The 134,572-nt window shown below is 38.7% G+C and overlaps 4 protein-coding genes and 2 long non-coding RNA genes across 8 annotated transcripts; 3 read left to right on the top strand and 3 right to left on the bottom strand.

The window, feature by feature from the left end:
- Window positions 1-1,579: 1,579 nt before the first annotated feature.
- Window positions 1,580-5,875, bottom strand: LOC128199773 (uncharacterized). Its single transcript, XR_008252336.1, has 2 exons — window positions 5,403-5,875; window positions 1,580-1,732 (listed from the first exon to the last, which is right to left on the bottom strand). It is a non-coding gene; the product is annotated as an uncharacterized LOC128199773 (long non-coding RNA).
- A 2,753-nt stretch (window positions 5,876-8,628) lies between these two features.
- LOC112045521 (WW domain-containing oxidoreductase) lies at window positions 8,629-10,706 on the top strand. Its single transcript, XM_052890943.1, has 5 exons — window positions 8,629-8,954; window positions 9,083-9,336; window positions 9,420-9,599; window positions 9,690-9,957; window positions 10,383-10,706. Exons 1-5 carry the CDS (start codon window positions 8,721-8,723, stop codon window positions 10,608-10,610), a joined length of 1,164 nt encoding a protein of 387 aa, XP_052746903.1. The 5' UTR covers window positions 8,629-8,720; the 3' UTR covers window positions 10,611-10,706.
- Window positions 10,707-13,969: 3,263 nt separating this feature from the next.
- Window positions 13,970-38,900, top strand: LOC128199772 (carnitine O-palmitoyltransferase 1, muscle isoform-like). The gene is made up of 12 exons (XM_052890942.1): window positions 13,970-14,280; window positions 20,114-20,288; window positions 24,707-24,843; window positions 25,325-25,433; window positions 26,614-26,847; window positions 28,679-28,746; window positions 29,545-29,743; window positions 30,477-30,676; window positions 31,353-31,531; window positions 34,589-34,722; window positions 35,974-35,999; window positions 38,819-38,900. The coding sequence occupies exons 2-12, from the start codon at window positions 20,148-20,150 to the stop codon at window positions 38,883-38,885; spliced, it is 1,494 nt and encodes a 497-aa protein (XP_052746902.1). The 5' UTR covers window positions 13,970-14,280; window positions 20,114-20,147; the 3' UTR covers window positions 38,886-38,900.
- A 6,839-nt stretch (window positions 38,901-45,739) lies between these two features.
- LOC128199774 (Y+L amino acid transporter 2-like) lies at window positions 45,740-64,995 on the bottom strand. Of its 3 annotated transcripts, XM_052890945.1 has the most exons (9): window positions 64,686-64,994; window positions 63,840-63,942; window positions 63,165-63,280; window positions 62,400-62,525; window positions 51,384-51,483; window positions 50,923-51,292; window positions 50,553-50,702; window positions 47,763-47,934; window positions 45,740-46,821 (listed from the first exon to the last, which is right to left on the bottom strand). In XM_052890945.1, the coding sequence occupies exons 1-9, from the start codon at window positions 64,888-64,890 to the stop codon at window positions 46,760-46,762; spliced, it is 1,404 nt and encodes a 467-aa protein (XP_052746905.1). In that variant the 5' UTR covers window positions 64,891-64,994; the 3' UTR covers window positions 45,740-46,759. The 3 variants fall into 3 exon arrangements, with proteins under 3 accessions (XP_052746905.1, XP_052746904.1, XP_052746906.1); XM_052890944.1 differs by lacking the exon at window positions 45,740-46,821 and having other exon boundaries at window positions 46,861-47,934; window positions 64,686-64,995; XM_052890946.1 differs by lacking the exon at window positions 45,740-46,821 and having other exon boundaries at window positions 47,798-47,934; window positions 50,471-50,702.
- Window positions 53,589-120,409, top strand: LOC128199775 (uncharacterized). The gene is made up of 3 exons (XM_052890947.1): window positions 53,589-53,863; window positions 119,001-119,097; window positions 120,118-120,409. Exons 1-3 carry the CDS (start codon window positions 53,722-53,724, stop codon window positions 120,404-120,406), a joined length of 528 nt encoding a protein of 175 aa, XP_052746907.1. The 5' UTR covers window positions 53,589-53,721; the 3' UTR covers window positions 120,407-120,409.
- LOC128199776 (uncharacterized) lies at window positions 84,430-85,735 on the bottom strand. Its single transcript, XR_008252337.1, has 2 exons — window positions 85,063-85,735; window positions 84,430-85,032 (listed from the first exon to the last, which is right to left on the bottom strand). It is a non-coding gene; the product is annotated as an uncharacterized LOC128199776 (long non-coding RNA).
- Window positions 120,410-134,572: the final 14,163 nt, after the last annotated feature.

Below are 134,572 nucleotides of genomic sequence, written 5' to 3'. Positions count from 1 at the left end.
AGAATGGATGTAAGGCCCGGTCTTGTGGTACAAAAGAACTTCTCCTCATGAACACTGCTATTAGCCAACAGGTTCGGCAAAAAAGAAAAAAATCTCACAGCTACTTGGGTCGACTACAAGTAGGCCTATGATTCAGTGCCTTTCATGAGGGTTTCATGAGGGTCATACAGTTGTACAAGGTTGATGCAACACTATGCTCTTTTCTTGAGTCATGTATGAGACAATGCATGACAGTCCTTCGTCGCCCCCGAAACTGTCATTCTCAGATCACTCCATGAAGGCGAGACCTATAAATACCTTGGAATGACAGAAACACTTGGTATTGAGGCAGGGACAGGTAGTGAAGGACCGCTTCTTTGGCCGTCTGGAAAGTCCTAAAAAGTCTTTTATCAAGGTGCGTGTGTTCAATAGCTGGGTCATGCCCTTACTCATATACACTTTTGGCATTCTAAAGTGAACTCAAACAGAACTGTATTCCCTGGACTGTAAAGACAGAGATCATTTTCTCATGATGAATGCGAGTATCTATCAGGATGTTGCTGCAGAGGACAAGGGTCCTACACCGTTATTCCTTGGTAAAGAGAACTTACGCAAGCCTATAGTAATTAGTAACTCAGATTGTGAGGTAATACGGAAGTGCAAGGAGTTGCATGGACAATTTTATAAGGCCCCTACTGGGCCGGACGTAGATCAAATAACATCTGTATCTTGGTTGCAATTCCTCTTTGAGGAAACCGAGGGTTTTGTCTGTGCAATTATAGACATATAAATACCTGAGACTACCGGAAACATAGTATGAAAGATGGCACTCTAGACATCTGTCGAGCGTGTCATCGTTCTGGGAAGTCCCTCAGGCATATTGTATCCGGGTGTTCTCACCTTACTAACGAAGGATACTTGCATAGACATAATCAAGTAGCCAAGATAATCCACCAACAGCTTGCTCTTCGGTATAGCCTTATTGATTCTAAGATGCCTTACTGTGGTAAGGCTATACTGACTAATAATACGACCCAGCGTTAGTTCTTGAAAATAACAGCATATTGTTCTACTGGGACCGAACGATTATCACAGTCGGGTATATTGTAGCCAATAGACCTGATACAGTGCTAGTAGATCGGTCAGTGCGCCGTGCAATAATTGTTGATATTACTGTTCCACGTGACAATAATCTAGTTAAAGCCATAAAGAAAAAAGTATCAAAATACTTGGACCTTGCTCACGAGATTACCGCCATATGGAATGTTGAGTCAACTATTACTGTTCCAATAGTTGTTGCAGTCAATGGTCCTATAGCGAAAAGCTTCGAACAACATCTCAAGAAGCTCTCACTTAACTGTTGGATCAAGAGTCGGATACAGAAGGCAAAGAAAGGAAGCGCCGTTTCAAATGATTCTTGAGACAGCGCGTATTGTGAGTAGGTTCCTCACTCTGAGACCCTGACTGCCGGTTGCTTGGACACTCAATTATCCCGCAGAGGAAGGGTTGATTTTTTTTTATTAATTTTTAATAGTGTTTTGTATTATATTTTTATATTAACATTGTTAAAAATTAAAAAAGGACAAATAAATAAATGAGAGTCAAAATAATAATTATAATAATATAGCCTTTCTTCAGAGTTCGTCAGATTGTCCCCTAGGACAAAGGTTTCCAAGCTTTTCCATAATTCTCGATCCCTTGCAGTTTGTGTCCAGTTGCACCCTGACCCACCTGAGATTGACCCACTACTGCACTGAAATGATAGTAAAGTTGATAATATTTTTAGGGATGGGAAAAACATAAATCGATAATCTAATTAACATTATATTAGTACAGTCAATATAAGTTAGTAGTTTAGGTTAAAAAGCCTCATACATTTTTACTCCTGCACTGGCTTCAAGTTCATAGTTAAGATTTTCCTGCCTTATTACATCTTAATGCCTTTCAAATGACTCTCCCCGATCAGAGCAACTTAGTATGATGGATCATGGATGAGCCACTGAAAATCTTGCTATGCATCTGGTGAGGCAATGGCAACAGCAAAGTATTAGTTGGATGCAAGGTGGATAGGAGTCTTTACTCACGTCGTCATGATAGAGTACTTCAAATTATACGTGAAGCTATAAGCCTTTCAGTAGCTAGAGCTCAAAAAGGATTGACTACAAATTAACTTCGTCAAAGCAGGTTCAATAACAAAAATCATCTAGTAAGCCTTACTCAATCCTAGGTTCTGCACCTGATTGGGACTTTATTAATGGATATTTATGAGAAACATTATAAAATCCCAGCGGATGTCGCTATTTCGAGATCTAGACCAGACATTTTCCTATTGTCCAAACAAACAAAGCAAATAGTACTTGTAGAGCTTACTGTGCCGTGGGAGACTAACATTCCGAAGGACCATAGTATAATAGTATAAAAGTGAATTAATATTATGACCTAACAAATGAACAAACTAAAAATGGCTATGTGGTAAGTAGTTGGAGAGGATTACCAACCAAATCTCTCTACAACTTGCTTGAAGACCTTGGCCTCTCTTGTAGTGCAGCTGGTTCTATATTAGAACGAGTATCCAAAACTGCTCTAAGAGGATCTTACCAAATTTGAATAGGTAGGGAGAACAACACGAGCAGAGTAGGGGGAGTGTTGATCGATCGTCGAGAAATTCCTTAACCCTACATCCAGTAGTCCTGGACTTTGCTTGGTGTTTTACTCTCTACCTGCATGATGAATCCATGGAACGCTAAGATATTTGTCTCTCTCTCTCTCTGGTCAATGCATAATTATTTAAAGACTGATATCAGCACATCGATTCAATACTTTTCTGCGATACTAAGATTCAAAGTAGTGATTTGATGTTCGATATCAAAAAAAGTATTATATTAAATACTTATATTGTATCGTATGTACCACTGCTGTAGCTGTAAATAAAATGGCAGTAAACATTAAAAGGAAATGAAAATGTGTTTATAATGAGATTTTCATACCCTTCTAGTTCACACACTTCTGTTTATATGTTTCTAAATGATAATTGTGAAGTAGTTTTATTAGATATATGTAGTTGAGAGACATGATATTTTTCAATTTACAATCTTGTAACAATTCTGGGTCTATTTTGGGACATCTCCTTTGTTAGGCAACCCATTGGCAGTGTATTTATTGATGTACAGTGTAAACTCCATATAACTACACTGAAGGGACTGTACATTTTATAGCATTACAGAGAGTTGTCCTTAAATGGAAAGAAGAACAATGTATATGAGTAAAACTTTTTCATCAAATACACTGTGACAAAGTTTGGGTACAACTTATGATGATTATTCTATGATAACAGATTAAGGCCATGACTTCTACTTATTAGCCATAGTCAACAACAGTGTACACAAAAGAATAAATTTCTCAGAAAGTTCATTTTGGTTGCTTACAATCGAGTTTATTACGGGCTAAGCTAGGATAGTAAAGCAACAAAAGAATGTACACAGCTAAGCAGTTTTCACTAATTTTGGCAACTCAAAATGTACTTTTTATTACTTAATTGTTGTTGTTATAGAGAGTGGGTGTAATGTTATACAGGAAGAAAATTTTTTTAGTACCGATATTTTTATATTTTGTACATAAACAAAATTTTTCACGTATTTTTTCTTTATTTTTAACTCAAAAATAACAAAGTTATCGTTAGCTAAAGTTTAAACATTTAAACAGAATTTGAGAGTCACCATATTGCTTTTTGTACCTATTATTTTTTATAATGATTAAAGGTCGTCATTTTTGAGTTGAGTACCGATTTTCCCTTCATACTTTATTTAGGACCATCAATAATGCCTGAAGTGCATGCATAGTAATAATAATAAAAATTATGAACTTTCGAATGGAATAATGAAATACAATAGATGATTATTATTATGCAAACTTTTGCATTAAAGCATGATTCGACTTAAATGCACACGCAAAAAAAAAAAAAACAAAAATGCATTTATTTCAAGTAGGCTCAGTATACAAGCACTTTTAATAATAATAATAATAGTTTTTATTTAAAGGTAAAACCCAGTGTAAAACAAACATAATAACAATAATAAGGACCACATGAAACAACACTGTCTGCAAAATCTAAATCTATAAGATATTCTCACATGGCTTGAATTAATACATCACCGGCTTAGCACCGCCTTCATACTGATCAGCAGGTAGAACATATTATGATGTTATTTTTCGCTTTTTAGTTTAGTGGGTACGTTTTTAGGTTTTGAAGTTGGTTGTATTTTTTTTATTAAAATTTTCTGAAGTACAAATATGGAATGTATATCAGCAGCCTTGCCCCACAACAAAATACCGTAAGACATTACGCTGTGAAAGTACGCAAAATAAACAAGTCTAGCTGTGTCAACATCAGTAAACTGTCTTATATTTCTCACTGCAAATGCAGCTGAGCTAATTTGACCTGACAGTTTTTCTATATGAGCACCCCACTGAAGTTTAGAATCCAAGGTCACTCCCAGGTAAACTGTGGAATTCTCTATTTCTAGTGTTTCACCATTGATCATTATAGACTTATCTAATTTTATAACATTTGGTAATGAAAACTCAACATATTTAGTTTTCTTTGCATTTAAAAGTAAGTTGTTAACAGTGAACCAATGCGACACATGCAATATGGCACGGTTTACATCGTCGAAATTATCTTTACTTCTGTCACTCTTAAAAATTAGGGATGTGTCGTCAGCAGACAGTACTATCTCACAGATGCCGCTAACATGGTGTGGTAAATCGTTTATGTACACTAGGAATAGAAAAGAACCCAAAATTGAACCCTGTGGGACGCCCCATTGTGTTAGACGCAACGGCAGATTGTCTGTCACCGGCCGCCCATCGGCAATTCGGCAGGCGTCCTCAGGGATTTTTCGATCCCCTCACCCCTGCCACCCCTGTCAGCCGAAGCCAAAGCGATATGACTACTGCCGGTATTTCTTTGTCGGCGTCTTACAAAGTGCCGCCAGCAGTTGCGCAGTTTGTTTGGTAATGTGTCCATTATTTTGTTATTTCTGAGACATAAATTGAAAAGAAATTACATAAAATGTATCGAACTGTTTGTAGATTTATGTTCTATTAATGATACATAACCACGAAAAAAAATATCCGCACTAAAGTCCGAATCACCGCGTGTATCATTGTATGAAAAGCAAGCTAAACCAATCAAAGCCACGTGACGTCGACGCTTTAGCGAGGCTGTCGTTACATCGAGTGACATTACATGGAGTTTACACTGTAAGTATTTATTATTTTGTTAGAAAAACATTTAACTTGGTAGACAGGTCCGTTAAGGTCGTTTTGTATTGAGATTCTCTAATCTCGGGATACATTGTATTCTGTGCCCCTACTATTGGAACAAGTGTGTATGTGAATGAGAACATAAATGTAATGCTTACGTTTATATTCGGCCATCAGTCTTCTTAACGCCGACCCAGCCATCATTTGGAATTTGAATTTGGTCCAATTTAATGGGGTTTAAAATTATAATAATCAACAAAATTGAATGACTATGTACAATTTGTTTCTTTACAGTTATTTGTTTCTGGTAATTGTAGCTACCATTATTGTCACCTGTAGATCAAGCTAAATCTATTATGTTATTAATTTATTTTAAAATGTGATATTTACAGCTAGTTTACAAATTTACAATAAAATTAAATTAAAATCGAAGAATAGAAATTGATCAGAAGAGAAATCGAACAGAAAATAAAATCACAAACGTCAAATCGTCAAAGTCAAATCCATTGTCAAATTGTCAATGTCAAACACAGAACGACATGAAGTCACATGTGGCAATTCTTTTTCATAAACTGGCCGTACAGGCTCCGAGTTCATACTTTTTTGAAACAATGTGAACTTTTTTGGGCGTCACAAGCGCAGCCATAGATATTCATATGTATACTAGAATATACATTTATATGAGTGCAATCATATATTTAAGAGTCGGTACAAGTACTATAGAATTATGTCCTATGTGTGTAATGTGCATGTGCAAGCCGCTAGTGTTACACCGTCTTAGACCATTATATTAATAACTGGACGCGGTTCGCACCCAAATTCACCAGCAAAAAAGTCTGTCATTTTTTGAGGGGGACGAGGTAAACTCACACATCGAAAACATTTAACACCATTAAGTATATTCTGTGTCCATACACTACACACAACTATAAATTTGACTTGCAATACACACACGCGTAATTTTTACACACACTAACAAACACATTGTGCACAGTAAAAATATATACAAGCAGTATACTCGGCCGTATTTTTGAAATAAATACTTACAGCGCGCGGTACGTAAACATGTGATAGGGCTGCCTGCCTCCAGCATTTTAATTACATTTGCCAACTTTGTATTTCCATTTAGTTTTGTGATTGTAAATGTACTTTTTTTATCTAAACAAATAAAATATTTCGTAAATTGTAGTAAAATAGGAAGTGATCAATAAAATGCGTTTTGTTTTTTGATTGGTAGATTTAAATAAGGCTGATACTAATCGATGACCTTGAAGGATAGGTCGTATTCATATGTTTATTTTGGTGATGCCATCTAGGTACGTGACCAAATATTAAAAAACCGGTCAAGTGCGTGTCGGGCCACGCGCAGTGTAGGGTTCCGTAGATTATGTTAGCCCTTTAAAACCGTATGTTTTTCTCAATTTCAAAGCCTTTATTATTCCTTACATTATTACATTAAACAAGTTATCCAATTAATAAGAGTAACAGTTTTAATATTTTTTTTCTATGTTAGTATATTGTTAGTGTGTCTGTTTTAAGTTTAGTATGTTAGTGAGTTAGTCTTATTTCTAATTAATAAAATCTATTTAACTAGTAAGTTGAAATTGAAATTGAGGTATAGCTCGCGTTTCGACCTCTAGTATGAAGTCAAACTACTGCTTGCATATTTACTGTGACATTGCTTAGACTATCCACAGATTAAATGCATAGAATATTCGATTACTGATCGATGTTTGGCTGTTTCGTCAAAAGAATCGATTCTTTTTATAAATTGTTTTTATTAAAAAATTGATAAAATTAAGGTTTGAATACTTTCAAATGAAACGTTACTCCATCTTTTACCAAACTACAAGTTTTTGGCGGTTTTTTATGCCATTTAACTACACAAACCGGCATTTTTAGGGAGCTCCTTACACGACGAAAACGATTACAACAATGAAACATCGATTCTGTAGCAACAGTTTTTATAAACGCATTAGATCATAGATTTTTGATCTTTGCCAGAGGGGTAACGGTTAGCGAACCACGTCCAGTTATTAATGGTCTAAGTACACCGTGCACTGATTGTTATCATTACTATCGATAATAAACTATTTAAGTACATTAAAAAAGTATCAACTCGCCTATTATGTAGTATTACAATTACGAGTATATCAACAACAATTATTTTAATATTTCCAGAAATATTTTACCAGATTTCTGAATTCTCTGCGTGTGTGAAGTCTACCAATCCGCACTGGGCCAGCGTGGTGGACTATTGATCTTATCCCTCTCATTCTGAGAGGAGACTTGAGCTCAGCAGTGAGCCGAATATGGGTTGACGACACGTGAAAAGTAAAATTTTGAGGGTTTTCTCTTTCGATGATTAACAGCCAGGCATTGCACTGTACCACTTTAGTCGTTCTACCAAACACACATTATTTTACACTTGTAATATAAAAATTGGATAAAAAATAGTTGTATTTAAATCGCGCGCTCTTACTGCTAAGGCCCCGTAGGCCTTGGGGTGTTTGACTGTTGTCTTGTTGTCTATTTCCCTCTAACATACCTCATAAATAGAACACAAATAGCACTAAAAGATGATTGCACGGTGATCAATATAAATAGGAACATTACTGAACACGAGAATTCTATAAATAACAGTCTGTTAGATACTATGAATTGGTTGGACGATAATACGCTTATGTTAAATTTTAATAAAACAAAAATAATGAATTTTCAGAATATAAAAAGCAATACCAATTAATGATATAAACATTAAATATTTGGACAAATGAATTGACGAAACTTATGAAACGAAATTTTTAGGATTAAATATTGACAAACATTTTTCATGGAAAACGCATACTGAATATGTGTGTTCTAGGTTAAATCAGCTTTCTTATAAGTTATTTATGCTTTCCAAGAAAGTTGCTAATAAAACCTTACTTGAGACACCCTACTCCCACCCTACAGCTACTCTACTATACCCCTACTCTACTTCTACCCTACCTTTAACCTACCCCTACTCTACCTCTACCCTACCCTACACCTACCCTACCCCTAAAGGACTGAAGGTCGCTCTCGTTTTAGATCGATGGCTATACACTGGAATATTTGAAGATATTAGATTGACGCAAATCTGACAAAATGCGACAATCTAGGCAACACACAGGATCTCTTTGCCTGATACCTTTTTACAAAATGAAAGCGATTTTAAAAAATAAAACCGATTTTATTAAATATCAAATCGTTTTAATTTATGTAAAAAGGTACAACTAAAGGAATATAAAAACTAAAGCTAAGCTAACTAAAGCTACCATAATAATTTCTAACGAAATTTGACGGCATTTCAGTGGCAGTGTTAGAAGTTTGTTTTATTCTTATAAATTTCTTTAGGTTCAACAAAAAATACAAATACATCTCAACTTTACTAGAACTAATATACTAGCATATTTATCTGGAAACATTGATGTAGAAAATGATAAAATCAATCAATGGGATCAATTATTCCGTTCGGTAGGTGCGACATTTTTTCGAATAATATAAAATCATTGTTCTGGATGTCTAATGTCACTGCGCCTATTTGTTACAGTAAAGTTTCCTTTTATAATATTATCAAATATAATATCAGTACGATAATTTGGAAAGACAACATCGTGGAAAACTATCTCAAACAAATTCCAAGAAATACAGAACTGAAAACGTTTTTCGGACCATCAGCAGAGGAAGTAATTTTATTTTTTTCAATTTAATGCTCAGTTATATTTATGTGCCAATAATGAAAAAAGATGTGCAATGAAGTTTAACTGCAAACTTTCAAACATTTTAATAGAAGCAAACTTTCTCTTTATTTCAGATAGTCAAGGATATTAATTTAGAAAATAAGACATGTCTTATCACTGGCGCAAATGGCAGTATCGGGTTAGAGTTGACGCGTTGTTTGAGTTTACGTGATTGCAACGTCCTCATGGCCTGTCGAAACATTTACAAAGCCACGCGAGATACAAAAGATTTCTGCGAGAAGAGTGAACGACTCTCTTTCTACGATTTGAATCTAGCTTCCCTGCTCTCTGTAAAAGAATGTGCAAACCGTATACGTCGAAATGAAAAGTGATCTCCTTTGAAGTTATTTTAAATAAACTTAACATTTGTTATAACTTTATATGATTATGTTATATGATTATTGTTCGTAGAAAAATTGACATCGTCATTCTAAACGCAGCGACGTTCGGTATACCGTGGTCCTTGACGGAGGATACACTTGAAACCACGTTCCAAGTGAATTGTCTGAGTCAGTATTATTTGTTACTCCTTCTGTCGACGACCCTCGCTCCCGATGCGCGAGTTGTGTTCACGTCGGCCGAGTCTCATAGGTCAGTGGCATTTTACGTTGTTTGCCATTTAATTCGCGAGTGGCGATTTTGAAATACACTTTTATCGCTATTCCTGTGCATTCCTTTCAGAAACATAAAATGGCCGAATGGAGATATGCCGATTCCTAATGTCGACGACCTGTCATTACCTAAATATGAGTACACTTCCATAAAATCGTACAATATATCGAAGCTTTGCGGCATACTACTCGTGCACTATTTGAGCGACCATTGGAGTAGTACTGAGAGGTCTGTCTTCTGTGCGCACCCGGGCTCGTTTATCAGAACCGGTCTATGTCGCAACTGGTGGTTCTATGAAATGCTGTACTTTGCTATGCTTCCGTTCACTAAGTCTATTGTGAGTATTATTATAACGCTCGTGTTATTATTGATTACTAATTCGTCAATGATCTGATTTTTAAACCAGGACTGAGGAGATTTTCAGCGACACAGCTCAATGACTCGCTTGAACGAGTTGAAGTGAGCGTGTACGGCACAGGGCATATGAGTATTCAGAAGTGCTGATAGTCGTCGGGATCCCAAAGCATTTACGGTGCCGGTCGACCCTCCACTGGGCGGACCGATGATGTCGAGCGGGTGACGGGAGCCGCTGTACGCCAGCAGCTCCTGTGGAAATCCTTACGAGGGGCCATATCCATCAGTGGACTCCCTTGACTATTACTGATGATGATGATTTATTGTATTATTAATTGTGATGATGCTCATGTTATCAGATATTATGGAATATGTTAACTTACAATTCATTGGCATTCACCGCTCTAGGTACAGGGTGCCAGTACGATTATTTATTGTGCAACCTCTCCAGAACTCAAAGGGTCGACTGCGGCGTATTTTAAGGACTGCAAACCCTGTGACGAGAGTGACCTCGCTAAAAACTTTTGTATGTCGTATAGAGTTCATGATTTAATCATTGAAATATTACGTGAACGTGTAACTGATTTTGATAATATACTGAGTGACTTTAAGTCTACGAGTAGTAAAACTGTGTAGATATTTAAAATTTAAAATTAATTTAAAATTTAAAATTTGCAGCAAATAAATAATTAATAATAATTAGTTTTCATTATTAAAAAATTTAAAAATTTACTAAGTAATTATTTTGAAGCCTCAATAGTTATACGGCAAAGCGGCCGGACTGATCACCGAGGGGTGGTAGTTCGATTCCCGCCCGCTGGACTGTTGTCGCACCCTCGCCTAACACTCTAATTGGAGGAGAATCTAATATATTAAATTATCGTGTCACAGTTATCGTTGCCATACTCCTCCGAAACGGCTTGACCGATTTTGATGAAATTTTTTGTGCTTATCTGTTATCTATGAAAATAGGCCAACATCTATTTTTTATACCCCTAATGGTAGGGTAGGGTAGGGTAGGGTAGGGGTAGGGTAGGGTAGGGTAGGGTAGGGGTAGGGTAGGGGTAGGGTAGGGGTAGGGTAGGGGTAGGGTAGGGTAGGGTAGGGTAGGGTAGTGTAGGGGTAGGGTAGAGGTGGGGTAGGGGTAGGGTAGGGGTAGGGTAGGGGTAGGGTAGGGGTGGGGTAGGGGTAGGGTAGGGGTAGGGTAGGGGTAGGGTAGGGGTAGGGTAGGGGTAGGGTAGGGGTAGGGTAGGGGTAGGGTAGGGGTAGGGTAGGGGTAGGGTAGGGGTAGGGTAGGGGTAGGGTAGGGGTAGGGTAGGGGTAGGGTAGGGGTAGGGTAGGGGTAGGGTAGGGGTAGGGTAGGGTAGAGGTAGTTGAAAGTTTACATCGAGTTTCACGCGGACGAAGTCGCGGGCGTCCGCTAGTATTTATATAAATACGTATTAACTTAACGCTGATGTGACTACGATCTAGTGGAGCTAATATATTTCACTACCAGACCCGAACCTAAAGAAAAGAAATTGTAAATTCCTTGCACTAAAAAATTCTAAATTATTAACTACCTACTTAGTTATTTAAGCCCAGTTCGGACTACTTTAGTATTTTAGTCAAGTACGAACAATTTTTGGATTTGCCGCCCAAAAATCGTTCGTACTCGAATATAATATTAAAGTAGTCGGAACTAGGCCTAACCGACTAACTTCATAATACCATAGATTTCTCAGAATACAGAAATTTAATATTATAGTTTTGCATTTTACCAAACCTAAAAGTATGACAGTTTAGCCTTAAACTTTTATGCCTAGTTCAGATTACTTTAGTATTTTAGACGAGTACGAAGGAACTAAACTACTAACTGAGTAGTCTGTACGACCCATTAGTAGCGACGAGCCATTTTTAACCGGCTACCAAAAAGAAGAAGGTTCTACGATCGGGTGTATGTATGTCTTTTTTGCAATTCCGTCATATTTGTAAACCGATTTTGAAAATATTTTTTTTGTTTGGAAGGGTATACGTTAAGGGTGGTCCTAGTTATTTATGTCAGGATCTGATGGTGACAGCCTAGAGAAATTGAGGAGAACTTTCGAAAATCGTAGGGTTACGAGTAGTGCGTTTGTTATTTTTTACATTGAGTTTTTTTAAAACACTACAATTTAATGAAGATCTGGAGTCGGTCTAAGAATGGAGCCGAAACACAAAAGATAGAACTCGTCTACGATTTACAGCAGTCACCTTTTGCTTGAGCTTGATTAATTGCATCAGGGGTCTGGTGATGAAGACGAAGGAAGGAAGTTGCTACCTTGTATTTGGAATTGATAAATTTGTATTGATGATAACTTTTCACCTAGATTGTGACTGCAATAAGTCTCTGGCAATGAAGACGAAGGACTGTTAAGGGAACTCCTCGTAGGTTCACAGTAGCTACCTTGTGTTTGGACTTGATAAATTTGTATTGATGAGAACTTTCCACCTAGATGGGTTCTGACTGCATTTATATTTACAAGTGTGATGGACCTGCCAATGCATAACTTTAAGCAATATGTTAAAAAACATTTACTTAGTCGAGTTTACTACGCAATTGGTGAGTTCCTTAATGATAAAGGTGCTTTGAAGCCATTAGATCAGGTTTCACCATCACACAGGAATTAAAACTATAAGAAATTGTAATATTGTTATTAATTGTAAATTATAAAACTGTATGATTTTTAAAAAAATGAGTAACTGTTAAGTTTCTTACTGGTTTTTCTCAGCAGAACCTACCTTCTGAACCGGAGGTAGAATCTTTACAAATAGTCAACTGACGTTTCAAAAGTGCTTATAAACTGAGCCTTCTTGAAATAAATGAATTCTGAATACATTGCAGCTTATTATTATTTGAGTGAAAAATAAAACTCCTAACATAATAATAATTTTTGATGATGATGATGATGAAACAATTTTTTTTCTAACTATACTTTTTGTTTAAAGATAACAAGTTAACAATAACAATTAAATTTAACAAACAGTAAACCAATTTTTTGAAACCACCAAATGCACCAAATTGTAGAAACCATAGATTTACGATTCGGTACAAGTAATTGTAGAGGCTTGTACCGAATCGTAAATCTGTGGTAGAAACCATAGATTTACGATACTTTTGGAATACAAAATGTTAAACAAACTTAATAAGTATAATAGCCCACCATTTGCGAGGCTATTTTTCCTAGTTGTCATAATTAAAAAATCCAATGCACCGTGCGTTCGTCACTGCGGCATGACTGTCTGCACCCCACGCACGCCCTGAGTTCAAGGTGCGTATATGTATAGCTCGCGTTTCGACCTCTAGTATGAAGTCAAACTACTGCTTGTATTTATATTTACTGTGACATTGCTTAGACTATCCACAGATTAAATACATAGAATATTCGATTACTGATCGATGTTTGGCTGTTACGTCAAAAGAATCGATTATTTTTATAAATTGTTTATATTAAAAATTTTATAAAATTAAGGTTTAAATACTTTCAAATGAAACGTTACTCCATCTTTTACTAAACTACAAGTTTTTGGCCGTTTTTTATGCCATTTAACTACACAAACCGGCATTTTTAGGGAGCTCCTTACACGACGAAAACGATTACAACAATGAAACATCGATTCTGTAGCAACAGTTTTAAACGCATTAGATCATAGAATTTTGATCTTTGCCAGAGGGGTAACGGTTGGCGACCCAAGTCCTGTTATTAATGGTCTAAGTGGAGCATAGATACCATAGATAAAAGTAGTTAATAATCTTTGCACTTGGAGAATAGAAAGGATCATAAATTAATCTGTGATATGTAAATATCTGTGTTCTGTCATCTGTGGCCATCTGTGGCACTTGGCAGTTAGTTGGCTTATTAATCTGTGGTTGGCTACTTGTGACTGTGGTCTGTGCTTGTGACCACAAACGGCTAAAAAAATACTTGTGACATAGTAGTGCGTAGTATCTATTATTAATCTGTGCACAGATTAATAGATACACTACCATACGTATCTGTGCTTGACTGCTTGTGCAACTTTCATGCTTGTATTTCATTTGTACATTCATAAATTCTATGATTGATTAATCAAGAACATTTTTTATGTGATCGATCTTCACTAATTTTCAGTATGTTGGTCAAAGCGTTGTTTAATAATATTTAATAACACGACTCGGTACAGACACAGTGAAGTGACTACAAAGATAGGCTACAGGCTACGGGACACAGGTGCACTACTGTTAATGCCAGTGATTTGACGAGTCGACGACGCACGGCAGCTATTAACATCACTTCGTAAAGTAAAGGTAATGCTATTTTTTGTTTAAGAGTACTCAAAAATCATGACAGGACTCTGCTCAGTTTTAAGTACCAAATTTCGAACTTTAAAATGTGTGTAAGGAAGCAATTCGACGCATTCATAAAACGTGGTTATTATTGGTGTTTTAACGTTAAGGTAATTATGATGTTGAAATCAAACGAAATAACTGATAAAGTAATGTGAACCTTTTCTTGGGACCATAATATCAACAGTACAGTAGTTAAATTAAATAAGCATTCTCAGATTGGACTTTGACACCAGTTATGCGTGTGTGTGTGTGCGTAGCAGATGTTTGCGTACTGCTGTAGTGTGGACAGGGTTGTGGGTCAGGCGAATGTTTTGGAATTATTTCACTCCAAAGTGTATAGAATCCTTGCAGGTTACCTAGTCCACATTAGAAATATTGTCAACTTTGTAAAATAAAATCTTGAAAAAATTTTTTTAGAGTAGATACATGTAAAGTGGGGATATTTTTTTTACATGTTTATCAGATAGTGTGGGCTATCATTGGATAGGTCTTTACAAATATAGTCGGTTTGGAAACACTATTATTCAGATTCAGGGATCCATTTGTAAAATATCAAAATTTCAAGTGATATTTTTTGTTAAAACTCGTGTCTGTAATCTGTATAAACATTTACCAGTTCTAGAAAATGGACCCATCAGCCTTGGACGTAGAAGGCAGGGTCACTGCTCACCGTCACACGTCGCTTGGAAACCTGTACATACATATGTCTCACACTAATCCAGCACTTCAGTAGACTGTACTGTCACTATCAAGTTTCAAATTTGTTATGTATTTGCCTCCTCCAGTTGATACATTTTATTCAATCTTTGTTCTTTTTAACCGACTTAAAAAAAGGAGGAGGTTTTCAATTCAATGCATGTGTTTTATTTTAAATGTTTGTAAGCTTTGTTATTTCTTAACCAATTTTGAAAATTCTTTTTTGTTTGAAGAAGTATATCTAGATTGGTCCCTTTTAATTTTCATGAAAATCGGTTCAGTAATTTTGTGTTCATATGAAAAAAAACTACATTTACCGTACTGTGGTACTATAGTTTACTATGCTAGGAGACACTAAAAACAGAAAAAAAAACTTCAAAATCACCAACAATAAACTAAAAAGCGAAAAATAACATATGCATGTGCTACCTTCTGATCACTTTGAAGGCGTAGCCAACATAGCATTAACTTAAAGACAGTTCTTTCCCATGGTGCTTTCAAAAATGAATTCACTGACTAATACTGTCAGTAAAGTCAAATGATTTGGCATCCTCCACCTCTTGCATTACATACACACGCTCCTCACACCTCCAGAAAGGCATTCTCAGGGTTTAAGTCATACAACAATATTAGCGTGTATATATTTACATACATGTGACCATGCTATGACGTCACAGTGTATTTTGTCAAAACAAGAATACACATTTTTAAAATTTAAAATGTTACACACTAAAGACATTTAAGTTTTAATTTTCAAGGTGATTAAGTATAATTGAGATATATGTTAATGCTTTCTTCAAACTATACCTTAGGTATTTAACAATGCCTAATGTATCATTAACTATTATTTATAATTAATTAAGTATCATTAATTTATGCTATGAAGCATTATTGCAAAAATAAGACCTCCTTTGTGTTAATTTTTTAAAAATGAGGTTTTTAGGACTATTGTACATATGAGCTACTTAATTAAAATTACTATTAGTTAATATCTAATTAGTAGTTCGCCATTTATGAGTGTATCATGATAGAGTGTTTCAAATCACATGTGAAGACATAAGCCTCTCAGTAGCTAGAGCTCAAAACATATTAACTACTAATAAAGTGTTTAGGAAGGTACATAATTTATAGACAGTTTCTTTGTCATATATTATACACTTCGTTAATTAAAGGACCAATGACATTGCAATTTTATTAACAAATTATAATTATATTTAAACATAAATATATAATCGTTAAAGAAATTGTCATTGACTGCAACACAAATTATTATAAGTCTTGAAGACAAATTATTAGAAGTCTTGATCTCTTAAAAAGAATCGCTGTGTCATCATCATCAAATTTCTGACTTCTGAGGTGCTCCTTTATCGGAAAGAGACGAGAATAACTAGGGGCGACATGCGGTGGGTGCTCTATCAATTCAAAGCCAGTATCTTCAATACCAGCCATCGCAATTTGGCACTTGTGCGGGGGGGCGTTATCTTGGTGAATCAAAACGGCTGTTTTTCGAGTATTTCATAACGCATTTTTTTCATTTGTCCTGCATATAAAGACCCCGTAAAAGTGGCTCGACAACTGAGAAATTCAATCACCTCACTACCCCTTAGCTATCCCAGAAAAAATCTCAATAAACTTGCCGGTGGATGGCATTGCCTTAAATTTCTTAAGAATTGGAGATGACGGTTTTTATCAATCGTAATTTTATAATTTTATTTATGTGAGGTTTGAATGTTTAATTACTATCAACAGTGACTATAAGTATTTCTGAACATTTATAATACTGTATTATTGCAGTATTAACGTCATGCAAACGGATCTACGAACAACATAATCTCATGTGCCACTATTTAACATATACCGTACAAAAAGTGCAGGACAATGCCATTTGAAAGTTGCGAAACAGACTTCCAAAGTAGACTTTGAAGAAAAATTTAGAGGAGGAAAAATACAAGCGATAGCTCATTCAACTCTGAATAACATTCTGTAAGAGGTGTATTTTTTTTTATTTTCTGCAAGCAAAATTGCAGTTTTTATAAAAAAAAACTGTAATACATAGTTAGCGAGAGCCTATACTTATGCGAACTTTTTTATCCATGTAAAATCACAACTACTTGGTATTTTTTAACGCAAAAAGTTTAACATGTCTGTCTGTCAGTCTGTCTGTAGCACCATAGATTCCGAACTGATGAAGCAATTTTAATTTAGTTTTTTTTGTATGAAAGGTGACCTACTGCAAGTATTCTTAGACATGTTTGATGAAAATTGGTTGAGCCATTTTAAAGTTCTGGGTGTTGAAAGTGGGGAAGAATAAGCAAATGTCTGCAAACATATTCGAGCGGGGTCTCAAACATATTCGAGTGGGGTCTCAAACATATTCGAGTGGGGTCTCAAACATATTCGAGCGGAGTCTCAAACATAGTCGAGTGGGGTCTCAAACATATTCGAGCGGGGTCTCAAACATATTCGAGCGGAGTCTCAAACATAGACGAGTGGGGTCTCAAACATATTTGAGTGGGGTCTCAAACATATTCGAGGGGGGTCTCAAATGAAAGCTCACTGAAAGAATGTTGATGACTTGATTTTTGATTACTGTAATTAATAATTTCATAACCTTTGGGGGTTTTTCAAAATTTTCAATTTCATTTTATAACTAAAACTAGAACTAGTGTATCTCTATATAAAATAGCTTTATTGTAAAAAGTTTCAAGTAATTTTGCATACCCAGTAACATTTTTCTTGAATTAGTGTCAAAAATATTTTTTACATTTTGATATACATGTTCAAAACATAATTAATAAAGCATATAGAATGTATGGTTTTGTAATGAGAGCAAGTAATGGTTTTAAAAGAACTGCAACGTATTTACATTTATACAAATCACTAATTCGTTCTCAATTAGAATACGGTGTTTGTATTTGGAATCCGTTTTATGATAAATATGTAAAGAGCCTCGAGACAGTACAAAAAAAATTTCTACGCAGGATGCACTATAAATGTACTCGGAGTTACCTTTCTTATAACCAACTTCTTGAAAAATATGATATACTAGGCTTAAAGTGTAGACGAAAGCAACTCGAAGTCATGCTCTTGTATGATTTATGTAATAATAAGTACGATTGTGTAGCCCTAACGCGCAAAATTTGTTACAAAGTACCACTCAGGGCTCGAATGCGAAGTGTTCGAACGCATCAGCTCTTTGCTACCACCAACTGCCGTACAAATGCGGGCAAACGTTCTCCATTATATAGAATGACGCAATCTTACAATGAGTTCTTCAATAATATTGATATTTTTTCTACACGTGTAGGTACCTTCAAGAGGTTGGTTATAAAACGGTTAAAGAGTTTATAGCTATTAGTTAATTAATAATTTAGTTTTAGTCTTTAGTCTTTTCTTTCATCCATTTTTTTTTTATTCACTTTTCAATTAATTTTTTTTTAAATTTGTTTGTAATAATTTTATATAAAGTATTTAGGTACGTAGTAGTCTACTTTATAGTATTGTAATCTGTGGTTTCCGAAGCTGGTGTCATAGTTATAATTTTTATTTATATTACTAATATGATAATATGATTGTGTACTATGATGTTGTTTGTAAGCCCTCAATAAAATAAAAATAAAAAAAAATAAAATAAAATACACAGTCTATAAAAAATATTAGATAATGATTTTCAAGAAAAAAAAATATACAGACTGAGGTCAATATTAAGTAATTATAAAAAAAAATATTTTTAAAATAGCAAAAATTATTTTTTGGAAATTCTTCAAAAATTTTTCGAAACATATTTAGTAAAAAGGATGTTTTTAACTATGTCAAATGTAATACATTTTTTAAAGTAGAAATTTTAAAATTTCATTAATAAACTTTCAAGTTAATTTTTATAAAAACTGAGCATCGAAAAATATAGTAAATTTAGAATCAAGTAATTCTTTGATCAAAGAAAGATATTTGGTCGCCGGTAGTCGATTCCTTTAAGTCTTGAAATTATTTTATATTTTCGGCGAAAAACTTGCAGATTCCCATTTTTATCGCAACATTTATCAATAACTGTTTTGCCATACTTCTGAATGATACTTTTTTATAGTTAATATTTTTCTTAATTTTTTTTTTGTCCATTCTAACGATTTTTGGCAGGACTATTGATATTGTGCGGCAAAACTGCTATAAATATGTATTTTGTTATCTTGCAACTGCACATACAATAATTACCATGTATATTAAATTTCGAACTGATTCTACCTTTTTAACTGACTTCCAATATGGAGGAGGCTTTATGTTCGACTGTGTATGCTTTTGATGACAATAATAATGAAGCTTGCGAAGCAGAGCGAATTGAAATGTTATAGAGGCTAGCGACATCATTAGCTGCAGCGGCCGCTGGGCGATGCGCTTGCGACGACTCGTAGTGGCGATGCACAGCAATGCTGCGAGCCTCCGACTGTGTCACGTGATGTCGCTGCGTTGGGCTCAGGCCTCCACTGCTTTACGAGCTACAGCTAGTTAGAGTTCAGCTCACCATTCTACTTTCAAACATATTATTAATTAGTAAATAATAAAGAAATGAATGGCAATAAATTACGTAAACGATCATTATGGTTGTAGTGGCGGTTAGCAAGGAGCCGTTTGATAATTGAACTGTTGTGTAAAGTTTGAACAGTATTTCGCCTGTACACACACAAACGCATACGCATACGCTTACACAAACACATGCTGGGATTGGAATCATTGATTGCGAGTTTTCCATTTGTGGTTTATCTTTAATAATTCACTTATTTTAAAACTATCAATTTTCCAGGAAAGTAGAAAGCAGAAGAAAGATAGAAACGATTTCTTTGATTTTTCGCAGCGGAGTTTTCGCTATTATTTAAGTAATTTTGTCTTTATATACAATTTTGTCATAGACAAGAAAAATAGAAGCTTTACAAAAAATAATCAATATTTGCAGTTAACATATTGGTACCTTATGAGGTAAAGTTCGCACTTTCGACATATCTGTAGCCATACTTTGTCGTTGACACTATTTGACAAAGTGCACTGTGACGAGTTGCCTCTCTGCGTGAAGTGAAAGGTGAATGTGTGGTGCACGCGTTCGCAGGTCGGCGGCAGGCGGCGGGCGGTGACCCCTCGAGATGGCGGAGGCGCACTCGGCCGTGGCGTTCTCGTTCGCGATCACGCACGACGGCTGGGACGTGAACTTCGACCGCGAGGTGCTGTACCTCGTGTGGGAGTCCGGCTTGCGCTCCTGGAAGAAGCGGCTGGCGAGGTTCAGGGTGAGCACCGCTCCTCGTCGTAGGGTTCCGTACCCGAAGGCGAACGGGCCGTATCTCGTGAACGTGATGCATTTCTGGCGGCGCTGTCGCAACATGTACCTACTAAAACTGGACGAGTGCGTGTCGGGCCACGCGCAGTGTAGGATTCCGTAGATTAAATTAGCACTTAAAACGCTAATAATGCACTGAAATACCGACACCGATATCCTACACAACACTATGGGATACACGGGATAAAAATCATCCTCACTTTACTTACAGCAAGGAAAATTTTTTAAAACTATCCTTTTCTATTTCACTTTACACACGTGATCAATATATTATGTATATTATATACCAGTCCAAACTTCAGCTTTCTGGTCTCAACAGACTGAGTTATCTCACTAATAACTATTAATTTATTAACAATTATTTGAATTTTGTATGACTATAAATCATAAAATTACAATCGCCACTCAGCTGTTATATATTTATATACGATAATTTTATTATATACGACGACTAATTTTATTATTTTCGAGTTTTTCGACATTTTTAATGTACACACTCATGCTAAATTAAAGCTTTATTGTAGTGATAGTCTTTGCGCTGAACCGCGGACAGACAGACAGACAGACGTGGCGAAACTCTCGAGGGTTCCTAGATGACTACGGAACCCTAAGATCGATGTAGGGACTCAATATTAGAACCGTACACCGAGATAACCGTACACAGGCTTCAAATGGATGATTCAATTGACGTTTCGGTATTCGACCGTAGGCCCGTACAAAGAGTAGGTACACGATCACTACGCGGGCCCGTGTGTATGTGTGACTATGCAGAAGAAAACGCTACGTTTCATAACTCTATGAAACTCAACTTGTAATATCATTGTTTGTATCCAGCGCCCGCGGTCGGCCGGCTCGCTGTGACGCATGCGAAACCTTGTCCGGGCGCTCTGATTGATGTACGCCTTGGATTTAGATTAACCGAGCGCTCCCCGCTCGTGTCGTCGACGGGACGCCTGTAGGGTGGCCGGGCGCTCCGAACGGTCTGGGACGTCCCGAGACGGAGTGAGCCGTCCTCGCGTCGCGACCTCTCTTCGTTGTCTCCGCGTTCGTCGTGTCGGCAGGAAGTCCCGCGGCGCCCGCCGACAGACCGACGACGACGCGGCGGCCGGCGCCCGACGAGGCCACCGCTCGGTCGTGCGCTCCTCGTGTTTGCGTCGTGTCTAAAAGATGGTCCAAATCAGACTAGCGCGATATATCATTTGCACCTACATAACGGTGATATTTAAAAAAATATTTGATTTGCGCGATCGAAACCAGCGGCCACGGCTACATTTTGAGTAGGTTCGAAAGTACAACGCGCTCGATGTAAGAATATGCCCGGCCTCCGCTCCATTTCCGTGGTACGTCAATCATCAAATTTCCGTTCAATTTTGCACGTGGTACGTCCGCGCCTCACCAACAATATTTTGTTTACCGATTACTAAAGATTTGACAATAAACGACTCGGTTTTTGTTATCGCCGACCGCCTCCCCGGAGTCACGTACGGTCGGCTCCGGCCGACGCGCGCCGTGGCCGAACCGTCGCTCCGGTCTGGACGGTTCGCCTCTGCCCTGCATCCGCCATTTTGAACATCAGACTACGTCGTCGTGTATGAAGCTAAATTATTATCACTCTCATTAGTCACAAATATTCTTCAAACGCTTCCCGACGCAAAAAGAGGGGTGTTATAAGTTTGACGTGTCTGTCTGTCCGTCTGTCTGTCTGCTTGCTGTCTGCTGTCTGTGGCACCATAGCTCCCGGACGGATGAAGCGATTGCAATTTTGTTTTTTTTTTGTATGACAGGTGATTTATAGGCGAGTTTTCTTAGATATGTCTGATGAAAATCGGTTGTGCCATTTAAAGATTCTGGGGGGTGAAAGTGGGTAAGAATAACCGAATGTCTGCAAATATACTCAAATGTGAGTGCACTGAAAGAGACTATTGATAACTTGGTCGAGAGTGTAATTAATCATTTCATGACCTTCAGGGGTTTTTTCCAAGTTTTCAATTTTATGTAATTTTCATTCTTGATTTTATTCATAATTTGTTAATTTCCTTAATTTGTTGATTTCATAATTTGTTAAAGTTCCCGTCCTGAAACAAAGGCATGTTTTAACGCTCGACACTAACGGGACGATTTATATAAAACACAGGACAGCATGCTACCGATGGATTTCCCTCCGCACAAACCATAGACACGGTTGAAACTTTCATCATATTTATTTACGACCTAGAACTGTAACAATGTGTACGAATTTAGGAGAAATACAAAACTACACTGATTTTACACCATATTTCAAGAAATCTCCTCGACCCTCGGCGCCGGCAGATGGCGCCACGACGACATGACGACACGCCGACGTCATCTGCCGTCACCTGCCGTCACTCGGGCCTCGATGTAGCCCGACCGACGGAACGTTCCCTCTCCCTATTTTACAAAGCCAGCCCTATGAAGCCAGTACTTGCATAAAACTTTGCTGCTTTCTCGGACCAAGGCGCGTTTGGAACCCTCGTAACTTAAATTTTAAGTTTTCGTCTGTTATTACCACCATTAGCTTAAATTAAATTTTGACATATACCTCACCTTACAAAAGTGTTTGTAAACTAAGCCTAATTGAAATAAATGAATTTTGATTTGATTTGATTTGCTATATCACTCACAAAACAAAGACAAACCCTGTATAATAATTTACTCTTTGCACTTTCATACTAAGAGTTTATAGGTCTTTGCAAAACTCTGTAGTATCGACAGATCGAGACTACTACTTTTCATTTTTAATTCGAGACCTGGGTTCACATCTTTTGTTGTGTCAGTGGTGAGCAGCGCCATCTACTGACTCGAAGTGTCTCCACTTCCTTGCGACTTCGGCCACCTCGGCCACCTCGGCCTCTCCGCTATAGATGTCGCGTATTTCTAAATGGATACTGACAAATAATAAAAAGTAAATAAGAACGAGTCGTAATATATAAAACACCCCGTTACAGTGGTTCAGTATATAATATGTCATTTTTAACCAACTTCAAAAAAAGGAGGAGGTTCTCAATTCGTCTGTATATTTTTTTGTATGTATGTATGTTACCTGATTACTCGAAGCACTACAACTAAATAAAGGTCTGAAGTCGATCTGATGATGAAGTCGAAACACACACGAGGGAACTCTTTAACGGTTTACAACAGTTACCTTGTGTTTGGGTTTGATTGATTTCTGTCCACAAGTACTTTCCTCCTAGATGTGACTATCATTAGAAGTCTGATGATGAAGATGAAGGACAGGTTCTGGAACTCCTCAACGGTTAACAATAGCTACCCTGTGCTTGGGCTTGATTAATTTGTATTTATGAAAACTTTCCACCTAGATAGTCTTGAAAAAAGTCTTGAAGTTGATGAAAACTTTCCACCTAGATAGTTCCACTATCATCATGGGTCTGACGATGAAGACAAATGACAGGTATCGGTACTCCTGAACGATTTACAGTAGCTACCTTGTGATTGGGCTTGATCGATTCCTATTGCTGAGATCTTACTACCTATCTGGGTTATGAAGTCTGATGTTGAAGACGAAAGACAGGTAATGGAACTCCTCTACTTTTTACAGTAGCTACATTGTGTTTGGGTTTGATTTATTTGTATTCATCAGGACTTTCCACCTAGATGGGTTGTGACTGTCATTTGGGTCTGATGATGAAGGTCAGTTATGGAGTTACTTATCTGCTTACAGTAACTACCCTGCGATTGGGTTCGATTTATTTGTATTGATGAGGACTTTTCAACTTTATGGGTTGTGACTGTTGTGTGGCCTACTCATTAATTTGTTTGAATCTTAGTCAGTCAGTCGCTATTCCATATAATGTTTTATCGCGACTCATTGCAACATACCCTTGGCGCTAGATCAATATCTAGGATGATTTCACTAAAAATGGAAAAATAATGAATTTTAATAAAATTTCAAATAAAATCAACCGACTTCAAAAACATAAAACATACTGACTAAACTAAAAAGTGGAAAGTAACATCATAATAAGTTCTATGTATCATATTATGTTCTAACTGATGATCAGTTTGAAGGCGGTGCTAAACCGGTGGGTAAGGGATTTATTATAGTGACGTCATGAAACAGTTGAAATATAGACAAACGAAAGAAAAAAATTCAGACAATTTTAAAAAAGTGTCACCTAGCCTATTTTGTCATTTTGATAGCAGTTTATCCCTGTAAGAAGTCGGTTTATCCCTGTAAGAGGACGAGAGGCGATGAATTAAGCGAAAGCGTTTTTTCACCGCCTCTGGCTTCACGAGTACGGTGGATGTCGCAGACTTCCGAGTGTGTCGAGATGCAGTGGAAGCAGTCCGAGCGCCGATGTCTCACCCGTCTCTGTGTCGCGTTCGCAGAACAGCATCCACAACGGCGTGTACCCCGGCCACCTGCAGTCGCTGTACTTCCTGTGGACGGTGCTCGCGGCGGCGCACTTCGCCGGCTTCGACATACCCTTCGGCTTGGTGCAGAAAGCCCTGACCCTGCTTCCCAGGTGAGGTGACACAGACGATCAAACCGAGCTAATTTATTCAACGATTCCTTTATGTTTCATTCTTCAATACACGTTCGTCACGTCGTAAATCGCGATAAGTGAATTCGTTAACCCAGAATACAATGCTCACCTCAGATGTGCCATATGATACCAGAAAGGTTATTTTCGACTTGAATGCCTGTATTGTTTGCTCTCATCTCCTTTAAATACATAGAAACACTCGTTCGAGATTTCTATGTGATAATATAAAGATTCAGTTCGTCTGGTTCACTTAGCGACGACACGTGCCGTTTGTCGGATGTGCTAAATTTAATATTACTTATTTTTGTATAATTACTTATTTCTCGCTCGGGGGCGCTCTGGCGAGACGAGTGTTGAGTCGTAAAGGCCGGCGTCCGTACATATGAAAATTTAAATAAACGCAATTTATTTACTATTATCTGGTGAATGTTGAAGTTCCACAATTGAACATGTTCGGCAGCGAGTCGACGCCGTGGCAAGTGGTCGCCTGCCTGCTGGCCGCGCTCGCCATGTGGCTGTCGGTCATCTTCCTGATGCGCTACGCGCTCAAGCTGCTGCTCATGTACAAGGTGAGTCGCTCACCGCTAATTCAAAAAAATAAACCACCGTTCATTATTAGCCAATTTTTTAATTTATTATCATCAATAATTTAGTCTCAGAGATCATCTCCAAACTCACTCAATTACTCCATATTCCGATGCAAACGCTTTAATCTAAAGTTGCAACCTCGCCCCCACACCTCTATACGGCGCGACACAATGCACAGTTGCAACCTCGCCCCCACACCTCTATACGGCGCGACACAAAAGTTCTCTTTATCAAAAATCTTCGCAATTTTATATTTTAATTTATACATATATACAATCTTTTCCTAAGATTAAAGCAGGTAATTTTGCTCCCAAACTTACTATGAGTATTATGGAACTCACCAATGTTTAATGACCTCGAATTTAATAGTACTTTATGCTAAACCAATAATCAAATTATGCGAAGTCATGAATTAAATAATCATAGGACTTTGAACCGTTCAGTGAGTTCTTTTTGTTATTTTGAGATTGATGTAAAACGAAAATTTAAAAAAACGATTTAGTTAATAAAGTAATGAATATTTAGTATAGGTACAATGAGTTTTTTATTTAATTCAACTGAGTATATTCGGATCCAATGTTTACAACGTCTCCGAACATCGCGCGTTAAGCACGCAGGGGCGGCGGCAGGGGACCCCGCGCGCGCCTCTCGGACGCCGATGTCGCCACACGCGTACTGTTTTAGCGTACTTTGTGTGTGACCTGCGCGTACATTACAAGATGTCAGACATCCCCGGTCGCGCAGGACGGCGGCGGGTGTCATGTCAACACTCACCTTCTCTGCTCGTGTCGTTCTCCCCGCTCAGCCAAGTTTGGTCAAGAAGTTTAAACAACATATAGATTTAGCTACGAGTAGTGTGCCCTTCGCACCCACCACATATACCATCGCATATACCGTCATATGTACCATCACATGTACCATCACATATACCGTCATATGTACCATCACATGTACCATCACATATACCGTCATATGTACCATCACATATACTACCACATATAGGATCACATGTGTATATTTTTTCTTAAATGAAATAGTCAGTGCTTCCCATAAGTTTCTGGTGGTATCTTTGTTACCTTAAGAAGGAGATGCGAGTTTTGCACCAATTTATAAATGTTATAAACTTGGAAGTGTGCGATCATCCGGTGTCGGGACGTGCAGGGCTGGATGTACGAGTCGCGCGCGCCGGGCTCCAAGCTGTCGCTGCGCACGGTGCTGTGGGCCAGCGTGGTGAAGGTGCTGTCGGGCTGGAACAAGCCGCGCCTCTACAGCTTCCAGGGCTCGCTGCCGCGCCTGCCGCTGCCCGCCGTCGCCGACACCATGCGCCGGGTGAGAGAGACCAAGCGTATGTGCAGGGCTGATGTACGAGCGCGCACGGTGCTGTGGGCCAGCGTGGTGAATCTCCATATAAGACGATACGCGGGCCCCGCAACCTTGGCGCGTCTATTCGTCCTTATCGACCCATATACGGCTCACTGCTGAGCTCAGAATGAGAGGGGTTAGGCCAATAGTCCACCACGCTGGCCCAATGCGGATTGGCAGACTTCACACACGCAGAATTAAGAAATTCTCAGGTATGCAGGTTTTCTCACGATGTTTTCCTTCACCGATTGAGACACGTGATATTTATTTTCTTAAAATGCACACAACTGAAAAGTTGGAGGTGCACGCCCCGGACCGGATTCGAACCCACACCCTCCGGAATCGGAGGCAGAGGTCATATCCACTGAGTTATCACGGCTCTATTGCTAAAGCGTAGACTTGTTTTAAGACTTTTTGTTTTAAGGCCACTTGAAGGCTGAAGACCAAATAGCTCTTTACCTTGAGTTTAATTCTACTTAAGAGTCTTCGTTTTCAGAACTTCGAGCCCTAATATAAGACTAGCTTTTTGAAAAGGCTAGCGTCTTTTCATAAAGGCTAAAAAGCTAAAGGCAGAAAGGGCTCTGAGCCTTCGCGCCTCGATCCTGTTTAAGAGGTTAAGGTTTTTTTTTTATTTTGATGAAGTTTAGTGTGGATGAAAATGTATGTTTAGCTGTGTGATGTCATTCTAAATCCAATATGGCGGACTAACTGTTTTGCACTCCTACAATATGGATATCAAATGAAAGTGCTTGCTTAGAGAAACTCTAAAAAGAATGTGACGTCACTCTAAATCGAATATGGCGGCCTTCTTAGGCACGGCGGAGTGTTCTATGCACTCCTACAATATGAATATCAAATGAAAGGGCTTGCTGAGAGTAACTCGAAAAATATTGTGACGTCACTCTAAATCTAAAATGGTGGACATTAAAATTTAACTTTGAATTTTTACTTCAAAATCTGTTTTTGATATTCATGCAATACCCAGATATCAATTTGGAACGAAATCGGTGCAGAAATAAGAAATTTCAAAGTGGCGGCCGTTTTTGTCAAGTTTCCTTCAGAATCTGTTGTCGTCATTCATGTAATTCTCAAATATCAATTTTGAACGAAATCGGTTCAGGAATAAGAAACTTCAAAATGGCGGCCTTTTTATTTTTACTTCAGGATCGGTTTCCTCCATTCGTGCAATGCCCAAATATCAAGTTTGAATGAAATTGGTGCCGGAATAAGAAATTTGAAAATGCATACTAGTCCAGAAGGCCAGAGTCTAAACTAAGACTACAAAACATTAACCTCTAAAATAGGACTCGAGTCTAAAAAAGCGCTCGAGCCTTTTTCACGACTCGAGTCTTTTCAAAAGCCGTTCCATTAGCAGCGGAGCTATAAATAATAATTAAAAAAACTATAAAACACGCTTTTAGCACTCAAAAAAATACAAATGGAAATTTTTCGTATTTTCATTTGATACCCATATCATGTGGGTGGATCATACAACCAGTTCGCCATCTTGGATTTGTAATAAGGTTTCTTAGCTAGTCATGTATCGTCATCAGAACTCAGAGCGTGTGCACAATTTCATCCTAATCGAAGACTGGGAGGTGGGCCAAATTAGGATTCCAAGATTTTCTTACATACATAGTTACTGGTGAAGCTAACGTGAGCGGTATAATCAGACTCCGAGTCCTAAACGTGAGGACTGAAGAGCTCGAGTCTACCAATTTCTCAACTCTAATTGAGAATTATCTCACGTCTTAAAAAAGATAAAATCACTAAATATCTGGAGTCCTACCCTAAATGACGAAACACAGACAATTTACCTCGACCTGCGGCGCTTCCCCTTCCACTGTGAGCGATGGCCACTCAGACTTTGAAGAGAGAGTTTGAAGAGGGCATAGCGGTCAAGCTGCAGAGATATCTGGTTCTCAAATCGTGGTACGAAATCTTTTTATTTTTGGGAAATACTACTACAGAATATTTAGGCGTCCCGAGAGTTCCGCTGTCTGCCCAAAGTCTGCGAGTGACCGACGGCCGAGACCGAGAGCGACAGCGAGCGGTCCCATCGCGCTTCACGCTCTCGGCGCAGAACGCAGACCTCTGCGGAACTCTGTCTGCTCTCGGCGCCGCTGTGACGACCGGTGGTGACGTCACAGAGTCGATGACCCTGTGAGGTGAAGCTCCAGACGCCTGTCCGAGACGAGAAGCCTCGCCCCACTGTGTGAAATGATGACTCGCCGATGTCGAAGCCCCGGGCTGACGAAGCATCATCTCGCACACAATCGCAGACGACGGAGCGTCGCCGATGGGTTGCCTCTCCGTCGTTCGCTACAAGATCGATTTCGGAGAGTGAGCCCAGGAACTGTCCGTTCGGTTCCTCCTTCACCTTTTTATCGTAGAGCAGCTGAGCGTCGCAGTGATCTGAAAAAACCTAAACTTTTAAATGGGCTTTGCGCGAGGTTTCAGAGCCCTTTTAGCCTTTATCGAAAGACGCGAGCCTTTTAAAAAGCTAGCCTCATATCAGGGCTCGAAGTTCTGAAAACGAAGACTCTCAAGTGTATTCAGACCCCGGGCCGTTTGGCCTTTGAGCCTTCGTGTGGCCTTAAGAACAGAGATAATATTAAAAAAAAACCAAAAGACCCGAGCGTTTCGGAACATGAGGTACGACTGCAGCGCCACGGCTCGTCGCTCGAGTCGAGCGCGAGCGTGTGGCGATGACGGGACGGTGGTGCGCAGGTGGTCGAGCAACTACGTGTCGGACTGGTGGGAGGAGTACGTGTACCTGCGCGGGCGCTCGCCGCTGATGGTCAACTCCAACTTCTACGGCACCGACACGCTGCTGCGGCCCACGCGCCGGCAGGCCGCGCGCGCCGCCACCGTCATCCACTTCGCGCTGCGCTTCCGCCGGCTCATCGAGCGCCAGGAGCTGGAGCCGGTGAGTGTCTGCGGACGTGCACGCTGCGGTCGCTCGTCCGTCCGGGCGCAGGCGAACGACCGTAGCGTGGCAGACGTGAGAATCGTTTACGAGTCTGTCGTTCCAATGACGCAGTTGCAATGTATACATGTACAATAAAGACGTTTAAAAAAGAAATGAATCATTTCAAAATCAAAATCAAAAATCTTTTATTTCAAGTAGGCTCAGTTTACGAGCACTTTTGACACGTCAGTTGACTATTTGTAAAGATTCTACCGCCGGTTCGGAGGGCAGGTTCTGTTGAGAAGATACCGGCGAGAAACTCAACAGTCGCTCTTTTGAAATGAAAAAGTCATACAGTATTATAATTTACAATTGATAACAATTACAATTTCTTATAGTTTTACTTCCTGTGTGAAGGTGAAAGCTGATCCGACGGCCTCCAAGCAGATTATCATTGAGGAACTCATCGATGTCGTAGTACCCTCGACTGAGTAAATGTTTTTTAACACATCGCTCAAAGCTATGCATCGGCAGGTCCATCACAGTCTCGGGGATCTTATTTTAGAAGAGTACACCCGAACCTACAAAAGATTTTTTTACTCTTTGGAGACGATATGCAGAAATGACTAACTTGTGCCCGTGTCTAGTGATACGTGGGTTTAAGTCTCCTTTTCGTTTGTACAAATTAATATTTTGTCTTACATAAACTGTACTATTGTATATATATATTCCATCCGGGCGTCGGGCGCAGATAATGCTGCAGGGGATGGTCCCGCTGTGCTCGTGGCAGTACGAGCGGCTGTTCAACACGGTGCGCGTGCCGGGCGTGGAGCGCGACCGCATCGTGCACTACCAGGACTCGGCGCACGTGTCGGTGCACCACCGCGGCCGCTACTACAAGCTGCTGGTGTACGCGCGCGGCCGCCTGCTCAACCCCGCCGAGATACAGACGTGAGTGCCGGACTTGGAGCGCGCGGTTTCACCCGCGTGGTTCTCGTTCCCGTAGGAATACGGGAATAATATATAGCCTATAGCCTTCCTCGATAAATGGGCTATCTAATACTGAAAGAATTTTTCAAATCGGACCAGTAGTTCCTGAGATTAGCGCGTTCAATCAATCAAACAAACAAACAAACTCTTTAGCTTTATAATATTAGTATAGATACGCGACCCGTGAAGAAACACTATATAGGATATTTCTATGACGTCATCAACGAGATCCCTATTGACAAAGAATCCAACGCCGCCCTGTCCCTTTGTCTGTGATAGAAAAGGTGGCCTGATTCTAGTGTCCGGGTGTCCTTCCCCTCTCTGCGGACTTCGCACAACCCTAGAATATTCCATTTTACGTTGTCCAGTTCAGCCTTTGACTGTTATGCTTTCGTCGAGCATTAAAGTCCGTCCATTTTACGTTGCCGAGGTCAGTCGTTTTCGATAGCGTGTCGTCACCCGGAGATTCTTGGCGTCCCCCGCCCTGCTATCCCTTTGGCCGCCGCCGTAGCCGGGAGAAGGGGAGCCGCCGGGAACTGGGGGCCTTCTTTTGTGCCACTCGTTGGGTTACAATTAGGAACGAGAATCAGTTGTAAATAAATAAATAAAAATGATCGATATCGTCGCGGCCGGTCAGCCAGCTGCAGCAGATCCTGAGCGACGAGGCGGAGGCGGCGCCGGGCGAGGTGCGGCTCGCGGCGCTGACGGCGGGCGAGCGCTCGCACTGGGCGCACGTGCGGCAGACCATGTTCCAGCGCGGACACAACCGCACGTCGCTGCACTGCATCGAGCGGGCCGCCTTCCACGTGTCGCTGGGTGAGTGAGTCCTCGGCTGCGGCAGATCCTGAGCGACGAGCGCTCGCACTGGGCGCACGTGCGGCAGACCATGTTCCAGCGCGGACACAACCGCACGTCGCTGCACTGCATCGAGCGGGCCGCCTTCCACGTGTCGCTGGGTGAGTGAGTCCTCGGCTGCGGCAGATCCTGAGCGACGAGCGCTCGCACTGGGCGCACGTGCGGCAGACCATGTTCCAGCGCGGACACAACCGCACGTCGCTGCACTGCATCGAGCGGGCCGCCTTCCACGTGTCGCTGGGTGAGTGAGTCCTCGGCTGCGGCAGATCCTGAGCGACGAGCGCTCGCACTGGGCGCACGTGCGGCAGACCATGTTCCAGCGCGGACACAACCGCACGTCGCTGCACTGCATCGAGCGGGCCGCCTTCCACGTGTCGCTGGGTGAGTGAGTCCTCGGCTGCGGCAGATCCTGAGCGACGAGCGCTCGCACTGGGCGCACGTGCGGCAGACCATGTTCCAGCGCGGACACAACCGCACGTCGCTGCACTGCATCGAGCGGGCCGCCTTCCACGTGTCGCTGGGTGAGTGAGTCCTCGGCTGCGGCAGATCCTGAGCGACGAGCGCTCGCACTGGGCGCACGTGCGGCAGACCATGTTCCAGCGCGGACACAACCGCACGTCGCTGCACTGCATCGAGCGGGCCGCCTTCCACGTGTCGCTGGGTGAGTGAGTCCTCGGCTGCGGCAGATCCTGAGCGACGAGCGCTCGCACTGGGCGCACGTGCGGCAGACCATGATCAAATTTATTCAATGTTTTCAATTGCACTTTGACAAATATTTTTCTATGTAATGTTGATGTGTTTGATTAATTTAAAAAATGAAAAAGAACGTGCATGTTTCCTATTGCGCAAAAAGTCCTTCCGCTTTGAGCGTTCCAGTGTGACTGATGAAATAAAATTTAAAATGTTTATGGTATTGCATTTTGTTTGTTTGAGGCGGGGCTTAAAATAGGTTCAATAACTTCATAACCAAACAAAATTAAACAGGAAGTTTAATTATTTTATTTCGCAAGCGTTTGAAGTAGCTCGAGGTCGCATTGACCTCAACATTGACCTCAAGCTACTTCACACGCTTAACATATGTTGGGCGGCTCACAGACGGTGAAACAAGCCCCGTGTACAAAAGGAAATTCCTTGTAGTTTTGCTTTAATTCTTTTTTTTTTGTGTTCAGTTACATCTATCAGTGATCAGTCGCTTGACTATAAACTGAATTTTTCATAGCAGATCATGTTTCTAGTTAAAGGTCACTCCATTAAGCGACTCTTCGTGTTGTGGTCCTTTTTGCGGATATTACTGTCCACCACATTCATCCACAGTGGATCGCTCTAGCCTTTTGGTCTAACCAGGCGTGATAAGCAATTTGGCAAGACTATTTGTGTGTTCTTGTAGTCTGCTTTTGTTCTTTGTTATTTCTTCCTTGATAGTCGGCATTTCAAGATACTCATGCATGTCTGCTGTTCTGGTGAACCAGGGGGCGTTTAGTATTGTGCGGAATACTAGGTTTTGGTATCTCTGGAGTATTTCAATATTGGAGTGACTGGCTGTGCCCCACAGCTCCAAGCCATACGTCCAGATCGGCTTTAGAACACTTTTGTACACGAGTAACTTGTTGTTGAGTGACAGTCTAGAGTGGCGGCCGAGTAACCACATTAAGGATGTAGTGCGAATACGGAGCTCCTCTCTCTTCTTTTTATGTGAGCCTGCCAGGTCTGCCTCCTATTTAGATGAAAACCTAGATATTTAGCTTCGTTGCTCTGTGGTAGAGTCTCTTTACCAAGTTTTATCTCTGGGCAGTTTTCGGGTCTAAGTGTAAAAGTGACGTGAGTAGATTTGGATGCACTGGCTTTGACTCTCCAAATTCGCATCTACTGGTCTATGTCATCTAGGTGGTTCTGAAGCTTTTATGATGCCACTTTGGGATTTGTGTTACTACTTAGCGCCGCAGTGTCATCAGCGAACGTTGCTGTGAGGATACCTGGCATATCAGGCAAGTCAGCAGTATACAGGGTATAGGTCCCAACACTGATACTTGCGGGACACCTGCTTTGATTTCGTAAAACTTAGAGCTGTCTTCGCCCTCCACGACTTGAGATATTCTGTCTTCCAAGTAAGATTTAAGCAGGGTGTAAATGTTGTGTGGGAAGTCCATTTTTATTTTATATATAGGTCTTTATGCCACACTCTGTCAAAAGCTTGTTGAACGTCTAAAAAGGCCGCCGAGCAATATTCTTTCTTTTCGAGAGACTGTCTTATTTTATTGACCACCCTATGTACTTGCTCGACAGTCGAGTGACCTTCCCTAAATCTAAATTGGTGGTCTGGTATGCGAGCTTCCTTTGATATGTGCGTTTTTAGTCGAAGCTGTTGGAAAATTTACTTCTGCAACGATAGGTCTGTATGATGATACCAAGAAGTGATCTTTTCCAGGTCTTGGAATCATGATTATTTGTGATATTTTCCATATCTGTGGATAGTACGACAATCTAAGTATACCATTAAAGAGAGTTGTAAGAAAGACAATAGCTTTTTTTGGGAGATTTTTAAGGGCTTCTGCGGTTATTAAATCAAAGCCTGGTGCTTTTCTATTTTCGAGATGTTTTATAGCTCTCAAAACTTCGGCCGTAGTAAAACTTTTGACAGGAGGACTCAGTTGAGTTGTTCAGTTGCTTTAATTCTATTTTTATTTATTCGTTGTTCGGTCTTCTCCCTTTATCTCAAAACTTGTAATCAGTGTATTATTTTCTTTTGTTTTCAACCTAATTGAATACGTTGCAAATAGATGTGACCAATAAGTGGGTCTGTGACATTACTGTACTGCTCGTATCTATATTGTATTTGAGAGTTGTTGTGTTGTTGTTGTGTTGTTGTTGTGTTGTTGTTGTGTTGTTGACCTGTTGGTACCCTAATAAAATAAAATACAATATATGATTGTTTGCTCAGCAACGGATTAATTGATAGACAACTGTTTTTGCACTTTTCACATGTTGTTCAGATATAAAAAATGGATGCACGGTTTGCAGATTGTATGGCGTACGGGTTCGACGAGAGCGACGTGTCGCGGCTGGACGAGTACGGGCGCGTGTTGCTGCACGGCGCGGGCCACGACCGCTGGTTCGACAAGTCCTTCAACCTGTGCTTCAGCACCGACGGCTCCGTGAGTGGATATGTACACATAGAGCGGTGCCCCATCAGTGCGTTGCGTTGCGTTGCGTTGCGTCACGTCGTTCGACGAGAGCGACGTGTCGCGGCTGGACGAGTACGGGCGCGTGTTGCTGCACGGCGCGGGCCACGACCGCTGGTTCGACAAGTCCTTCAACCTGTGCTTCAGCACCGACGGCTCCGTGAGTGGATATGTACACATAGAGCGGTGCCCCATCAGTGCGTTGCGTTGCGTTGCGTTGCGTCACGTCGTTCGACGAGAGCGACGTGTCGCGGCTGGACGAGTACGGGCGCGTGTTGCTGCACGGCGCGGGCCACGACCGCTGGTTCGACAAGTCCTTCAACCTGTGCTTCAGCACCGACGGCTCCGTGAGTGGATATGTACACATAGAGCGGTGCCCCATCAGTGCGTTGCGTTGCGTTGCGTCACGTCGTTCGACGAGAGCGACGTGTCGCGGCTGGACGAGTACGGGCGCGTGTTGCTGCACGGCGCGGGCCACGACCGCTGGTTCGACAAGTCCTTCAACCTGTGCTTCAGCACCGACGGCTCCGTGAGTGGATATGTACACATAGAGCGGTGCCCCATCAGTGCGTTGCGTTGCGTTGCGTCACGTCGTTCGACGAGAGCGACGTGTCGCGGCTGGACGAGTACGGGCGCGTGTTGCTGCACGGCGCGGGCCACGACCGCTGGTTCGACAAGTCCTTCAACCTGTGCTTCAGCACCGACGGCTCCGTGAGTGGATATGTACACATAGAGCGGTGCCCCATCAGTGCGTTGCGTTGCGTTGCGTCACGTCGTTCGACGAGAGCGACGTGTCGCGGCTGGACGAGTACGGGCGCGTGTTGCTGCACGGCGCGGGCCACGACCGCTGGTTCGACAAGTCCTTCAACCTGTGCTTCAGCACCGACGGCTCCGTGAGTGGATATGTACACATAGAGCGGTGCCCCATCAGTGCGTTGCGTTGCGTTACGACGCTGTCGGCTATGATGATCTATATAACAACTGCTTCATGACGTCACGATCACCTTACAAAACCTTAACCAAAACATTACGACATTACCTTTACACCTGAGCGTTGACAAAAATATTACTTAACAATTAGTTTGACGTTTAGTTCATCACGGAACATTGTATGTCACAAAACGGACGTCAGCGTTTTTGGCGCTTGAAAAATTTGATAAGACATGATTTTTTTAATTCAGGTTTTTAAGAAATCCTTATTAATTCAATATAATTTCGTTACAGGTCGGCTTCAACACTGAACACACGTGGTGAGTATATCATACTACACACACACGCACGCACGCACACATACACTGCTGCAAAGAAAGTTGTGCTTTTTCCTTTAAAACACTATTCTACCTATCATATTATTATATCACATTATATTACACTAGTCGAAGCCCCCGCGGTTTCAACCGCGTACATTCCGTTCCCGTGAGAGTACGGGGGTTCAGTTTAACCTATGACATTCACCAGTAACGTGGCTTTGTAGTGGAGAAAGATAGTTAACACGCGGATCGAACGAAGGTGACGTGTTCCTGAGCGCACTCCTCAATAAATCCTGACACTGAAACACCGACAGACAGACAATTTTTCAACAATGATTGCAATTTTGCATTAGTTAGCGCCTCGTCACCGATGAGCCTTCTAGCTCGGCGATCCACCGAGTCTATAGCAGCAAGCTGATATTTGGCTGACCCATCCCATAAATGGGAGCAGTACTCCGTGCACGAACGAACCTGAGCTTTGTGAAGGTTAAGTAGCTGTTCCGGCGTGAAGTTTCTTCACCTTATTTAGGATATCGAGCTTTTTACCAGTTATTTCTGAAGAAGTTGAGCTTGGACGATATTGTAATACCCAAAAGCTCAATACTGTCGGTGATAGGAACCGATTTATTCCGGAAAGTAGGAGTAAGCTGGATTCGCAGTGAATAAACACGCCTGCGTTTTGGGAGTATTACATTTTACTAGATTGGCGTCTCCCCAGTCCCCTTGTTTAAGGTTAAATTGATACGTTCTACCAATGTCTCTCTTTGCTCAAGGGTCTCAGCCCTACTAGCGCAGAGATTGGACAATGTACATATATCTATCCGTTACAGTGCTGTCGTCGGCATACCCAAATAAACCTGGTTCAATCAGGTCATTTATGTGCAGCAGGAAAAGTGTAGCGGAGAGAACTGATCCCTGAGGAACTCTGGCATTGATTGCCATTGGATCAGACGAGCTGCCGTCTACGACAACTCGAAATGATCGTTCGCTCAGGAAATCTGAAATCGTATCGGCTTGAGGGTATCACGTAGGCAGGAAGCTTACTTAGAAGGCCATCGTGCCAGACCCGGTCAAAAGCCTTCGAGACGTCTAGTGAAACAGCAAGCGCTTCACCATGCTACTCAATGGCTTCACCCCAGATGTAAATGTCACACACTAGAAGATCACCTATCGAAAGGTCGCGACGAAAACCGTACTGATGGTCCGAAAGGAGATCCTTTTTAGGGTTCCGAACGTACGTAGTACAAAAACGTAACCCTTATAATCCGCCTCGCGCACATTTTGTGACGCGCACACAAGATGGAAAATGGAAAAAAAAAACTTTCACTAACTTTATCGTGTGATACATCAAATGATAGGTCTTGATAAGAAGATTTCAAAAATATTTTTTTTGGAATTAAAATAAAATTACCTTTTAAGTTATTTAAACAAATAGACGAAAATTGACCATGCCCTTTTTCTCCGAAACTACTGTATCTAAAATTTTGAGAAAAAAAAAGAAATAAGCTTTTTACTTGAACAGTTCTGGAAAATTTTGAAAGTATGATATTTTTTAATATGAAGGTCACTTTTGGGGGGCAAGATGGAAAATTCAAAAAAATTTTTGTTTAATCTGCATCATGTGATACATCAAATGGAATGCCTTAATGAGAGGATTTTAAAAATATTTTTATTGTAATTTTGGAATAGATAGTTACCAAGTTATTCAAGAAAATAGACCGTTCCCCCCCCCCCCCCCTTTTCTCCGAAACTACCAAACCTAAAATTTAAAAAAAAGTTCAGAAGTAAGCTTTCTACTTGAAGATTTACGGAAAACCTCAGAAATATGAAATTTTCGAATATGAAGGTTTTCTTCTGGGGGGCAAGAAGGGGGAAAACACAAAAAAAAAGTTCTTACTGCATCATGTGACAAATAAAACGCAAGAACTTATTATGAGGATCTCAAATATATTTTTTTTGTAATTTTAAAATGAATAATTTCCAAGTTATTTTTTTAAAAAACGACGAAAATTACCGATACGACGATAATAATGACCGTTCGGAACGTTCGGAACCCTCGTGACGCGAGTTCTACTCGCACTTGTCCGGTTTTTTTGGTACTGGTTGTACATTAGCAACCATCCAAGCCTTCGGAACCTGAGCAGACTTCAGGGAGAGACGGAACCGGCGTTACAACAGGAGACAACTCGGGGGCACATGTCTTCAGTGAAATGCTGGTATTCCACCAGGACCACTGGCCTCATTCACATCCAAGCTGCGGAGCACCTTCAAAACCTCACATTGGCGTAAGCGAATATCTGTCTCTCATAGCAGTGTCGCAAGATGGTAGCGGTGTGTGGTGGTTTTGAGGTGAAAGCCAGCGGTCCATCGGGTTTCAGCAAGGGCAGAAGTGAAGGATGGCAGTAGTTCGTTTCGCGAGACACCAAAAAGCTTTGCTAAGCTGTGGATAAGAAGCTAATTTGGCTACAATGCCGTTGTTGCGGTAGAAACGAGCTTTCTTTAGAACCTTCTTGTAGGACTTGGTAGCTAAGTTGCTCTCTTCAATTTATATATTTATATATAAGTATATCTGCAAAGATATATATATTTATTTGATATTGAACAGGTTTCCCAACCATTTTATTATCTACAAAAAATGTTTTCAGTTTTCTTATGAATTTCTTATTCTATTCCTTTGTCTAGCGCCTCTAGGTCACTCAGTCCAAATTTAATTTTTTAAATTGATCCAGTAGTTTCAGAGCGTACTCAATTCAAACAAACAATCAGATCAAATAAAACAAAAGTATAAATAAGTGTGTGATGCGAATGACTCGTTCCAGGGCGGACGCGCCGGTGATGGGCCATCTGTGGGAGTACGTCATGTGGTCAGAGCTGGAGTATGGGTGAGTTGACTTATTGTATACTGGCGGACACGTCGGTGATGGACCATCTGTGGGAGTACGTCATGTGGTCAGAGCTGGAGTATGGGTGAGTTGACTTATTGTATACTGGCGGACGCGTCGGTGATGGACCATCTTTGGGAGTACGTCATGTGGTCAGAGCTGGAGTATGGGTGAGTTGACTTATTGTATACTGGCGGACGCGTCGGTGATGGACCATCTTTGGGAGTACGTCATGTGGTCAGAGCTGGAGTATGGGTGAGTTGACTTATTGTATACTGGCGGACGCGCCGGTGATGGGCCATCTTTGGGAGTACGTCATGTGGTCAGAGCTGGAGTATGGGTGAGTTGACTTATTGTATACTGGCGGACGCGCCGGTGATGGGCCATCTGTGGGAGTACGTCATGTGGTCAGAGCTGGAGTATGGGTGAGTTGACTTATTGTATACTGGCGGACACGTCGGTGATGGACCATCTGTGGGAGTACGTCATGTGGTCAGAGCTGGAGTATGGGTGAGTTGACTTATTGTATACTGGCGGACGCGTCGGTGATGGACCATCTTTGGGAGTACGTCATGTGGTCAGAGCTGGAGTATGGGTGAGTTGACTTATTGTATACTGGCGGACGCGTCGGTGATGGACCATCTTTGGGAGTACGTCATGTGGTCAGAGCTGGAGTATGGGTGAGTTGACTTATTGTATACTGGCGGACGCGCCGGTGATGGGCCATCTTTGGGAGTACGTCATGTGGTCAGAGCTGGAGTATGGGTGAGTTGACTTATTGTATACTGGCGGACGCGCCGGTGATGGGCCATCTGTGGGAGTACGTCATGTGGTCAGAGCTGGAGTATGGGTGAGTTGACTTATTGTATACTGGCGGACGCGCCGGTGATGGGCCATCTGTGGGAGTACGTCATGTGGTCAGAGCTGGAGTATGGGTGAGTTGACTTATTGTATACTGGCGGACACGTCGGTGATGGACCATCTGTGGGAGTACGTCATGTGGTCAGAGCTGGAGTATGGGTGAGTTGACTTATTGTATACTGGCGGACGCGCCGGTGATGGGCCATCTGTGGGAGTACGTCATGTGGTCAGAGCTGGAGTATGGGTGAGTTGACTTATTGTATACTGGCGGACACGTCGGTGATGGACCATCTGTGGGAGTACGTCATGTGGTCAGAGCTGGAGTATGGGTGAGTTGACTTATTGTATACTGGCGGACGCGTCGGTGATGGACCATCTTTGGGAGTACGTCATGTGGTCAGAGCTGGAGTATGGGTGAGTTGACTTATTGTATACTGGCGGACGCGTCGGTGATGGACCATCTTTGGGAGTACGTCATGTGGTCAGAGCTGGAGTATGGGTGAGTTGACTTATTGTATACTGGCGGACGCGCCGGTGATGGGCCATCTTTGGGAGTACGTCATGTGGTCAGAGCTGGAGTATGGGTGAGTTGACTTATTGTATACTGGCGGACGCGCCGGTGATGGGCCATCTGTGGGAGTACGTCATGTGGTCAGAGCTGGAGTATGGGTGAGTTGACTTATTGTATACTGGCGGACGCGCCGGTGATGGGCCATCTGTGGGAGTACGTCATGTGGTCAGAGCTGGAGTATGGGTGAGTTGACTTATTGTATACTGGCGGACACGTCGGTGATGGACCATCTGTGGGAGTACGTCATGTGGTCAGAGCTGGAGTATGGGTGAGTTGACTTATTGTATACTGGCGGACGCGCCGGTGATGGGCCATCTGTGGGAGTACGTCATGTGGTCAGAACTGGAGTATGGGTGAGTTGACTTATTGTATACTGGCGGACACGTCGGTGATGGGCCATCTGTGGAGTACGTCATGTGGTCAGAGCTGGAGTATGGGTGAGTTGACTTATTGTATACTGGCGGACACGTCGGTGATGGACCATCTGTGGGAGTACGTCATGTGGTCAGAGCTGGAGTATGGGTGAGTTGACTTATTGTATACTGGCGGACACGTCGGTGATGGACCATCTTTGGGAGTACGTCATGTGGTCAGAGCTGGAGTATGGGTGAGTTGACTTATTGTATACTGGCGGACACGTCGGTGACCATCTGTGGGAGTACGTCATGTGGTCAGAGCTGGAGTATGGGTGAGTTGACTTATTGTATACTGGCGGACACGTCGGTGATGGACCATCTGTGGGAGTACGTCATGTGGTCAGAGCTGGAGTATGGGTGAGTTGACTTATTGTATACTGGCGGACACGTCGGTGATGGACCATCTGTGGGAGTACGTCATGTGGTCAGAGCTGGAGTATGGGTGAGTTGACTTATTGTATACTGGCGGACACGTCGGTGATGGGCCATCTGTGGGAGTACGTCATGTGGTCAGAGCTGGAGTATGGGTGAGTTGACTTATTGTATATTTAGTATCAATACCTACACCCAAATCTCTTACATAATGTAAACTTTCAATGTTATAAGTATTAATTTTATAAACAAACTGAAAGTTTTTATGGAAAGAAACACAAAGGTATTTAACACAAAGGTAAAGTCACAAATCCCACGTCACCCATCCCAAGTCAGCCTTCCTTAATTGGGAGTAACGTGATTTTTCATACTCGCATTACTAAATTTGACTAAAGTCATTTTTTCATGTTACATTCAGAAGTGTCGCCATCTGTAGCCCGGCTCTGTACGCACACACTGTACAAGTTACATGACATGATCATTTATTGTAAGTTTTATGTATTATTGCAACAGTCGAAGGCTTCACCGCGGCCTCGTGTGTGTGTCGCAGCGCACGACACGGCGTTGACGTTATGTAATGTTTATTATTTAACTTTATGAACATTATATTTTTATTTATATAGAGAATAATTTTTAGATAGTACAATCATACATTTAGATTGGGTCAAGGTGTATATTTTGCTTATAATTTATTTTGATTGTGTATATTTTTAGTTATTTGTATCGTTCAGTTTGGATAATTTTATTATGACTCCATCGTCGGGTCGTCGAGGCGATTCCCTTTGAACCGATACAACGTGTCGTACCACAGTATGTACACATGCGACACCGTACCGCAGTGTGTACACAATCGACACCGCAGTGTGTACGCATTCGACACCGTACCGCAGTGTGTACACAGTCGACGCGCGTGCGGCGAGTGCACGAATTCAAACGAAATGAACTTCATTATCATACCATATATATAATTTTACCAGTTCACACTCGAATAGCCCATCGACGTCGGACGATCGTTCATAAATCACATTTGTATTAAAATACTATTTATGCTAAGGAAAACAGTGCTTCAGTGAGTGCAAAGTCTGAAAAATAGCAAACTGTAATCGAGGCCCGTAACACGACATCTATTTAGTTTAATTGTGAATGAATTGTTAACTAGTTATTGTAATTGTCGCGACGGCGCGTGTGCCGACGAGCCGACCCGGAGCGAAACGACCGTCAATTAAACTCGTAAACAATTAAAAACTCCATAGAAATATATTGTGATGTACACTTGGCGAAACGGAATACAATTTATCTCTACTATTGTATTGTGTATACGGTTTTTATTGTTTTACTTTACTGTTTGACGAGAGCTCCTAGCGTCTGACTCGGGTCCGTTCGTCAGACCACATGTTTAGTTTGTTAGTGCGCATTTGATTGATGTTGTGGTGCGCTCGTGGTGCGCTCGTGGTGCGCTCGTGGTGCGCTCGTGGTGCGCTCGTGGTGCGCTCGTGGTGCGGACTGCGCCGGACGGTGTCGTTCATAACAATCATTAATTATTGTTTTTGTAACAATTAATGCGATTTATTACAGATATCGTTTGTTTGTTATCATTTAATCTCAATTAGTTAACGGTCATTTTGACGGTAGTTATAATTATACTAGGTAATATTTCGCTTAGACGTGTTGAATTTTTATCTACAAAAGAAAATGAATATATTATAAATTAAATGAATATAATATATATGAAATAGTAAATTAAAATAAAATATATAATTTATTTACTTATGAATTTCTTTATCCATATAATAAAATATAGTATCAGATGTTACACTCGTGCGCACACATGCACACATCGGCTCCTAGAGCCGCTCTCACGTCTACACGGTGAAATACAATATACGATATATGTATATGTACAGTTCGACTGTCCTCATGCGAGTCGTTTATAATTTGTATTATAATTATAGATAGATATATTGGTTGTTTGTTTGATATTATCGTTTCTCTAGTAAACATTTATAAGCTTCGATGTTGTATCATTTGTTTTAAAGTATTTTATGACATATGTTTTATGCTGCTGCGTGCACTGCACTCGGAGTGAACTAACTAGGGTGATCATTCTCACGTGCGCGAGTATTGATCTCAATACGAACGACATTTACTCATCAGTGTACACTCGTTTTCCGTATTCGTTTACCAAATGCGTAATTTCGATTAGCAATTCCTTAGACTATACGTTTATCTTCATTCGGAATCGTCGCAGGGGCTCGCATTCGTTACTTACGAGCGGAATTTCTTATTTTCGGAAAAATCTTAATTTTAACGTATTTTGTATTGATTTCATGCAGTCGTTCTTCCGAACACGGACAACGGATTCGGACAACGAATACGGAAACGAGCGCACGCGGCGCCTCGCGCACACTACTCGTCGGCGCGCAGCGTGCCGGACGTGCGCCGGCCGCGCGCCGGACGTGCGCCGGCCGTGTGCCGGACGTGCGCCGGACGCGCGCTGGTCGCCGATGTCACACCTTGTGTTTTATTGCGATTTATTTTTGCGTGGTGTCGTGCTTTTATATGCATTTTTAAACGTCGGACACAATATTTAGATTGTATTTATATATGTGAGCGTCGGTTTCGCCACCTTCTGCCGAGCGTCGGATAGCCTAAACGTCACTTCACTCGTGACAAATGACAGCGACTCCGCCCCTGACAGCGCGCGGCGGACCGACCCTGACACCCCTGACACCCCTGACGGTAGTAGTCTGCTAATGTTTTAGCTGTAAGCGGTCACGTCAATGACAGTTTTAAATCAATGTCTATATTTATATATTTTTACGGTTCTATTTTAAAGATGTAAGCGACACGTCGTTGTATATTTTTGTATAACATTTTGTATTGTGCCGGAATGTTATAAAAGAATTACTCTGTGAATAGTTCCGAGTCTAAAGCGAACCTAAATACAGCTAGGATTACATGTAAAAATTACCAATGCAATGTTGCGATGGACATGTCGAAACTTTGTGGCGCGCCGACGCGTGCGAGCGCCCGCAGTGTGACGTCACACGACGGCCGTGCATCCAAACCCCGTCATCTCGCATGACAAGAGTCTTCACCATCTCCCGAGGTGTCACAGTTTGTCTTTGCCATTTCACATAAAGTAAGACATTGACTAAAGTTACGATCGGACACTTATCAGAAGGTGGTGAAGCGCCTCGTCTGGTGATGGTCACAAAGGGGATGGTCCAAAATTGTCTGGAGAACGGGTCCAGTCGTTGTACCCTAGCGGAAATAAAAGAAAATATTTTTTGATCATACAAATCTACGAATTTACTTTAATTCTTTCAAAATAATATTCATTATCTCCCAAGAAATGCAACACTATTAAGGGTGATAATTTCAATGTAGTAATCGATTTGACGTTTGCTGTCAATTGTCATGTCACAGTCGCTCTAAGGGCGCCATCTTAATGTAACTCAAAAACTTGGGTTTTAATTTATTTATTTCTTATTATTTAGTTTCATTCATTCACTTTAATAAATTTTAATAAGATCCTTGTATTTTTTAAATTTGAATGATACGGGTACAAGAGTGGGCCTGTAATGGAGCATCTCCTTTGCGAGCGAGCGGTTTGAGTGACGTTTCAGTCGGAGTATTGCTGTATGCATGTAAGCGGCGGCTGTGTTTGTAGTATTTGTTCCGGAAGTGGTCCGCCGCCACCGCTGCGACCATCATCACTTCGAATACACGATCACACTTACGCCTCACGGTGACGAAACCACAAGTTGCTAATTCACTACTCGGATAATATATTAGTGTGTAAATAATATAATATATGATATGTACACTGGATCACAACACTTTGTTACTTAAGTTTTACAACAATTTATTGTAAATAAATATTGAATACAAAATATATTATGAAGCTTCTAATTTTTGTTTTGTTTTGTTTGTCTGTCTTAACCGGCTGGTGAGATATTGTGATGCAGGCTTCGCAAACAGCTTCCGGTAGTGGTTGGACGTTCACTGCGCCAGCTGTTTGACTCGTGCGTACGCCTCTCTGTATGGGGAAGCCGATGCCATGTTCCCGTGAGATCACATAAAATATAGCCTATGACACTCGCACATAACGTGGCTTACGAGTGGTAAAAGAATTTTCAAAATCCGTTCATTAGACCCTGAGATTATCCCTACAAAACCATAAACGTTAGATATCAGTGTCGAGCACAGATTTAAGAGTTGGTACGGAATCGAAGATTATTAAAGATTTTAATTGGAAACTCGAGTAGGTTGATTAATAAAAACTTTATTATATATAAAAAGTTACAAATATCAGTTATATTTTCAAACAATTGTGTAAAACCATAATGTAAATTTGTTAAAACACTTAAATAAAATAAATAAAATCCCTACTCTTAATTACAAAAACAACAGTGGTAGTGTTGTAAGTATAAAAATACATTTAACACTCGGTAAGTATACATTTCGCGAAGCTGAAGTGGCAATGGGCAGGCCCCACAGCTCGAAGAGCCGCTGGACGTTGGGGTCCCCAAGTGCTGGAAACCCCCCGGCGGGCGGACCGAAGACATCCAGCGGATTGCAGGGACCGTTTTGTTTGGAAGTCGATTCAAAAGGACTGTCCAGCGGTGGGCGTCCAGCGGCTGATAATGATGACGATGACGTATTACATTTAACACAGCAAGACTAAAACAATAAAACTGGAGATTAACCGTCCGCCTCCGTACTCGTGGGCTGCAATGGTCTACGGCAGAGTACGGGGAGGTGTGGTCTCGCAGACCGCAATCAACTAAAAGTAAGTATCAGATACTTTTCACTCGTCTATATAAAACATTAACATAAGGTTACTTTTAATATTCGATTTTTTCATAAAAAAAGTTAACAAAACCTTTAATACTTAGACTTCTACTAACTACCAAACTAACTAGACACTCAGTTATACGTGTAAAAACAAATAGTAATCATCAATGAGCCGCACCCTACTCGTCCACTCACTATAAATACTAAATACAAAGAGACTCATTACATCTCACTTTGACACTTTTAAGACTTTGTTATATTTAAGAATGTCCTTAAAACGATATTTATAAATTCAATTTAAAATTATTGAGAAAGTACAAACGTTTTTCTTATCCTAATTAAAGTTCTATATAAAATTATGAAAACAATAGGTTCACGCGCGCGTGTATAAAACCAAAACACCAGAGCCACACTCGATGTGCACTGTTTACCAACAAATGAAGGCAGAAATCGCATGACATTACATAACTTATTTATTTTAAATTATGTATTTTCCATAAAATGTTATTCAAAATATATTAACTTCTTCTAAGCTCATTAACCAAAATTATTTTCATTAATTTACGAACAAGTTAATTATAATAACCTACTAGTAGGTGTAAAAAGACGAGAAATGTAAGTCGTTTGGCATTCGTTACTTCTTTGGACGTTTGTCGGTACTTTGCAATGTGAAACGTGTTACAGAATAGAGTTGTTCTCTGTAATGCGTTTTACATTATATACCTAACAGACTAGATAGAGAGGCGCTCGTATAAACTAATATTGTAAAGAAACTTTTGGATCGATTTCAAATGTCGTGTCAGCAATGGAAAGCCGCATCCGCGCTTCACACTCGCGTCCCCGAGCGACAGCGCCGCGTCAGTCGTCCCTGTCCTCGGGCGCGCACAGCAGCAGCTTCTGGCAGGCGCGCGTCGCCGCGTCTGCAACACACGCGACAGCGCATTGCGGCGTCGTCTGCTCCACTGCTATCGAGGGAGCTGGCAGATAGAAGCGGGCTCACCGAGAAGAGCTACAAGTGTGTTCCACCCATTCCTACGCGGTATCGTACCGGAACGCTAAATCGCTCGGCGGTTTGTCTCTGCCGGTAGAGTGGTGCCCGTACAGACCGGACCTGAGCCAGTTCAATATTCAGGTACCTATACACGTTCACCGCTGCACATACGCCCTCTGTGTGGACGTCCGGACGCTACGCCAGCGGCCGGCGCCCCCGCGACCCGCCCGATGTCTCGTCACGCGCGGCGTGCTCCCGGCGGAGACGAGTGACCTACAGTTTGCAGCTGGAGGTGCGCGGCGCTGCGGGTGGTCAAGAGTTATACAAATAAAAACGGAATTTGTTCTCAGACAACGGAGGGAAGGTTGAAAGCTGCCATTTCACAACCGCGACGGTCGATTGTACTTATTTGTTTGATATAAACAAATCACAAGTAGCAACAGCACGGCTCGCACCAAAAGGGATTTGCAGATCGCGTTACAGCAGACGTGCCGTACATCGCAACAATGGGCGGCGCGCGTGCGTCATGCGGCGTGCGTCATGCGGCGTGTCAAATTACGACCGCGGTAAAAATAGGTATAAACGTACTTATTGTTAACGTTTAAGGTAAGTTTTGAATAAAGTAAAATGAAACACGCGCTCCTCGCAGCCGCCTCGTGAGTCCCGCGCTATGCTATGCCATGCTATGCTATGCTATGTGGCCGCCCAGCACACGGCCCAGCACGGCGCCGGCTGCAGCGTCAGACACTCACCGGACGCGCGCCGCACGAGCGCGGGCTCGGCGGCGACGAGCAGGTAGTGGACGGGCACGCCGCACAGCGTGACGAGCGCGCCGCCAGCACGGCGCCGGTTGCAGCGTCAGACACTCACCGGACGCGCGCCTCACGAGCGCGGGCTCGGCGGCGACGAGCAGGTAGTAGACGGGCACGCCGCACAGCGTGATGAGCGCGCCGCCCAGCACGGCGGCCGGCTCGCTGGCCGCGGGCGCCAGCAGCAGCAGCGCGCTCAGCGACACGAACAGCGCCGGCATCCACAGCGGCACCTGCCGCAGACCACAGACAGATCATCGAGCCGGGGGCGACTCTGTCGGAACCCTCCCGGGGCATTCGGCATCCTGCGCGGCGCGTCCTCTACCACGTGCTGCCTGCGGACCTGGAGGTGATCCGTGCCGCAAGGCTCGATGAGGCGCGTCCGTGCCCAAGCGGGAGTGGAGCAGGCGAAGGCACAGAAAACACACGCAACTACAGAAGATTCACTCCGCAACGTCATCAGAATAAATAGCGACTCTCGCTACGACACAACACGGCGCAATTCAGTTCGAACAAAGTTATTAGCGAGCCGTTTTATTTACCTACAGCTCTTATCTTTATTAAATCTATTCAAACAACGTTTGGGTTGTCAAAATACTTAATACTATGTCTCCTCTCAGAACGAGAGGGGTTAGGCCAATAGTCCACCACGCTGGCCCAATGTGGATTGGCAGACTTCACACACGCAGAGAATTTAGATAATTCTCTGGTATGCAGGTTCCTCACGATGTTTTCCTTCACCGATTGAGACACGTGATATTTAATTTCTTAAAATGCACACAATACTTATTTATTGCATTTTATTATATTTTTAATTTGAAAACAATAATATTTAATATATATACTAATATTTATAGAGGAAAGAATTGATTATTTGTTTGTTCGTTTGTTTGCATTTAATATGCTCCAAAATTACTTAACCGATTTGAAAAATTTTTTCACTGTTTGGAAGCTAAATTCCCATAATTTGATCTCCTTATTCCTAAGAGAACGGAAACTACTCGGGTGCGTTCTGATGATAAAATATTAGAAGCACGTGGGACAAAAGCAGCCCTGCGGCGGGTTTAAATACATCACTTAGAACTGCCGTTGGACTACTTTTGTCCCACATGGAATCTATAACTATAATTCGATGTTCAATCATCATCATAAATACATAATAAATTCATCAGAGATTTAGCAGTACAGCACAGTATCACTATTCTTCGTTTACCCCTGCGAGTCTGTACAGTTCACTGCAAGCTCAACTCAATCGAGTTGGTTTGGGTCTAGCAAGGTACGGGTCATGTGGCGAGACCACCACCTAATTAATAATGTTGATTTTTTTACGTTTAATATTGGGGATGATGATGATGATGATGATGTTGATGAAAATGGAGATAACGGCGACGACTATGATGCTAATTGATAAATAGAGCTTTCTATAATTACTTCTTGTTTATTTTTTTGTTCGATGTTTATTTTTTCCTAACATAGCAAATTAAAATATTTTAATTATACTATAAAGTGTGCATTATTTGGATTTTTTTTATTTAAATTATTAAATATTTATTTCTGTAATAAATTTAGGTGAAATTTTCATAATATTTTTTATTTGATTTTTTAGTTTGGTTTGATGAAACAAACAGCAAAAAAAAGGTTTGTGACAACTGAAATTTCAAAAGTGACTGACAAATGGAACCAGAAATAGAAATGTCAGAATTCCGCCGAATTAATAAACAGACTACATAATATTATTAATACTTTATAATGCCGTCACATAGAGCACAATCTTTACTTATTATTTACTATACTATTGTGCTTGTCCCACCCAGCAAAACAAAATCACTATACAATACAAATAGGCGTTAAAACATCCTACCTACCTATACTATAACCAGCTTATATTATTAGGTATATTAATAACTTCATAAACGAGAATCGGTTGGGAGGTAGCTAGGTACCTAACTATACCTGATATATGATAATATTACAATTTATATTCTAACTACGTACTTGAACATTAATAACATACCTAACATAAACAAGATAATCGAAGTAATTATTCTTCCGTAGATATTATTTAAGTACCTACTTAAAATATATATATTTTTATTACCTTCCTACATCCTTTGGAAGTTTGAAAACCGCGAGTCTCCGATCCTTATTGTTATTTAGACAGCCAAATGCACAACAATATTTTTTTCCCATTTTTTTTTTGCTTAATAATATTACGAACGACGAACGATAACGAATGGGCGATTCACGTCGCGCAGCGTGTGCAAAAGCGTCCGATCCGAGCGGCGACATTCGCCTGTTTACGTCACCCCGGGTGACGGGACCGTGTACCTGTACGTTTGCGCTAGAACACGGAGTGCGCCAGGCGAAGGCGAGAATTCGGGGCAGAGGTGAACGAGATGTGGCATAACCGGTTGCGAGGCCGTGAATGAATCCAGGTAGCCTGGATACATAGTCTAGAGGTCATTGAAGAGGGCCCCCAGAAAATCAGGAGTAACGGGGGTCCATAGCGGACCCCGGGACTGACTGAAGCCTAGTATGTAGCCCTAATGAGACCACAGCTTTAGGTGGTGAGGGTGTACTTACGCTTACTCTAGTGTACTCACGGCCGGGAACAACTAACTACACTAAAACAACGAAGAACACTATCACGATACAGCACAACGCACAACGGCGGTCGAGCGAGAACACACCCATCCACCCAGATCGGGGCACTGAAGCAACCGTACTGGACGGCTGCCTCGAGCGGATCGGGCCCGCGCGCGCACTCACCGTGATGGGCCTGGCGAGGGCGGGCCCGCGCGCGCACTCACCCCGATGGGCCTGGCAAGGGCGGGCCCGCGCGCGCACTCACCCTGATGGGCCTGGCGAGGTCGGGCCGCTTGTGGCGCAGCCACAGCACGGCGCTGCAGCTCAGCGTGGTGAAGAAGGCCTCCACCACCGTGCAGTACGTGATGAGCGTCGTCAGGTTGTCCGGGATCAGCATCAGCAGCGACATCAGCATCTGAACACGAGCGGGCCGCGCTTGTTGTCAGCTGTACAATCTATACTTGAGACTGAACTGAGCAGGTCCAAATCTGTACATTGAACATTTTGAGAAATTTTTTGTTGCAAAAATAAGATCGTAAGGGGGTGAAATAGGGGTTGAAAGTTTACATCGATTTTTGCACGGACGAAGTCGCGGGCGTCCGCTTGTATACTATGATACTGAGGTGAGCAGGTACCAGGAAGACGAGCGACGGCAGCGGCGACAGGCGGCCCACGTGCACGTGCGCCAGCAGCGCCGGCAGGTGGCCGTTGCGCGCGCCGGCGAAGCTCATGCGCGACGACGTCATGACGTGCACGGACAGCCCGCCCAGCACCGCCAGCGCCACCAGCGCCGGCATGGCCCAGCGCAGCGCGCCCAGCGCCGCCGCCGCGAAGTCCAGCGCGATGGCGTCGCTGGCGCGCACGCGCGCGGGGCCCAGCACGGCCAGGTAGGCGGCGTTGGTCAGCACGTACGCGCCCGTCACCAGCGGCAGCGACACGTAGATGGCGCGCGGCAGGTTCACGAACGGCTCCCGCAGCTCCTCCGTCATGAAGTTCAGGTAGCTCCTGCACGGACGGAGCGGGTCAACGGTGTTCTGTTGGAGGTCGAGTGACCGCACCCGTATCGGACGATTCGATGAGACGAGTGCCAACTCACCAGCCCGAGTAAGAAAATATTCCCGAATAGAAGGCGACCGACCAGTCGCTGAGCGACGTCCTGGTGCCGGCCCAGCCGTCTTCGAAATGTTCTACGCCCCCTGAAACAACAAAAATTAACATTTAGCGCAATCTACTTCACCACAAAGTTACCTCAAATTCCCATTAAGTTGAAAATTTAGATGAAAGTTATAGACATCGTTTCATTAAAATTGTGAAATGTGTGACGATTGGGTTAAATATGTGTGCAAATAACTTTACACAAACTCATTGGTTAACATGACATCGATGAGGACTTTACACAAACTCATTGGTTAACATGACATCGATGAGGACTTTACACAAACTCATTGGTTAACATGACATCGATGAGGACTTTACACAAACTCATTGGTTAACATGACATCGATGAGGACTTTACACAAACTCATTGGTTAACATGACATCGATGAGGACTTTACACAAACTCATTGGTTAACATGACATCGATGAGGACTTTACACAAACTCATTGGGTTTGATGGGATAGTTTAAGAGATTCATTCACACATACAAACATATTCTTCCCCTATAAAATATTAGTCACTAGCTGCGCCCCCTGAAAAATAACTATAATATGTACCCACTCGTAATTCAATTTTTCCTGGATAATTATTATGTATCTACATTCTACATTCCTAATTTCCGAAAATTATCGGAAATTACGAATGTAGAATGTAGAGATTTTTCGCAAATCTCGGCAATGCATAGATTTTACCCTAGTCCTAGTATAAGTAGCCTATGTATTAGTGGAGGGTATTAGCTATCTTCAGTTTACGTTTCAGCCAATCGGCATTGTAGTTGCGACGTTAAAGACTAACAAACATCCATACACACTTTCCTGTTTATAATTATTAGTAGGATAAATTAATATCGCATTACATAATTATTAAACAAAATACTATTGACTTTACATTAAAGTACATTGCAAGCTTCAACGTACCATTGTAATATTTTCTACATGATGATCACTAGCCAAGCAGTGATCTATTAACTCAAGGCGTACCTATCATAAAGGTTTTTGTTTCTCAGATATTATTTTTTTCTTTCATGTAGTAACGACTGAAATCAACACCATTAATAGGGGAGTCAAAGAATACATAAAACAAGCTTATCCAGGAAGGAAGGAATCGTTGATAGTGCCGTGGCGATACAAACGACCGGCGCTTCAATGTCGTCGATTGATTTGATGTTTATTTCAATAGGTCAATAATAAAGACCAAAATAGTGAATAGGCCAGCAGGTGAAGTCACCAACAAGTCTCCCAGTGCCCTTTACGCAACGAAGAGATTGTGACTACCCAACGAAGGGATTGTGACTACCCAACGAAGGGATTGTGACTACGCAACGAAGAGATTGTGAGTACCCAACGAAGGGATTGTGACTACGCAACGAAGGGATTGTGACTACCCAACGAAGGGATTGCTACGCAACGAAGAGATTGTGACTACCCAACGAAGGGATTGTGACTACGCAACGAAGGGATTGTGACTACCCAACGGAGGGATTGTGACTACCCAACGAAGGGATTGTGACTACGCAACGAAGAGATTGTGACTACCCAACGAAGGGATTGTGACTACACAACGAAGAGATTGTGACTACCCAACGAAGGGATTGTGACTACCCAACGGAGGGATTGTGACTACCCAACGAAGGGATTGTGACTACGCAACGAAGAGATTGTGACTACCCAACGAAGGGATTGTGACTACACAACGAAGAGATTGTGACTACCCAACGAAGGGATTGTGACTACGCAACGAAGGGATTGTGACTACCCAACGTAGGGATTGAGAGTGCGACCAAGTACCTACAAGAGGTTCTCGTTGTGATAATCATAAACCATAATAATCATCTAACTGTCTCGTTGAACCATTGGTTAACCTACGAGTGTACGGCTAAGGTCCCGAAGTCCCGAGTTCACATCTCAGCGTGAGCTACGAGTAACATAATATTGAGCTTTTCTTTCTCAGTAGTTTCTTCTCAGAATATTGGACTGTTATGATTGTTATCATTAAAATCTGATAGTCGATAAGTCAAAGCCAAAACATCGTCGAACGCAGACACGTAAACGGAGTGTCACGGGTTCGATGCCCGTTTACATTATATGATTTCTGATCGAAATGCTAAAGTAAGACCCATCGGCTGCAGTCAGCGAACGTCATTCAATACGGGGTTCTCGCGCGAGCCACGTTCAAACAGAAATTATTGATTTAGTAAAATATAAGCGGAGTCCGTGGCGAACAATTTGTAGACTCAATATTCCATAGACAAGCGATTCCTGATTTAGCCTAATGTATGCACCGGAGTGGTGCGCGGCGCCTGCAGTCCTCGAGCACTCCTCGGCGGAGCGAGCGGCGCCCGGCGAGTGCGCGCAGTGCGTCGGCAGAGCTGCCAGAGGCCGACACGTGTCGAGGGACTACTTTGTATTGCCGTATCGGTTTGTTGTTTACTTCTATTAATAACGTGCACCCGGCGTGCCACCGCTACAATGTATGGGTATCGGTGAGGGGTCAGACCTGCCTTTTCCGCGGGTCAAACAAACAACGATAACGAATCTATCCGAGTGTTGAAAATTGCGTAAATTGTAATCATTTAGAAACTGTGATTTAGTTTGAGCAGATTTAAGATAACAACTGTACGATTCTGGTCAACTTCGAGACTAAAATTTTTAGATAGCTACTTTTTTTGTAACGGTGGCTCGGACTGTCGAGGATACAAACCCTCAATTGTCCAACTGTAAAGCGTACTTTTTATATCCTCGGCATGATAAGAAAAACGTGTCCCAAACTCAGACCAAATCGGTCTGAGGCCCCAACTCCCGAGCCACCGGTCACTGGGTACTGTAGTGAGTCCTTTAGAAAAATATTTTAAGGATCAAACTTGATAATGGCTATGTAGCTCAGTGCTTCAGTGTGGACTTATCCTATGGGGTAACTCCACTGAGTCCAAAAAAGCATTCATTTATTTATTTATTTATTTATTTATATACATAACAAGTGCCCAGAGAAACATTACAGTTTCCCAATTCGTTTCTCGAGCAATCAGGAATAATAATTACTACAATAAATCTTAAATTACAAAATGAATATTAAGCAAAAAAAAATAAATTAAAAATAATAAATTCAAATTCAAACAAATTAAAAATTAAATATACAAATTAAATAAACAAATAAAAATAAAATAATACATTCAAATTCAATCAAATTAAAAATTAAGAATAAATTAATATTAACCAATTCAAATACATAAAAATTAAACAATTCAAATAAATTAATAATAATAGTCAACAATTAAAATACACAAAACAAAAAAAAATAATAATAATAATAATAACAATCAAAATTAACTATTCAAATAACAAAATTAAAAATGACATATACGTAAAAACTATTCTAATAACAATTTAATTTTATTTACAATCTGATAGACAGGAGTGTAAAAAATGTCAATCTCTAAATGTTTACTAGTGAGATCATTGAGCAGGCGCAGCGCTTGAGCCAGCGGCGCATGCTGGCTTACTTTAGTTCTGCCACACGGTACCGCAAATAACTGGCGACGTCGGCAACTTATATACTTGTCGGGAACATGCAAGTCTATCGACCCTAATATGACAGGATTACTTTTTTCGCCTCTAATTAAATGTATTATGTACTGTAGCAGTGCTACTTTACGTCGCAACTCAAGCTTATTGTACCCTGTCATACCCAGAAGGAAGACGCTTGGATAAATAGTAGGATAACCCACTGAGTACCCATATTGTTTTCTTATAAAGCCAACGAATGAACTTTTTTTGAATTTTTTCTATCATATCAATATATTTGCACTCAAACGGACTCCATATGATGGCATTACATTCAAGTTTACTCCGCACATACGCAATTATACAGAGTCTTTATTATAGCAATCGAATTAAAATGCTGTGATTGCCGGAGTACAAACCCAAGAGTTTTATAGGCTTTACCACAAATATCATGTATGTGACTGCGAAATGATAAGTCTTCGGACATACTTGTCCCTAAATCCCTAATAGCAGTCACACGCAAAATATTTGTGTCACCTAACTTGTAATTTCCAATAATTGGTGCCACCTTTCGACTAAACGTAATTACTGCGCATTTATTGATATTAAAATACAATTTATTTCGATTACACCATTGCAACACATTGTCTATGTCGTCTTGGAGAAATTGAACATCGGAAGCGCGTTCCACCTTAAGAAAGACTTTTAAATCGTCTGCGAATAGTAGACACCTAGCGCGGGTTATCACATTGGGTAGATCGTTGATCAATATTAAAAACTCCAACGGGCCTAGGTTACTTCCTTGACTCACACCAGAATGAGTGAAATATGGTTCCGAGCAATGTCCTTCATACTGTACGTACTGTCTCCGATTTCTCAAGTAGCTGGAAAAGAATTCAAGTAATGACGGTGTAAATCCAACCGACGCACATTTACTAAGAAGCACGTCATTATCAACTGCGTCAAACGCTTTTTGAAAATCAAAGTAAGTTGCGTCAACCTGTGAACTACCATCCACAGCTCCAGTCACATAAGTCCAGAAAGACAATAAATTAGTACAAGTTGAGCGACCTGCACGGAACCCATGTTGTGCATCAGCAAGTTGATACTCAAACTGCCTCCTAATTCGACTCTCCAATATCGATTCAAATAACTTTCCGAATACTGACAGTACTGCAATAGGTCTAAAGTTATTGACTTCGACACTGTTGGTTTTTTTGGGAACAGGCACTACTCTAGATGTTTTCCAAATGTCTGGATAGAAAGAATTTCCAAAACAGACATCGAAAATGTAATGCAATGGGAACAACAATGCACTTCTACAATCCCTTACTAGATATGGCGGAATGGCATCCGGGCCAGCAGAAAATTTCGGCTTTAATTTATTTAACGCCATTTTCACATCACCAATATGAATAAAATCTATGTGTATACGTTCACTACCCCCACCGCTTGCTTTTACTGCCTCTTCTACGCACAGGCGCGGAGGTGTCTGCGCATAGACAGATTTAAAATATTTCGCAAATAGTTCCGCACACTGTTCCTGTGGCACCAATTCTCCCTCATGTACAATCTTATGGTTACGTCTCCTCGCACGTTTCGATGCCATATAGTTCCAGAACATATTTGGCTGACTTTTTATGTTCCGCTCCATGTTACACCTATATAGTTCAAAATCTTCCCTAATATTCGATTTGACTAAAGATCGGTACTCAGCAAATAATTGTCGATAGTACAGATCTTTAGTGGCTTTCAGTAACTTATGATATTGCGCCTTCAACTTTATGTTTCGCTTAGTGTTGAAAGAATACCAATCGGGATATATATATCTCGATTCCCCATATCGACATTGTTTGAAAGGTACACAATCAACAAAACAGGATTCAAAAATTGAATAAAACATTTCAATTGAGTCTCTAAAATGTCATACAAAGGTGACCAATCAACATTACCCAAGCGCTCATAGAGTAACTTAAAATTCGCTCTTTTAAAATTCCATTCCGTTTTCAAGCTTGATGGAAAACCATTATTAAGCGTACAATCCGGTGCGCAGTCAAAACTAATCTCAAGCGGAGGATGGTATGATATGGCATCGGGTGGAAGTAGTGACTCTTCAGCCCTTTGCACTAGCACCTGGCTCAATGATCCACCAATAAGTACAAGATCCAAAAGTTGTCCGCTGACATTATATATGTCATTAACTTGCTCAAGTTTACAAAAAGTTAATACAAATTCAAACTGAGACTTAGCATTAAAGGAAGAAGAGTTAAAATTAAAATCACCACATATTAATATGTTTTTCTCGCTATAATGGGAGCCAATTTTTTCTATACACTCGTAAACCATTAAATAATTCCCGTCAGTAGATTTCGGAGGTATATAAGTAACCATTAATACACATATTAATGTCTTTCCGCAATAAAGACCGCCACAAATCACCTCACTGTTCAAGGAATCATCCCACGGTACACTCATAGCCGAAGAAGGTGTGTCCGGACAATAACAGGAGCATCATGTTTAGATTCTTGCCGCTATTTGTAAATGTACTCACTTTGCCACTGCCATGCCTATATATTTTGAACATATACCTCTTTGTTAAAAAACACAGTGACCTCTTCTTTAATGCAGGTGACGTAAATTAAATACCAAATAGAAATAAGGATAGATTAATATTAAACTACAAGCCCAATGCGGCATTTTTCCACAAAAATTCATTTGTTCCTAATTTATTTTATTTTATTTTATTTGCATGCCAGAGATGGTCGATGATACATTGTATAATATTTTTTATCTATTTAGCAAATAAAGAATTTTATTCTCGATTCTTGAAAGGACATGATATCTCACGACCTCTTTAAAACGTCGTATAGTTGGGCAGTAGAGGGTCCCACTGAAGCCGCAGTGCAAGCCGCTCTCACTCGTATGATGGAAGAAGCACGAGCTGACAAACCTTCAGCTTTTACAAAATGAGAAGGGCTTCGACTTGTAAATGTATACTTTTCAGGGAAGAATTCGAGGGCTATATTTCAACCGAGACTCGTATATTGATACTGTATTTATTAAAATACATACTGTCAGTATGAATTTTTACTGATATATTGCAGTTTAAGACAAAGTCAAGCCGCCTGACAGCTTTCATCGAAACCGCTACAACAAGTCCGCGATAGCATATACAATTATACATATATGTATATTTGAAGATAGCTTACTTTTTAAATTATTAAAAATGTTCACTTACAATGAAACAGATTTTCTAGCGGACGAAGACGTAAATATTTAAGCGCGAAAATAATATATATTTAAGGAGTTCAACCCGTGATAGCCCAGTGGAAATGACCTCTGCCTCCGATTCCGGAGGGTGTGGGTTCGAATCCGGTCCGGGGCATGCACCTCCAACTTTTCAGTTGTGTGCATTTTAAGAAATTAAATATCACGTGTCTCAATCGGTGAAGAAAAACATCGTGAGGAAACCTGCATACCAGAGAATTATCTCAATTCTCTGCGTGTGTGAAGTCTGCCAATCCGCATTGGGCCAGCGTGGTGGACTATTGGCCTAATCCCTCTCATTCTGAGAGGAGACTCGAGCTCAGCAGTGAGCCGAATATGGGTTGATGACGAAGGAGTTCAGTGATGAGACAAGTGTAGGCATCTATACCAATATTACAGAAAGGTAAAGTTTCTGAGATCGTGGGGGTTATCTCTGGATCTACTGAAGCGTTTTTAAAATTGTTTTACTAATAGAAAGCCACGTTATCTGTGAGCGTCGTAGGCTATATTTTTCCCCGTATTCCCAAGCGAACGAGAAGACGCGGGTGAAACCGCGGGCGTCTGTTAGTAATATCGTTAGTAAAGTAATAGCATAAAGTCAGGGGTTCAAAACGGAAAAGTTTGTAAACAGCGACTGAAAGCAAACAGCTGAGGTTAGCACAGTGATTACAAAGTGTCGGTGTCGGGTCAGGCTAAACGTGTCGCGCCGAGAGCGTGTAAGATTACACAAGTGCTCCTTGGACCGGAGCTGCGTCAGCGGGCTGCTGGCCGGCGTGCGGCGCGGGCGGCGGCGCGGGCGCAGCACTAGCCGCCGCGCGCGACTGCACTTTATGTGCCTATGTTTGTACGCATGAGTCTCCGTAGCGCCTAAACTATTCATCCGGTTTTGATAAGGTATCTTGTTGCCCAATGCCCGGCTAACATATGCTTGATGTAAACCCACTTCAACAATAGCAAAAGTTCATTTTCCGTAGTCGGGTTAGATTTCTTCATCTTTTAGTAAACTAGAAGTTGTTGACAATTTTTTATGTCGTTCAACTTCATAAACTATAATTTTTAGGGAGATCTTTATACGACGAAAATGATTACAACAATGAGACGTCATTTCTATAGAAAAAGTTTATATAAACGCGTTGATCTTATACTTTGTCTAGCGGCAGGTCTCCGTATTATTCGTCTGAGACCGGCGCAGAGCGTTCAGTTGACAGTCGACAAGCAGTCGACGGACGGCGTTCGGCTGGCCTATTCACTGTTTGGCATTATCAACCTATTAAAACAGTCTTTCCCAAAGTGGGCGATAACGCCCCCTTGTGGGCGCTGCAAGTCTCAAGGGGGGCGGTAAGAGATCCAGAAAGAAAAAGGGGTACGTTGTGTAGAGGCGGGGGGCGATTTGTAATTTTATTTAGCTAGGAGACCTCTTAAACCACGACTGCAAGAGCTCTCGACTCTCAGCAACAACTTGTGAACATGAACTAATATGAATTAAAAGATTGCTCAAACTCGATTCTATATTTTTCTTCGCATAGTTCATATATCTGTCATATTTTATTGAATATAGAAAAAATGAAAATCATGTCAATCGGTCGCTCCGTTTCGTAATGAAAGTAGACACAAATAAAAAGGCAACAGACACACTTTCGCATTTTAATAGTTATCAGTACTCGTAGATATCTATCATGTTTTAACAAGTTTTTATTAAATAACCCGAATTGTGCATTCCTGTATCAGTCGGATGATTCATTGCATACTTGTTCAGACTTGTTGAGTACGATTGAGCGTCGAATGAGATTAACGAGTTTATGCATGTTTGTTTTATTCCTGTCGGTGCGTGCTGCTTAAGCATTTCTATATAAACAATGTAAAATTTATTTTATTTTCATTTGTGGTCTCGCGCGCAATAGATGAGCACTACTTACGCCTCCTCTACACTACTCGCGAAGTTGAACGTATTTCTCGAAGTAAAACAATGTCGGAAGTAAAAAAGAAGAGACGGCAATACTGTGCGGAATATATTAAATTCGAATTTATTGAAAATCCCACAAACCCATCGTCGCCTTTGTGTCTTCTATGTCTAAAAACATTTTCGAATGAAGCAATGAAGCCTTCGAGGCTGCAAGATCATTTGAATAAAATGCATCCAGATAAGAAAGACAAGAATGTAGCATATTTTCAAGACCTAGAGAAGAAGCATAATACACAGCCAAGTGTAGCAAAACTATTTTCGGCGGCTGCTAAGCAAGATGACGACGGACTTCGAGCTTCGTACAATATCTCTTTGTTAATTGCTCAAAAAGGCAAACCACATAACATCGGAGAAGAGTTAATATTGCCAGCAATAAATGAAGTAATAACTACTGTGCTTCATAAACCGGCCGCAGATATTATCCGAAAAATTCCTTTGAGTAATAATTCTGTGCAAAGACGAATTGATGAAATGGCTGAAAACATTGAAGAATCATTGTGCGATCACCTGAGGACAAGTTAATTCTCAATTCAGCTCAATGAGTCCACTTTTCCAACTAATGAAGCATTGTTGTTGTCTTACGTGAGGTTTATTAAAGATGAGAAAATATGTGAAGAACTATTATTTGCTAGAAATTTAGAGACCGATACAAAAGGTGAAACTATATTCAATACATTGGAAAAGTTTTGAGATGAGAAAGAGATTCCTTTGAAAAATATTATTTCAGTTGATACGGATCACGCTCCGGCTATGACAGGGTGCCATAAAGGCTTCATAGCGTACTTAAAAAATAAAATTCCAGATGTCCTTGGTGTACATTGCGTTATTCATAGACAACATTTAGTTGCTAGAAACTTAAGTGAAAAACTATTTCAATCACTGCAATATGTCATCAAAGCAGTCAATAAAATCCGCAACAGCTCTTTGAATGATAGATTATTTCATCAGCTTTGTGTTACTAATGACGAGGATTTCAACCGTTTGTTGTTTCATACTGAAGTTCGTTAGCTATCAAGAGGCAATTGTCTGACTCGATTTTACAACCTGTTTGACTCTGTTATAGAGTTCTTGGAAACTAAAGATACAGAATTGCACTACAAGCTCATACCATCAAAAAATGATATAGCTTACATGACAGACCTGTATAAATTGTTCAACGACATGAATCTCCAACTGCAAGGCGATAAACTAAATTTAATTAAAACAAAAAACGTCGTTGCTGCTTTCGCAGCCAAACTGCTTCTACACAAAAAGAATCTGGGCAGACGTGAGTTTCACAATTTTCCAAATTTATCAGTATCATGCAGTAACGACGAATTGTTTGCCTACTGCCAACATTTGGAAAACCTCCACATTGATTTCACCAAACGATACCAGGACATTTTGAACTTGGAAATACCAGACTGGGTGTTGGATCCGTTTTCAAATGTCAACACAGCAATGTCACCTCAGCTGGAAGAAGAACTTATAGAATTGACAACAAACGAGGAAATAAAAATAAAGTTCAAAAATGGTTACCAAGAATTTTGGCTACAAAAACCGATCCCGCAATTGTACCCTGGATTGTGGTCAATCGTTCAACGATTCTTGATAGCATTCCCATCGTCATATTTGTGTGAACGTGGATTTAGTGCTGTGACAACACTGCTTACTAAAAAGCGAAATCGTTTGCTTGTTACCGAACGTGGCGACTTGCGACTGTTCTTGAGTAAATTGGAATCCTTCACATTAGTTTTTATATAAGGATTTATTATTTTAGTTATATTTTTAATAAAAGATACTCTGTTTTAATACTATAAAGTTGCGTTTCAATAATCATTCTTATTGGCAGGTGGAGCCCAAGAGTTAACTTGAGACCTTAAGCGCCGTTGTATGTTACCTACTGCATCCGTTAATATACATATATAGGTCACAATAATTAATTAATTCAATTTGAAGTTAAAGTGGTTTTTAAATAGGTGAAAAAATGGGGGCGCTAAAAAAATATTTATTCTCAAAGTGGGCAGTAGACAAAGTTTGGAAACCATTGTATTAAAATAAACATCAAATCAATTGACAAAATGTCATTTACCTAATTGTGTGATGACATTTTTATATCGAGTCTCAATTTCGTATGTCAACTAGCACACGTCAAAGATGGTGAATAAGCCTTCTGGTGTTTAGCACCGACGGAATATTCTTAAAGAAACAAACCTACAGTTCAGTAACAGTAGCCCCGCGTACCTGCGGCCACCCACGCGAGCCCGCCGCCGACGACGGCGAGCAGCGCGGCCAGCTTCGTGAACATGAACACGTTCTGCGCGCGCGTCGTCAGCCGCACGTCGTAGGCGTTCACGAACGTCAGCAGGCCTGCAACCGACCGAGCGATCAGCACTCGCAGCACTCACAGGCGACGGTCAACGAACTCGGCCCTCGCGAGAGTAGGCGTGAACGAGATCTCATTCCTCTTCTTCGTCGCTACACTCTCGACGAACCGGTCGCGGCTCTCAGTCCGCGGGCGGTGCCCGCTTTACGTTTCGTCGCCCTTCCTCTCGAGAGGGCTGTTTTAGTGCATTTGTGGAGCGAACCATTGCGAGCGGTTTTGATTTGGTCCAACCCATTGGTGATCTTATACAAACATTAAATTATGAGCGAATATGTAAGATAAAATATGGCCTATGACACTCGCAAATAATGTGGCTTTCTATGGGTAAAAGAATTTTCAAAATTATAACATCTTACAACTCACTAACTTTACAGACACTACAGATATAGACTAGCGGAACCCCCAATTCGTCCGAATAGTTCCCATTATCGTGGGAATAAAGGGATAACATATAGCATATGTTACTCGCTGATAATGTAGTGTCCTAGTGGTGTAATAAATTTGTAAAAAAAATAAACTAAAAATGGATTCCCATTAATATATTACCCCTAGTTTAGATATACATACAAAGTAATCAACAAATTAATAACGAATTGATAAATATAAACAAGTGCATTACTCACATATGGTTGCAGCTGCAATGAGCTTCCTGCATACAGGATCTATTGAGCAGTTGGGAAATATCGGTTGCAGAATATTGTTTGCAAAAGTTAATGCCATAATCGCATTCGTGCTCGGCCTGGAAAACAAATATTCTAATTATTTCCATCACGTCAGTGTGATTGACAGGAGAGGAGACACGAAGCGCAGGGCGCGCTGCACAGAGAGATCATGTCTCATCCACCGACTGTCACTGTTGGATGTTCATGATGATGACCTGTCCACAGTTCTACACATCACTAGAGGCACCACTCACATACTAATCAATAGCCTGTGCATATCTAAAATGTTGTTCTACATATAAAGTAACTTGTTAACCTAATGACCAACTTTGTTCACACGAAATTCTGATGATCACAATGAAGAACACAAAAATGTATCAAAAACAAAATAATCTATACATACATTTCAAAAGGTCTGATAGGTTCAGTAGTTGTAATGCGACAGTGCTACAAACACAAACACACAAACTTTCGACTTTATAATATTACTTTGATATTTCATTTTATTCATATTTTTAATTGTTGGCAAAACATATTCTAACATTTTTCTCAATAAAATTATTAAACAATGAAAAAAAAGTTTAAAATCGAAATGAAAATTTAAAACAACATAAATGTCAATACCTATGTACTTACACAAAGACCAAGTTAGCATCCCAAAGGTAGAGAAAAGCTGGCAGCGGACCATACGCTTCATTGATGTAGTGGTAATCCCCTCCGCTTTGTGCTAGCGTTGTGCCTGCAAGCATTCCAACACACAACATGTTAACCTGCCGCTCCATCTGTGACTTGTGTAGGTGCGTTTGCTGCACAGCTGAGGCTGCCTGCACTGAGACAGCCCATACCTGTTGATACCCAAGCTAACTGATAGGCTGCCTGTATGGCTATCAATTCAGACCCTTTCAGTATTCAAATTGGTATTTCTCTGTACCAAGCGAAGAATCTTGCGGCCACTTAGTGAGTCCATGGATTGCTAAGACATTTGTCTCTCTACGTCCAGTAAGCCCTATTCAATCCTAGATTCTGCACCTAATTGGACTTTATTAATGGATGAAAACCATTATAAAATCCCAGCAGATGATGCTATTTCGGGATCTAAACCAGACATTTTCCTTTTTTCCAAACAACCCAATAAATTGATTGTCAATTCCTTAGTCCTAAATCCATTATTGAGTTTTTCTCTCTGCCACACCATGGACCCAGCACCCGCATGGTGAATCCGTGTATTGCTAAGATATTCATCATTTCTCCCTTCCCCCCTTGGTAAGACTTTACAAGTTTTGTTTTGATAGTATCGACTTTATTTCACTGCTCATCATGCAATCAGACCAAGCTGTCTGGACTGTGCTAATGAAATATTATGAAGAACGCACAAAGTAAAACACAAAGTTAGTGTGTAAACTATACAACTTGGGCTATTTCTACAATCAACTCATGACAGCAACCGTGTTTGGAGATTAGTATAGCATATCATTTACGTACCCAGTTCCGCATAGGAGAGGGCTCCAAGAGTCGCCAGGACTCCGCACATAGCCCACACCACTAGAGCACCCCACACAGACCCGGTTTTCTCTACTACTTCCTTGGGTGATATAAAAATACCACTACCGAATATTATTCCCAATATGATTGCCACTCCTTCCAAAAGTCCTAGTTGTTTTCTCATTTTAACTCTTTCCTCAACCATTTTAATATGTTATTTTTTATTTTTTCAGATATTTGTGTGTGAAAGTAAAAATAGTACTCTATTTATATTTTATTCGACATGACATTTGGCATAGAGTAGACCCTCGAGAGTCGAGAGCTTAGATACATAGATAATAAAAAAATAAAAAATAAATAAATAAAATAAAATTCATTTATTTCAGGCATACACTCATATTAGGAAAGATATAAAACAAAAATAAAATTAAGAAGTCGAAATACTATTGTTAAAATGTCAGAATAATATGAAATGTCAGTAGAAAAGCAGTATGGTCAATATTATTAAAGTCTGTCAGGTTAAGTTACAATTTCCGTATCGGCATGGGCACTGTAATATGTCTGTCACAGCAGTGACGGACATAAATACAGTCGAGCCTTGCCGCGATAGCTCTAAGAATGCTGTTGGAACTGCCCCTCACCCTGCGGACCATCGTCACGTCTCTTTTTCTTATAACAGTGTTAAAACAGTCTATTCGCGCGTCCGCGAATATGCCCGATGCACTACAGAATCGAGGCAGCCCCAACAACATCCTAAAAGCATTATTATATAAGACACGGAGGTCGCTATACTTTTTCTTTTTATAGTTAGCCCACAGGCTGCACGTGTAGAGGGATGTACAGTAAGCTTTAAAAAGTGTAACTTTAACCTCTGCTGAGCAACGCGCAAACCTGCGAGCTATCATGTTAGCTCTTATAGATAGAGACCTCCGCTCCCTCTCGATATCGGCATCATCCCTGAGGTCGCTGGTAATCACATGCCCTAGGTATTTAAACTGGCTCACTATACTCAAAGGAACATGAGAAAGTAACACTGGTGGCACATTCCGATGACATGTTCCACCAACCGCCTCAAAGACCATGCACTTGCTCTTCGCGACATTATATTTTAAGCCATGACGACAAGCATACTCTTCACACGTCAGCATGAGCGTCCTTAGTCCACAAATCGACGCACTCAGCAGCACCATGTCGTCTGCGTAACTCAGGTTGTTAATACAAATTCCATCAACATGGCAGCCGACATGTAGGCTGCTGAGCGTGACGATCAACTCGTTCATGTACAAGTTGAATAGAGTAGTTGAAGATATTCCGCCTTGTCTGACGCCGCACTCAAGCTGATACGAATCCGACATTGTTCCCGCCCATCGAACATTATTAGACTGGTGGGCATACCAGTACTGGAAAATGTTGAGCAATTCCTGAGGTGTTCCTGTACATTTAAGCTTTTTCCAAAGCAGGTCATACGCCACCAGATCAAACGCTTTAGATAGATCTAGGAAGCACGCAAACACAGGGGTCTTGCGGCTTGTGTAGTATTTCACGGTTTGCTTAAGAGACAGTATTGCACTTTCTGTAGACAATTGAGGACGAAAACCGAACTGGTTATCGTGCAGTGTTACATGTTTATTTAACTGTATATTAAGCAAACCGTCAAAAATCTTTGCCGTAACAGTGGCAAGGGAAATTGGTCTGTAGTTATTTTTGTCTGCCAGATCTCCGGTTTTGTTTTTGACTACAGGTACTACCACTGTTTTCATAAGATCATCCGGTAAATAGCAATGACTCACGCACAGTGAAAAGAACACCGCCAAAACCCTAGAAATATGAGGCCCAGCGTATTGAAGGTGCTCAATGCTGAGTCCGTCATGGCCCGGAGACTTGCCCCTACCAATTTGCTTTATGATGTTACTAACGTCTTTCGCTCGGAAATACATCTCTACCTTTTGACCATTCACACCAGCACTAAGCACCTCCGACGCCGGCCCTAAAGAAGATTTTACAATAAAATGGCTCCTAAAGATATTCGCAATGCCTTTGGGATCCATCACACCATCGATGCTCACTGGGAGGCCAGGCCGTATATTTGCCTTACGTGTTTCTTTCCAAAAACCACGGAAATCACCTTTACTGTGTTTTTCCGCCAGAGCGTCCATTCTTATCTGCTCCTGATGATTTTGGCACCATTTTAGACGGGATTTAAATGCTCTTCTGCTTTCACACATTTCGTGATATATGAGGCCAGATTTAGGCTTACCACACATCACCCATTCCATGAAACTAGACCTGGCCACCCTATGCACATCGCTGATATGTTTGTTCCATCCCACCATGCGTGGGCCACGCCCCCCCGTCCTCGCACTACCACGACTCACCACCGCAGCGTTCTTCAAAGCACAAACAATGTCGGAATAAATTTTATCAAGAACACGCCTGTCGTCATGGCTATTACAAAAACAATCAGCACAGTCAATACATTCAGGAGGGAAGTCAATCAATTTTAACCTTCTATTGCACTCTTTGGTAAACATAACCACCTGTTCCTTACTTCTTTCTCCCCATATTATTTTATTTTTAATATTATTCGTTTCAGGTGAAACCCTTGTCGGAGTTAATAAACTTAAATTACAGTCAATAACAAGTGGAAAATGATCCGACCATCGTGTATCATATTTTACATTTACATTAATAATAGATTGCTCAGCCGAGCAAGTTGCTATACAATGGTCCAACCAGCTGGTCGTCCCGTGAGCGTCACTTACATAAGTAAACGTGTCAGAGTCCAACCCTAGTATATTTACGTCAGAACATGACCACTGCTGCTCGTTACAAAATGACATTAGCTCATTGTAAAACAACTTACCCGGATCAGCATTATAATCGCCCAGCATAAACACAGTTTCGATTTTACACTCGTCAATTATAGCACTTAGAGTACCTAAACAATTCACAAATTCGACAAGGTTATCAGGCTCATTAGTAGGCATGTAAACACTCATCACAACTATCTGCCTATCTCCTACGTTAATTTTAATTGCACAGATACGCGGATTATATAAGATCAAACGAACTTAGTGAAGTTCGATCATTATTATATGAGTCGCTTTATTCGAAGATACAATATTAACTAGGTAGTTACTTTTATCCGATAGGCATAATTCGCACTTTAGAGAATCGATTTTCAATCGATACAACTCCTTTTTTTTTTTTTTACACTGGCCACTCTAGCGAGCCGCCACTTGCCAACTCATTCTTTTTAGAGTTATTCGTAAATAAATAAATAAAAATTTTTCATTTTGGTTGTGGGTGGGTGGGTACTTTGTATCTTCGAATAAAGCGACTCATATAATAATGATCGAACTTCACTAAGTTCGTTTGATCTTATATTATATGTTCGTCGCTTTATTCTTCAGATACAATATTAACTAGGTAGATGTTCAGAGAAGAAGATGTTTTCAGATAAAACATTCAGTTATTGAAATGAAAAATCTTCTATTTATTTACCACTAGGACGAAAAACATTCGCGATTACTAAGCGAATATTATTTATTATTTTTTTTATTTATTTATTAAGTTTGCTAGCGACTTTTACATATTTTTACACATACAAAAAATCAACTTATGAACTAACATGCTTAGCGTATGCAAAATCGTATTAAAGCAAACATTGCTTGCAAAACCACTTTCATCTAATATTTTACAAAACAAAATACTTATATTTTACAACTTAAATATAAATCTAAAGTATCCTAATTAAAAGTAAAAAAGAAAAAATTAAATATGTATTTCTGTATCTAAAACTATATAATCAAAAATTAATAAAAAAACTAAACAATAAATAGTAAAAAAAATGCAAGGAAACTAATAAAACAAGCCAGTCATACTTGGCTAACCAGGTTATTAATGATTAACCTGCGAAATGTGTTTGGCGAATTTGAATTGACATCCAGTGAACCACTAAGCTTATTATACAGTTTACATAGCCGAGGGAAGATGGAGTTGGCGCTGAAAACTGTCCTGGTGTGAGGTGGAAAAAGTGGAGTAATAGCAGAACGCGGATATCTATATGGCACTCTAAAATTTATTTTACCTAATAACTCAGGGCAGTCTAACTTATTTCTTAGCAGTTTATATAAGAATATTAGGTCTAACAAATCCCGTCTTTGTTCGAGGGTTATCATTTTAAAATACTTGAGCCTTTTCCTATATGAAACTACTGTTTTATGAATTTTTGATGAGTATGATAGATGCCACATAAATCTTTTTTGCACACGTTCTAGCCTTAAATGGTGGGTAGCGTAATGTGGACGCCAAACAATACTACAGTACTCCAAATGACTACGCACAAGACTATTATAAAGAATCATTTTAGTTTTAGGTTCTTTGAAAGATCTACCTTGGCGCATAACAAATCCCAGTAATTTAGACGCTTTCTTTATCACACTTTCTATATGGTTCAAAAAGGTTAATTTTCTGTCAAACATAACTCCTAAATCTCTTATAACGTCAACTTCCTTGAGACTATTACCATCTAATTTATATTGTGTTTGAAATATATTGACTTTACGAGTGAATTTAATATGAAGACATTTATTAAGGTTAAGTTGCATGCCATTAGATTTGCACCAATTTATAAGTCTACTAGCAGACGCCCGCGACTTCGTCCGCGTGAAAATCGATACATTACATACATTTTCGACCCCGTCGCCCCTTCTATTTATATTTTCGTATGTTTTATATATAAAAATTACAAAATCACAACCCCCGGCCGAAGGCCGGTGTGCAATAAAGTGCGCGTTTTTTGTGCTTGGGTCAAATGCCCAGTCGTAGCCATCGTAGGAGGCCCTATCCAACCCCCGGCCGACGGCCGGCGTGCAATTAATTGTGTCTGCGTAAAATGCCCAGCCGTTGCCACGGTCGAAGACCCCGTCACAAACCCCCGGATTCAGCCGCGCGTTCCGTTTTTTGTGCTTGGGTAAAACACCCAGCCGTAGTCACGGTCGAAGGCTGTATCACAAACTCCCGGCCGAAGGCCGGGCTCCAATAAAGTGCGCGGCCGAAGGCCGCGCGTTCTGTTTTTTGTGCATCGGTAAAATGCCCAGCCGTAGCCACGATCAGAGGCCATATTACAAACCCCCGGCCGAAGGTCGCGCTTTTTTTTGCTTGGGTAAAATACCCAGCCGTAGTCATGGTCGAAGGCTGTATCATAAACTCCCGGCCGAAGGCCGCGCGATCCGTTTTTTGTGTTTGGGTAAAATGCCCAGCCGTAGTTACGGTCGAAGGCTGTATCATAAAGTCCCGGCCGAAGGCCGCGCGATCCGTTTTTTGTGTTTGGGTAAAATGCCCAGCCGTAGTTACGGTCGAAGGCTGTATCACAAACTCCCGGCCGGAGGCCGTGCTCCAATAAAGTGCGCGGCCGAAGGCCGCGCGTTCTGTTTTTTGTGCATCGGTAAAATGCCCAGCCGTAGCCTCGATCAGAGGCCATATTACAAACCCCCGGCCAAAGGCCGCGCTTTTTTTTTGTTTGGGTAAAATACCCAGCCGTAGTCACGGTCAAAGGCTGTATCATAAACTCCCGGCCGAAGGCCGGGCCTCAATACAGTGCGCGGCCGAAGGCCGCGCGTTACTTTTTTTGTGCTTGGATAAAATGCCCGACCGTAGTCACGGTCGCAGGCTCTATCATAAGCTCCCGGCCGAAGGCCGGGCTCCAATAAAGTGCGCGGCCGAAGGCCGCACGTTCTGTTTTTTGTGCATCGGTAAAATGCCCAGCCGTAGCCACGATCAGAGGCCATATTACAAACCCCCGGCCGAAGGCCGCGCTTTTTTTTACTTGGGTAAAATACCCAGCCGTAGTCACGGTCGAAGGCTGTATCATAAATCCCGGCCGAAGGCCGCGCGTTCCGATTGTTGTGCTTTGGTAAAATGCCCTGCCGTAGTCACGGTCAAAGGCCCTATCACAAATTCCCGGCCGAATGCCGGTCTATAATAAAGTTTAAAGCGCGTTTTTTGTGCTTGGGTAAATTGACCAGGAAAAAGGAGGACTTTTCGTACAAACTTTCAACCCCTATTTCACTCCCTTCTGATTTTATTTTCGCTATAAAAAGTATTCTATAACCTGCTCCGTGTTATGTTCTCAAACCGTGCTAAGTTTCATTTGAATTCATTCAGTAGTTTCAGTGTGATGCCCGGTCAACAAAAAATAGGGACAGACAGACAGATAAATAATAGAAAAAAAATGTTTTTGAATTCAGTATCGATTGTATAATGCCCTATGATATATTTTTTTTTAAATTAATCAAAAAGTTCTGTAATTTGACCTGTTACAGTTTTATTATAAGTATAGAGTATAGATAAGTATTTAATAGCTATTGCGCCAAATTCGTGCTCTTTTTATAGTAATAAATCTTGCTTATCGTTATACGATAAAAAAGTAGACAATGTGACTATTTAAACACAAAAAGGATTATTCAGTTTGAACCTGAACTTTTAAGTAGTTCCTGAGATTAGTTTCGCGCGTTCAACCAAATAAACAAATTGGTCAGTTAAGTATAGAATATGTTATATATATATCCGGTTTTTTCAAGATAACTTTTTTTCTATCTGTCCAATTTTAATGAAACAAAGCCTATATGTTGTCCTGAACTTTGCTTAATCTATAGTCTATTGTGATAAAATAGATTAAGCTAAATCCGCGTCAAAATTCGTTCAACAGAACCAGAGAATAGCGCGAACATACAGACAGACAGACAGACAGACGGACAGATAGACAGACAGACAGACAGACAGACAGACAGGCAAGAAAATAAAAAAAAATATTTTTGTATTCTATTGCTCATTTCTAATCGCCCTAACTTGATTTTAGTTAAATTTGGTCAAAGTACTCGACACTCGATTTCTACTCTTTTATTATAGTATAGATAGATAGATAGATATATGCTGTCGCGACATTTTTTGTAGAAAATGATGTGTTCTACAAAGTTGTCATACATTATTTTATTCTAACATCAATAGTTTTTGCAGCGCATGCTGGTAAAGAAAAACTTGGAGAAGGTTAAAAAGGTTTATTGTAAGTAAGGTTAGGTCCGATGACAAATTGGCAAGCTACAACCGACTCGTGCGCGTATTGGTTGAGAGTGAGGTCATTTCACGGTCGAGTCATTCACTCGACCGTGAAATGCGATACGCTGCTGTATTTGCAACCCCTTGGCCTTTTGAATAGCAATGACAATGCTTAAGGGAATTAGCAGACTTTTGGGAAGGCGCGAACACACGCCATGTACATCTTGGGTTACATTATTGGAGTTTCAGGAAGGATGCCTAATTTTTTTGAAAATAAAATATAGCCTATAGCCTTCCTCGATAAATGGGCTATCTATCACTAAAAGTATTTTTCAAATCGGACCAGTAGTTCCTGAGAATAGCGCGTTCAATCAAACAAACAAACAAACAAACAAACAAACAAACAAACTCTTCCGCTTTATAATATTAAGTATAGAAGTATAGATAGTATAGAAGTATAGATTTAGATCACTCTGCAGTAGAACTGAATCGGCCATTGAACAAATTGTTTTTGATATCTTTAGGTCATCGGCATATAAATATGGTTTGGACTGTTCAAAGCATAGTACAACGTCGTTTACAAATATATTAAACAAAATCGGGCCTAGATGCGATCCTTGAGGTATACCTGACGTTATTTTGTTTATCGAGGAGCTAAAACCATTAATAACTACGTAAAATGTTCGTTCGTTCAAATATGACGATAACCATTGCAATACCGAACCTGAGAACCCATAATACTTTAATTTTTCAACTAGAAGAGCATGAGGTACTTTATCGAATGCCTTTTTAAAATCTGTATAAATGGTGTCTACTTGTTTTTGAGAGTCTATAGCTTCTGATAAAGTAGAATGGAAACTAACTAAGTTTGTGGTAGTTGACCGGCCAGGCAAAAATCCATGCTGGTAATCAGAGACAAAACTTTTGAAATATGTTTGTATTAGGGAACAAACTAAAGACTCAAAGACCTTGGCAAAAACAGAGAGAATTGATATGGGCCTATAGTTCTGTATATCCTTTTCGTCATCACTCTTGAATATTGGTACAACTTTTGCCTGTTTCCAAAGAGTTGGAAAGGTACCAGAGTTTAATGACGCTTTAAAAATTAGGTAAATAGGAACAACTAGATAGGTCGCGCAATTTCTAATGAATATTGGTGGAATATTGTCCGGTCCTGATCCTTTTGAAATATCAAGGTCTTTTAGCTTTTTCAAAATCTCAGTTTGACTTATTTCGATGGTTCCAAAGTTTTCGCTAATACCTAAGTAGGGGATTTTTTGTGAATGGTTAGAATATTCCATACTACAGTTATTATCATTATCATATACGGAAGCAAAGTAACTAGAGAACATATTACAAATTTCAACTCCGTTGTTTGAAATATTACCCGCGTAACTCATTGTAGCTGGATAGGAGTTAGGATTTTTACGCTTGCCTTTCAGGAAAGTCCAAAATGCTTTTAGGTTTTTCTGAATTTGCTTTTCAAGGTCCTTATTATAATTGTTGTAGGCATCCCGTGTAGCTTTATTGCATCTGTCACTAAGTATTTTTAATTCTATTTGATCCATTGGATTATTATATTTTTTAAAACGTTTTAAAATTTTATATTTTTCTTTAATTCTTTTTACAACCATATTGTTTATCCAGGAAGGGTACCTACTACTTTTGACTTTTTTTAGAGGAACATATTTTACGATAGCAGTCTGAAGAACTTCATAAAATACTTTTATCATCTCATTTACATCAATTACGTCAAGAACAAGATCCCAGTTAATTCCTTTCAAATACCCGTTAATAGACTCATAATCAGCTTTATAAAAGTTAAATCGCTTTTGCGACGTATTGGTAGAAAGCCTATCTATTCTTACATTGGGTATGTTGATTTCGAGGGGAGAGTGCAGTGGATCAATGTTGCTAATATAATTATAAGAATAACTAACTGTGCAAGCAGGTAAATCTACTAGTACAAGATCAAGTATTTTTTGCCTATTGTTTACAACAGAGTTACATTGACGTAAACCATTTTCTGTTATAAAATCTAACAAATTTTGCGCTATTGGAGCAATATTGCAATTAGATGAGTTAACAGACGCATTCCAAGTAATGGAGCTTAAATTAAAGTCGCCAATGATACATGTTAACATGTTGTGTTGCTCAGAAACTCTATTACAGTTACTTAAAAAATGATCTAGCTAGATTACATAAATAATGAAACCGAATGGGAGTACATTAATCAGAAAACTTACAAAGTTAAGATGAAATTAACATTAATCAACTATTTATGAAGTTTACAAACTGATCGAGCAAATGTTTCTTCATCGACCAATGGGCGGTTACATGAACCGGGCAAAAGTCGAGGAAGAGCTCGTCCAGTCAACAGACTTCCGTATGGTGTCTTATGCACACCCCTGCTAAGGCTGCCACCGAAGTGGAAGTGTGACGAGTGCTGTGTACGCCCAATATCAAGATAACGATGCCGTTCTCATCAACTTTCTGCTTTAATTATAGCATGCGACGTTACTTTTTAAAAATCAAATAACTGGTTATAGTTGACTAAATATTTCCGCATTATTTGCGTAGTAAGAAGGTAATTTTCTACGCCCATAAGGTTTAAGCAGGTCATAATTATGTTAGACTTTTCAATGAAATACGGAAAGAAACGTATTGGCTGCTTTAAGCTCTTTAAATTATTATTAAGTCCGATATAAATATTTTTATACACGGCTTTTACTAAATTTACTGGTTTACTATTCAGTGCAAACTACACGCAACAATAAATTATTATTATTTGGATAGTTAGCTAATTCCAAAAAACAGCATTATTTTGCATTCATTGAATTTTATGAGCAATGTTACCACTACTTTGTGTGGTCGAGTACTGCTTTATCGTATTGGCTGAAATCGATGGTAACATTCATTCAAGTATTATTTCAGGGGTTCAAAGTGTAACGAATGCAGCGCCCAGTGAAAGACTACAGCGAAGCCAATGACATGTTCTTTAGTTTAAACGTAAACGATCCCAGCGAGGTTCAAGAATTATATATTTTTTGTAATGAGCACTCTTTTTAAAGTACCAGGCTAGTAAGGAAAGAATAAAGTTCCCGTAGCTTTTCATTGCATTACAGATTAAATCATATTATGGAAATGCATTAAACAAATTAGAATGCTAGCTTTTTATGGCGTCTGTAGACTTTGCTTAAGGTTAGGCTTCAATGAAAAATATTGACAGCACTTTACATTGGTTCAGCATGCAAATAAGTCGCGTTTGGTGTGTCTAAAAACAATAAATTATCTCTCATTAACAGTGGGGACTGCCCACTCAGATATACATCCATTCCATTAAATTAATTTGTGTTGTGATTCCTGATCGGCTTCTATACTTTTAAATTTATTGGTATAGAGCAAATAAACATTTATTTCGCATCTCGCAAATTATTAAGTATCTATACTTTAAACTGACTAAAACTTTACGTCCTTATCTCTAGACCGGCATAACTAACTGCGACATAAGTTCTTAACTATACAGGCTACAGTGTTGCTCCCAAATGAGGAAAGTGAATCCACCCCCCATGCGAGTAATTTTATATGTAAGCGGGTAAAAAACCTTGTTTGTCGCCAATAGCTTGCTTGCGTAATATGTCAACGCATAAAGAAATCGAGCATTTAGATGTCGTTCTTGCGAAAGTTTTTATCCTACAAATGAAAGAACAATAATTTTAAATGTATTTAAGTTGAAAGTTAATTCATTAAGAGTTTTTGAAGCATTAGTGAAAATTTCACATTTAGAATCTTTCAGATTTCTAAAATATTAGTCTAATTCATCAAGTCGTTCTGTTTCTACCAAAAAGACGTCTGGTAGTTTAATTTTTCTTCAAAATTAATGGATTGCTCATGAGCTCAATACTTTTGGCATTCGGGGCTCAAGTATATAACCAATCATACTTTACATATATGCAAACAGCTGCAAGTACATAAAAATTGTGCGATGACGATGATGAATTTATTAATTAACTGCATAATATCCTAACGTTTTTATTAAAATCATATTAACGGCATTATAAAGAAAACCTCAAAGACCCTTTTGAGATTCTAGATTACTTTTAATATAAATAATAACAAAATGAACCCAGGCATTAAAGCAAACGTAGAGTTTTTTCTGATATTGCCTTGTACTTCTGCGTAAGTATTTTCTATACAAAGCTGGAAAACTTTCAATAAGTCTGACTTTAACCTGAATTCGCAATAAGTCTGACTTTAACCTGAATTCGCAATAAATCAAGCAATCTATTGATTGATTGATTTGATAGATACATAGTATATCGTCCAGATATACCTGTTATTATTGATTTAGGGTATTCCTTACATAAAAAATTGTTTTATTTTAGTAAAATTCTGTGTGCTTAAAAACAAGCCGTAAGGCATTGCGTTAAGCTTTGAGGATCAAATAAATCTCTGTCACATTGCACTTAGGAGCTAAAATATTTATAACGAAATAACATTTTTAAATCTAATGCATGTAGATATGGCACCGAGTTCTAGAAAATCATTAATCGAGTCAAACATATTCTCTATGTGATCAGTTTTTGCAAGTGTGTTAAAAGGAGTTAAAACTTGTTTTAACTATTTTGCAAAATGGTATAAAATAACCATCACACACTTCAGTATTTCATGATTTTAAGTAATGGAATATCTGGCGAGTTTGGGTCGCTGATTAAGGCCGTTGACCTAAGGTACTGTTGCCCCTCTGCTCCCCCCCCCCCCCCCCCGTCGCTTTCTCGAGGAGAAGCGAGGATGGCCTGTTCAGTCTCCTTGCTGATGGAAACGATACGCTTTCTCAATTGATACTATGCGGATGTGGACTTGGGTGGTGTTTATTAACTGAAGGAGCCTTTCTATTTGCAACACTAGTTTTTCTTTAACAACTGTGATTAGCTATTATTTCATTATTTTTTGAAAAGTTAATTTCCTTTCCAGCTCCACATCTTGTCGAATATTAAGGAAAGATTAATTATTCCTACTGTGATTAACTTCTTTCAAACATCTGTTTCTGTATGATGCAGATTGCATAATATGAATGACAGCTGCCATTCAGACTTTAATGGCTAGAAGCTAAACTATCTTTTCCATAGTTCAATGTTAATTGTAAGCTATACCTTGCCCTAGTTGCTATTTAATTGTTTCAATTACACAATTGCTTTACTGAGGGCATTTTCAGCTTTTTTAATAGATATTCTATACTCTAATTGCTAAGTCATGTTATAATAGTGATCATCATATACGATCCACTTCCCGGTATAGCACTAATAATAGTAAACTCTCTGTGGCGGTGGTTATGAGAATCCCAAGTGTTTAACACACGGTTAACCTCATGAGAATATGACCCATCCCCAACCTCAAAGATATTTGAAACGAGCCTTTATTGAAATCAATAACAAGTTTTGAATGTGATAAGTAAAATCCGTAGATACTAGCATTGCTTTTATATACATACATGCATACAAAATGGCGATTCCTTCATTATGCAATATACTCATATTATTTTAGTGTTACATGATTGCTTTCGTGAGGGTACACGACCCACCTCTAAGCCACGTGTATTAGATATTATGAACTCTAAAGCTATGCTATATGAATTTACCATCGTGATCGTGGATACACGATCCACCTTCCGGAATATAATACAGTAATCGTAAGTATGGTGGAAAGGCCTATGTTCAGCCGTGGACGAATACAGGCTGTTGATTGAAGTATGATGGTACGATGGTTATTATAAAATGTAAGGTAGATATGCTATAAGAATTGACTTCGCATAGCATACGGTAATCATACGATAGTTATTATACGATCTAAGGTATGCTATAAAAAAATTGCCTTCGTAAGTATACACGATACACCTCCTGGCATAGCATACGAGAATCATACGGTGATTATTATAAAATTTAAGATATGCTATAAAAATTGCCTTCGTGAGTATACACGATACACCTCCAGGCATAGCATACGGCAATCGTAAGAGTGATGGTATGCTATAAAAATTGCCTTCGTGAGTATACACGTTACACCTCTAGGCATAGCATACGGTAATTGTTATAAAATTTAAGTAAGGTATGCTATAAGAATTACCTTCATGTGGATATATGATCCACCTGGCATAATATACAAAAATCTCACTGTTACGATGGTTAACACTAAGTTTTTAACACCCGATTAACCTTAGAGGTTATTAATAATACGTGGTCAACCTCTAAGATTTTTAAAACGAGTTCACTGGATTTAATAAATACTTTTGAATAAAAGAGGGTAGGAACTAACCTGATTCGCAAAAATCTTCTTTTTGTTCTCGAAAAAACAAACACATGCCATGGCTAAGAACCATGGTAAGTACGTTGTTACACTTAGACACTGCTACGCTTAGACACTGTTACATTATTACACTTAATTTTTTAGAATTTAAAAATGAGTACGTGCGAACGATGCCACGCTCGGAAAAAGAATGAGTTGGCAAGTGGCGGCTCGCTAAAGTGGCCAGTGTAAAAAAAAAAAAAAAAGGAGTTGTATCGATTGAAAATCGATTCTCTAAAGTGCGAATTATGCCTATCGGATAAAAGTAACTACCTAGTTAATATTGTATCTGAAGAATAAAGCGACGAACATATAATCACATTGTATCACCGATACCCGTTGGAATGCACTATGCCTATAAAGAAGCGCAACACCACCGTATGGACGACCGCGCACTATATCAACCGATGTATCCACCGCTGAAGTCGCCGTCCATCCGAATCTGCTATCGATTGCACTTACGTAGGATATGTCATGCGGCAGCAGCCAGGTCTCCTGGTGGCAAATTATGTCACACTCACAGCATAGGTTTCTTACATCATCGACGGATCGTTTCAAACTTTTACAGTTATAAGTAGCAATCCGAATAGGGCAACTATCCATTATTAGACTGGTTGGTACCGCCAGCAGTGTTAGTTACACCACTCGTTTTTCTGTGCAAAAAATGTACAAATCGACGAAATATTACGCCTTCGGGCCAAAGTTTCTCGTCTAAGTACCTGGGTAGATTAGTCTCTGATATTAGAAATTTGTAAGCTTTATGCCCTCTTTCAATTTTCATATTTATTTTCTCCAGGGATACATTTTCCTTCGTCTTATTATAAATATATCTAACTATGTCGTCCTCTGTTGTCGTCATGTGTACATTTGTTATAAACATAGGAATTTTTCTATCAGCTGCTCGGAAACTACCAGTCGAGTCTCGCGTTACATCTGATTTACCAGCGTAACGATACTTCGTTGATCGTTTACGAAAGACCTTTTGCCATCCGTCATCAATTTTGAGATCTTTCGCTAGCCGCTTATTCTCAATAGCCGGCTCGGTCGCATCATTAGAAGTTAGATCGGTAAGTCGTTCGTCTGACTGCAGCGGCGCGAGCGGCGGACTAAAACGCGTCAGAGGTGACGTCACCGCGGCGCCGACACCGCACGATCGAGAACGTTGGGCCGCCGTCGACTCCAATCGGGTCGCCCGCGTCCCTCCCGCTCAGGCTCCGCAGTCCCCTCCGGCCTGCTCGCGCTCAACCGACGGAGATTGTTGCCTCGAACATGATTTTTGTTCATTTACCTTCAACTTGGGGTGTAAGGGGGAGGCTAGTACCAGTCAGCCTCCCCTACTGCCAACCTCACCTGCTCGTGGTGCACCCTGCAGAGGGACCGACGAGGCTCTGGCGACCGATAAATGGCGGTATAACCATTTTCAATTTCGACTAGACTTACAAGTATCACAGACCGGTGTCGGGCAGCAGCGACACCGGTGCGAGAAGTCTAGGACTGCGAATGACCAACCCGCATGCCCAGCGTGGTCATTTATGGGCATAAAACCTCATGGATAAAGCAAAAACGAAACAGCCCCTAGTCCCCGGTGGCCCCGCTATTCCCGGCTCTGGCAGCGGTTGTGGTAACGGCGGGGCAAGGGGTGTCAAGAATCTCCGGGGGAGATTCCGCTGCCAACCCCGACAACTAGACCTGGCAACGTTCAACGCACGCACGTTGAGGACCGACGAAAAGGTTGTGCCGGTAGGCCGTTGATGACGAAAAGAAATAAAAAAACAAACTACGGCAATTTAAATAATTAGATTTATTAATTTGGGTTTATCCCTTAAATAGCTCGTCGGAGGCACACAAATTTGTAGGGTCGTGGTCCTTGATATATCTACTAATCTTTGATGTTACCGTGCGAGGTACTCCCCTGTGGTGGCCGAGATGTGACGTGGCAGCAGGAACGGGAGCAAGGCGGATACTGGAGCCGGCCCTGGACGGTGATGACGAAGATGGTGATGCGCAGATGCGTGAAGTTAATTTGAGTAGCTTTGTGACTTAGCCGTACTCGGCCTGACTTGGTCGTCCTAAGCCGTACGTGCCTGTCCTAAGCCGTACGTTGCTCCCTAAATCGGGAATACTGCACTCGCGTATTTAATTAACTAGTTGTAATAATTATATTTCTCCGGGACTGACTAAGGCGACAGTCACGAAGTAATTGGACGTGTGCAGTCTCTAATGACGAGGCTACCACACTGAAGTCAATTCGCGATCTAGCTGCAGACCGGCGGCAGCGGGGAGTGCGCGGGCGACGGGCGCGGAGCGCGCAGCGCATCGTACTTATTTTATTATATGTCGCTAATAGCTTGCTATCAATGAATTATTTATATTAAAAGGTTATATTTATTGTTACAAATAGTACCTGCTTCCCGCCTATTTCGTATAGATAAGTGTCGCCGCCTAGCGTATAGTAGCGTCATTTCATTTCATACTTTTATGACTTCTGGTTATTATAGTTAAATTTAATTAAGTAACAGTGATTATCAATCCGAACAGTGGAGAGGTTATTATTAATTATTGATATAAATATAATTATTTATTTTACATGATATAAATTCATCATTGGTTATTTTACTCTTGACAACTATGACGTCACGTTATCATTTAGTTTGTATTTAATTTCTCAACTTTGTGTTTCGATATTTTAATATTATTTTACGATCGTTATAAATATCTTTTAATTATTAATGTGTTTTAGATAGAATTATAACGTTTGGTTTGTATAATAATACTCCGGAACTATTATTAAAACGTACTTGTATTGTTAACATATTCGTGCTACCAACAGTAGACACTAACTTTGAAAATATTATTTTACTTCTCCCACCTTCTGTAACATCTCAGAAGTAGGCATAAAACTGTTGGGATCCTACGCTACGGGTCTCGGCAAGAAGAAGAATCGAAGAAAGCAAAAACGGAAATTTTTTTTTCTTCTTCTACACCACGCCCTTACCAAGAAATCAACTACATGTGACGCACAGAATTGGAACTCAAAGAAGTTTGTAATCAAGCTTCGTCTACAATACCCTGATGAATGCTGGTACAAAGACTTCGAAGACTACAATATCGTCATACAAGCGTGTCCGGATACAGCATTCTACGACTAGTCGACTTTGTTGAAAAATTTGATGTCATGTCGGTAAGAGCAAAGGATTAAGGAAGACTTCGAGAAGTGCAACATTATTGGAGAAGACGCTTTATCGTCTATCATCAAAAGCCTTCTGGTGGAGCTACGTTCAAATGTCTTCCAGCCTCAAAACGTCTGATTAACTCTTTGGGTTTTCATCTGAACAAGAAAGAAGCAACTAAGAAGACAGAAGCATCGTCAATGCGGCAGCGAACGTGTAGAAAACTTGCAGTGTATGGCGCCTCTCCTACGCTTCAGCCCTCTGGACTGGGGCCCTGCTACACCTGCGGGAGCACGAGCATCTAGTCGCCGCGCCGCCGCGCCGCCGCGCCGAGCCATTTGCTGGGTTGCTGCGACTTCGTAAACTCCGCGGCAGCAAACACATACAGTCCAGGTTAGTCCAGCTATGTATACTTTTATATCGTAAACTTTTTTTTGCGCTTATACAAACGCCTCGCCATTGGTGTGCCGCGTGCATATAAAATTACATAATACATTGGTACGACAAGTAAATTGAGTATACTGCCAGAAAAATAGTAAAAATCGCCCATTGTTATGAAAAGTTTTGAAGGTGCTCACTAGTCAATATTAGAGTGGAGTAGTAGGTATAGGTTACATATGTCTATGTGACGAGACATGCAGGTATATGGATAAAGTACTCGTGATGTGTTCAAGTAGTGATACGTGAAAGTTAAAGTTTTTAATGATTATTATACTGTTATACATTTTATAGAAGGCAGTAAATGATCAAGTTGCTGGTACAACTAGTCACTGATTCAAATACCTATTAGTAATCTTGTCCTGTACAAAAGTCTTGCAGTCGTATAATAGTTTCTAGCAAGAAAACTGTTTATAACCTTAGTTGATTTATTTTAAATGTATGACTTCTTACCAAAGCTACATTTTATTGATTTGTTTGAGTAATAATAAAAAGTAAACAGGCATTTTGTACAAAGTTCTGTTTAGCTAATTGGGTAAATTATAGCTCTCCTTGGCGAAGTTGATAAGTGAATAGAGCTCTTTCACAAACAGTAAAAAAACAGCATATAATATATCAAATATTAGAAAAAAACCTTTTTATGTTTAGATCCATCCAACTGCCAAGTAAAAATAAATAATATCCCGTTCATAACGCCATGTTACCTAAAACAACCAAATTAACATATACCGATATCAAAAGAGTCTCGTAAAGTATTCCATAAAAGTGTTAAATAACCGCGGGCAAAGTAAGATTGTTTAATATTATTGATTGAATTACTTGTACGGTAGGTTGCACAATTAGCTATTAAATGTTATTGCTTATTATATCACCCTACAAAATACTCCCATATTAAACTGTTCATGAAATATAACAACTTATCGTAACTAATCATAATTATAGTATTCGTTCAGAATTCAGTTTATCCAGTTTTTATTACAGTCAGACAGGACATCTCAAAGCATTTAAAATTAGAAAAATTAAATACTTGATATTACTTGGTGTTGACGTTTATGACAGTAAAGCGTTTACAGAGTTCATTAATAGCGCTATAGTAAATTAGAATCAGTAGGTACTAGCCAAGACGTGATAATTAGGTATGCCTATCGCGTACTTTATTGAAGTAACTTCTGAAGAAGAGTTCTATCATATAATTCGAGGATTTTGCTGATGTAGATTTGATAAATAATAAAATCTGCTCTTAGGGTTTGTCTGTACTTATCAATTGCTCAACGGGCTATTTTAGTTCTAATATAATTTATTACCTCGTTTACTCCTAGCTTAAAGGTGGCTAGCTATTCAGGATTTCGGTTCACAAATAAGATACTTATAAGCCAGGAAAGAAAGAAAATTGACAATTCAAGCTGGCTCTCTAATTAGAATACTGTGGTATACGGCTAACTCTAACTGAACAGAGTCGTCTTCTTTCCGCGATGAGAAATGATAAGCATTATACCCTGAACATAAGAGCCCTTAATCACAATTCAACATTTAGTTTAGGTTAAGTAACACACCAAAGTTACCGCATCTTACTGTAGCTCAGGGCCATCTAGTTTCAAATTCAATACGAAAATTACAACTTTTATCGCACCTATACACAAAACTATTATATTAGTTAAAATAACTGCTTAAATAAGAAAACTATACTGAGACCGATTAATTAAGCTAAAACTTAACAATTAGTAGTAGTTGCAAAAATATCATATTTAAGTACTTAATACCACAGGTTTTAAATAAGTGAAAAAAATATAAAGATTTACTTTTTCTTATATTAAAAAAAATACATGCAGTATTGTGTACCATGCGCTTATGGAAAGTTATCGTATGCCTAAAGTTAAAGGGAGTTCTAATTATTTATTTGAATACTATATGTGTCTACATCATTAAGGGGCCTTTTGTAAATACTAGGGAACCATTTATACTATGTGCTAACTGTATCAATTGATTATTCTTGCAAAATGTGTTTTAGTCAGGGTATTCCTGTTACAGTTTTCAGTTCACTATATACTATCAAAAAATTAAAAGTTAATGGGTAAATAAATAATATCATTTGGATTAGCTTTACATATAAAATTATCATAATATGATTAGTTGCTATAATCCTCCAAAATAGTTTGACCGGTTCTTATTAAGTTTTATATGTAGATAATATTAGGTAGGTCCGAGAAAAGGTTGTTATACATTTTTGATACCCTTGAACGATAAGGGTGATTAGTAGTAAAACTTCTAAAGCAAAGCAACATGGTTGGGTCAGCTAGTTACTTTATAATAATGGAGTAAAGCTTCCACTATCCGTAATTTAACAGTTTGTTGCAGAATGGTAAATCAGGGTTATATTGAATGCTATAGAACTTTATGTATGCTAATGGTCAGGTGTGTGTAAATTTAAACGATCATAGATGGCTCGAGTAAATAGTAGTTATTATGTCCGATAGTGGAAAAACGTGAGACGATACACTTTTCTATATCACACGAGGAATTAATACTCCTTATTCCAGTAAGCTCATCATAATGTTCAGTCATAAAAATGTTTGAATGTCAGTTTGTCCAACCCGCGAACTACAGCCACCTAATGTAGGTACAAGAGCAAGACCTACACAATAAACGGAACAATAGCTATATCAACAAAAATATGTCTGTAATGAAAATGGTGTTTCGTACCCACATATTATTATTATAGATATACACAGAATTACTGATTTTGGAAACATATGTTTTTTGGGAAAACTACAATATAAATGTACTTATATACTAAAATCTAATCATAAGAGATTTCTAAAGCGTAACATGAGATAGGTCGGTACGTATAAAATTTGTACTATAATTTGTGGGGGCTAAGACCTTATGGGATGCAGTTTACAGATTCAATTAATTTAATTCAAAGTTCGTCTATTGATAGAATGTGGTAGTGAATAAGTACAGATATTAAATTATATTCTTGTAATATTAACAAGATTAATAGTTCTACGTATTTGCAGATTGTTCTGGTAGATAGGGAGGAAAATGAAGTTACAGATGTCCTCATATACGGTAGTCGAGAATTAACATTGATTTTCACAGTTCTAAATAAAAAAAAACGCACAATTGAAACAATATTATTGTAAGATTCTCTCTATGTGACTTATGCATAAGTGGCGATATATGTGATTCGGTTCCTCTTGGTTTACTTCTACGTGACTTCTGTCTTATGTGGCACTCGTCAGTGATTCACTTCTATGCGACTCACGTCTGTCTATATCTATATATTCGACTATGGCTTACCTTTTACTATATGTCTGTATGATATACGACTTTGTGACCTAAGTCTGTGTGACCTGTGTCTGTGTGACCTGCGTCTGTGTGACCTGCGTCTGTGTGACCTGCGTCTGTGTGACTTGCGTCTGTGTGACTTGCGTCTGTGTGACCTGCGTCTGTGTGACATGGGTCTGTGTGACACACGTTTTTGTCTGTGTGAAATACCTAAGTATTTGTGTGCTTACCTAAATTGAACGAACGAATTCCAAACGAAAAGGAGATTTAAACCCACGTCTTACTAGACACGGGCATAAGTTAGTTATTTCTGCATATCGTCTCCAAAGAGTAAAAAAAAATCTTTTGTAGGTTTGGGTGTACTCTTCTATAACAAGATCCTCAAAACTGTGATGGACCTGCCAATGCATAGCTTTAAGCAATGTGTTAAAAAACATTTACTTAGTCGAGGTTACTACAACATTGATGAGTTCCTATAAAGATAAAAGCGCTTGGAGGCCATTGGGTCAGCTTCCACCTTCACACAGGAAATAAAACTATAAGAAATTGTAATTGTTATCAATTGTAAATTATAATACTCTATGACTTTTTCAAAAGAGCAACTGTTGAGTTTCTTACCGGTATCTTCTCAGCAGAACCTGCCTTCCGAACCGGTGGTAGAATCTTTACAAATAGTCTACTGTCGTGTCAAAAGTGCTTGTAAACTGAGCCTACTTAGAATAAATGATTTTAGATTTTGATTTTGATTTTGAATTGGTCCGAGTTTTTTTGATTAATCAAGTTATCTTAGTGATTCATATTTATTGAAGTCGGAATGACCTAGTAACTAATATGCAGATAAAATTCAAATATGTGATTTTATAGTAAAATAAGTATTTCCAGATTAGGTACCTGTCTCGAAGTACTAATAGCGATGTTTTTGTTTTATCATAATTTCTGAATTTCTTTCATATAGATAGCACAATATACTTATTGTTTGGGTTTGAAGTCTAAGTGACCCATGAACATAATTACCAGAAACGAATTAGGCTTTATGATAGCACTTCGATTATGTATATTGATCAAAACCTTGTCAGTTTCAAATTACTGCTGGATCCTGTTCTTTCCAGATAACTGATGGTGCAGTGGGAGATACCAGAGTGTTACCAGAACGCCGTGGGACACGGCTTCTTCAGGATGGCCGAATGTTACAAATAGTACCTGCTTCCCGCCTATTTCGTATAGATAAGTGTCGCCGCCTAGCGTATAGTAGCGTCATTTCATTTCATACTTTTATGACTTCTGGTTATTATAGTTAAATTTAATTAAGTAACAGTGATTATCAATCCGAACAGTGGAGAGGTTATTATTAATTATTGATATAAATATAATTATTTATTTTACATGATATAAATTCATCATTGGTTATTTTACTCTTGACAACTATGACGTCACGTTATCATTTAGTTTGTATTTAATTTCTCAACTTTGTGTTTCGATATTTTAATATTATTTTACGATCGTTATAATATCTTTTAATTATTAATGTGTTTTAGATAGAATTATAACGTTTGGTTTGTATAATAATACTCCGGAACTATTATTAAAACGTACTTGTATTGTTAACATATTCGTGCTACCAACAGTAGACACTAACTTTGAAAATATTATTTTACTTCTCCCACCTTCTGTAACATCATGTACCATTTCGGTACATTACCCCCTCGTCCATACAAGGATTTTATTTTAAGAATAAAATCCGCATTAAATACTCAGTATCAATCCTTTACCTTATCCTTTCATACAAACTTCCATACATCACCTTTCACGAAAACGGTTTATAACTTAAGCGTTACAAGTCGCAATCTTTCATTTAAGAAGTCACAGCTATGCTACAGCTGATGACTTATAGCAAAGAATGTTTTATGATTGTTATAGGGACGAGCGAATGTAATGTAACTTATGCAGGTATAAATAATGTAAATAATAATGATAAATATGCTATGATATAAAGTTAAATTAATGTAATTAGGTATAATAATATTAGTTAATATATAACAAATGAAATTTTAAGGTATTAATTACTACTTATTTTTAAATCTTTAATATGCCAAGTGCCCAAGTTATTTCCGGACATGTCTTCTAGTATGTATACAAGCGGCGATAGTTTTGTAATAACTCGACACTTAATATACTTTGGGGCCAATTTTTTACTAAAGAATTTGTCTTTATCAGACAGGACATAAGTTCTTTTATAAACGATGTCTCCTACATTAAATTCGTAAGCCTTTCTGCGCGAGTTATACTTTTGCGTGTTTTTCGCGTGGGCATGGAATAAAGTTTTTTGTACTTCATCAAATATGTTGCTCATACATCCACGGTTTTCCGCATATAAGTCTCTTGGCATAAATAAGACTTCGTCACCAATGTCGTTGTCGAGGTAGTGTGAACCACAAATAACTAGTTCTCGACCGAAAACTAAGAACGATGGTGTATATCCTGTAGCTTCATTGACAGAATTATTAATGGCAAATTGTACTGCAGGTATAAAGGTATCCCATGTACGATGATCTTTGTCAACAAATGTAGAAAGACACGTGATAATAGTTTTGTTATACCTCTCCACGGTATTAATTTGTGGGGTATATTTAGGTGTGTAAAATACATTAGGCACATTATATTTTTTGAAAAAATTTTTGGTAATGTTACTAATCAGCTGAGGCGCGTTGTCTAAAAAGATAGTTTGACAGACTCCGTAAATTAGAAATATTTGCTCTTCTAAAATTTTAACAATAATTTCAGAAGTTGCTCTTTTAATAGGAAAAATATGACAAAATTTCGAAAAACAGCAGGTTATTACTAAAATATAAGAATTTTGTTTACGAGTGGCGGGGAGAGGACCCATTAAGTCGAAACTAAGCATCTGATAGGGGCGTACGCACTGCTTAGGCCGACCCATTTCACCTAATGTTGCGTGATTTTGTACTTTATATTGTAAGCAAGTTTGACATGAGCCTACGTAACTTGAAACATCACGGAACATGCCTGGCCAGAAATAACTAAGTGTAAGTCGTTTATAAGTTTTAAAAATTCCTAAATGGCCAGCAGTGGGTTCTTTATGATTTTCACCAATAATAGCCTCCCTAAGTTCTGATGGGACTACCTCTTTCCAAGAAAACTCATCAGTTAGGTGACATTTATTTTTAGTTATTCGAAAGAGACGATCATTTTTAATTTTGTAATTTGGAAAATTTTGAGGTTGTGTAATACAGTTGTTGTAAATATTTTTGTACCAATCGTCAGTAGTAGTTGCGACGGATTTTGCAGTAGTAATCGCTGAGACAGGTATGGCTCTAGACAAGGCGTCAGGAATTATATTGTCAGCACCACGACGGTGTTTAATTTCAAAATTGAATGCAGACAGACGTAGACCCCAACGCGCAAGACGACCAGTTGGATTGTTGATCGAGAGAAACCACTTCAACGCGCTGTGATCTGTGTACACGTTAAATGTTTTCCCATTTTCTATATAGCAACGCCAGTGTTCTAATGCTGTCAATACTGCTAAAGTTTCACGCTCAGTAATACTGTAGTTCTTTTCAGGTGCTGTTAATGATCGGCTCATATATGCAACAGGGTGTTCCTGACCATTTATGGTTTGCGTAAGCATAGCGCCTACCCCATAATTACTTGCATCTGTATGCACATCGAACGGTAAATCGTAATTGGGACATGATAAAACTGGAGCGGAAACTAAACGCTCTTTAAGTTTTTTAAAAGCTAAGTCAGCTTCTTCTGACCATTGAAAAGGTGGTGCATTCTTTTTATTAGTAGTAAGTTTATTGAGAGGTCCAGCAATTGTACTAAAATTTGGGACAAATCGGCGGTACCAAGTAGCAGTACCTAAGAATCGTTTTAACTCCTTGCGATTTGTAGGAGTTGGAAAATTAAGAATGGCCTCCACTTTATCAGGATCGGTTCGTAATCCGTGAGCATCAACAACATAGCCTAAATATTTAAGTTGGCTTCGAAAGAATTCGCACTTTTTTAAGTTTATTGTTAAGTTAGCCTTACGTAATTTGTCTAAAACACGAATTAAAAGAGAGACGTGATCATCAAACGTTTCACTAACAATAATTATATCGTCTAAATAAACGAAGATACGGTGGTCAACATCACCTAATAAAGCGTCCACCAAGCGTTGTTGCGTGGCCGGAGCGTTGGTCAGTTCGTACGGTGTGGTTTTGAAACGAAACGTGCCTCTTGAATTCACATAAAACGCTGTTTTATCTCTATCTTCTTCAGCAATAGGAATCTGCCAGAAAGCTTTGGACAAGTCTAAACTGCTTAAAAAACGCGCATCTCGTAAATTATCCAAAATTTCCGATATATATGGAAGATTGTAAGCGTCGCGTTTGGTGACTGAGTTTAACTTCCTACTATCGAGGCAAAATCGAGGCTCTCCGTTTTTTTTATTTACCAAAAGAACAGGTGACTGCCAAGGACTCTCGCAGGGCTCGATCACGTCTAATGCTAGCATCTCATCTACCTGATCAACAAGGATCTTTTGCTTTTCGGGAGAGAGCCTGTAATATCTCTGCCTAATTGGTGGAGAATCACCCGTATCGATGCGATGCGTGATTAGATGTGTTCGTCCTAACCCACGATTTGTAAAAGAAATGTCACAAAATTGCTCGATGACATTGTCAGCAATAGCTTTTTGAGTAAAATTTAGATTACTATAAGAATTTAACAATTTTGTTGATGTATTTTTAGCACTAAAGTCTGCCAGTGAAGCTGTAAAACTTAGTGTACTTAAGTATTTCGGACACAAATTAAAGGCTTTCCAAAAATCAATGCCTAATATAAGCGACAATTGTATTTCGGGAACAACTAGAGCCTCAATTATTTTGAATTTACCCTCAAAACTTATAGGTAAGTTAATAGTACCTATACTTTTCAAAACGTTTCCGCCAGCAGCAATAACTGACATATTTTTTCCGTTTTCAATAAGTTTAAGACCACGGCGTAATAATGGATCGTGAGAACCGTTACCAATAATTGTGACGGTTGCACCAGAGTCTAAAAGTCCTGACGCTTCGATGCCATTAATTTTAACATTAACGTAAGGTCTAATATCACCTAGAGGCTTATTTGGCAGAATTGTAGAAATTTTGTAACAGGCGAAAAAATTTTTAATAGTTGTTAACCAATTATTCCATTCCTGTTTATCTAGGTGACCTTTAATCATACAATTCTGCCTGTCTAGTTTTTTGGATTGCAAACGGGGCATTCTGGTTTTTTAACATTTTTTAAACCACACTTGAAGCAAACGACCTCCGTGTTTTTACAGTTCAAAAAACCATGGGTATTACTTCGACATCTGGGGCAATAAACGTTTTTAGTAGGGTTAGTAGTATTAATTTTAGTAATAGGATGTAAATATTTTTTATTAATATCATTGTTATTAGTGTTAGGTTTAGGATAATTGGATTGATTTTTATTATTAGTGTAAATATTATTTTTATTAAAATTAGAATTATAATTATTTTTAGTGTTTGAATCCTGCTTATAAGCAAACTCGGGCGCTAAAGTGTCTGAAGTAGCAGTAGTAGGTTCATGAAATTGTGATAATCTCGATTGAACATTTTCATAATTCCTACACAAAGTTTGTAGTTGATCAACCGAGGTAATTTGTGTAGAAGAAGCTAAAGTGCTGGCATAACAAGGGCGAATATTGTGTAAAATTATTTCTAACTTATCCTCCTCAGGTATAGTTTTTGACAGACGCGCGAACATGCCAGACAATATTGAAAGATAAATCGTAATATTTTCCGTTTTACCCTGTGTTCGAGCACGTATTTCGGACAATAAGCGATAATCAAAATCCGACATCAAAATCATGCCTTAAAAGGATGGTGAGCTCGTCCCAGGTCGATACCTGATCTTTTACACCGCGAAACCAATGCAAAGCATCGTCTACAAATATTTCGGTTGCGTATGAGAGTAATTTTACACCAGAAATATTGCGAGCAGTACTAAATTCGTTTGCTCGTTGAATGAAAGATCGCACACAAGTTTTACCGTTATATTTTAATTTTCCTATTTCTGATGAAATTCGCATACCACCTTCACACGTAACGCTAATATTTACGGGTGCAAGAGAAGACTGTGCATCCGAGCTAATATCAGCTATTGATAAAGGATCGATACTTTTCTTTTTTAAATTTACAAGCTTCTCATACAATTCCTTAAATAAATCATTGCATTGTAATTTAGAATCTAATAACTCCTTGCTAGGTTCGATTCGATTGAGCCTGTGATACAGGTGATTTAATAAATTTTCAAACCGCGCTAAAACATTTTTATCGGTGACCTCTGTAGTAAATGACGAGTTAATTTTATCTAATAATTCTAAACAGCACTCCAAATCATCTTGAGGTTCGAGGTGACCGCATAAAATATCTTCAGATGGATATAACTGACTCAGTTTATTAATTTGTTTCCTGAGATCAGCAACTGTACTAGCGGGAACTTCGCCTCTTACCGCAACCTCGTATTCCAACTCAGACTTTTGCAATGAAAAATACTTAATTGGATACGACATATTTAACAAGATTGAGAAAAAAAATTAAAGTACAAAAAATAAAAAGAAAAAAAAATAATTATGAAAAAATTAAAATACCAAAACCTAACAAATAATTATCCAAACAAAAATTAATAAAATCGGGTATGTGTGGAATGGCACAAAAAAAATTAAATGAGAAAAAAAAAATCTTCGTTCTGTTACAATCAATTTAACAGAACGCCCTGGTTTGATAATATGAATGAATGATATGAAATAATGATTTGCAACAAAAATAAAAAAGTGAAAAACAAAAAAAAACAGAAAATAAAATGCAACTGGTGTGAACGCACCTTTAGTTTTAGTCTACTAGTCCTGAAGTACACAAAGATAATTATAACAATTAATAAATTTTAACAATAAGAAAAAACATTTTAATAAGTTTTTTTGTTGACTGTACCACCAGTCAAAGTTTAATAATTTTAGAAATAAAAAAGAAAAGTAAAAATATGCACTAATTCGTCAAAATCGTCAACGATTACAAATAAAAGGACACTACGTTCACCTCAGTTACTGCAAACCAAAAAAAATCAAGCGTTTTACAAAAAAAAACCATGCACCGTACAGATCTACTACTAGGCAACAAAAAAGAAAAGCAGATAAAACCACGTGGAGGGCGCCAGTGTGCCGGTAGGCCGTTGATGACGAAAAGAAATAAAAAAACAAACTACGGCAATTTAAATAATTAGATTTATTAATTTGGGTTTATCCCTTAAATAGCTCGTCGGAGGCACACAAATTTGTAGGGTCGTGGTCCTTGATATATCTACTAATCTTTGATGTTACCGTGCGAGGTACTCCCCTGTGGTGGCCGAGATGTGACGTGGCAGCAGGAACGGGAGCAAGGCGGATACTGGAGCCGGCCCTGGACGGTGATGACGAAGATGGTGATGCGCAGATGCGTGAAGTTAATTTGAGTAGCTTTGTGACTTAGCCGTACTCGGCCTGACTTGGTCGTCCTAAGCCGTACGTGCCTGTCCTAAGCCGTACGTTGCTCCCTAAATCGGGAATACTGCACTCGCGTATTTAATTAACTAGTTGTAATAATTATATTTCTCCGGGACTGACTAAGGCGACAGTCACGAAGTAATTGGACGTGTGCAGTCTCTAATGACGAGGCTACCACACTGAAGTCAATTCGCGATCTAGCTGCAGACCGGCGGCAGCGGGGAGTGCGCGGGCGACGGGCGCGGAGCGCGCAGCGCATCGTACTTATTTTATTATATGTCGCTAATAGCTTGCTATCAATGAATTATTTATATTAAAAGGTTATATTTATGTACCATTTCGGTACAAGGTGTTCGAGCTGGAAGAAGTAGTGAGTAAGTTGCGCTGGGATGTAATGTCGTGGGTTTGTCTGAAGTCCGAAGAAAGGGGGAGGACTCGATAACCTTGGAATCCGTCAACTTGTTCTACTACCGGGAGGGCGACCATCTGTCCCAGGGTGGTGTTGGGTTTATCGTCCGCAAGTCCCTCGTGAACAATGTTGTACGAGTCGAGAGTGTGTCGAGTAGGGTAGCGTACCTCGTTCTCTGAATTACCAAACGGTATTCGTTGAAGATTATACAGGTTTACGCGCCGACCTCGACACAAACCGACGAGGAGGTAGAGGTATTGTATGAGGATATATCAAAAGCCATACATGCCTCTCACTCCTACTACAATGTTGTGATGGGGGATTTCAATGCAAAGCTGGGTGAGAGGAGCGGTTCAGAGTTGAGAGTGGGGCAATTTGGTTATGGGCAACGGAACCAGAGGGGCCAAATGTTGGCTGACTTCATGAAGAAGGAGGGTCTCTTTATGATGAACTCCTTCTTCAGGAAGCCACCACAAAGAAAATGGACTTGGATGAGCCCTGATGGTTCCACGAAAAACGAGATAGATTTCATCTTGTCTACCAGATGGAATATATTCAACGACGTCTCTGTGATCAATAGGGTCAAAACCGGTAGTGATCACCGAATGGTAAGAGGCACGTTGAATATCAACTTACAGCTGGAACGGTACAAACTGGTGAAATCTACGCTCCGACCTATTCGTGCCCAAATCCAAAACCCCGAGAGCTTTCAACTGGAATTACAGAACCGCTTCGATTGCCTAGCAGATTGCGTTGATGTGGACGATCTAAACAACAGGCTTGTGGAAACTGTCCATACGGTTGGGTCTAAGTTTTTCAAAACCCACTGTACAAAAAGAACCAACAAGTTCTCGGACCACACACTCAAGCTCATGGAGGAGAGGCAAGAAATGAGATTGCAGTCTTCAACAGACGCGTCAAAGTACCGTCGGATTAATAGACAGATCTCTAAATCGCAGACATGCGACTTGCGACGCTTCAATACCGAGCGTATCAAGGATACAATCGAGAGCAATCGAGGCTCGAAAGTGTTCGCGAGAGATCTGTCTATTGGACGAAAACAATTGACGCGTTTGAAGACCGATCAGGGCAATGTCATTTCTTCTAAGCCCGAGATCTTGAGTGAGGTCGAGGAGTTCTATGGACAGTTATACACCTCTACCCAAAAGCCTGTTGACAGTTTGGCTAAAGACCCTAGAGCCAAATTGACCCGACACTATACCGAAGATATCCCGGACGTCAGCCTATACGAGATTAGTATGGCTCTCAAACAACTTAAGAACAACAAAGCACCGGGTGATGACGGAATAACAGCAGAACTCCTGAAAGCGGGTGGAAAACCGATACTTAAGGTCCTTCAGCGATTGTTCAATTCCGTCATTCACGAGGGCATAACACCCAAGGCATGGCACAGGAGTGTGGTGGTTCTGTTCTTCAAAAAAGGTGACAATACCTTGCTGAAGAACTACAGACCCATCTCGTTGTTGAGTCATGTCTACAAGTTGTTCTCGAGAGTCATTACGAATCGTCTCGCTCGTAGATTTGACGACTTCCAGCCTCCCGAACAAGCCGGTTTCCGAGCAGGTTTTAGTACCATAGACCACATTCATACGCTGCGGCAGGTTATACAGAAGACCGAAGAGTATAACCAGCCACTTTGCTTAGCGTTTGTGGACTATGAGAAAGCCTTCGATTCGGTTTAAACTTGGGCTGTGCTAAGGTCTTTGCAGAGATGCCGGATCGACTACAGGTACATCCAAGTGTTGAAGTGTTTGTATGAAAGCGCCACTATGTCAGTCCGTATACAGGATCAGACTACGAGACCAATCCAATTGCAGCGAGGAGTGCGACAGGGAGATGTGATCTCCCCGAAGCTATTTACCGCCGCTTTGGAAGACGTCTTCTTCAAAATCGACATCATCATCATCATCGACAAAAATTATAGACGCGGCAAAACTAGCATGTCTCTTAAAATGGCGCTGGGCTGGACACATAGCCAGAACAACGGACGGGCGGTGGACAGAGAAGGTACTGCACTGGTACCCACGTGACGAGCGCCGGTCGCGAGGCCGGCCGCGACGACGCTGGCGCGACGACATCGTCGATGCAGCGGGGACTACCTGGACAAGGTTGGCGAGAGACAGAGATAAATGGAGAAGGATGGAGGAGGCCTATGCCCAAAAATGGGCGTTCCAATAATAATTAATTGACAGCAAGCAGTGACGTAAACTTATAGAACTAATTTTCTTTGACTAAATTGGACTAAACAAATACTTACTAACAATGACGAAGAACTTTTCTGACATAAAACATCTATAAATTTTTTTTTATTTAGAATTGACATGTTTGCTTAAAAGAATAATATTAGATTTATGATGAATACTGTGATGTACTGTTCTAATAAAAGTGTACGTATTGACGTCAGCTCCCCACTCCCGCCCGGACACTTCGCATCTGTCAGCGGTGGCGTGCGGTGGTCACCGTCGATGCGTGCGCAGTAACTGCTTACTGATTGTTTATATTAAAGCCCTGTTCCCTACAAAGTAGTGGACATCACATTGGCGACGAGCAAAAGCGCAGTAAGTAAAATCAAACATTGTTCCAATTGTTGTATTTAAATACCTATTTACCTATGTGGTCAGCATAAAGAAAAGGAAGAGATAAGATAGGTAAAGTGAATTCAAAAAACAAATATTGTCTTAACCCTATCAAGCGATAGGGTTACATACGATACAATTAATTTTAGTGTTATCAAATATCTAAACTACGGGTTCTCTTGATCGAATCGAGACTTGGCCACGATTATCCACCTACCTTCTATTGCAGATTATTCTTTTATATGTTTAAAATAAATTGTAAACAAGCAAACTTAGCAAAAATACGTATTGCTAAGTTAGTAGAAGATATTCCTTTAACACTTAATTGTATTAATAAGTCGATCTAAGTAAAGTAAAAGAAAAACAACGATTGTTAGAAGTACCTACCTATACGATATTGTTGATCACATCTATATATCAAATAAAACGAAGCAACTACAACAATTTACAATTGAAATTTCTAGCGAACTTATCACTTAGTACCTGATTTAACAAAATACCCACATGTTAAACATATTTCAATATGTGCCATTGTTAAATCCAACTAAAAGCTGTTGGCGATAGTGTCAACTTACTCGATTTGCCAACGAAGTGATCGTTAATTACCCGTTATAACAAACAAGCATCTCATAAAATAGTTTTTACTTATTTGTAGAATGTACTATGGCATGACGCATTTGTTATAACTAAACCAGAAACCTGAGTCGTCTATCATTAATTAATTTAAAAACAATAAAAAAGGTTCCTCCGTGCACCCAATTTACGCGATAAACATTATTGTTTGGGGTTATGCGCAATGATGTTAAATACTGTTAGAAGTGTTACTAGGTCATGGAAAATGAGGCGCTCAAAAGAAGAAATTTCCACATCTCAATGTTAGTTGTGGTCCACAACGAACGTTATTTAAACAAATAATACCTAAATATCGTCTACAATGTAGAATGTGTGTTCCGGAGGTGTAAAAACTAAATAAACATAAATATATTATGGAATTAAAGACAAAATTGTGCTTGTGTGAGCCCAGTTTTGTAGCCTATTATTAGGATCACATTTTGCAATGATTTTGTAGGAACGTAACCGATCTATACCATAAAATTATCATTGGTTATGCTTCAATAACTGTCTCGTAGATTTTCAAACGCCGTGGCACCACTGATTCATTTTAATGATCGTTGTGCGAGTAAATTAATACTAACAGTTTTACCACAATACAATATGTATCATTTTAATATAATTACCACTTGAAAAAAAATGAAAGTTAAAAAAAAAAAATAATTACTAGGTATATATTTAAAATATACCCATATAAATTTATTTTGATTATATTTCATGTATTTGTTCATTATAGAATAAATATTTTCCTTTTCGAGACGTTATAAAATCATTTTCACTGTGAATTTGCTGATCGTTCAATATTCACAAGTCCTAATAATAGAATCCTTCTACTGTGAAGGTGACCCTACTTCTAGAAGTTCCCGTTGGCAAAAATGGAAACGGGCCCTAGAAATATTCAAACCACTAACATTTCCGAACAAAATAAAAAACGTTCTAGGTTATTACATTCGGAGGTATAGCAATGTAATTATATTTTTCAATATACCAGTAGCACATGTTACTGATTTTAACTGACGTTTATAACGTTGCTATTAAAAAATAAGATGTATACCTTTTCCCAAAACAAAGTCACTTATTTAAATGACATATTTTTGTGAAAAATGTAAATTTTCTAATGAAGATGAAAATCGCATTGACCAACAAATTGGATCGCATTGACCAACAAATTAGAAAATGCCATTCAAATAAATTAAGGAGGAATATTTTGTAATTGGGTGACACGGCAACCGTTGAAATAATTATTGTAGAATTCCATTATAGTTTCCAATTCTTTGGTATTGCTATAAACAATTCCATGATAGACAAAGCAAAAATCTTAGTACCAGCATTAATAAAATTGATGCTAAAACTGTAAAAAAGTTTACTAGTAAAAGAGAGGTTGATTCCTGCAGCCGATGTGGCAGCAAAATCCACAAACCTGACAGTAGTTCCTGCCCTGCAATCAACGCTTCTTGTGTGAAGTGCGGCTTCAGAGGCCTTTTCCAAAAGCATTGCAAAACAAGGGCCAATAAAAGAAAAAGTACTAACCTCATCTCAAAAGAAAATATAAAAGCTAAAAACCCAAAGCAGAAACCACAATAAAAAAAAATAAAGAGCCTACGTCTTTGGGCTACATTTTCTACATTGATGATGCCTCAACGATTGATTGCCAGGTGTTATTATTAAAATGCTCCTCGATTCTGGCAGTATTTCTAATATTAGCGATAAAACGTGTTTGAAAATGAAATAATCAAAAGTTCACAACCAACAAATTAATACAAATAAAACGTTCCTAGCATATGGTGCTATACATCCATTAAAATATTAGGCTCATTTGATGCTAATATAAAAGTTTGAATCAATACGTTATGCACAGAATTTTGTCATAGGAAATGGGTCAAGTGAAAGTCTTTTCAGTAAAAACTGCCATTTCGCTTGAGATTTTAAAATTGGGCATCAATGTGATATTTCCAAAAGAAGGAAAATTCCTTAAGTTCAAAGACGTTCAACTAGATATCGTTATTGATAATACGGTTCCTCCAGTATAGTCAACTATACAGGCGAGTCCCAATTCCACTGGAATCAAAGATAGATAAGAAAGTAAATGAACTGGTAAAAATGGATATAATCGAACCAGTAAATAAACCGTCTTCTTGGAATTCTCCAATGGTACCGATTCCTAAACCTACCGATAATATTCGTATTTGTCTAGATATACGTGCCCCTAGTAAAACTATCATTTAAGAAAATCATCCGCTGCCTACTATGGAGCAACTTATTCCAAGATTCAGAAAAGCAAATTATTTTTCTAAATTGGATATAAATCTTACAAGCGATGTCGTTGTCTTTGCACGAGATGAAAAAGAACATGACTCTAGGCTGCAACAAATATTTGTTATCAGTACTCAAAGAAATAACGTGTTATTAAGCACAAATAAATTTTCTGGGTCATGAACTTACTCCATCAGGCATTAAACCGCCTGATGAATATATCAAATCAATTAATACACTTAGGGTACCGGAGACCATTGAAGAAATTCAAAAGTTCTTAGAGCTTATTAATTTTGTAGGAAAATGGGCTCCTAACTTATCTACTTCAACATAATCCATTTGAAAGTTACTCAGACAAAAATTACTCAAAAATACCACGTGATGTATATCACGTAATGTTGGCAAAAAGATCGAACTACTGCTTTCAATTATTTAAAACACTGTCTGGGTAACATTCCGGCTCTTGGATACTACGATCCAAAATATCGCACCCAAGTTATCACTGACGCAAGCCCTGTGGGGTTAGGAGCCGAATTAATTCAATGCAATAATAGATAATACGAGGACCCCGTATTATTTCTTTGTTTTGTGTGTTAAAGTTTGAGCTCGTTACCGACCATTAGGTTCTTAGATTGCAAGCAAATTATCATAAGGTTATTTATACGCCCGGTAAAACAAATATAGCAGACCCATTGTCCCGTTGTGCATATGTGACAACACACAACTAACTCCTTTCAAGTACAAGCATCATGTTAACCAGAGAGTTCAATATGCTACACCTGCAGCATGCCTGCTATTAAATGTATTAAAGCACTAGTTAATGATGATGAATTTAAATTAATCAAAAACGTATTGATAAAAAGTAATTATGATCCCTCAATATCAAACTACAAATTATTTCGACGATATATGAACTCTGGTTACATGATGGTGATTTATTAAGGGGAAACAAAATTGTTATTTCCATTAGCTTAAAGAAAACCTATCAAACCCTAGTAGCAGTCCATGAAGGACATTCTGGTGTAGTCAATATGAAGACTCCCAAGATGTGATGGACCTGCCAATGCATAGCTTTAAGCAATATGTTGAAGGACATTTACTTGTCGAAGTTACTACACCATTGATGAGTTCTTTAATGATAAAGGTACTTGAAGGCCATTGAATCAGCTTCCACCTTCACCCAAGAGTAAAACTATAACAACAAACAAGAGTATAACTAAGTAAAACTATTAGAAATTTTAATGTTGTCATCAATTGTAAATTATAATACTGTATGATTAAAAAAAAAAAGAGCAACTGTTGAGTTTTTAGGCGGTTTCTTCTCAGCAGAACCTTCCTTCCAAACCGGTGGTAGAATCTTTACAAATGGTCAACTGACGTATCAAAAGTGCTTGTAAACTGAGCTTACTTGAAATAAATGAATTTTGATATTGATTTTGAAGGCTATGCTCAAAGGTCTGGAGGCCAAAAATAGATAAAGACGCCGAACAAACTGAAAAAGTTGCAGAGGATGTACTTTAGTCTTGGCTCCTGATCCACCAGTACCAATGAAAAGACGTGAACTCCCTTCTAAACCTTGGGTTGTCAAAGCTATTGTTTTTTGGGTCCCTCACCAAGTGGAGATTACCTTCTCGTAATTATAGATTATTACAGTAGGTATAAATACATTCAAATTATTAAAATTATAACTACAGAAAAAAAAGGTATTAAAAAATATTCATTTGGAAATCCAGCCAACGTAACAGCTGTTAATGTAAAACAATTCTTAAGTCTAGAATTCAAAACGTTTTGTAGCAAAATGGTATAACTCTGTTCAATACGATCCTCTATTGGCCTTAACAAAACGATGAAATCGAGTGACAAAATAAGGATATTTTAAATCGACTTAGTCAATGCGAAAGTCAGATTGGAAAGAGGATTTGCTAAAGTATTTGATTATGTATAGCAGTACGCCTCATCAATCCACAGGAAAATTCAAAATGAGCTGTTCTATCGGAGAAAGTTCAGAGATAAGACTACCTTTTTTAGCAGACATCGAAAACAGCTATTATGACGATTCAAAAGTAAGAGATTGAGATACAGAAAAAAAAACAAATTAAATGAAGATAGAACGAGAAGAGCAAAACATAATAAACTAGAAGTTGGAGAGAAAATGTGCATAATGATGAAACTGGGCAAGTGCATAGACGAAACAATGTCCATTTAAAAAAGTAGAAAGACAGTGGAAAGTTATAGATGATGAAGAAACGGAAGATAACCTAAATAGTAATAGTTAGCTTGGGTTTCATTAAATCATTATAACTTTAATATTGTAATTTAAATATCATAAGAATTGTATAGAAGCAGTAGATCAGTTTTAGTTCTGGGTATTATTATAATATTTGATTATTATGGACGTGTAATTAAAATATTAAATTATATTGAAAAGGAAGAGAATGTGATGTACTGTTCTAATAAAAGTGTACGTATTGACGTCAGCTCCCCACTCCCGCCCGGACACTTCGCATCTGTCAGCGGTGGCGTGCGGTGGTCACCGTCGATGCGTGCGCAGTAACTGCTTACTGATTGTTTATATTAAAGCCCTGTTCCCTACAAAGTAGTGGACATCACAAATACTGTTTTTGAAATTACTTGTATATTATTGGAAATAAAGGCTTTATTATTATTATTATTATTATTATTTGGAAGACGTCTTTAAGCTTCTGGACTGGAACGGATTTGGCATCAACATCAATGGTGAGTACATTACTCAACTACGGTTTGCCGACGATGTGGTCATTATGGCAGAGACTCTGGATGACCTTAGTACCATGCTCAACGACCTCAGCAGAGTTTCTCAACGTGTGGGCCTAAAAATGAACATGAGCAAGACGAAGATCATGTCTAATGCTCATGTAACGCTCCACCCAGTTATTGTTGAGGACTCTGCGCTCGAAATTGTAGACGAGTATATATACCTAGGACACACAGTCCAGTTAGGAAGGTCCAATTTCGAGAAAGAGGTAAATCGCCGAATCCAGCTCGGCTGGGCCGCGTTCGGAAAACTCCGCGACATCTTTTCGTCCGAAATTCCTCAGTGCATGAAGACGAAAGTCTTCGAACAGTGCGTGTTGCCAGTGATGACATACGGATCCGAAACTTGGTCGCTAACTATGGGCCTCATTAGAAGGCTCAAAATCACTCAGCGGGCGATGGAGCGATCTATGCTTGGAGTTTCTCTGCGGGATCGAATCAGAAATGAGGAGATCCGCAGACGAACCAAAGTCACCGACATAGCTCAGCGAGTCGCGAAGCTGAAGTGGCAATGGGCAGGCCACATAGTTCGAAGAGCCGATGGACGTTGGGGTCCCAAGGTGTTGGAATGGCGACCCCGCACCGGAAAGCGCAGTGTTGGTCGACCCCCCACTAGGTGGACAGAGGACATCAAGCGGATTGCAGGAAACCGCTGGATGCTGGCGGCTCGAGATCGTTATGCTTGGAGGTCCATGCAAGTATTGATATTGAACGCAGGGGCAGGGGGTGTTAACTCATTATATCTTCTTCGCAGCAGCTCGGTTTCTATATCCCGTACTGTATCAATTGTAGCATACGTGTTTTTAATTAGGTCAACTTCATTCTTTAATAATAATATGTCTTTTAACAGCTTCGAACAATCCAGATGATCGAACAAGATGGGCGGTAGTTTGTCCAGCTGTTTTGCAACAAAAAGAGGAATTTCATCAGGCTCCGAAGATTTGAAGACACTGATTATGTCCACTAGGTCACGTTCCTCTTTCCCTTTATTTTTGCGCGTGATCTTCCTTCTGTCACCGGGTATGGAGTCAAACAAAAGTGCCTTCGACTTTTTTATTTCCTCCGCGTCAAAAGATGAAGAGCAAATTCGTATTAGGGTTTCTTCATCAGCCACAGAGATTTTATTTTGTATGTACGACAGGAGTTCGTCTATCACTAAATTACATTCGTTACTCTTAATAATATTCGTCATTTTTATTACAAACTCGCGCATTAACGCGGCGACACAGTGAACACGCCCGACGCTGACCGACGCGCGTATGAAATTTATTTATTTATGGGTCTAATTAATAATGATTTTTTTTACCAATAATAATATTGGAACAGAATTATAATTTATTGCCATAAATATCTATTGTTACTTGTAAGATCGGTTCGGCTAAGATCGTCACTCGGGTAAGTCCGTCAATTTAGTATTTTATACAGAACCAATTTGATTAGTTGAGAGGCGTTGTAGGTTAATACATACTTTATCACGTAGTGTAATAAACTTGATATAAATCATTTTAGAAATGGCCAATAATATCATTGAATGAAAATTTAAATAAACTATGCCGATCTAATTGACTAACTTTATTAAGATAAGTATTCTTAATTCAATTTAATTTCATTAAGATAAGTATATTAAATGTTATTTAAGTTTTACTGAGTGTCAAGGTATTTCAAATAAAATAGAATCGTGACCAAATTAATCATTTATTTCTTTACTTGAACAATATTACGTTTAATTTTAGTGACTCTACCGCCAGTTCGGAAAGTGCAGTCTCTTGTTGAGAAGAACGGCAAGAAACTCAACAAATGCTCTTTTAAAATATTGGTTAATTACAAATACAATATAAATGATAATTAATACCTTGAAATAGATAGTTCAATAAAGTCTTAACTTCAAGACAAATCAAAATAACATTAACCATTATTACAATACAAATATACAACGACGTAATTAGGTACAATATAAGGTCGTTGCAAATATACCTAATTTCACATAAGTAATATTCGGATGTTATAACTTATCGTTACAACAATACAACATAATAAAATACAGTTTACAACAAAGATATTATGTATAAAATACTTAGCTTTCATAAAACAGCCTCAGAAACACAGGAAGACACCATAACAACAACATTATTTGATATTTCCTAATCACACCGGCCAAGACGCCATTTCGTCATCATCCATGAACATCTCGATTCTTTACAAAACGCCTATTGGCTAATATTCCTTCTGCATTTGTTTGCAATAGACCAATCACACGCCATCTGCTCAAACTGACCACAGATTACTTGATACCGCGTATCCTGACGCTCCGTGTCTATGCCAGTAATTCCTAATTACATAAAATCATTCTTAGTAGTTCCTACCAGTGTTACCATATTCCAATAACGTTTATAATGACAACTATTACTTCTATTTACTTTTTAATTACAATAATGTCAGATCTATATTCTAAGTTTTATTTTAAATAATATATGAAGAATTATCGAAACAGTATAATTAAGAATATATATATGTTCTACGTAATGATATTTGAATTTCAATTTAAATAGAACATTACACGTGACGTCATATTTGGTCACCTAAACTTTGAAATTCGTCATGTAACATAACTGTTTGTATTTTCATTTAAACTTTATTATTGAACACAAAAATACTGTCTAAATATTAAATAATATTTAATTAACGTAATAATTATCTGATAGGTCTAATTTCACAATGAATCATACACATATTATCAATCAGCTTATCAGCTTAACTTTCAGCTATATTTATTTTTCACTACTTTATAAAATAATCTATCACGGCCAGACTGACAAGTACTTCGCTCTCGAAGTACTCTCACATTTTTTTTCTTTTTCTTTTTTTTTTTTCTTTTTTTTCTTTTTCCTTTTTTTTTTTTTTTTTTTCAACTCATTCGTGGATTATGAACATGAATAATATATAAAAATAATGATGCGATGAAAATGAATGATATGATTGAAAATGTGTAGTTTTAATAATGAACATGACATGAATGAATCTTTCCTTCGCTCTCGAAGTACTTATTGTTAGTAACCTCATTCGTGGACATGAATATAAAATGAATAATGAGATGCAAATGAATAAGGTGAATGAAACGAAAGTAAGAGTTGTTAGTAATGGACATGACGTGAATGAATCTTTCCTTCGATCTCGAAGTACTTATTGTTAGTAACCTCATTCGTGGATTATGAACCTAACTGAACAATGATGAGGTGAAAATGAATGAAATGAGAAATAAATAAAATAAAATGAGTAGTTAGTAATGAACATGAAATGAAATGAAACGATGGACCATTGCCATCACACACATGATTTTTCAAAACATCTCCGGCCTTCAACACAGCACCTATCACCCGCTGCCGGTGAAATAACAGTGAAGTGTCAGGGCAGAGACACAGCGATCCGTGATATTATATTTCATATATATTTTCATTTCCGTGACATTGGCATTTTCAGTCATAGTTATAGTCTCAATTTAAGTCATAGTCATGTCACATTTAAATCAATATATTTTGTTTTTGTGTATGGTCCTTTGTAAACAAAAATAATAATTTTTATATGAACAACAATTATTCAAGTAATAATTTCAAATATTACAACTGTAGATATAAATTTTTGATTTGATTTTAAAATTTAAAACAGGAAAATTCCATTCTGCATTTTTTTTAAACCAATGTACCTGTTTATGAATCTATTTAATACATACCATGTTACTCAATGTTTTGATTGTTTAAAATACTGATTTTGGTGTAAATCATTTGCATAGACATAGTGAAATAATCATTTATGTAATGCAAATAAGATAACTGTCACCTAATAAGAGACCAAACAGCGGCTGATAGAGGTGAAATTTAACACAAAACAAAATTTTCGAGTCATACTTTAACATAGATACACTTTTCATTTAACCGCTATTGTTGACGTAAGACTAACCAAGCCATGGCTTGAGCATCAGTGAAATTGATTACATAAAGCAGCATAATACATACTAAACATGAAACTAATTTAATTAAAGTTGTTATTTACAAAATCACAGCTAAAAAATAAATGTTCAATTTTTTTGCCATTAAGCAAAAATTTTTTTTTTTTTTTTCTTTTTCTTTTTTTTTCTTGTCTCTTTCTTCTCCAAATGATATTCAGTTTACTTAATATTCAAGATAATTTGTTGCAATAATCTAATAATCTATCATGGCCTCGGGAAGAAAAAACTAATATTTATATTCATTATTCACATAATTGCCGAAACTCTTAAATCGATTATGTAATCTTTGATTCATAATTCATAATTCATAATTCTTTATTTGCAAATTGTTAAATAAAGATCTTGATATAAATGTTGGCATACAATTTGCTACAAAATAGCATGCAAATTTAAAAAATAATCTTATAACTAAATTACATTGTCTATAATACACTATAATTATTGAAATTTACTTAATGACTATGATGTTAAAATTATTAAATTATTATTATGTCCGTTATACGTTAATTATTATTGTTTGTCAGTTAAATAGTCTTTGATAGTGTAATACCGTTTTTTTAACAATAGTTCTTTGATTTTAATTTTAAATAAAGCAACACTTAAATTTCTATCAGCTAATTTTGCTGGTAATTTGTTGTAAATTAGAGGTGCCATATCAAAAATGCTATTGCCATATAATGAAGTATTATGATGAGTGAAGCAGATTTTGTTTTTCCTCCGTTCTTTATCTGAATATTTAAATAGGTGTTTATGTAATTTGACAAATACTAAAACCTCGTAAATGTATAAACATGGACAGGTTAGAACTTTAAATTTATCAAAATATGGCTTGCAGGAATCTGTGGGCTTCAAACGGCATATGGATCGTATACATTTCTTTTGGGCTTTAAATACTCTGTCTCGGTCATAAGAATTACCCCAGAAAATAATTCCATATCGTATAGTAGCTGTTACGTAGGCATTGTACGCTACAATTACTGCTGACTGGTTAACTACCTTGGACAACATATATAATGCATATGAAAATCGGCTTAGCTTTAAACATAAATTGTCTATGTGTTTCCTCCAATTAAGACTGTCATCAATATCGAGACCTAAAAATTTAGTATGTGTTGTTTCGGAATTTTTTTTACCTAAATAATTAATGTCTAATTGTAATTTATTACGTCTATTTGCATATGTCATAATTTTTGTTTTGTCAAGATTAATAATTAAATTGTTACATGTCAACCAATTAATAATATGTCTTAAAGTATAATTTATGTCATCTTCTAATGAAATTTGTGGATCACCAATAAAAATTACCGTACTATCATCAGCAAATAAAACCATCCTATGATCAGTTACTGTGGGAAAATCGTTTATATAAGTTATAAACAGTAGTGGGCCTAATATACTTCCCTGCGGCACCCCAGTTGTTACTGTTTTGGACTCCGACATATAAGCTGTCTCAATTTTATTATTTTTATTTATTCTAGTTATTTGAGTAATTTGTTGCCTACCAGTTAAATACGAATTGATAAGTGCCAAAGCATTACCCCTTACCCCATACACATCCAATTTATCAATTAAAGTTTTATGGTCCACATAGTCAAATGCTTTCGTCAGGTCCATAAAAAGTGCACAAACCGGTTTCCTTTTATCAACACTTGTCATTATTCCCTCTAAAAATTTATATATGGCCAAATTTATAGATTTATTTTTCCTAAAACCAACTTGTTCTTCTGCGAAAACATTATAACGCTCAAAATAGTCATTCAGATTATTAAATATATATTTTTCCATTATTTTTGAAAAAATGGGAATCAATGATATCGGCCGATAACAATCCATATTTTCACTGTCCTCTTTTTTAAAGAGTGGTTTAACGATAGAAACTTTTAATTTTTCCGGAAATATACCATTCTCAAAACACAAATTTATCAAGTAACTTAATACTGGTGATATTACATCGGAAACATATTTAACTACTTTAGTATTGATTTCATCATACCCACAACTGTTAGTTTTTTTCAATGATTGTATAATATTTTTTATTTGTGAAGGTGTACTAGGGTTCATGAAAATTGAGTTTGATTTATTCCAAGAAGTGTTATTTTTAGTATTATTTATTTTAACAGTTTTACAATTAAGGAAGTTTTCATTGAATGCCTGTGCTATCTCTTGAGGATTTTGGATTACTATTCCATCTCTTTTAATCTTATTTATATTATTGTTATTGCTGCGTTTTACTTTTAAATTATTTATAATATTCCAAGTAGCCTTAGACTTATTCTGTGAAGTTTTAATTTTATAATCATTTTGAGATTTTTGAGTTAATTGAATAATTTTCTTTAACCTTTTCCCATATAATATAAAATTTTGTTTATTCTTATTAGTCGGTTTTTTCCTATATTGCCATATTGATATTTTATAATTGTGATATTTCCAAATTATCAAAACCGTTCGGCCATTCTAAATACTGAACTTTTATAACACAGATCCCACAAGTGGGGCATAAAAAAAAAATATATCATTAAATATTAAATTTAAAAAAAAATTATGTTGTACAGGATGGCTGTAGATCAAACAGAAATAAAACGGAATAACTTTCGACAAAACATTTGAATTGCCTGTCGCTGCACTTTTTATCTACACACTTATCCATCGCAATGGAGTTTGTTAGCTTGCCCCAGCTTTTAGCATCATTTTCATTGCTCTTTTGACCGAAGCATGTCATCACAGCTTCACCGCTGCGTTTGTGCGTCAGAACAGATTGAAGTATTTTTAAGAAAACTTTCCAGCAGCGTGGAATCATCGCTCGCTCCAACGCTTTCCTTAAACAGTAAAAAAAAATGTATTAGCTAATTTTATTCGATCCCACTTCTGATATGAAATTTATTTATTTATGGGTCTAATTAATAATGATTTTTTTACCAATAATAATATTGGAACAGAATTATAATTTATTGCCATAAATATCTATTGTTACTTGTAAGATCGGTTCGGCTAAGATCGTCACTCGGGTAAGTCCGTCAATTTAGTATTTTATACAGAACCAATTTGATTAGTTGAAAGGCGTTGTAGGTTAATACATACTTTATCACGTAGTGTAATAAACTTGATATAAATCATTTTAGAAATGGCCAATAATATCATTGAATGAAAATTTAAATAAACTATGCCGATCTAATTGACTAACTTTATTAAGATAAGTATTCTTAATTCAATTTAATTTCATTAAGATAAGTATATTAAATGTTATTTAAGTTTTACTGAGTGTCAAGGTATTTCAAATAAAATAGAATCGTGACCAAATTAATCATTTATTTCTTTACTTGAACAATATTACGTTTAATTTTAGTGACTCTACCGCCAGTTCGGAAAGTGCAGTCTCTTGTTGAGAAGAACGGCAAGAAACTCAACAAATGCTCTTTTAAAATATTGGTTAATTACAAATACAATATAAATGATAATTAATACCTTGAAATAGATAGTTCAATAAAGTCTTAACTTCAAGACAAATCAAAATAACATTAACCATTATTACAATACAAATATACAACGACGTAATTAGGTACAATATAAGGTCGTTGCAAATATACCTAATTTCACATAAATAATATTCGGATGTTATAACTTATCGTTACAACAATACAACATAATAAAATACAGTTTACAACAAAGATATTATGTATAAAATACTTAGCTTTCATAAAACAGCCTCAGAAACACAGGAAGACACCATAACAACAACATTATTTGATATTTCCTAATCACACCGGCCAAGACGCCATTTCGTCATCATCCATGAACATCTCGATTCTTTACAAAACGCCTATTGGCTAATATTCCTTCTGCATTTGTTTGCAATAGACCAATCACACGCCATCTGCTCAAACTGACCACAGATTACTTGATACCGCGTATCCTGACGCTCCGTGTCTATGCCAGTAATTCCTAATTACATAGAATCATTCTTAGTAGTTCCTACCAGTGTTACCATATTCCAATAACGTTTATAATGACAACTATTACTTCTATTTACTTTTTAATTACAATAATGTCAGATCTATATTCTAAGTTTTATTTTAAATAATATATGAAGAATTATCGAAACAGTATAATTAAGAATATATATATGTTCTACGTAATGATATTTGAATTTCAATTTAAATAGAACATTACACGTGACGTCATATTTGGTCACCTAAACTTTGAAATTCGTCATGTAACATAACTGTTTGTATTTTCATTTAAACTTTATTATTGAACACAAAAATACTGTCTAAATATTAAATAATATTTAATTAACGTAATAATTATCTGATAGGTCTAATTTCACAATACACATATTATCAATCAGCTTATCAGCTTAACTTTCAGCTATATTTATTTTTCACTACTTTATAAAATAATCTATCACGCGCGTGAGACTGATAATAGAGTAATTTATAATTTTATAGTCAACTGTCATTGTCAAGTCGTGGTCGACTGAATCTTAGAAAGATAAATTCATAGACATTGATTTGCTTTAAAGGAGTTTTGGCGGGAAAATTGTAGGACCCACGTGTAGTCTCGTTTTATTTTCATTGTTTTGCTGCATTAATATTGCTTAAAGTAGAAGGCAGTATCTATACTTATAATAAAACTGTAACAGGTCAAATTCTGTACATTTAAGATATTTTGAAAATTTTTGTTAGATTAGGGCAATAAATAATCGATACTGAAGCCAAAAATAAGTTTTTTCGATTTTTTGTCTGTCTGTCTGTGATTTTCTTGGCCGGACATCACGCTGAAACTATTGAATGAATTCAAGTGAAACTTGGCACGGTTCAAGATCATATTACGGATCAGGTTATAGGATACTTTTTATTGCAAAAATAAAATAAGAAGGGGGTGAAATCCTTCATTTTTAGAGTTATAGTTTTAAAAATTTGTTCATGAATCATAGAAAAAATACGAAACATAATGTGATTCAAAAAAATTTAAAATTCAGTCTCTAAAGTGGTGAAATAGCGCTTAAAAGTTTACATAGATTTCCACGCGGACGAAGTCGCGGGCGTCCGCTAGTATTCAATATAATTCTGTAGAGGTGCTCAGTAAAGTGAAGGTTGAGCAAGATTGTTTTTAGGGATTAATTAGTTTTTCCCGGTGAACGATCTCAAAGTTTTAGTAAGGTTGCCTTCCGCGTTTACAGGCACTGGGGCTCGAGGTTAACACATCGAAATGCGAGTTTCTTCCTTGTTGCTTAGAGTCCCACCGTCAATTATGGCATTTTGAAGGTCTATTTCCCTGCTTAAAGGAATTAGACGAAAATAACTTCTGTTTGCTGAGTTCTCCTTTTTCTCTTTGGCAATTCCCGAAGCTATCGAGGCTAGGAAACAGCTGTTGTTACTGATCGCTCGGGAGCGTCATAAAGAACTGTCCGCCCATGTAGCTCTGACTCTGTTGCGGCCGTGCTTTGCTGTTCCTAAGGTTACATACCTCTTGCGAACCTCTCCAACTTGGTTATTCCCGGGCTGCATTTCCTGTTTCGATGATGCTGATAACGTCACCTTGGAATCCATATTAAACGTAGCTTAAAAGAGGATCAATGGACTCAAGCCTCTCTTCCTGTTCGGTTAGGCTGTTTGGGAGTGAGGCGCTTGTAGGATGTCGGCCTGCCGGCTTTCCTTGCGTCGGTGCATGGGGTTGCTGAACTAGTAGCTAGTAAACTTCCTACTAAAAGTAACACGGTCTACATTCCCTATGCTTCCGATGCATGGTTGGTTGGATCTCAATCCGGGTTCTAGCGCTCCGCTGGCTCCCTCGTGCTCAGCGACAGCGGGACGACGATGGCGCAGCGGCTACTGTGCAGCGTCTCGTTAGTACAGAGCCGGATCTTGCAAGAATCAAGGCGCGTGGTTACATGCCCTTCCTTCTCCTGACCTGGGTACTCTTCTACACGACGACTCATTGCGTGTGGCAGTGGGTTTCCGGCCGGGCTGCGATGTTTGTGAACCGCATCGATGCATTTGTGTCTCAGCCGTTGAGGCCAATGGTCACCACGCCCTGAATGACGTTATTCGCCGGGCCCTTATCTCCGCCAACGTCCCCTGCGTGCTGGAACCTCCAGGTTTGCCCGCACGCACGGTAGGCGTCCGGATGACCTAAACCTTGTCCCGTGGCGAGAGGGCAAATGCCTTTTATGGGACGCGACATGCGTAAGCACGTTTGCTCCAAGCCATCCTACCCGGACATCCCACGAAGCAGGGGCTGCTGCAGATTTTGTCGCTGCCAGGAAAAAAAAGCAAATACGCCCCACTATTGGACCGCTGCCACTTCGTGCCCGTATCGGTGGAGACTTCCGGTTGCTGGGGCAGAGACGCGAGGAAGTTCTGGTGGACTTAGGTCGACGCCCAAGGGACAGGGACCACGATGTGCGAGTACCTGGCGCTGGCTCAAAAGTTGTCAATTGCTATTCAAAGGGGCAATGCCGCCAGCCTAATGGGCACCTTTGGGCCAGGTGCTTTTAGAGGCGGGCTTTGGGACGAGGCGAAAGCTGATCTATGACTCCGTATATTATATAATGCTATTTAATTAATAAATTTGACTAAATACGAATTTATTCAAATTTAACAGTAATATGTATATCAAATGATGTATGTACGTACTATACGTACTACACGTACTATACGTAGTACATAAAACAATTTATAGTTGGTTAAAGTTCACGTTAATTTTACGCTCGATTATCTTTTACGTGTCAGAATAATAATATTATCTTTCTAGGGTTAAATAACTAAAGATAAGTCAATTTACTCAATTTAATAATTATTCTAATAGGAATTATTGTCTCAAAAGAAATAAGTGTTATGTACAATGTTGGCTTAAATTGTGAACTAAATTATATAAAGCATTGAAAAATTGTGTTTTCGAAAGTGAAACTTTAGTTTAATCGCATAATAGAGACAATAAGCGTTTAAACGAAACATTAAATCAAAATCCATAGCCATTTATTATACCTATCGATGTTGTGGCTGACATTCTAATACAGGAACCACATGAGTGTCGTTTGTCAGGGGTGACTGCTGAGTGCTGGTAGAATCAAACGGAAAAGCAAAGTAAGAAGATAATTACCTAATTACTTGTATTGCATGATTATTTTATCTACAAAATTATCTAAGTTGCTCTATGCAAAAGAATAAATTTAAATGAAATTTATTCAATTAAATATATTTATTTTAATATATATAAAATAATATATATTAAAAATTTGATATATAATTTGAATTACCTACTCTAAAAATGTTACCTTATTATGATCGCTGTAACATTATCATTATCGCTGGAGTAACTTCTCCCGTACTGCCAGCATTTCCCTTCACTGCTCGGCTCTGCTCCTGTTGATCGAAGCGTGATGACAACTGTACTGTACCTGCCCAAGAGTATCCATTGAGTAGGTTTTGTTTCTGTAACGAACATACAGACAGACTAAAATTTTACTGATTGCATTTTTGGCATCAGTATTGATCATTAATCACCCCCTGATTTTGGAAATGTACTTCATGTACAGAATTGACTTGTCTACAGATTCACTTTATGTATAGATACAGATTTCATATATTATGTTCCTACATAATTATTATATTTAACATATTGATGACACTCTACGAGTTCACGATTAGGTTATCATTCTAAATATCAATCATTACAATAATATAAAAACTTATAGGCAAGACAAATTCATTATCTACCTGCTAGCTTTTGCCCGCGGCTTCGCCCGCGCTAAATTCGGGGTAACAAAGAGTCTATGTATCTTTTTTTAGCTTCCTACCTCAAAACCTGCAAAAAGTCGCGTATAAGATTTCACCCCCTCTTTTAAGGGGTTGGGGGCGAATTGTGAAAAAAAAAGTTTGCACGGCTTTTTTAGTCATAATTAATCTTGTGAAAGCTTGTGAGGTTGTACTTGTAATTTTACTCGATTATTTCATCGTGTGGGGATATTGTTGGACACTTCTTTGGTCTTCTACCATTATTTCTCGATTTAGGGATCCCTTTACAAAATATTAAGCTTATATTGAATGGGAATATTGGTCATATTATAAAAATAAAAATATATGGCTATTGGTCATATTATAAAAATAAAAATAAATTCTTTAAAAAAAATATATATCGAAGTTATTACGAAAGAGATGGCACCAAGACAACTCCGCCACCATTGGATGAAATTTTGTCTACTTTATTTCTTTTTTTCTTCTCTTCACTCGGTCACGTTACAGGCTGAGAGTTTTTACTGAAAATATATTAGAAGAAAGAAAAGTAGGTAGCTAGACTGTCACAAAAAGTGATTTAAAAATATTTAATTAAGACGTAATTGCAATTTATGGTGATTTTTATCTTCTAAAAAGCTTAATACAAGTCAACAAGAATTGGAAAGTACAAAAAGAAGTCACTGGTGTGAAAAAAAGTGTTAGTCTACTTACGTGAAACAAGTGACAAAATCCGAATAATATCCAAATAAAACTGTTTATGCACTATAAATTACCACCACAAAGTGTTATTTTAACCACAAATTATCGCAATGTGAAGATTCAGTTAGCTAAACAACACCAGTGCGAGTATAAACAACTGAACAAGCTGTCACTTGACCGTTAACGACTTGTGTACTGATAATTGATCTCCAATTCAAACTGGCGGTGTAAAATTAAAAATTTTGTGTAACGTATGATCGACTGCATCACCGCAGTGATCGAGCCACCGGCCGCGGCAAGTAAATATACTATCTAAACAGTGCGATTGTACCTACGAATGAACCTGTGCTACGTGTAAAATATTATAACATTATGACTACAAGTTTTGTAAACAATACTATGAGACGAGCTGGTGTAATGGTGTGAATGCTGAACTATACACGAACAATTAATGAATCGAATCCTACCTTTTTGTATATATAACTCTTTATAATTATTATTATTATCTAACATGACACTAATCCTACATGTATAATAAATTAGTACTAGTTAATATAGATGACTTTGACTACTCCTACCAATTTGTTTATAAGTGTATGTAGATATTTAAATTTTTTCGCTTTGGCATTGTATTTGTTTTTTGTGTTTATTGTTAAGAGTTGTACTTTTATTTTCCTTAGACATTTACTTTCAAAAAGTTATTATTATATTATTGTATAAATAGTTATGATATGATAGTTTATTTACCTGTAATTTCATTTAAATAGAACTGAACTTATAGCATATTATTGTATTTGATCTTAATATACATTTATATAATACGTCTAAAAATGGATTATGGTGTAACAATACGAAAACCACGTAAGTCTAGGTCAGTTAGTGATCTGTCTGTTACAAACGATTCAGAACTCTTTGAAACGACCAGCCTTCCTGACAATTCGCTACAATCAAGCATAATATCTTATGACCATGATAATAAAGTTACTAAACTCACAGCTGATTTGCAAACCGCAAACCAAGAAATTGAAAATCTTAATTATGAAAATTCTAAATTGAAGATGGAATTAGAGAAATGTTTAAAAATAATAAACAATTATAAAAAAGTAACGGTCGAGGCAAGAAAAAGTTGCACTCCAACATCGTTAAAACGAAATAAACAGATAAAACGTACAGGGCATGCTTCCACACCTACCAAGTCGCTAGGTGTATACAATTTTTCAACAGAGATACATAACGATGCTGTAACTCAAAAAACAAGATCAATAACAACGACAGTCTTAGAAACAAACGTAACATCTGATAATGCATATACATCTGATCGGTTATGCAACAACTCTCAAGAAGATAACCTGCTGCAATCGGAGAATGAAAAAATGCTAGACTCCCCTTTCTCTGACGATTCAATCCCAAATAAGAAACACAGAGTTGTGATTCTTGCCGATCAGCAAGGAAAGCGACTCCAGAGAGTTTTACAGACATTACTAGGAATTAATTACAGTGTTAGTGGTTACTGGAAACCGGGTGCACGCACATGCGATGTTCTTAAAGCTGATAATGACTATCTAACAACCTTTACAAAGAATGATTATGTAATTGCAGTAACAGGAGTAAATGACAAAAATCCATTTGAGTTTCAAAGTAGCTTTAATTTTTGGTTAAGATCGCTTAAAAATACCAATGTACTTGTATCGGAAATTCCTTACAATAAATATTTAAACGAGTGTAAATTAAATTATGAGCTTAAATTCTTATGTGATAAATATAACTATGTAAATTATATAGACTTTGACTATTCTAGATATGTGCCATCCAATTCGTTTATCTTCCATAAATGTCAAAAATTGTTAAAGGAAATACTCCGTATAGACTACAACACGAAATACATCAAATATAGTTTCAATCAACAGCTTGTTAAAAATAAATTAATATGTTCCAATAAAAGTACTCAAACAGACAATGAATTTAATATAATTAATAACATTCCTATGATAATTAATAGTGTTGCTGAAGAAGTAGATAATCTTGACATTAATAATCTGGACAAATCGGATATTATAACCACTAAAATAGATAGTGAGAATAGAAGTTTTTTTCGTCACTAAATACTTAAATGTTCTTCACCAAAATATAAATGGTCTACTTAGTAAATCTGATCTCATGGTAATACATATGGATGAATTGTGCAACAATTGCGAACCAATCGACGTTTTATGTTTTACAGAACATAATATGACTACAGCTGATGTTAAATTATTGGCTATTCCTAATTTTATCTTAAGCGATTATTACTGTAGGAAAAATAGAAATGGTGGTTCATGCATATTAGTAAGAAATTGTCATAAGTTTAAACCATTGGACACTATAAACTGCAGAAGTATTTCAAATGTTATGGAAATATCTGCAATAGAATTAATTGAACACAACATGATTATAATATGTATCTACAGGGTACCTAATAATAGATTAAATGCTCTTGAAGTTTTCTTTAACACCGTATTTGATATTTTGAAATTTATCTGTATAAAAAATAAAAAAATTGTTATTTGCGGTGACTTCAATATTGACATACTTACACCAAGTAATACAGTTGATAAGTTTAAACAATTAATGACTTCTTATAATCTGAAATTTGCAGTAAACGAGCCAACTAGAGTCAGCAGTGGAACCTGTCTTGACAATTTTTTACATAACGTACTGAGAGCTAGTGCTAAAGTATCTGAACTGGCATTATCTGACCACTCAGCTCAAATTTTTAAATGCCCTATCAAAAAATGTTGCCGAATACAATATTGGTTCATAGAAAAAAGGGACTACTGCAAAGAAAACATTGTGAAATTTAGAAGTTGTCTTGAAAGTATAACTTTTTCTGAGGTAATAAGTGCCAATTCTGCTAATGAGGCATTCAATGAATTTTACGAGACATTTAAATTATTCTATGATCTTTGTTTCCCAGAAGTAAAAGTGAAAATCATTAGCCATAAAAGACCCCGTTGGATATCGAAAGGCATTAGGCAAGGATGTAAGCGTAAAAGGCAACTTCTTTGGAATTACAGAACAAATACAAATAATAAAAATAAAAACATCTATAAAAACTATTCCAAACGATTAAAAACAATAATTCGCCTAACCCAAAAGTCTCAGAATACCTACGCGATTTCCAATTCACAAAACAAATCGAAGGCAATGTGGAACATAATACGAAATCAACAAAATAATTATCCTAAAGAAAGTGTAGAGCAAATTAAAGTTGGTGATAACATTTTCAGGAATCCTATTGATATTGCTGAAGCATTTAACGAATTTTATGTTAACCAAAATACAAGGAAACTTAATAATCAAAATTATATCAAACACTTAGATGCAAATATGCCACATTCATTATTTATGTTTCCAATAACTACTCAGGATGTAATATTAACAATAAAAAATTTGAAAAATACAAATAGTACTGGTTATGACAACATTTGCACAAAAGTTATAAAATATGTTTGTCTAACAATCTCGCCGGTTTTGTGCTATATAATAAATCTCTGCCTGGAACAAGGTATATTCCCTGATAAACTTAAAATATCTATTATTAAACCATTATTTAAAAAACTAGATAAAGATGATATGTCATGCTATCGACCTGTAGCCTTAATTCCTATATTTTCGAAAATCATTGAAAAAATTGTATATAATAAATTATACTCATTTTTTGAGAAAAACAATATATTCAATGATAATCAAATGGGGTTCCGAAAAACAAAAACGATTAACACGGCGATTTATCAGTTTATTAATGACGTAATGACAAACATAGATAACAAACTAATTGTATCAGCATTGTTTATGGACCTAAGTAAAGCTTTTGATAATGTTGATCACAAGATACTATTGACGAAGTTAAGTAAATATGGAGTTAGAGGCAATGCACTAAATTTATTGAAAACATACCTCATAAATAGGACACAAATAACACTAATAGATAGAATCGACATGAATACGCGAACTGAGACTAAATATTTATCTAAAGAGAAAACTGTTACTCGCGGCGTACCTCAAGGAAGTGTATTAGGTCCACTACTCTTCCTGATATATATAAATGATCTAGCGAATTCAACAAATCATCCCATGGTGCTATTTGCGGATGATTGCACTGTGATCTATATAAATAGGAACATTACTGAACACGAGAATTCTATAAATGACAGTCTGTTAGATATAATGAATTGGTTGGACGATAATACGCTTACGTTAAACTTTAATAAAACAAAACTAATGAATTTTCAGAATATAAGGAGCCATATCACATATGATTTAAACATTAAATATTTCGACAAAGTAATTGACGAAACTTATGAAACGAAATTTTTAGGATTAAATATTGACAAACATTTTTCATGGAAAACGCATACTGAATATGTGTGTTCTAGGTTAAATCAGCTTTCTTACATGTTATTTATGCTTTCCAAGAAAGTTGATAATAAAACCTTACTTGTGGCATATCATGCCCAAGTTGCTTCGATTCTGAGGTATGGGATAGTTTTCTGGGGTAACGCTAGCTACATTACAAATGTCTTTGTTGCACAAAAAAGATGCATAAGAGCAATATGTGGATTGCAGAAAGGGGAAAGTTGTAGACCCTATTTTAAAAAATTAAAGATATTTACTGTGACATCCCTATATATATTTGAAATCGCATTATTTCTGAGAACGAACGACAGATTATTTCAAAGGCATAATCGTGAGCGTTGCAGAGATAGATTTCGGTTTCCTCCCCACCACACTGCTTTCCTAAATAAGAGCATCTGCATGATGATTATTAGAATATATAATAAGTTACCAAAGCGTATAAGACAGGAGAACAATTTAATTAGTTTTAAAAATAATCTGCGTAGGTTTCTCCTGGACAATGCGTTTTATGACATAAATGAATTTTTGACTTTGACATTTTAATATAAATTTATTCTTTTGACAATATGATGTAAATTGATTTTTGATTCATTTATTTTTTATTTGTATTTTCTTTTTTTTTTTCAAATTAATTAATATTGTTCTTCTATTCATTATTAAAAGTTATTTCTGGAATGACATAATATTTACTGTAAATGAAACTAATGTAATATTTTGCATGCCAATCGGGCGTGATACAGAACAGATTATATTTATTTGTTAAGACCTTGTAAACTGTATCAGCAAATAAAGGATTGTATTTGTATTTGTATTTGTATTTGTACCGACCGACGGCAGTTCGCACTCCAATCACATCACCACCGGCGGACGCAGAGCGCCGGAACCACTAGCGGCTGGCAATAGCAAATGGACTCCGGGTGTGAATATTAGTGAAACGAGTATAAAAGTTGCCGCAACTCGTGCTTCCAGGGTCCACCTTCAGTCCTCACCTTCCGTCACCCGCAGCACAGCACCGGCTCACCGGCGATGAAGCTCCAGACGATACTCCTGCTCCTGGCTTGCTTGGGTGAGCACTTCTTTAGGCATATACTACCTATTCATTTTTTTTTATTCCATGACAGGTTAGCCCTTGACTGCGTTCAGTCCGAGATCGAAACGGGCTCACTCAGAATAGGTACAAGTTCGTATGCGACACAGTATCGGAACGCTACATCGCTTGGCTGTACGTATTCCGGCGGGGTGGCGGCTAGCCACGGCCGTAGCCCGCTACCAGAACAGACCAGAGCCAATTTAGAACATATGAAATCGCTAAATGACCCGAGCTAGGAATCGAACCCCCGATTCGACTTCTACGACGACGACGACGACTCGTCGAGAAGCACAACTCTTTTCACGGCCAAACCACTGAGCCGATTTGGATGGAAGTTAGTATTGATATAAATTGGACCTTGGAGCAGAATATAGGCTATTTTTTATTTCGGAAAAGTTTAAAGATCTCGACGGATTTGTACAAAATAGACTAGACAGAATAGATTTGACGCGAAGTTGCGGTCTCCGGTTAGCCGACCTCACCGCACAGCAGCCCGCAGTCCGTTGCTTCATCTTTTTAAGATAGAGATGTTTAGTTATTTTATTAATTTATAATGATGTTTATACATAATACTGGTGGATCCGGTCAGGCTTCATTTTGACTTATGTGCATTTATTTTCTTACCGCTACCCTACCCTACTCCCACCCTACCCTACCCTACCCTACCTTACCTCTATCCTACCTACTACGTCACCTGGCTCTAAACTACCTCTCCACCAATTTTCAGCCAATTCGGTTCTTGAGTTTAATAGTGTAACTGACACGATACATATAATTAAATTGGGTGTGAGTAGCGAGTACCTTATACTCGTATATTATATATTTTTTACTCGTACTTTGGTAGCGAGGTGCGGCAGCGGGAGCCCTAGAGGAGCGGTCTCTGGAGCTTCAGAAGAAAAGAAAGAAGTTTTTCGAAATTATTTAACTAACTGCCCTTGTGTGGAAGTTTCGGTTTCGGCCGACACTGAGGCTGTATTTGTGTATGCAAGTATGCAGGGATGGCAACGGCGGCGTCCACCTAAGCCACGTTCTGCGGCCGGCGCCTGTCCTCGGCCCTGGAGCTGCTCTGCGAGAGCGGCTGGCGCGCCGCCTCGCGCGCCGCGCAGCCGGCCGCCTTCGACGCGGGCGCCGCCGCCGCCGAGGGCGCCGCCGCCGAGGGCGCCTGGCGCAAGCGCCACGTGGTGGCGGAGTGCTGCGAGCAGCCGTGCTCTCTGGAGCAGCTGATGGCGTACTGCTGAGCGTCCCGTACAGTGTATCGTACGTCGGCGGCGTTGCGTTCGTATGACGCCGCTAATATAAATGTAATCATTTTATCCTTGTTTTATTTATGAAACCATAAAATCAAAATCATACTCATCGTCGCAAACAACAGATCCACCGCTTCTCTGTAAAAAATCAAAATCAACTACAAGCACTTTTGACACGTCGGTTGACTATTTGTAAAGATTCTACCACCGGTTCGGAAGGCAGGTTCTGCTGAGAAGATACCGGCAAGAAACTCAACAGTTGCTCTTTTGAAAAAATCATACAGTATTATAATTTACAATTGATGATGACATTACAATTTCTTATAGTTTTACTTTTTGTGTGAAGGTGGAAGTTGATCCAATGGCCTCCAAGCGCTTTTATCTTTAAGGAACTCATCAATGTTGTAGTAACCTCGACTAAGTAAATGTTTTCACATTGATTTTATTGTAGCTGTTAGCTAGTCTAACAGCTACAATAAAAGCAATGTGAAAACATTTTTTTGCTACGAACTCGAGGGAAACTACAGTTGATCATCGTACTTATGTTTTTATAACCATACATTCAATTCTCAAAAATGTACTTACTTTTTCCTCTTATCGACTCAAGCAAGAAAGCCGATTCAAGCACCACGACGCTGCTCTGAAGCCGGTCGGCAGGCTTAGGTTGTGACGATCACTATCTATACTCAGATAGGTCAGATACTTTATTGTGCTGCTCGAGGCACGTATACGGCACTACCGACTTCCCAACTTTGTTTGTTTGTTCTAAAAAAGATTCACATAAAACTTATTACAAGGATTTTAAAAAACTTGTCATTGAAGCTATGGAGGCTGAAAAACGTGCATACTATAAATATTTTATAAATCGCCACATTAAAGTTCCAAAGCTGATGTGGAAGAATTTTAAGAAACTTTTAGTAATTAATAAGAAAAAAGACGACGAAATTCCACCCGCATTATGTGATCCGGAAATCATAAACAGACATTTTCTTGACATCCCTTTTAAAAGTTCTGCCACAATTTCCACCTATACTTATTTTGAATTCAATAGATTTGGACAAAACACGTTTAATCTGAGAACGGCCACTGAGACAGAAATTATGAAAATTATTCAAGGATTAAAGTCAAACGCGCTAGGGTCTGACCATATCTCGTTAGATATGTTAAAGTTAACACTTCCGCAGAGCCTAAGGTCTATAACAGAAATTATAAACGCATCAATTACATCCTCAACCTTTCCCGACTCTTGGAAAACCGCAATCGTCAGGCCTCTACCTAAAGTTAATACGCCTACTTCCTTGAAAGACCTAAGGCCCATTAGCATACTCCCCTGCCTATCCAAAATCTTGGAAAAGGTGGTGTGTAAGCAAGTAACTGAATACTTGGAGAAAAACAATATCTTACCGGCGATGCAGTCTGGCTTTCGTAAAAATCACAGCACGACTACAGCTATTATAGATGTAATTAATAACATTCTTACAGCTCAAGATCAAGGCATGGCTACAATACTGGTGCTGCTTGATTTTTCGAGAGCTTTCGACTCTATTAATACATCGCTACTCCTATCTAAGTTGTCGTATTATGGGTTTTCTTATAATACCGTGAAATGGTTCGATAGCTATTTTGCAAGTCGGAGTCAACTAGTCCAAATTAATCACACTGATGGGAGACATTTAATCTCTACAACTCTACCCGTTCTCAGGGGCGTTCCACAAGGCTCAATACTCAGTCCAATCCTTTTTGCTCTATTTTCAGCAGATATGGTCAAAAGCATTGAGAACTGCAAGTACCATTGTTACGCTGATGACGTCCAGCTCTACTACTCTTTCCGGCCTCAAGATACACCCGGGGCAGTAGCCAACGTATATCATGATCTAGAGAATATAGCCAAGTGGTCAGACATAAACTCACTTAATCTTAACCCTAAAAAATCTAAATTTATGGTATTAGGCACTAAGCACAAAATAAGGCAAGCTGAAGTCTTTAAACCCAGTTTACATATTAGAGGTGACGCCGTAGAAAGAGTGTATGAGGCACGGAATCTCGGCGTAATATTCGATGAACATTTACATTTCGAAAGCCATGTCAGAAATATAGTAAAACATTGTTTTTATAGGCTAAAACTGCTCTATAAAATGCGCCCCTACCTGAGTGTTGAAGTGCGTATACATTTATGTGAGACATTAGTGTTGTCTAACCTAAACTATGCAGATGCCGCGTATGGACCATGTTTGCTTGCTAGATCAGCCAAGCTTATTCAAAGGGTCCAAAACGCTTGTGCTAGATTCTGCTTTCCAGTGCCTCCCCGTTCCCATGTTAGCCCGTTTTTAAACAACGCTAACATACTGAAGATGGAGGCGCGGAGAAAACTACATTTAGCCACTCTACTATTTGAAGTCATCTCCACTGGTAAACCATTATATCTGTGTTCACAAATAAAATGGGCCGGAGCGGGTAATATGTGTAGGACAAGAGGAGCACCCCGTATTTCATGTCCATTTTATAGGTCTGCCTCGTTTAAGGGGACTTTTAATTATGCAGCCTGCAAAATTTGGAATGATTTACCACCGCCAGTTCGATTATCCAAAACGCTATATGTTTTCAAAAAATTAATTAAAGTATATCTTTTAGAGCTACAAAAAAATTAAACCAATATTTTGCAATACATTTTTTTTTTTTTCTTTATTAGTATCCCCCCCCCCTCTATTTATTATTTATTAATACTCCTAAACTTTTCTTTAAGCTTGGTGATGTAAGATTAATATGTACCTATTATTACTAATCGTATATTATTTTATATAATTTTATTATTTTATAATTATTGTTAGCGACGCCGCAAAAGTATGTCCGATCGGTCCGTGAGCTCACCCTGGGGTCATGCCTGAAAATCAGCACTACAGCTCTCAACTGTAGTATCGAGCTGAGGCAGCGACCCTTTCAGCTGAATTTCTTTATTATATTATTATACTAAGTACAGACAGAGGAACTTTGTAATTTAAGTAGGTATCTTTAAGTAGTTTGTAAGCTCTGTTAGTATTAGTTTGTAATTTCTTCTTTTTTAATTTGTATTTTTTAGCTGAATAAAGGATTTTATTATTATTATTATTATTATTATTATTAAAAATTTCTTAGAAGAAACACTTCTCTCTTCTTCTCACAGCCCAACCTCAGACTCGAACCCAGGACTTACAATACTCCTTCAGGACCATGGGCCACGGCTGGAGGTGTGGACCACGGCGGGCAATAAATGAGAAACCTTATTCAATTTGAATGGTTTGTTTATTTTAAAATGAAACAAGTGATTACATATTTTCTTTTCTACTTAAAATGAAACATATGTAACTCTTATGTCTACTACTATACGGAACAATTCGATATAACGGAAATTGTACCTATGTTATTAATGAACAACGACGTAACACCATGCATGAAAGAAGTCAGAAAGTGTCGACTACATTTTATCTTGAATATTTCTAAATTTTAAATTAACTTTCTTATTTTAAGCATACTTTGTACCTTTGTCCCGTGAGCTTTATTGTACTATACAAATTATACAACCACTGGCGAGTAATCTACCGAGCAGTCGTTCCAACTGAATCATCCATCAAAGTCGACGAACGGAGGCACACCCGCGCAGAGCAAAATATTTACTATAAAATATAAATCTCAGTGTGTGAAAAATACGTTACACGTTCATATTTATGGTAAGTTTTTATATCAAACACTAATTAGTAGATGTAATGCCGAGGTTCTATTCGATGTCGAGCAGGGTAGCGTATCTTGTCTTCCGAATTAGTAAACGGTATTCGTTGAGGAGGTAGAGGTATTGTATGAAGATATTTCAAAAGTCATACATGCCTCAAACTCCTATTACAATGTTGTGATGGGGGATTTTTACGCAAAGCTGAACGAACTAAAGCGGTTCAGAGTTGAAAGTAGAACGATTTGGGTATGGGCAACGGAACGATAGGAGCCAAATGTTTTCCGACTTCATGGAGAGCGAGGGACTCTTTATGACGAACTCCTTCTTCAAGAAGACACCAGACAGGAAATGAACCTAGATGAGCCCCGACGGCTCCACGAAAAACCTTATCTTGTCTACCAGACGGCAAATATCCAACGATGTTTCCGTGATCCACAGGGTGAAAATCGGCAATGATCACCGAATAGCTAGGGGCACGTTGACCATCAACGTTCAACGGGAACGGTATCGACTGGTGAAGCGTACTGTTACATCCCTAAATTCTATATTCGTAATGCAGAGCTGTGACACAGATATAAATCTTCTGTCAGCAATATATATGCTTTATAAACCGTAGCTCTGCCTCTAAACATTCAGTCGTTCTGGTGATTAGCCGAATTGCTGTCCAGCTACGGACCTGGTTTATGCCCGCCGGTCTGGACTAAGTAACAAGGCTAAGCCCCTGATAATACTAGCCGCCTATAGACCCTTTGCAGGTCCACGCGAGTCGCGAAACGTAGTGATCCATAGTAATAGAGTTTGTTGTCGTATTTTGAACTATAGTTAAATTATAAACAATAAAACTCAGTTTCAGTTAACAAAGTGTTTTTTTTTATAAACACCGAGAAGCCGAAACTAACATTTGGTGTCAGAAGAAAGCGGGATTTATTCCTGTTGGACGCCTACTCCTAACGACGTCCAGAAACTATAGTTCTCCGAGCCAAGCTGCCTGCCCTGCTGCCGTTCCTGATCTCTCTGACAGACGGATAGTCAGACTCCCAGCTACTCCGACAATAAGACCACATCGTGCCATACCCTGTCGTTCCCGAGGGTTCACTGCCCAGCCGAGAGGTGCTGCCACGCGGTCCAGACTCCTGAAACATCACCTCCATCGCGACGAGGCGTGCGGGATTGCACGCGCGACCCAGATCGACTCACCCGGCGTTGCAACACACTGCGCCGCTGCTCCGATTAATTCGCCGACTCATCAATGACACCGATTCTTGTACTACTGTGAGTAATTTTTTCGAATCATTGACTTTATTACACTGGTTTATTTTCTGTTATTGCGTAAAATATTAAGTTATTATGTCAAAACGGGAAGAAACACCCGCTCCACTCCAAATTTCCCCCGCAGAATCCCTTAGAATGAATTTTAGCGATTTAACCCGATTCATAAAACCTTTCGACGGTGATCGAAACAAACTAACATCATTCATAAGAAACTCTGAAAACGCCCTTCGCTTAGTAAATCCGACAAATGCAAACATCCTCTTCCAGTATATTCTTTCACAATTAGAAGGGAAAGCCGAAATAGCCTGCTCATTGAAGGTGTTTGATGATTGGTTTGAGCTAAAACAATTTTTAAAATCCAATTTTGGTGAAACTAAACACCGAAGCCACCTACTTTTAGACCTCCAAAACTGCAAGATGAAACCAAATGAAACCATCTTAGAATACAGTTTGCGTCTCGAAACATTCTTAACCAGATTACAAACTGATATTTCCCATTCTACTAAGGATCCTGGCGAAATAAAAGGGAGACTTGCCGACACGGAAGATCTCGCCTTGCACACCTTTTTGTTAGGTTTACCAAGCCATATTTCTAATATTCTTAGGTGTAGGGACCCTTGTAACCTCGCGGAAGCTATTAACCTAGCGATTCAAGAGGAAAAATTTTACAATCTCGCCCAGACATCAAAGAGACCCATAGAACATAGGCCGAACCGATCGAACTATTTTAATCAATCTGTGCATAAAGCGACTTTTCCGTCAACTCCTCATTCTTCTAGTTTAAACCAAACCAAACCATTTCCTAAATCTAACTCATACCATGCGCAAGATAAACAGATAACTCATTATTCACAAACACCACCTCCTACAGAAATAATTTGCAGATATTGCAAAAATTTAGGCCACGATATAAGCCAATGCCGAAAACGGCAATACAACCATGCCAAGCGCCAAATTCCACAAAATCAGAATAATAAAGTACATAATCTTTACGAAAATAGTCCCCAGAATAACTCACATAACATACCTGAGGACAACTTTTTAAACTAATTAGGGTTCCATGTTTGCGTCGCTCAGGACCCCAGGTACAAAATGACGCTAAGAATAATATTAATTCCTATTTTCATCATACAGTCAATTATGAAAAAAATAATACATTTATTACACGCGCCAACGAACAGGGTAACCAGCCCCAAACCCATGACCGTGAAAATCCTACTAAATCCACTGATTCTACTATTTCTACTAAATTCACTGATTCTACTAATTCTACAGCATCTACTAGTTCTAATGTACTTACTGACTCCGCCGTATCCACTGATTCCACTGTATCTACTAATTTCACTGTATCTAACAAACCCACGATATCCAAAACGTCCATCGAATCTACTCAGCCTATTGAACCTACTAAATCCTCTAAACTCACTCATAAAAATACTAAGGAAAATAATATTTATACCAAAACCCGTAAAACTTCTACGAAAAATATAATAGCAAAATGTAGCTCCGAAACAATTTATAAAATTCAATCTATACTAATATTATAAAGCGGAAGAGTTTGTTTGTTTGTTTGTTTGTTTGTTTGTTTGTTTGTTTGATTGAACGCGCTAATCTCAGGAACTACTGGTCCGATTTGAAAAATACTTTTAGTGATAGATAGCCCATTTATCGAGGAAGGCTATAGGCTATATTTTATTTTCAAAAAAATTAGGCATCCTTCCTGAAACTCCAATAATGTAACCCAAGATGTACATGGCGTGTGTTCGCGCCTTCCCAAAAGTCTGCTAATTCCCTCAAGCATTGTCATTGCTATTCAAAAGGCCAAGGGGTTGCAAATACAGCAGCGTCATTCACTCGACCGTAAAATGACCTCACTCTCAACCAACACGCGCACGAGACGGTTGTAGCTTGCCAATTTGTCATCGGACCTAACCTTACTTACAATAAACCTTTTCAACCTTCTCCAAGTTTTTCTTTACCAGCATGCGCTGCAAAAACTATTGATGTTAGAATAAAAGAATGTATGACAACTTTGTAGAACACATCATTTTCTACAAAAAATGTCGCGACAGCATATATCTATCTATCTATCTATACTATAATAAAAGAGTAGAAATCGAGTGTCTGTACTTTGACCAAATTTAACTAAAATCAAGTTAGGGCGATAAGAAATGAGCAATAGAATACAAAAATATTTTTTTTTATTTTCTTGCCTGTCTGTCTGTCTGTCTGTCTGTCTGTCTGTCTGTCTATCTGTCCGTCTGTCTGTCTGTCTGTCTGTCCTTCTGTCTGTATGTTCGCGCTATTCTCTGGTTCTGCTGAACAGATTTTGACGCGGATTTAGCTTAATCTATTTTATCACAATAGACTATAGATTAAGCAAAGTTCAGGACAACATATAGGCTTTGTTTCATTAAAATTGGACAGATAGAAAAAAAGTTATCTTGAAAAAACCGGATTGCTCAAATTGATTCGCAGGCGTTATTTGGAGAAACGAGTTTTCAACTAAAACTGTGTAATATCGATATTGAGGCACATATTCTATACTTAACTGACCAATTTGTTTATTTGGTTGAACGCGCGAAACTAATCTCAGGAACTACTTAAAAGTTCAGGTTCAAACTGAATAATCCTTTTTGTGTTTAAATAGTCACATTGTCTACTTTTTTATCGTATAACGATAAGCAAGATTTATTACTATAAAAAGAGCACGAATTTGGCGCAATAGCTATTAAATACTTATCTATACTCTATACTTATAATAAAACTGTAACAGGTCAAATTACAGAACTTTTTGATTAATTTAAAAAAAAATATATCATAGGGCATTATACAATCGATACTGAATTCAAAAATATTTTTTTTCTATTATTTATCTGTCTATCTGTCCATATTTTTTGTTGACCAGGCATCACACTGAAACTACTGAATGAATTCAAATGAAACTTAGCACGGTTTGAGAACATAACACGGAGCAGGTTATAGAATACTTTTTATAGCGAAAATAAAATCAGAAGGGAGTGAAATAGGGGTTGAAAGTTTGTACGAAAAGTCCTCCTTTTTCCTGGTCAATTTACGCAAGCACAAAAAACGCGCTTTAAACTTTATTATAGACCAGCATTCGGCCGGGAATTTGTGATAGGGCCTTTGACCGTGACTACGGCAGGGCATTTTACCAAAGCACAACAATCGGAACGCGCGGCCTTCGGCCGGGAATTCATGATACAGCCTTCGACCGTGACTACGGCTGGGTATTTTACCCAAGCAAAAAAAAGCGCGGCCTTCTGCCGGGGGTTTGTAATATGGCCTCTGATCGTGGCTACGGCTGGGCATTTTACCGATGCACAAAAAACAGAACGCGCGGCCTTCGGCCGCGCACTTTATTGGAACGCGCGGCTGAATCCGGGGGTTTGTGACAGGGTCTTCGACCGTGGCAACGGCTAGGCATTTTACGCAGAGACAATTAATTGCACGCCGGCCGTCGGCCGGGGGTTGGATAGGGCCTCCTACGATGGCTACGACTGGGCATTTTACCCAAGCACAAAAAACGCGCACTTTATTGCACACCGGCCTTCGGCCGGGGGTTGTGATTTTGTAATTATCTATACTAATATTATAAAGAGGTAAAGTTTGTAAGTTTGTAAGTTTGTAACAATTTTTTGAAATGCGGTAATCTTCGAAACTACTGGACCGATTTTAAAAATTCTTTCACCAGTAGAATTCTACGTTATCGGGGAGTGCTATAGGCTATATTTTATATTTCTATCATATATAACTACTGAGATATCGCGGGTTTTCTCTTACAGGTCAGACCGAAAAACTTACTTATTCGCATGCGCTGCCTCAACCATTGCGTATAACTGAAATAAATGTATGGAGGCTTTTTGAACCTTTAAAAGTTCTACAAAAAAGTCCGCGACACCATATATCCATCTTTTATATTTTAGCAGATATAGTACCTTTAGTACTTTAATAAATTATTTAAATTTTAAACTAAGGTTTACGTCATTATTTACACAACTAAACTTAAATCCTTATCAAAATAAATGATTTAATAATCACAAGGATATTATAGAGATAATATTTGCCCTTTACAGTATGTTAATTAGTTATATAGTTTCGGAGATAATACAAAATTTCTGAAAGTCGCAGAAATGCCGCTATATAACGCCCCGCGGTTTCAATGACGTGGTTCCCGTTCCCGTATGAATATGAGGACCAAACATAGCCTATGACACTCGCAAATAATGTAGCTTTCTATTGGTAAAAGAATTTTCCAAATCGGCCCAGTAGATCCAGAGATTACCCCCGACAAACACACAAACTTTACCTCTTTATAGTATTAGCATAGAAGTCGCTTGGGAAATTAGTCTTTTGGTCATTGCACCACGCACAAAAGGCTGGACCAATTTTGCTGAGGGTAGGGATAGGATAGAGGTAGGGAAGGGGTAGGATAGAGGTAGGGTAGGGGTAATTTAGGGAAAGTGTAGGGTAGAGTAGGGTAGGGTACGGATAAGGTAGGGGTAGTGTAGGGTAGGGGCAAGGTAGAGGTAGGGGAAGGATATGGAACGTATAGGGTAGGGGAGGAGTAGGATAGGGGTAGGGTAGGGTACGGGTAGGGTACGGGTAGGGTACGGGTAGGGTAGGGTTAGGGTAGGGATAAGGTAGGGGTAGGGAAGGGTTAGGGGTAGGGAAGGGTTAGGGTTAGCGGTAGGGTAGGAGTAAGGTAGGGGTAGGGAAGATGTGTACATAAGTAAAAGCGAAAGCGAAAGAATGACCGCTATCACACAATAATAATATATTTTAAAGACGAAAGTTTGTGTGTGTTCCTCCTTTACGCTGCGGCTGCTAAAGCGATTTGGATAAAATTTGGAATGGAAATAGATTTTATTCTGGATTAACACATAGACTACTTTTCATCCCGGAAAAATCCATGGTTTCCGAGGGATTTCTAAAAAAACTAATTTTACGCGGACGAAGTCGCGGGCGTCCGCTAGTATAATGATAAAGTTCATTTACCACATATTTATGTTCATTCAAAATACTCAAGTAAACCGTTAATACTTTTAATAGATTCAGGATCAAGCATATCCTTAATCAAAAGGACTTCGCTATCAAAACAACCTGAACTCATATCCGAAAAAATTCAATTTAAAGGCATAGATGAAACAGCCCAATACTCAGAAAGTTTTGGCCATTTTCAACTAGATATTAGATTAGAAAAGTTACTAACAATTTATAGTAAATTCCACCTTGTATCTGAATCCCTTGGATTTAATTTCGATGGCATAATAGGTAACGATTTCTTGAAAAATAATAATTGCATTATACAATATGGTAAAAACGCTCTACATATTGGCCAACACCAAATCAAAATCTTTTTTACTGTTCGTAAATATTCGATTAATTCGGAGTTCGAAAATTCCTCAATTTGGGTAGGTACTTTTGTCGCCGATGTTGAGGGTATTCGACAGACTGCCTCACCGCGCTCGGAGCTGTGAGCGCCCTGTCGTCAGTCGCTCGCCAATTGTATTGTCAACCTTTCGCCTATTCGTCGGACATTTTTTCGCTTCGTAATCGCTGCCCGTTTATTCGGAACGGGCGATCAATTCGGGTGACAATAATCCTTTTTATTTATTATTTGACTTTGTTCGATATCGTGATAAAAAGACACGGTGTAAAAAGGCCGCGGCCAAGTGCGTGTGCGCGTCAACACGTGTCGGCGTGGGAGCTGGACTCCAGCAGATGGGCAGCAGAAGATCCTCGAAGGTAGGTGGTTTGTTAGAATTACCCTTCGTATCGGTGATAGGAGCCTGCCCATTAGAATAGAGGAAACCTTCGAATAAACTCCTTCCACCAGCACCTAACATTCGTTTAAAATACAGTCCACTAAAATCGCCACCCCCCGGGGGAATCTCCCCCACATTTATTGGTCCTTCGAGCCGGATATTAAGTTTTCTTTATTCTATTTATTCGAAACACCCCGCCATACACGTATTTTCTTATATTTTACAACCTAAAATCATTGCAATCGGAATTCGAATGACGCCATACCTACTGTTTCATTCTTTGTTCGTTCTTCGCATTCAAAGTTAAATTATATAGGTCAAGTTCTAGATGATCCATTTATTTCGTTAAAAACTGCATAAAATAATAATAATTAGTGCCGCGTAAGTTTCGTAACCCATAAATCATAAATAATAATTCATTCGTAAGTAATTATCTAAGTTTTCGTAAAAGTGATAATTTTATTACGAAGTGAGGTACCTACCTACCTTACTAATTTTCGTTAGTTTCGCCAGTTATTTTATTCGTTTCGTTCGTATTATTTTATCTTAAATATATCGTAATTGTTTGTAATTGTTCTATATACCTACTCGAGGTGTATTGAATTAGTTCATTTTAGTTCGTTTTAGTTTTGAGAGTTCGTTGAGTGAAGTAAGTTCGATCGGATTCATGTAGCATGTATACCATACGATACGATTACGACTCACGACATTGTTCGAAAATTTATGTTAATTTTTCATTTTGTTTTTTTTTTATATTTGAGTTTTGTGTTTTCGTGTAGTAAGCCGTTCCGTAGTGGGCACGGCAGTGAATACGCCAAGTTCGGTCAATAAAAAATATTTTTATTCTTGAACTTTTTTTATTTATAGTTTATTAATTATTTTACAATATGACGGAATCAATTGAGCACGCTGCTTTAATGCATCGCAGAGGTTGCATCGAGCGCGAATTGAATACTATAATTGAGTTAGGTATGGAGGTAAACTCAGACGTGAATTCTTATCGAAAATTTATGGTTTCTTGTATGGGACTCGCCCGTATACAGGACCAATTTGAACAAATTCAATCGTCTATTGAAACTTTGGAACTGGAAAGTACAAAGGTTTTAAAACCTGAACATAGCAATATTCGTTCGACTTTTAATGACTTAATTAGAGAAATTATGAGTATTAAATTCGGTTTAGAGAAATCTACTTCCGAACCAAAACCGGAAGTAAATCAAAATTTAAATTTATATTATACTGCAGTAAAATTACCGCCTTTATCGGTACCACCTTTTTCCGGTGATTATAAAGAGTGGAATTCTTTTAGTGATTTGTTCTTATCATTAATCGATCGCAATAAAGATCTTTCAGATGTAGCTAAATTTCAATATTTATTATCGTATTGTCGTGGTGATGCTAGTAAATTGTTAAAAGGAATGTCGATTACCAGTAGTAATTATAGAAAAGCATGGGGCATTTTAGAATATAATTATAAAAATGAACGATTAATAGCAATGCAACATATGGACGCTTTATATAAACTTCCAAATTTAAATTCACCGTCCGCCTCCGGACTACGCACTATTTTTAGTGGGTTCTTAGAAAACATCGGTGCCTTAGATTCTATGGGTTTCCCTATTGAGGAGTGGGATTTCGTATTATTTCACATGTTGTATAGAAAGTTGGATCAAGATACGCGACTTAATTTCGATAAATCTATTGCAACAAATCAAGTACCTCGCTTTAGTGAACTCCAAGAATTTTTAACTCGTGAAATAATCGCTTGGGAAAGTTCAAGGTCTACTTTACGTTCCACATCACGTTTTGATTCAACACGTTTTTCAAATCAAGATACAACTCGCGCTAAGTCCTCATTTGTCACTTCTCCTGAATCTAGTACTGCAAGTAGTTTCAAATCAAAATCTGGTAATTCGGTCCAGTCAAATTCGACATGCGTGCTGTGTAAACGTGGTTTGCATTCTTTATTTTCGTGTTATTCGTTCAAGCAGAAAAAACCCTACGACCGTTTTAGATTCGCAAAAGAAAATGGTCTCTGTCTGAAATGTCTTAAGCCCATGCATGATTTTACAGACACATGCGCAAAAATTCGTTGTTCAGTGTGTGATGCTTCTCATCATTGTTCCATGTTACATTTCGCAAATAATTCAAAAACTACATCCGAAGATCTATCGAAATCGGAACTACCCTCAAATGAGTCAACCAATGTCGTCTCTTTGTATTCGACAGATGTCACTTCAAATCACAGTATGGTCTTAATTTCAACTGCTGTAATTTTAATTCGCGATTCATCAGGCAAATTTATTCGTGCTCGAGCTCTTGTCTATCCAGGTTTTGAAGCTTCTTTTATTACTGAAGATCTGGTTACTCGTCTTGGTTTAACTCGTCGTAAGTTAGGTACACCTATTCAAGGAATCGGTGATTTGACTACTTGTTCAAAGGGATTCGTAACGACCGTAGTTAAATCACACACCGCTTCAGGATTAGAATTTACTCTTCGCGCATTAATTCAAAAAAATATAACATCCGCTAAACCGTCAAATTTTATTGAGACAAAATCGTGGTCTCATATAAAACATTTACAGTTAGCGGATCCAAATTTCAATTCGCCTTCATCTGTTGACATCTTGCTCGGAGGAGATGTCTATGATGATATTTTCGTCGGAGAAATTATTCGTGGGCCTATTGGTACACCAATAGCCATTTCTAGTTCGCTTGGTTGGCTTCTTATCGGAAAAGTCGACCTTAAATTCGTTCGTAATCATGATTCGCATAAAATGATTTCGTCTTTCGTCGTCTCAGATCAAGAAAACAGTCTTGATAATTTAATTCGTAAATTCTGGGAAATAGAGTCTGTTCCAGAACAAGTAGTCCTATCGCCTGATGATCAGCGATGTGAAGAAATATTCGTTCAGTCTCACAAGCGCTTGACATGTGGTAGGTTCATCGTATCACTTCCATTTCGGGAAGGGGAACCATCACTTGGTGATTCGCGTTCGATAGCAATGAAACGCTTACTTGCGATGGAGCGTCGTTTTGCTCGCGATGATCAGTTTCGTAATTTATATTTCGATTTTATGGCAGATTATCTTAAATCTGGTCATATGGAACTTGTTCAAAGCGATATTCGACAGCCCCACTATTTCATACCTCACCATGGAGTTGTGAGGCCTTCTAGCCCAACCACTAAACTGAGGGTTGTTTTCGATGCATCGGCTGCGACTCACCAAGGATCGTTAAATGATACTCAACTGATAGGTCCGAAGTTGCAGAACGATGTTGGAGAACTGCTTTGTGGTTTTCGTTTTCATAAAGTCGCCTTTACTGCTGATATACGTCAAGTGTATAGACAAATTCTCGTAGATGAAAAACATCAAAATTATCAGCTAATATTATGGCGTACAGACCCTTCCGTTGAGCCTCAAGTTTTTAGACTGAAA

The sequence above is a fragment of the Bicyclus anynana genome, assembly GCF_947172395.1.
Source record: "Bicyclus anynana chromosome Z unlocalized genomic scaffold, ilBicAnyn1.1 SUPER_Z_unloc_1, whole genome shotgun sequence".
Lineage (NCBI taxonomy): Eukaryota > Metazoa > Arthropoda > Insecta > Lepidoptera > Nymphalidae > Bicyclus > Bicyclus anynana.
The sequence above is the reverse complement of the archived record's forward strand: the minus strand, read 5'-3'. Positions and strand labels throughout refer to the sequence as shown.

What these genes read in the sequence shown, in the direction of transcription:
- LOC112045521 (XM_052890943.1), top strand. Translation starts at nt 8,721, where the DNA reads ATGGGATCAATTATTCCGTTCGGTAGGTGCGACATTTTTTCGAATAAT. An exon ending in TCGGACCATCAGCAGAGGAA is followed by an intron (nt 8,955 to 9,082) that starts GTAATTTTATTT and finishes TCTTTATTTCAG; the next exon opens with ATAGTCAAGGATATTAATTT. An exon ending in ACGTCGGCCGAGTCTCATAG is followed by an intron (nt 9,600 to 9,689) that starts GTCAGTGGCATT and finishes CATTCCTTTCAG; the next exon opens with AAACATAAAATGGCCGAATG.
- LOC128199772 (XM_052890942.1), top strand. Translation starts at nt 20,148, where the DNA reads ATGGCGGAGGCGCACTCGGCCGTGGCGTTCTCGTTCGCGATCACGCAC. An exon ending in GCCCTGACCCTGCTTCCCAG is followed by an intron (nt 24,844 to 25,324) that starts GTGAGGTGACAC and finishes CATGTTCGGCAG; the next exon opens with CGAGTCGACGCCGTGGCAAG. An exon ending in TATCTGGTTCTCAAATCGTG is followed by an intron (nt 28,747 to 29,544) that starts GTACGAAATCTT and finishes GGTGGTGCGCAG; the next exon opens with GTGGTCGAGCAACTACGTGT.
- LOC128199775 (XM_052890947.1), top strand. Translation starts at nt 53,722, where the DNA reads ATGCACCGGAGTGGTGCGCGGCGCCTGCAGTCCTCGAGCACTCCTCGG. An exon ending in TACTTTGTATTGCCGTATCG is followed by an intron (nt 53,864 to 119,000) that starts GTTTGTTGTTTA and finishes TCGTGCTTCCAG; the next exon opens with GGTCCACCTTCAGTCCTCAC. An exon ending in CCTGCTCCTGGCTTGCTTGG is followed by an intron (nt 119,098 to 120,117) that starts GTGAGCACTTCT and finishes GCAAGTATGCAG; the next exon opens with GGATGGCAACGGCGGCGTCC.
- LOC128199774 (XM_052890944.1), bottom strand. Translation starts at nt 64,890, where the DNA reads ATGGTTGAGGAAAGAGTTAAAATGAGAAAACAACTAGGACTTTTGGAA. An exon ending in GCTCGCGTGGGTGGCCGCAG is followed by an intron (nt 51,484 to 62,399) that starts GTACGCGGGGCT and finishes TTGTTGTTTCAG; the next exon opens with GGGGCGTAGAACATTTCGAA. An exon ending in TGCCGTCGCTCGTCTTCCTG is followed by an intron (nt 50,703 to 50,922) that starts GTACCTGCTCAC and finishes GCTCGTGTTCAG; the next exon opens with ATGCTGATGTCGCTGCTGAT.